Source organism: Rana temporaria, chromosome 6 (genome assembly GCF_905171775.1).
Source record: "Rana temporaria chromosome 6, aRanTem1.1, whole genome shotgun sequence".
Taxonomy (NCBI): Eukaryota; Metazoa; Chordata; class Amphibia; order Anura; family Ranidae; genus Rana; species Rana temporaria.
The window spans coordinates 207,081,224-207,203,119 of NC_053494.1; the positions used below are offsets into that span (position 1 = coordinate 207,081,224).

General features: G+C 46.1%; 3 protein-coding genes across 6 annotated transcripts; 1 reads left to right on the forward strand and 2 right to left on the reverse strand.

Annotated features, from left to right (window-relative positions):
• Window positions 1–10,971: 10,971 nt before the first annotated feature.
• Window positions 10,972–41,255, forward strand: LOC120944207 (sterol 26-hydroxylase, mitochondrial-like). The gene is made up of 9 exons (XM_040358163.1): window positions 10,972–11,376; window positions 15,520–15,710; window positions 19,895–20,094; window positions 23,705–23,902; window positions 27,681–27,844; window positions 33,367–33,533; window positions 35,130–35,211; window positions 37,594–37,794; window positions 40,525–41,255. The coding sequence occupies exons 1-9, from the start codon at window positions 11,080–11,082 to the stop codon at window positions 40,654–40,656; spliced, it is 1,632 nt and encodes a 543-aa protein (XP_040214097.1). The 5' UTR covers window positions 10,972–11,079; the 3' UTR covers window positions 40,657–41,255.
• A 9,533-nt stretch (window positions 41,256–50,788) lies between these two features.
• On the reverse strand, window positions 50,789–69,697 carry LOC120944208. The gene is made up of 4 exons (XM_040358164.1): window positions 68,263–69,697; window positions 59,226–59,285; window positions 56,078–56,149; window positions 50,789–51,106 (listed from the first exon to the last, which is right to left on the reverse strand). The coding sequence occupies exons 1-4, from the start codon at window positions 69,462–69,464 to the stop codon at window positions 50,995–50,997; spliced, it is 1,446 nt and encodes a 481-aa protein (XP_040214098.1). The 5' UTR covers window positions 69,465–69,697; the 3' UTR covers window positions 50,789–50,994.
• A 13,330-nt stretch (window positions 69,698–83,027) lies between these two features.
• On the reverse strand, window positions 83,028–117,052 carry ZFAND2B (zinc finger AN1-type containing 2B). Of its 4 annotated transcripts, XM_040358166.1 has the most exons (11): window positions 116,947–117,051; window positions 109,893–109,955; window positions 106,142–106,236; window positions 105,925–106,056; window positions 105,626–105,777; window positions 100,759–100,890; window positions 92,541–92,595; window positions 88,736–88,812; window positions 85,331–85,406; window positions 83,464–83,507; window positions 83,028–83,300 (listed from the first exon to the last, which is right to left on the reverse strand). In XM_040358166.1, the coding sequence occupies exons 2-10, from the start codon at window positions 109,945–109,947 to the stop codon at window positions 83,487–83,489; spliced, it is 795 nt and encodes a 264-aa protein (XP_040214100.1). In that variant the 5' UTR covers window positions 109,948–109,955; window positions 116,947–117,051; the 3' UTR covers window positions 83,028–83,300; window positions 83,464–83,486. The 4 variants fall into 4 exon arrangements, with proteins under 4 accessions (XP_040214100.1, XP_040214099.1, XP_040214101.1 ...); XM_040358165.1 differs by lacking the exon at window positions 83,464–83,507; XM_040358167.1 differs by lacking the exons at window positions 83,464–83,507; window positions 92,541–92,595.
• Window positions 117,053–121,896: the final 4,844 nt, after the last annotated feature.

Sequence of the window (121,896 nt, forward strand, 5' to 3'; positions counted from 1 at the left end):
GCCTACCTGGCCTGGGGTCGCGCGCAACGCGGAGTTCCTGACTCTGGGCCCTCCTGGCCTGGAGCAACTGATGCCACAAAGGGGCCCCAGTGACTGACTGGGTCCCCCTTCTACTGAGGAGATCCAAGGCTGTATGCCGTTCGGTGGGGGGATCAGCTTGAGGAGAACCCGGAGGCAGGTTGTCCAAAAGGGCTTGAACGAACCATCGGGGATCTGGTGACCGGGATATTGACAGGTACACTTCCACTGTCAACCGGTGACCCTAGCGCAAATTTACTGGGAGAATAAGCTCAACTATTTAGCTCATCCATGTTCTAGGCCTGTGGCAGAGGCCCCATCAGAGCCAGGTCTGTGGCAGAGACCTGCTCCTCCCAGCTCCTTAAAGTGACACTTCGGCTGCCAGGAGTCTCGTGGCAGGAGTCTGTCCGGAGGCACTTCACCCACTCCGGCTGGAGTGGCGACGAACTGTATTACTATTGCGGAAAGCAGGATTGCTTTCTTCTTCATCCAAGCCTGATACCGGAAAGTTCTTTACTTCATCAACCTTTCCTGTCCTACCTCATGTTGATGTTAGTCGTGTTGGGCCAAGAAATAAAGCATTCAGAAAACCTATTTCGCTGATTGGACATTCGTTTACTGCTCTACTCACTACTATCACCCTGAGGGGGTAGCGCTACTCGTGGCGCTACTCGTGCACATTGTGCAGGCAGACACCAGCTACTTAGAGCTCATGCCGCAAGTATGGGCTTCATGTGCGTCCTAATAGTAAAAAAAAATTAAAAGAAGTCCCTAAATCTATCCCATAGTTTGTAGACGGCGTCGCACAACTGCGCAATTGTCAGTTAAAGTAAAAAATGGCCCGGTCATTAAGGGGGTAGATCCTTCCAGGGCTAAAGTGGTTAACTGACTTGTTTATACATATCTCTTTTTCTGGGAGGGCAAAGTCAAACCTTTCAGCACAAAGTACAGTATATATAGATAAAGAACACACCTATGCCATTCTTCCAGTCACCCCCGACCATAAAGAATTCATGTGCAAAAATCAATGAATGAAACCCGCTAGTGATGTAGGTTGGATTCACAACCAGCGTTAATCAGCAGTTTTCTTCTTCTAGAAACAGAATGCTTTAACCACTTCTGCTCTGGAAGGTTTTACCCCCTTCCTGACCAGGGCATTTTTTTGCGATACGGCATTGCGTTATTTTAACTGACAATTGCGCAGTCGTGCAACGTTGCACCCAAATAAAATTGATGCCCCTTTTCCCTCACAAATAGAGCTTTCTTTCGGTGGTATTTGATCACCTCTGCGGTTTTTTATTTTGTGCGCTATAAACAAAAAAAGAGCGACAATTTTGAAAAAAAAAATATCCTTTTTACTTTCTGCTATAAAACATATCCAATATTATTTTTTTTTTATCAGTTTAGACCAATACGTATTCTGCTACATATTTGCGCAAAAGTTATATAGCTAGATTCAGGTACGATGGTGCAAACTTGCGGCGGCGTAGCTTAGCGTGTTTAGACTACGCCGCCGTAAGTCAGCTAGACAAGTACATGATTCACAATGTACTTGCCTGCTATCTTACGGCGGCGTAGCCTAAAGCGGGCGGGCGTAAGGGCGCCTAATTCAAATGTGTTTGAGGGGGGCGTGTTTTATTTATAATGAGGCTTGACCTCACGTTTTTTACGTTTTTTCTTACTGCGCATGTGCCGGGCGCCTACATTCCCCAGTGTGCATTGCGGCTAAGTACGCCGCACGGGCCTATTGACTTTGACGTGGACGTAAACGACGTAAATCCCGATTCACGGACGACTTACGCAAACGACGTAAAAAATTTGAATTTTGACGCGGGAACGGTGGCCATACTTGACATTACTATTCCAATAGGGCCTAGTTCTAACTTTACGCGGCCTATCTCTTACGCAAACGGCGTAAAAGTACTGCGTCGGCCAGGCGTACGTTCGTGGATCGGCGTATCTCCTCATTTACATATTCTACGCCGACCACAATGGAAGCGCCACCTAGTGGCCATCCAAAATATTGCAATCCTAGATAGGACGGCGCAAGCCGTCGTATCTTAGATATGTTTAAGCGTATCTCTGTTTGAGCATACGCTTAAACATAAGTCGGCGTAGATTCTGAGTTAGGTCGGCTTATCTACTGATAAGTCGGCCTAACTCTTACTGAATCTACCTAATAGTGCCTACAAACTATGGGATAGATTTAGGGACTTTCTATATTTTTTTATAGTTTTTACTAGTAGTGGCGGCGATCAGCGATTTTTAGTGGGACTGTGACATTGCGGCGGACAAATCTGTGGAGCAACGCCTCAGTGTGAAAGTACACACACTCGGTTTTACTAGGCAAGAACCAGCAAGAAAACTGCTGGCAGAGCTTTCTTGCCGAGTAAACCGTGCGTGTTTACGAGGCTTTCAGGTTTCTCGACAAGAATCTAGACGAGAAAAATAGAGAACATGGTCTCTATTTTTCTCGTCGTGAGATTCTTGGCAGTTTTCCTGCCGAGAAACCCGAGAGTGTGTATACTTACCTGTCGCCGTGGAAACCCACGCATGCTCGAAATGACTTTGACGCATGCGCGGTAGATTCCTAGGCATAGGTAGGGTGCAGCAAGATCGCGTACGACGGCATCGAATGTGACGAGCGCATGCTCGTCGTAGTCGCTGTGGAAACCCGCGCATGCTCGAAATGACTGACGCATGCGCAGTAGATTCCTAGGCATAGGTAGGGTGCAGCAAGATCGCGTACGACGGCATCGAATGTGACGAGCGCATGCTCGTCGTACGGGATGACGTCACCGCGTTCTTGCCTTTCAGAAGGTGGTGGGTGGTGGGATGCCTGCAGAAGGTGGTGGGATAATCACGAAAGTGGTGAACACAACTGCACTTTTAATCCACACACAAGGAATGTCAAGTTCTTTGGAAAAGTTTATCACTCACTGGGACTATTTAATATAATGTAGTAAAAGGAAGGGGATTGTTATATACATTTTCCCCTTTTTTCCTCTTTCCATCCACATTTTTTATTTGTATTCATATATTTTGCGTCCCGCTGATCTGTTGGCGCCGATGTCCTGCATTTCTTACATAACGACGGGGGCGTGGCAATCAAATTACGTCATCTGGAGGCCACGCCCCCTTGTCACGTCACAGACCCATCATGCCCCGGGCAATGACGTAGTTAGGGTAAAGGAAACGTGCAGCATAAACTGATAATGAAAGAGTGAAGGTCAAAATATCTAATAAACACTTAGGCCCGGAGTCACAAAGCACTTGCGCCAACGTATCTCGAGATACGCTGCGTAAGTGCAAATATGCGCTGTCGCATCTGTGCACCGTGCCCACAAAACTAAGATACGCCAGAAAATAGGCTTCATCCGACCGACGTAACTTGCCTACGCCGGCGTAGAGTGGGCGCATATTCACGCTGGACGTATTTGGTGCTCCCATTGATTTTCTATTCACATTTGCAAATGAGGGAGATACGCCGATTCACGAACGTACGTCCGTCCGACGCAGTGCGCGTAAAGTCATACGTCCGGCGTAAAGTTATGCCCCATAAAGGAGGTGTAACTCAGCAGCATCCATGCAAATGGCTGCACCAGGGAACTCAAGCCGATGTATTTTACGTAGTTTACGTAGGACGTGAATATGACTAGGCGTATGTTACGTTCACGCCGTAGGCAGTGATCCGACGTATCTTAGGCAGTTGTTCCGACGTGATTGTGAGCATGCGCACTGAGATGCGCCCATGGGACGGCGCATTTGCAGTGGGCGATACGTATCTGTCTGGCGCTCGGCTCATCATTTGCATGGGGTCACGCCTCATTAGCATGGCTCACGCCCACTTCCACTTACGCCGACTTACGCCTTGGAAACCCAGCGCAGATTTGGAAGCACTGGCTTTGTGAATTCAGTGCTCGCCTCTCTGCGCTGCGTCGGCGTAGCGTAAAGGAGATACGCTACGGCGGCATTAAATATGCGCCAGTGTCTGTGAATCCGGGCAAATTTTTCTAAGTGATCCAAAAAGAAGCCGGAACTACCATGTGACTCAAACCGCCCCAGAATGGCTTATAAGGGTTACTCCGCCACACCCACCAATGTCACGTGGGCATGCACTGTGGAGAGCAGGCAACTGCAGCTGGGCGGACCCCCCAAAAGACAGTGCCAAAATGTCACTCCACCTGACCGCTAGATGTAAAAAGTGATGGGAAGCAACGGCGCCATAGGCGTGGCACAGCAGTTCCGTCGAATAGAGCGTGACGTCGTTGCATAGTACAGAGCGGTCCACCCACCCTGTGTGGAGGGGAGGAGCAAGACCCGTAGTATGCCTCGCAGCTCCCAGAAGCAATGGAGCAACTGCTCCTATCTATAACATGTGACACAAGCAACTGCTAGGAATATTAGACTAACTAATATGGGGGTGGGGGGAAAAAACAGCCCCATCCCATGGGGATTAGCCCGATGGAAAGAAATTCCTCAATTGGTTATAATTAAATAATACATGATATAAATGGGTAATTAACCACTTCAGCCCCGGAGGATTTGGCTGCCCAATGGTCGGGCCATTTTTTGCGATTTGGCACTGGGTCGAATTGACGACCTTATTTTCCCACAAATATAACTTTATTTTGGTGGTATTTTGCACTATAAACAAAAAAGGAGCGACAATTTTGAGAAAATATTTTTACTATAATAAATATCCCCAAAAATTATATATATATATATAAAAATCCTCAGTTTAGGCCGATATGTATTCGTCTACATATTTCTGGTAAAAAGAAAAAAAAAATCTCAATAAGCGTATATTGATTGGTTTGCGCAAAAGTTATAGGGCCAGATTCACGTAGTCGTGCTGCGGCGTAACGTAACACCGCCGCAACTTTTCAGCGCAAGTGCTTGATTCACAAAGCACTTGCCTGTAAACTTGCGGCGGTGTAACGTAAATCCGTCCGGCGCAAGCCCGCCTAATTCAAATGGGGCGTGTACCATTTAAATTAGGCGCGTTCCCGCGCCGAACGCTCTGCGCATGCTCCGTTAGGAAATTTCCCGCCGTGCTTTGCGCGAAATTACGGCGCCCCGACGTGTTTTTTGAACGGTGACGTGCGTTACGTCCTTTCGTATTCCCGGACGTCTTACGCAAAAAAAAAAAAAAAAATGAAAATTCGACGCGCGAACGACGGCCATACTTTAACATGGATGGTCTCATGTTACACCACCTAAATAGCACTCGTAACTTTACGACGGGAAAAGCCGACTAGCGACGACGTAAGCGAATGCGACGGACGCGCGTACCTTCGTGGATCGCCGTAAACAGCTAATTTGCATACCCGACGCGGAAAACGACGAGGACTCCACCCAGCGGGCGCCGAAGAATTACACCTACTATCCGAAGGCGTACGCCTGTCGGATCGAAGCCTAAAGCCGTCGTAACTTGTTTTGAGGATTCAAAACAACGCTACGACGCGGCAAATTTGAAAATACGCCGGCGTATCAGTAGATACGCCGGCGTATTTCCTCTGTGAATCTGGCCCATAGCGTCTACAAAATAGGGGATAGATTTATGTCATTTTTATTAATATTTTATTTTTTACTAGTAATGATCAGCGATTTACATTGTGACTGCGACATTGCGGCAGACACATCGGACACTTTTGACGCTATTCTGGGACCATTGTCATTTATACAGCGATCAGTGCTATAAAAATGCACTGATTACTGTGTAAATGACACTGGCAGGGAAGGGGTTAACCACTAGGGTTGTGAAGTGTGTCCTAGGGAGTAATTCTAACTCTGTAGGGGCTGGGCTACAAGTGATCACTGCTCCCGAGTGACGGGGAGCAGTAGATCTTTGTCCTGTCACTAGGCAGAACAGGGAAATACCTTGTTTACATCTCCCCGTTCTGCTGCTCGGTGAGACGATCGGGGGCACCCGGAGGACATGGAGTCCACGGGCACGCTCACCGAGCACGCGGCGGAAAATTTAAAGGGACGTACAGGTACGTCTCTTTGCGCAGCCGTGCCACTCTGCCGACGTATATATACATGTGGCGGTCGGCAAGTGGTTAATCAGACCTGGAATGATATAAACAAGCGCGCTTCCATCCCTATATTTTTTAGAAGAAAAAGAGGTGTAGATATCAGTCACATATAGAGGGATGGGGCAGAGGGTTCGGGTTGTAAAACAGGAATTGGGACAGATTTGGGAGTTCACGTGGAAGTAAATTAGGGCTGTTACTGATTACAATTTTCGTGTTCGATTAATTTTTTTTTTTTTAATCGACTAATTTCGATTAATGATAACGCACATTCAGATCCAACTACTTTTAGCTGATCTCCTTGCATTTCAACTCTGCATTAGTCAGTGGTAAATGTGGTAAACACTATATACAATCACCCGACACTAGTTACCGTATTTATCGCGGTATAACGCGCTCCCGCGTATACCGCGCACCCCTAAAGTTGCCCCGAATCCTGTGAAAAAAAAAGTTTTTTTTTGTACTTACAGTTTTGGTGTCTTGCGCGGCGTCCATCGGCGTCCTCGTCGGGTCCGGCGTCCTTCTGCGGCTTCGGGTGTCCTCTTCGTCGTGTCCGGCGTCCTTCTGCGGCTAAGGGTTTTCTCTTCGTCGGGTCCGGCGTCCGTCTGCGGCTTCGGGTGTCCTCTTCGTCGTGTCCGGCGTCCGTCTGCGGCTTCGGGTGTCCTCTTCGTCGGGTCCGGCGTCCGTCTGCGGCTTCGGGTGTCCTCTTCGTCGGGTCCGGCGTCCTTCTGCGGCGTCCTCGCGTCCTCCCCGCTCGTTTCCCGTGCCGAGTTTGAATAATGCGCCGACATATACAGAGCGCAGTACACTCATGTATTGTCGGGCAGGCTCGGCAACTCTCGCGCTGACGTCCTATACGTCCAGGACGTGAGCGCGGAAGGAGCCGAGACTGCCCGACTATACCCGAGTGTACTGCGCTCGGTATATGTCGGCGCAGTACTCAAACTCGGCGCGGGAAAGCGGGTATCGGCGTATACCGCGCACCCACGATTTTGCCCTGATTTTCAGGGCAAAAAAGTGCGCGGTATACGCCGATAAATACGGTAGTTTCCACAATCCATGACTTAACTTCACAGTTCACACAAATACATTTTAAATTCAAAATGTAGCACTGATGTAGCACTAATTTTTTCCTATTAAACTTTAAGAAAAACGTAGAAAGTTAGTTTAACTTTAATTATAAAACGTATCTAGTATATTGACTGTCAGTCACGTTATAGTAGGCAAGTAGGTATCACTTTAGCCAGTCAGGCAGACATACATTTTCTGGAAGCAGACACGATCGCATTTTATTGACGATATACCCTGAAGAACCGAACAGTCTTTCGCACGGAACAGATGTTGCCGATCCACAAAGAATTGTCTGCACAAAACTGCTTAGGACAGGAAAACGATGGTTATTTTTGCCCCCTTCCCCTGATGGAGCCTGATGCATCCTCCTGCTCCACAGATGCAAAGGTACCTCAATCCAATGGGTGCAGTTTGCTCGCATCCAGCAAGGTAAGTCTCACTGTCCAGGCTGCCCGGTGACGTCAAGAATTTTGATCGATTAAAAAAATTTAAGATTAATCGAGGAATTAATCTTTAATTTCCCCAGCCCTAAAGTAAATACAGGCAGCTGAGGGTGGACATCACATGCCTCTCAAATACCAAACTTCTGGCTGCGTGCCCAGCCCCCGATCTGTGATCTCTGCTCCACTTTCCATCTGCAGAACAGCTCTCCCCGCTTCCTTTTAGCAGAGAAAATCCCCCAAAAAAAATAAACTGTCACTTTGGAAAGCTTTTGTCTTCTTCAATCTATTGTAATTCTTGAAGTACAGGTTCCGTTTATAAAGAAAAAAAAAAAAGCTACCCTTTAAACCCAAGGGTTTTCAAACTTCTTGAACAAAGGGCCAGTTTACTGTCCTTCAAACTGTAAGAGGGCCGGACTGTGGCCGGTGGGAGTAGAAAATGTCCTGGCGTCAGTAAACCGTTCCCCTTGAATAATATTAGGGGGAGGAATAGTGCCCCATCATTGCTATCAATGGGAGGAATACTGCTCTACCATTGCCATCAATGGGAGGAATTGTGCCCCATCATTGCTATCAATGGGAGGAATACTGCCCTATCATTGCCATCAATGGGAGGAATTGTGCCCCATCATTGCTAACAATAAGAGGAATACTGCCCTATCATTGCCATCAATGGGAGGAATTGTGCCCCATCATTGCCATCAATGGGAGGAATTGTGCCCCATCATTGCCATCAATGGGAGGAATTGTGCCCCATCATTGCCATTAATGGGAGGAATTGTGCCCCATCATTGCTATCAATGGGAGGAATACTGCCCTATCATTGCCATCAATGGGAGGAATTGTGCCCCATCATTGCTAACAATAAGAGGAATACTGCCCTATCATTGCCATCAATGGGAGGAATTGTGCCCCCTCATTGCCATCAATGGGATGAATACTGCCCCATCATTGCCATCAATGGGATGAATACTGCCCCATCATTGCCATCAATGGGAGGAATACTGCTCTACCATTGCCATCAATGGGAGGAAATGTGCCCCATCATTGCTATCAATGGGAGGAATACTGCCCTATCATTGCCATCAATGGGAGGAATTGTGCCCCATCATTGCCATCAATGGGAGGAATACTGCCCCATCATTGCCATCAATGGGAGGAATACTGCCCCATCATTGCTACCAATGGGAGGAATACTGCCCTATCATTGCCATCAATGGGAGGAATTGTGCCCCATCATTGCCATTAATGGGAGGAATACTGCCCCATCATTGTCATCAATGGGAGGAATACTGCCCCATCATTTCCATCAATGGGATGATTACTGCCCCATCATTGCCATCAATGGGAGGAATACTGCCCCATCATTGCCATCAATAGGAGGAATTGTGCCCCATCAGTGGTAGTATTTGTACTCCATTGTGTTAATGACATGTCACATTAAAGTTGAGAAGCGGAGGGGGATGCGGGGGGCGCTGCAGACATGTCACATTAAAGATTAAAGTTGGGAAGCGGGGGGAGGGGGTGTTCTGCTGTCGGAAATTACATCTTACATTAAAGTGAGAAGTGGGGGGGGGGGGGTGCTGACTTACACCTCTTCTCCCATGCAGCCAGCAAATTGAGAAGCGGGGTGAGGGGCCGACCTCTAGTAATTTGGGGGGCCCTCCACAGCTTTTTCGGGGCCCTAAGCGGCTTGCTAAGTGAGCCTATAGGGCGGATCGGCCCTGCTTATACAACACTGGAATGTTCCCCTTTCTGTAGGGTGACCAGACATCCCCAGTTTCAGGGGACAGTCCCCTGATTGAGGACACTGTCCCCGAACCAAGTCTGTCCCTGGTTTTGTCCCCAGATTGGATTTAATAGGGGGCAGGGGCAATTTCAAAGCCAATCAGTGCAGAATTAAAATAAAAAAAATAGAATTACACACCCCCGCTCCGCCGTGCCTACTAGCATAGGGGGGTTGTGTTTTTCCCATTATCTGTGCCCCTTTCTGATGATCATGTGCTGGTCGGAACGGAGGGAATATTTCTTCAGTTTCGGGCGCATGCCCATTCAGCTTCGCTCGCATGTTCTTCTGCCTTGGCTCAAATCCTGGCCAGCCACCTGCTTTTCTCCTTGCCTTCCCTGGCAGAGTGATCTTCCTCCGCTCCCCATCCAGTAGTAGCCGGGGCCCGAAGAGTGATGCCGCGTACACACGATCATTTTTCGGGTTGTAAGAAACGACGTTTTTTAAAAATGTCATTTAAAATGACCGTGTGTGCGCTTCAGAGCATTTTTCGGGTTCTGAAAAACGGGCACATTTTTTTTCGAACATGCTCTATTTTTTCACGACATTTTAAACTATGTAGTTTTTCGGGTTGTAAAAAATGATCGTGTGTGGGCTTTAACGACGTGAAAAACCTGCGCATGCTCAGAAGCAAATTACGAGCCGGGAGCGCTCGTTCTGGTAAAACTAGCGTTTGTAATGGAGATCGCACATTCATCACGCTGTAACAGACTGAAAAACGCGAATCGTCTTTTACTAACACAAAATCAGCTAAAGCAGCCCAAAGGGTGGCGCCATCCGCATGGAACTTCCTCTTTATAGTGTCGTCGTACGTGTTGTACGTCACCGCGCTTTGCTAGAGCATTTTTTTTTAACGACCGCGGCCGTTTTAATGAAGAAGTTGAAAAAAACGTTGTTTTTTTTTTTAGCCTGAAAAACGTCGTTTTTTACAACCTGAAAAACGGTTGTGTGTACGGGGCATACGACTTGAGAGGCTGTGAGGCGGCGGCGGCGACGGGTAGAGAGTCGCTGATTGTTGCCATTACTAGTAAAGAAAAAATATGTCCCCGGATTTCATTTTAAAAATCTGATCACCTTAGCCTACTAACATAGGGGGGTTTGTATTTTTCCCATTATCTGTGCCCCTTTCTGATGATCATGTGCTGGTCGGAGCGGAGGGAATATTTCTTCAGTTTCGGGCGAATGCCCATTCAGCTTCGCTTGCATGTTCTTCTGCCTTGGCTCAAGTCCTGACCAGCCTCCTGCCTATCTCCTTGCCTTCCCTGGCGGAGTGATCTTCCTCCGCTCCCCACCCAGTAGTAGCCGGGGCCTGAAGAGTAAGACTTGAGAGGCTGTGAGGCGGCGGCGACGGGCAGAGAGTCGCTGATTGCCGCTATTACTAGTAAAGAAAAAATATGTCCCCGGATTTCATTTTAAAAATCTGGTCACCTTATCTTTCTGGTTTCCTATGCTTGTATAATGGAAACTTGTACTCCTACTTTTTGAAATCTCAATAAAAAACAACTACAGCTAGCGTCTTTATAACGTCCGGTGTGCATGAGACCTGACAGAGCTGCTTAGAGCTGCAGTTACAATGCAGTTATGTAATTCCCAGCTGGGCTCAGCCCTCTGTGTACTTCCCTCCGGCAGTGAACGTGTTACAGGGAGTTCCTGGCTGCTTTCTGTTGTTTGCATTGTGTAAGGAAGGAGCTGTGCAGTCAGTCGGCCTTCACACCGCTCAGAAGCCATGATATCCCATTTCTTCAGGCCCTGTCTGCTGCTACTGAGCCGGTCCAGGGGCCAGGCCTGTGGGGTAGAATGGATACAGCACAGGCCGGTGACCGGGGTAGGGGGGATACGGTGCAGGGTATGGGGGGCACAGCAGCACAGAGCGGTGAGCGGAGCAGCGGCGGCGGCGGCGGCTGGAATAACAGAAGGGAACAAAAAGGTAAAGACGTTCCATGACTTACCTGGCCCGTCCCTGCTCACCAACATCTACTGGCTCTTCCCCCGGGGGTACATTCTGTATTCACATGAGCTACAGGTAAGTCCAAAAACTGATCTCCAAATATATGGTGCGTCTTATTACCGTTTGAATATCTTGAAGCATACCTCCCAACTGTCCCTGATTTCGAGGGACTGTCCCTGATTTGAAGCAATGTCCCCTCTGTCCCTCATTCCTCCTCATTTGTCCCTCATTTTGATCTGATCTATAGAGTTGTATATAAAATGCACTTCATGGGCCAGATCCACAAAGAAATTACGCCGGCGTATCTATTGATACGCCGCGTAATTTCAAAATTTCCGCGTCGTATCTTTGTTTTGAATCCTCAAAACAAGATACGATGGCTTCTGGGTTAGATCCGACAGGTGTACGTCTTCGTACGCCTTCGGATCTAAGATGCAATACTTCGGCGTCCGCTGGGTGGCGTTTTCCGCGTCGGGTATGGAAATTAGCGATTTACGACGATCCACGAACGTACGCGCGGCCGTCGCATTTTCTAACGTCGGCTTTTTCCGGCGTATAGTTAAAGCTGGTATTTTGCGGCGTATACATAGAATTGCCATGTTAAGTCTGGCCGTTGTTCCCGCGTCTAAATTTTAATTTTTTTTTGCGTAAGTCGTCCGTGAATATGGATGGACGTAACTCACGTCTAAGTTAAAAAAATGACGTTGTTGCGACGTCATTTCGCGCAAAGCACGGCGGGGAAATTTCTGGACGACGCATGCGCATTTCATTCGGCGCGGGGACGCGCTTCATTTAAATGAAACCCGCCCCCAACCCGTCCAAATTGAAATCCGCCGCCAGAAATACACTACGCCGCCGTAACTTGCGGCGCGAAATCGCTGAGGATTCGAAAATGCGCCAGGTAAGGTAAGGCGGCGTAGTGTATCTCTGATACGCTGCGCCGATCTACATGTATGTGGATCTGGCCCTTTATCTTTAAAAAAATGTTTCCCAGCGCTAAACCTTTCATCCAAATTCTAAATCGCTGCGTTTGTACATTTTATAAGCCAATATAAAGGAATAGTAGGCCCCCATTCACATCTAGGCGTTTTAACGCCTGTAGTGCTACGCCGCGGCCGCCAGAGGGATGAAAACGCATGTCCCTCTATGGAGATGGTTCACATCTCCACGCCGGACGCCTGCCGCCTGAAAAAAGGTCCCGGACCTTTTTTTCAGGCGGCTTTCGGCGTTCGGCTAGGAGATGGGAACCATCTCCATAGAGGGGGTCAATCTGGGGCACATCTAGGCGGACAATACCGGCGTTTTGTCGCCGCAAATAGCGGTACAAAACGCCGCTATTTGTACCGCGATTTGCGGCGACAAAACGCCGCAAATTTGTCTGCCTAGGTGTGAATGGAGCCTTACCTAGTGGTAAAAAAAGGCTTGTGGATTTTTATTAATCTTTTTCTTGGTTAATTTTCCTTTAAGGGGGTGTGGCATGGCCTATGTCTACATACATGTGCTAGTAGGTGTCCCTTATTCCCACCTTAAAATGTTGGGAGGTGTGCTTGAAGCATACTTCCCAACTTTTTGAGATGGGAATGAGGGACACCGATCACCAAAAGTATGCAGGCATACTTGCCACGCCCCCTTAACCACTTCCATACCGGGCACTTACGCACCTTCCTGCCCAAGCCAATTTTCAGCTTTCAGCACTGTCGCACTTTGAATGACAATTGCGCGGTCGTGCTACACTGTACCCAAACAATTTTTTTATCATTTTGTTCCCACAAATAGAGCTTTCTTTTGGTGGTATTTGATCATCTCTGCGGTTTTAATTTTTTGCGCTATAAACAAAAGAAGAGAGACAATTAAAAAAAAAAAAACACAATATTTTTTACTTTTTTATTTAATAAATATCAAAATTTAAAAAAAAAAAAACATATTTTTTTTCCCTCAGTTTAGGCCGATGCATATTCTTCTACATATTTTTGGTAAAAAAAATCACAATAATAATTTATTGATTGGTTTGCGCAAAAGTTATAGCATCTACAAAATAGGTGATAGATTTATGGCATTTTTATTTTATTATTTTTTTTACTAGTATTGGCGGCGATTTGCGTTTTTTTTTTTTTTTTTTTTTTACTGTCACCGTGACATTGCGGCGAACACATCGGACACTTTTGACACGTTTTTGGGACCATTCACATTTATACAGCGATTAATGCTATAAATATGCATTGATTACTGTGTAAATGTGACTGGCAGGGAAGGGGTTAACCACTAGGGGGCGTTGAAGGGGTTAAAATGTTCCCTAAGATGTGTTATAACTGTAGGGGGGAGGGGACTCTCAAGGGGAGGAGACTGATGTGTGTTCCTCTGTACTGGGAACACACATTGGTCTCCTCACCGCTGACAGGAGGTGGATCTGTTTGTTTACACACACAGATCCACACTCTTGCCGTGATTACCGACAATCGCGGGCACCCGGCGGCAATTGCGGCCGCCGGGCACCCGCGCCGGGTCACAAGCGTCATATGACGTCCACCCGGATTGGCGAGGGGTTCCTGCCGCCGTCATTTTACAATGACGCGGTATGGATGTGGTTAAAGGAGAATTGTACAAAAAATAAGATTGGTTAAACCTACAAGTCCTGTTTTTACCACAACTATTCCTTTATATTGGCTTTTGGAATTTACAAATTCAGCAATTTAGAAATCAGATGAAAGGTTTAGCGCTGGGAAACACTTTTTGATAGATAAAAAGTGCATTTTATATACAACTATATAGATCAGACCAAAATGAGGGACAAATAAGGAGAATGAGGGACAGAGGGACATTGCTCCAAATCAGGGACAGTCCCTCAAAATCAGGGACAGTCGGGAGGTTAGCTTGAAGCACTTTGTTCCTTGATCTCATTGCTCCTGGTTCAGACTCTGGAGGATGCATTGAATTTCATTCCCAAAATGGGCTTTAGCTCACGTTCACATTGGGGCGATTTGACATTTCAAATCGCATGTCAAATCAGAACCGTCTGAATCGGTGCGAAGCCGACTTTGCAGCGCCGCACCGATTCCCAAAAGGAGTTCCTGTACTGCTTTTGGCGACTTCAGGGGCGATTTCAATAGACCTCTGTGCATGAACCCGTACAGATGTCTGTCAAATTGCTCCCGAAGTCGGATTGCATTGCCGGTTTGAATTTGTGCAAAACACCTAAGGTTGCCCCCCTAGACTGGGGAGCTCCATCCAAGGCCACCGACAGCCTAGCACTCCATCTCCAGCTTCCTTACAAACAACTCCTCCCCAACTGGGCTGACCCTAGGTATTTAAGGAGGCCTGCCCCCTGCCAATCCAAGTTGGGGATTGGTCAAGGCTCCTCAGAACACCTCAAACTGCTCCTCCTCCCCTCTCCACCTCTCTTTCCAGAAAGTACCAGAACATTCTGTTTTCAATATCTTTATTCGTTTTTTAAACATTATTACACAATACAAAAATACAATTTCTCAATATCTATATACATTCACCTATTTAACTGACCTTGGATTGTGTTTTAAAATTTAGGGACTTCTATCCCCACTTTCTTCTTCTTTATTTTTTGCCTTCTCAATTTTTAGGATTCCTATATAAATTCATTTGCTTCTCCTTCAGTCATATAAACATTCAATGATGCATACACAGGGGGGGAAAAAAACAAAAAACTGAACATTCTGGAAAGAAGTGGGAGGTCTTAATGATGCTGCTTGTGAGTCACCAGCTCTACACTAGGCCACTCCCAACCCAGATCAAAACAAACAGGCCTAGCTACCAGCTAGGCCTGCCTAAATTGTCATACTCTGCCAAAAACCCTATTGACATTTGTCTAGCAACCTAGAGGGTGCTACATAAGGATGACAGTTACAAGCATGACTCCCAAAGGCGGAGGCATGATGGGATTTGTTCCGCAAAACAGCTGGAGGGCCACAGGTTAAGCACCCATGTGCTAACTGAAGGTGAGAGCAGAGTGACAGAGAAATCAGCTAATTGCTGTGCTTCAATCACAGGCAGGTCAATGCCTGGATGAACTCTGATGAATTGGGGGGAAAAGAAGCAGTGGTGCCACTAGGGTTGGCATCATCTGGTGTGGTAAAGCATGCTTTGTGTTTTGGGAACTCCTTCGCGAATAAAGCCTGCAAACAGCAGCTGAACACTTAATTTATTTTATTATTTTAACATCTCTGCCCTGTGATTCCTGTGTTGCAGGACATATTCAAGAAAAAATATGGGCCCATATGGAAATCCACTATTGGAATGTTTAATACAGTCTACATAACAGATGTGGATCTCCTGGAGACGTTGCTGAGACAGGAGGGAAAATATCCAAAGAGGGTAGACATGGAGCTCTGGAAAATTCACCGGGACTCCAGGAACCTGGCCTACGGTCCTTTTACTGAGTGAGTTCACTGACACCAAGCTATAAATGGTTATGCTGACTCTTTGCCATCTGTAGGGGTCTAATAATAACTACCGTATTTATCGCGGTATAACGCGCTCCCGCGTATACCGCGCACCCCCAAAGTTGACCCGAATCCTGTGGAAAAAAAGTTTTTTTTGTACTTGCAGTTTTGGTGTCTTGCGCGGCGGCCTCGTCGGGTCCGGCGTTCGTCTGCGGCTTCGGGTGTCCTCTTCGGCGGGTCCGGCGTCCTTCTGCAGCTTCGGGTGTCCTTCTGCGGCTTCGGTTGTCCTTCTGCGGCGGGTCCGGCGTCCTCTTCGGCAGGGTCCGGTGTCCTCTTCGGTGGGTCCGGTGTCCTCTTCGGCGGGTCCGGTGTCCTCTTCGGCGGGTCCGGTGTCCTCTTCGGCGGGTCCGGTGTCCTCTTCGGCGGGTCCGGTGTCCTCTTTGGCGGGTCCGGCGTCCTCTTCGGCGGGTCCGGCGTCCTTCTGCTGCGTCCTCCCCGCTCGTTTCCCGCGCCAAGTTTGAATACTGCGCCGACATATACAGAGCGCAGTACACTCGTGTATTGTCGGCAATGCTCGGCTACCCGCGCTGACGTCCTGTACGTCCAGGACGTGAGCGCGGAAGGTGCCGAGACTGCCCGACTATACCCGAGTGGACTGCGCTCGGTATATGTCGGCGCAGTATTCAAAACTCGGCGTGGGAAAGCGGGTATCGGCGTATACCGCGCACCCACGATTTTGCCCTGATTTTCAGGGCAAAAAAGTGCGCGGTATACGCCGATAAATACGGTACATTGTTGAAAATGGCACATTATTTACGGAGCTAAATTGATTAAGCTCACATTTTAGTGGCTTTTCCCTTGGTCTTTCAAGTACCTACAGCTCTGCATGGTATTTCAATTAGAGAAATGCAGTCTAAAAGGCTTGCGCCGTCCTATCTTAGGGTGCAATATTTAGGCTGGCCGCTAGGTGGCGCTTCCATTGCGGTCGGCGTAGAATATGTAAATCACTAGATACGCCTATTCACGAACGTCCGCCCGGCCGACGCAGTACAGGTACGCCGTTTACGTAACGCATTATCAGGCCTAAAGATATTCCATCAAATAGTTGGAATAGTAATGTTAAAGTATGCCCGCCGTTCCCGCGTCGAAATTCGAAAATTTTACGTCGTTTGCGTAAGTCGTCCGTGAATAGGGATTTACGTCATTTACGTCCACGTCGAAACCAATAGGCCCGTGCGGCGTACGTTGCCGCAATTCGCACTGGGATATGTAAAACGTAAAATACGTCAATCACGTCAGGTCAAGCCCCATTAACATAAAACACGCCCCCTCAGCTAAATTTGAATTGGGCGCCATTACGCCCGCCCGATTTACTCTACGCCGCCGTAACTTAGCAGGCAAGTACTTTGTGAATCATGTACTTGCCTCGCTAACTTACGGCGGCGTAGTGTAAACACAATACGCTACGCCGCCGCAAAGTTAGGACGCCCTCTCTGAATCTAGCTATATATTGCCAAAGGTTTTGGGACACCTGCCTTTACATGCAAATGAACTGCAGTGGCATCCCAGTCTTAGTCTATAGGGTTCAATATTGAGTTGGCTCCGCTCTTTGCAGCTATAACAGCTTCATCTCTTCTGGGAAGGCCGTCCACAAGGTTTAGGAGTGTGTCAATGGGAATGTTTGACCATTCCTCCAGAAGTGCATTTGTGAGATCAGGCACTGATGTTGTACAAGAAGGCCTGGCTCACAGTCTAACTATTTCATCCCAAAGGTCTTCTATCAGGTTAAGGTCGGGACTCTGTGCAGGAAAGTCAAGTTGCTCCACCCCAAGCTCACTCATCCTCCCATGCATGCGCTGCCTACGTGCCCCCTCCAATCCCGGCCCCTTACCACGTGATCAGCTGTCAGCCAATGACAACTGATCACATGATGTAAACAAAAGATCGGTAACCTGCTTTTTTTTTTTTTATGCTCACTCTGACACCGTGAGCAGAAAAAAATGCCAATCACCAGCTTCTGTCAAAGGAACATCGGTCCTGAATAGTGAGAGCCACCGCTGCCTCATCAGTGCCCACCAGTGCCACCTCATCTGCCCACCAGTGCCACCTAGCAGTGCCCATCAGGGCAACCTTATCGGTGCAGCCTCATCAGAGCACATCAATGAAGGAGAAAAATTACCAGTTTGCTAAATTTTATAACAAACTATAAAACTGTTTTTTTTTGTTTTTTTTAATTCTTGGTCTTTATTGTTTTTTTTTTAGCAATAACAAGGTGAAATACCACCAAAAGAAAGCTCTATTTGTGTGGGGAAAAAAAGATAACTCTTTAAATTTGGCTAGAATGTTGCATGACCGCGTAATTGTCATTCAAAGGTTGACAGCGCTGAAAATTGGCCTGGGCAGGAAGGGGGTTTAAAGTGGAGGTTCACCCTAAAAAAAAATTCTAACAATACATTGAGAAGAATGATTACCGTATTTATCGGCGTATACCGCGCACTTTTTTGCCCTGAAAATCAGGGCAAAATCGTGGGTGCGCGGTATACGCCGATACCCGCTTTCCCGCGCCGAGTTCTGAATACTGCGCCAACATATACCGAGCGCAGTACACTCGGGTATAGTCGGGCAGTCTCGGCTCCTTCCGCGCTCACGTTAGCGCGAGAGTTGCCGAGCATTGCCGACAATACACGAGTGTACTGCGCTCTGTATATGTCGGCGCAGTATTCAAACTCGGCGCGGGAAACGAGCGGGGAGGACGCGAGGAAGCCGCAGAAGGACGCCGGACCCGATGAAGAGGACACCCGAAGCCGCAGAAGGACGCCGGACTCGACGAAGAGGACACCCGAAGAAAGACGCCGGACCCGACGAAGAGGACACCTGAAGCCGCAGAAGGACGCGGGGCCCGACGAGGCCGCCGATGGACGCCGTGCAAGACACCAAAACTGTAAGTACAAAAAAAACTTTTTTTCCACAGGATTAGGGGCAACTTTAGGGGTGCGCGGTATACGCGGGAGCGCGTTATACCGCGATAAATACGGTATACTGCGGGTATGCTGTTTTTTTTTTTTGTTTTTTTTTTTTGTACATACCTCGTTATCGCCGTTTCATCCCTCGGCTCTATACGGCGCCTGCGCAGCGACGTTCGGCTTCTTTCCGGAAAGTCGTGACGCGCAGTGTGCGTCGGTCGGAGGAAACGTCAATCAACTAGGAACGCCCAGACCCGCAAGAATCATACCCGGAAGCCGAGGGATGAAACGGCGATAACGAGGTATGTACGAAAAAAAAAAAAAAAACCCCAGCATACCCGCAGTGTAATCAGTCTTCCTACTTTAAGGGCCAGATTCACAGAGGAGATACGACGGTGTTTCTCCTGATACGCTGTCGTATCTGTTGTTCTATCTATGCGCCTGATTCATAGAACCAGTTACGCATAGATATCCCTAAGATCCGACAGGTGTAATTGTTTTACACTGTCGGATCTTAGGATGCAGTACCGCGGCCGCCGCTGGGGGGAGTTTGCGTCGTAAACCAGCGTCGGGTATGCAAATTAGGAGTTACGGCGATCCACGACGGTTTTTCGCGTTCGCTACGTCGCCGCTAGTCTAGTTTCCCGTCGCAAAGTTATTCGTCGTTTTGGGTGCCTTAACTTTACACAGCACACGTATGTGCTGTATAAAGTATGGCCGTCGTTCCCGCGTCGAAATGTAAAAATTCACGTCGTTTGCGTAAGCCGTCCGGGAATACAGAATTGCACTACGCGCGTCGCCGTTTCGAAAAAATGACGTCACTTCGCGCAAAGCACGACGGGTAATTCAAAAGGGAGCATGCGCAGTAGGTCCGGCGCGGGAGCGCGCCTAATTTAAATGGCACATGCCCCTTTGAATTACGCGGGCTTACGCCGGAGGCCGCCGCCATAGGTTTTCATTGTAAGTGCTCTGTGAATCAGGCACTTGCGATGAAAACTTGCGGCGGTGTAACGTATCTACGATACGATACGCCGTTACGCCGATACGATACGTTACGCCGCCGCACTTCTACCTGAATCTGGCCCTAAGTGCCCAGAAAGCAAGTGGTTAATAATAGTTGTTAAAGTTGTGATTTTTTTTATAAAAATATAGAAAAACGTATATAAATTGCACTACTAGACTGGGCAAATACTTAATATGCTGTATCCGTCTCCATAGGGAGGGCCACGACTGGCACACGCTGCGCACTGTGCTCAATAAGAGGATGCTGAAGCCCGCCGAGGCCCTTCTATACACCGGGGCCATCAACGAGGTGGTGACCGACCTCCTAAGCTCGCTGAATGACTTGAGAAAAGAGACGCCCTCTGGAGTTATGGTGAATGACCTCGCCAACGTCTTATATCGATTCGCATTTGAAGGTGAGGCAGCCGTAGGTAAAATATGGGAATCACACAAAAAGTAAGGGAAAGTCCTCCCAGTAGACACATATACAGCGGGGAAAATAATTATTTGATCCCCTGCTGATTTTTTTAAGTTTGCCCACTTACAAAGAAATGGTGGGTCTATAATTTTTATCTTGGGTGTATTTTAACCGCTTGCCGACCAGGGCATGACCATATACGTCGACACAATGGCACAGGCAGGCAAATGGGCGTACCTGTACGTCCCTTTAAACTTGCTAAAATGATTGCAGCCAGACTCAGTGGAGGGAGATTTCTGCAGCATATTTGGCAAGTACCGAATCACAGTATAGGATTGGGAGAAAGTGCTGTGGTCAGATGAGACCAAAATTGACCTCTGTGGAATCAACTCAACTCTCTGTGTCTGGAGAAAAAAAAATGCTAACTATGGGCCTGATCCACAAAAGGGATACGCCGGCGTATCCCTGGGCCAGATCCTCAAAAGAGATACGGCGGCGTAACTGCTGTTACGCCGTCGTATCCCTGGTCCTAACTATGGAACTGATCCACAGACTCAGTTTCCCATAGTTAGGACGAAGATCCGACATGTGTAATTGAATTACACTGTCGGATCTTAAGGATGCAATTCTAGGCCGGCCGCTAGGTGGCGAGGCCATTGAGGCCGGCGTAGAATATGCAAATGACCAGTTACGGCGATCCACGAACGCTCCGACGGGCCCGACGCTCTAAATCTACGTCGTTTACGTCGAGTTCCGCCGCGTAAAACTAGGGCTAAGCCCTAGTTGTCCTAAGCCATGTTAAGTATGGCCGTCGTTCCCGCGTCGAATTTTAAATTCTACGTCGTTTGCGTAAGACGTCCGTGAATGGCGCTGGACGCCATTTACGTTAACGTCTAAGCAAATGACGTCGGAGCGACGTCAGTTAGCGCAATGCACGTCGGGTAATTTACCCGACGGAGCATGCGCAGTACGTCCGGCGCGGGAGCGCGCCTAATTTAAATGGGACTCGCCCATTTGAATAGGAACGCCTTGCGCCGGACGGATTTAAGTTACAGCGCCGCAAAATTCCAGGTAAGTGCTTTGTGGATCGGCACCTAACTTGGGAATTTTGCGGCGGAGTAACTTAAATCAGAAAAGTTACGTTGCGCCAAGGCTTTGTGGATAACCCCCCCTGTTTCTATCTATGGAACTGATCCACAGAATCAGTTCCTCATAGTTAGGCAGAAGATCCGACATGTGTAAGGGACTTACACTGCCGGATCTTAGGTTGCAGTACCGCATCCGCCGTTGGGGGCATTTCTCGTCGAAATCCAGCGTCGGGTATGCAAATTAGCACTTACGGAGATCCACAAAGCTTTTTCCCTTTGTTTTTTCTCCGTAAGTATTAGTTTGCCGTCGCAAAATTAGGGCTGCTTTTACAAAGTGTAAAGTTAGTACACCATGTAAAAGTAGACCCTTCTTTCCCGCGACGCTGTCAAATTGTTTTTTAAAAAAAAAAAATTTCCCGCCGCATCTCTTTTTTTTTCCCGAGGCAACTTTCTTGACCCGGCGCGATTCACAAAACTCGGCGTAACGTAATTTTGCGCAATGCACGTCGGGAAAATAACGTCGGGAGCATGCGCAGTACGTCCGGCGCGGGAGCGCGCCTAATTTAAATGGGACTCGCCCCATTCGATTAGGAACGCCTTGCACCGGACGGATTTAAGTTACACCACTCAAAATTTCTAGGTAAGTGCTTTGTGGATCGGGCACTTAGGTAGAGATTTTGCGGCGGTGTAACTTAAACGGGAAAAATTAAGTTACGCCGGCTTTTTGTGGATCAGGCCCTATGACCCTAAGAACACCGGGCCAGATTCACAGAATAGATACGACGGCGTATCTCCTGATACTCCGTCGTATCTCTTGTCCTATCTATGCGGCTGATTCATAGAATCAGTTACGCATAGATAGCCCTAAGATCCGACAGGTGTAATTGAATTACACTGTCGGATCTTAGGATGCAATACTTCGGCCGCCACTGCGTTTAGGCCTCGTACACACAATAGGATAGCCAGAGAACAACGGTCTGAAGGACCGTTTTCATCGGTCAAAACTGATCGTGTGTGGGCCCCATAGGTTATTTAATCTTCGGTTAAAAAAAATAGGAACTTGCTTTAAAATTTAACCGATGGACGCAAAACCGATCGTTAGTACGCACGACCATCGGTTAAAAATCCACGCATGCTCAGACTAAATGAGGGGACGGGAGCGCTCGTTCTTGTAAAACTAGCGTTAGTTTTGGAGATAGCACATTCATCACACTGTAACAGACAGAAAAGCGCAAATCGTCTTTTACTAACACAAAATCAGCTAAAGCAGCCCCAAGGGTGGCGCCATTGGATTTGAACTTCCCCCTTATAGTGCCGTCGTTAGTGGTTTACGTGTCCGCGTTCTGACACGATCGGTTCATTAACCGATGGTTTGTAGGCGCGACAGACCATCAGTCAGCTTCATCGGTTAACCGATGAGAACGGTCCTTTGGACCGTTCTCATCGGATGGACTGATCGTGTGTACGAGGCTTTAGTGCTTTGGATAGAGACAGGTACACACTATAGAGCAGTGGTTCTCAACCTGGGGGTCGGGACCCCCATGGGGGTCAAATGATGATTTGCCAGGGGTCACCAAATCCTGGGCTGTTCCTGAAGCCCGCACCGCTCTCCCAACCTTTTTGTGGCTGCCCATCAGGGCTGTCCCTGGAGCCCGCAGCCACCCACTCAGCCACTTCACAGCATGGGTGGGGGGGGGGGGGGGTCACAGACTAGAGGTCAGCTGACTGGTGAGGAATGTGAAGTGGGAGGGGCTGGAGGAGACCCCATATCCTGATTTTGGCATAGGTGTCATTGCTGCGAGACACCACAGAGCTGGAAACACAGTGAGTAACAGCACTGCCACTCATCCCATTCCCCCCCCCCCAACCAAGGAGTAAGAAAAGGAATAAAAATAGAGAATACACAGAAGGGAGATGAAAAGAGGGGGAGGAACAAAGAAAAAGGGAGAGAAAGTATAAGAGAAAGAGCTAGAAAGACGGCTAGAGAGAGGGATGGGGGAAAACGAAAAATAAATTAGGATAGAGAGAGATAAAAGAGAAAAAAAGGAGAAGAAATAGAAAGATTGGTACATCCTAAAATGTACGATAAGGGTTTTTAATATTGTACAAGAGGAAAGGACTAAATATCCGTGGGTTAGGGGCGCAAATTACTCATCTTGCCTTGGGTACTGACAACCCACGCTACGAAAATAATTTTACTGTTAGGGGTCCCCACACATTGGGAAATTTTATTAAGGGGTCCCGACCCTAGAATGGTTGAGAACCACTGCTATAGAGGGATATGCTTTGTTCATATTTAATGACTGAGGTTTACAATTACTTATGCTGTGAAGGAAAAGAGATGTGAAGGAGTGACTTTCTGTAGTCATGCTTGGGGCCTGGTCACTTTATGGGCCTTGGGGCATTGTTAAACTTTGCACCTCCTCTCATAACAGGCACCCAAAATGTCAACCCTCATGCTGCATAAAGCACCCCTGTATTTAAATCTGTATATCTCTCTCTCTTCTGCTTTTCCTCCAGGGATTTCGTACATTTTATTTGAGACCCGTATTGGCTGTCTGCAGAAGAAAATCCCCCCGGAGTCTAAAAAGTTTATTGACTCTATTGGAGCCATGTTGAAATATTCAGTATTTGTGGGCATTCTTCCAGCCTGGACCCACAATGTATTACCCTATCACAAACTCTACCTAGAGAACTGGGACAACATTTTTAATTTTGGTGAGTAGTTGAGGACTGAAAAAAATGTGCAGGGACCCAATCAGAAAGCAGCATTGTCTGTTGCTATGAATGACTGTTTCCATAGGTTACTGCTGTTTACGTGTTTTTAGTTTAAAGGGGTTGTATGCAGGCCCGTCGCTACAGGACAGGCAAAACAAACAATTGCTTGGGGCCCCGAGCTGGCCTGGGGCCCCCAGCTTCCCCTTCCCAGGCTGTAGCTTGGCCAAGCTCCTCTTCCTTCCACCTGGAGTCCTGTCAGTCTGACTGGGTACCGCGCGTGGTACAGGAGATTCAGTTTCCTGTTCCCGGCCGGACTGACAGGAAGTGCACACTGAGTGCTCACGTCCTTTCAGTCCGGCCGGTAAGACAGGAAACTGAATCTCCTGTCCCACACGCGGTACCCGGCACTATCTGATAGGGGACTGGGGAAGAGGCAGGGGGAAGAGGAGCTTGGCCACGCTACAGTGGCAGCCTACAGGGAAGAACGGGAGGTAAGAATAGAAAAACAAATTAGTGTAGCATTAACGTAGGCTTTGCATGCGGGGGAGGGGGGGTGCTTGGGGGCCCCCATTTTGCTTGGGGCCCCCAAATTCCTTCAAACGCCCCTGGTTGTATGGGTTCAGTTTTTTTGTGCAGTTCGAGGGGGGGTTACCTTGCGTGTCATACACTCGTCGGCCATAACCACAAAGTGACTCGGCCCCGCCCCCCAGAACGCTGTGTCATTGATTTGATTGACAGCAGCGGGAGCCAATGACGAGCCACCTCAAGCTGGGGGAAACCATTGCGGGAACGAGCCCACAGAGTTTCGGGGCTTAGGTAAGATAAAAAGGGGGACGGAGGGATGGAGAGTGTAAGGTGTTTTTTTCACCTTAATGCATAGGATACACACCATGACTCTTACTAAATACAAATATATATATATATATATATATATATATACCATAGGTTGTTGACTCTATAACTTTCCTACAGACTAAGTAATATAAACTGATTTAGGTTATTTTCGCCAAAGAAATGGAGCAGAATAGATTTTAGGCTAAATTTAATAGAGAACAATTATTTGCAAAGTTCTATTACCGAAACAAAGAAAAAACATTTTTTTTGCGTTTTTATTTACCAAAAAAAAAAATCAAAACCCAGTGGTGATTAACCACTTGCCGCCCGCCCACCGTCAAATGACAGAGGAGCGGTGCAGCTCTCGCTCTGGGTGGACGTCAATATGACCGCACCAGAACGCCCGCTCTCGCTGTTCTCTGTAAAGAGCCGATGACATGGCTCTTTAACCATGTGATCAGCTGTGTCCAATCGCAGCTGGTCACATGTAAATGCAAAAGTGCTGGTAATCTGCTCTCATCGCCTGTGTGTGGTGAGGAGAGGCGATCAGCAGCATCTCCTCGCAGGGGAGAACAGGGCAGATAATTGGGGCACTGATCATCGGTGCCCTGATTACAGTAAAGCCCCATGAGTGCCACCAATCCGTGCCCATGAGTGACACAAATCAGTGTCCATTACTGGTCAGTGCTGCCTTTCAGTGACAATCGGTGCACGCTCACCCGTGCTGCCTATCCTTGCTGCCTATCAGAACCCACCAATGCTGCTTGTCTGTGCCACCTATAAGTGCTCATCACTGCCACATATCAGTGCCACCTATTTGTGCGGCATAATATAGCCTCCTCATCGGTGCCACTTCATTAGTGCCCATAAGTGCCACCTCATCAGTGCAGCCTATCAGTGCTGCCTCACCAGCGCACATCATTAAAGGAGAAAAATTGCTTGTTTACAAAATTTAGTGACAGAGACAAAAAAAAAATCAGCAGTGATAATATACCACCAAAATTAAGCTTTATTTGTGTGAACAAAATTACAAAAATGGCTCTATCGTTTAAAATACACCTATCAGTGGTGGCCGCCCAATTAGGGGAGCAGGGCGCCCCCCCTACCAAGTTGAACAACTGTGGTGGAATTTTTCTAATCACTTCTTGTCGATTGAACAAATATTTGCAAGTTTTGGGGAGAATGCACTGTAATTCAGATTGATTGCTTGATTGAAATTTTATAGAAAGGCAACCCCTATCCTTATATTGATTAGTGGTTCCAAATAAATAACTACTGCAGTAGGGAACAGACACAAAAAGATACACTCAGCATCTTTCCAAATAACTCTTCTGTTTATTCGGTGCAATTGAAGTTTTTTATATACATGATTACATAGGTATCACATTAATATTACAATTGTACTTTTATGGTAACAAGGGGCGTAACATAGGCAGGCTAAATTCTAATCAGGACTCCAAAGAATGCAAGATGTAATCAAAACGTTATTAGTGCCGTTTACACAATGAGTGTGTAGCGCCTGTGTACTTTTCGTACAGGTGCTATATTAAATTTAGTGGGGGAATGAGAGAGTTATGTTACTCTCATTCATTTGATTTTGTTAAATTTGGCTGTCGCCAAATCTGGATTGTCCTGTGGGTCAGTCTGTGCTCCAGATATGCAGCCTCGTCTCTGGGCGGCAGGTGGCGCCAGAGGGGTCCAGGCGGAGCCGCTTCTTCTCAGCAGCCAATTGGAGGAGTTTTCCCTCGCGGGGCATGCTGGGTGGGGTATTTCTGTGGCGGAGGCCGTTGTTCGGCGTTGTTCGCGGGTTCCTGGTTCCGGGTGTGGCACCCACCTTTAGGGTGTGCGCACATCACGGGCCCCACCACTATGGCCTACCTGGCCGGGGTCGCGTGCTACGCGAAGTTCCTGACTCTGGGCTCTCATAGCCCGGAGCAACTGATGCTGCCAGGGGACCCCAGTGACTTACTGGGTCCTCACCCTTATTGAGAAGATCCCAAGCTGGGTGCTGTTCGGTGGGGGATCGGTCTAAGGAGAGCCCGGAGGCAGGTGATCCAATAGGACTTGAACGAACCATCGGGGATCTGGGCACCGGACACTGACAGGTTGCATTCAGGCTGTCAGTCGGTGACCAAATGACATACTGGGACGATTCGCTCTACCGTTCAAACTTCCAAGTACTAGGCCTGTGGCAGAGGTCTCATCTTTAAACCCAAAGGTCAATTAGAGCCAAGTCTGTGGCAGAGACTTGTTCCTTCCCAGAAGTTCTAAGTGGCGCTCTGGCTGCCAGGTTCGTGAGAGGGACCTGTCCAGGGGCACTTTACCCACTTTGGCTGAAGTGGCGACGAGGAAAGAGTTGCTATAAAAGCAGGACTGCTTTTACTTATCCATAGCCTGATTCTGCGAAGTTCATTCTTCTTTCACCAATCTGTCCTGTCTACCTCAAGTTGACATGTTGGTCGTGTCGACCAGAGAAATAAAGCATTTGAAAACGTCAACCAACGGTCTAGACATTCTATTACTGCTCTCATCACTACCATCACCCCTAGACACAAAATAGAGATAACCTGAATACGCCGATCCCAAATCTAACCAGCGGCTCCTTCGGGGGTAAGCGCTACAAGTGCAATACATAGGCAAAGCATATGAAATAGAATACAGTTATATACAGAATGTACAATTTCTTTTACGGTATATAGAGTTAATTGTTTACATTTTCAACTGCTAGACCATGTTTTCGATCAATATTTTCAGTCAACTGCAAGATGTAGAACAATACCAGAACAAGTTTTTAATGTTTGTTCTTTCGACAACAGTTGATCAAATGTTTGACTTCTGTGAAGTGGGGATGTCCACACATTGATCTACAGGCAATGTTCTGCATTCATGTACTCTGATGGACCCTTTGTGGCTCAGTGATGGCATCTTTTGACTAAATCCATAGGAACAAAGATGATCGAGCAGAAGATGGAGAAGATACAAGCTCGCTTGGACCGTGGGGAGGAGGTGCAGGGGGAATACCTAACCTATCTGCTGTCCAGTGGAAAACTGACGGATAAGGAGGTGAACGGCAGTGTGTCAGAGCTGCTGTTGGCTGGAGTGGACACGGTATTTTGCACCCTATAATTTTCTATGATATTCCAAAAAAATCGTTTTATAGTGTTGCATGGCAGTGTTAATTTCGTAGACAAAAAATATTTTCATCGTAACTTTCATCGCCTGCATGTTTTCAGTGACGAAAACGAAACACAAATAAAATTTTGAGTTAAAGGGGTTGTAAACTTTCATGTTTTTTCACCTTAATGCATCCTAAAACATCCGCGACTTGCCGCCCCCCTGCCCCCCGTTTACTTACCTGAGCCCTCGAAAGTCCCGCGTCGAGAACCCTCTTGCTTCTCGGCTCTTCATTGGATAGATTGATAGCAGCGCAGCCATTGGCTCACGCTGCTGTCAATCAACTCCAATGATGCGAGGGCCAGGGGCGGGGCCGAGTCCTGTAGTCAGCGGCTATGGACGCCGGATACAGGACTTGGGAGCGCACCTGCAAGGTAACCTCCTTGGAGGTAAGTATAACATGTTTGTTATTTAAATAAAAAATTTAAGCTTTACAACCCCTTTAGGTCAATTGATGAAAACCATGATAAAAATCCATTCCAATTTTCACCAACAAACGAAAACGGAACAAAAATGTGAAGGAGAGAAGTTTAACCCTTCGAACTTCCGCTTTCCTCTGAGCTTCGCTCTGTTAAAACCCCAGCCCCCTGACTCTATTGGTAAGCTGTATTGGCTGAGAGACGCAGGCTCCCATCAATGCTTTCCCTTTCCTATGTAGTTCCACACATTACACTTATTCACACTATATCTCGCACTCCTGGCCCCTCATGAGGGCACTCATACGGGTGCGCTTCCAAATCCTGCTGCTGCGTTCATTGACACAGACAGCAGTGCCACAGGCTCCCGATGCTCGTGCAACTCTGCAAGGGGCGGTAGTGTGTAGGAAGAATAGTAGAGATATATTTGTTTAGGAGACGTGTTTGAGTTTCGTAAAAAATTCTGCCCCCATCTTAGCAGCACTGCCCATCGTTACAAAATACGCCCCCTTCTGTAGGCATCCGCCCCTCACATGCAACCATCATGATTAAAGTCGCCCCTTGCAGAGTTGCACGAGCGTCGGGTGCGTGTGGCACAATGACGGCTATTGTGCGCAGGTAAGTACAAGTGATACCCGAAAAAAAAGATACAAAAAGTGCAATATATTCAATAATGTGCAAAATGGTGCACTTTTTGTATCTTTGCACTTTTTGCACAACATTGACCTCTTTTTACTGTTTCATATTTTTTGCTGGTTTTTGGCACGTATATGGATGTGTCAGATTTTTCATATACCACTATTGCACTTTATTGAGTCATTTGAAAGGAACTATTTCTTTTGCGCCTTATTTATATTGCGGTTTGCGCATTGTTTGTATTTTTCTTTAGAGCGAGATCATTTTATTTATATATATATATATATATATATATATATATATATATATATATATATATATATATATATATATATATATATATATATATATATATATATATATATATATATATATATATTATCCACGTGTAAGTTGAACACCAAGCCATTGAACACTTTGCCTTCAGTTATATTCACATTTTACTCTTGAGTAGCGTGAAAGACAAATTTTTATTAATATATGAGATAGACTCATAACCAGGGCTGTCTTAATGAGAGGGCACACCTGGGCACTGCCCAGGGGCCCCAGCTGCATGGGGGGGGGGGCCTGCCCGTTCCCCAAAGAAGCTGATCCTTGAGCCCGGGCTGTCCCTAAATTGGGGCAGCCCTTCTACATCCCAGATATCCCCCCAGCACTCTGACCCCTCTACACCCTAGATATCCCCTACCTCCTACCTACCTACTTGATGTCTGTTTACCTGCACTGTTTCCATTGTAGGGGGCCCCAGAGAATCACTTTGCCCAGGGGCCCATGATGCTATGAAGATGGCCCTGCTCATAACATGCAAAGCAAGGTAGTCCAAGCCATGATTTGTCATAATTGTGATGATTATGGCTTACAGCTCATGAAAACCCCAAATCCACAAATCTCAGAAAATAAGAATATTACATGCAATCAATAAAACAAGGATTGTACATAGAACAATATCGGACCTCTGAAAAGTAGCATGCATATGTACTCAGTACTTGGTATGGGCCCCTCAGTACTTGGTTTGGTCCCCTCAATGCGGCGTGGCATGGAAGCGATCAGCCTGTGGCACTGCTGAGGTGTTATGGAAGACCAGGATGCTTCAATAGCGCCCTTCAGCTCTTCTGCATTGTTCGGTCTCATGTCTCTCATCTTTCTCTTGACAATGCCCCATAGATTCTCTCTATGGGGTTCAGGTCAGGCGAGTTTGCTGGCCAATCAAGCACAGTAATCCCACGGTCATTGAACCAGGTTTTGGTGCTTTTGGCAGTGTGGGGGAGGTGCCAAGTCCTGCTGGAAAATGAAGTCAGCATCCCCATAGAGCTCATCTGCGGAAGGAAGCATGAAGTGCTCCAAAATCTCCTGGTAGACGGCTGCGGTGACCTAGGACTTAATGAAGCACAAGAGGAATACGACATTTGAAGCCCATGTCCAGGATCCCTCTGTGTGTGGTGACTCTTGATCCACTGACTCAGTCCACTCCTTGTGAAAGCCCCCAACACTTTTCAATGGCCTTTTTCTGACAATCCTCTCCAGGCTGCAGTCATCCCGGCTGCTTGTGCACCTTTTTTCTTCCACACTTTTCCCTTCCACATAACTTTCTATTAATGTGCTTTAATACAGCACTTTGGGAACATCCAACTTCTTTTGCAATTACCATTTTTGTGGCTTTCCCTCCTTATGGAGGGTGTCAATGATGGTTTTCTCCACAACTGTCAGGTCAGCAGTCTTTCCCATGATTGTGATTTCTACTGAACCAGACTGAGAGACCATTTAAAGGCACAGGAACTCTTTGCAGGTGTTATGGCTTAATTAGCTGATTAGAGTGGGACACTTTGAGCCTAGAATATTGCACCTTTTCACAATATTCAAATTTTCTGAGATTGTGGATTTGGGGGTTTCATGAGCTGTAAACAATAATCACCACAATTATGACATATCACAGCTTGAACTATCTCGTGTATAAGTTGCATTCGTGAAATAAATTAACTTTTGCACCATATTCTAATTTTTCGAGTTTCAGCTGTATAAGGAGGTAAAAAAAAAAAAAAAACCTTCTACCTTGACAACCACTTTAATGCCAGGATAATTTGGGTTTTAATTTATTGGAAGATAAATTGTGCCACCCACTCCTGACGCTCGAGCAACTCTGCAAGGGGCAGATTTAATCATGATGGCTGCATGTGACGGGCAGATGCCTACAGAAGGGGGGGTATTTTGTAATGATGGGCAGTGCTGCTAAGATGGGGTCGGAATTTTGAGCGAAACTTACACATCTCCTAAACAAATATATATCTGCTATTCTTCCTACACACGCATCCACCCCTTGCAGAGTTGAACGAGCATCGGGAGCCTGTGGCACTGCTGTTTGTGTCAATGAACGCAGCAGCAGGATTCGGAACCGCGCCCGCACGAGTGCCCTCATGGAAAGCGGCTCTCCGTAGGGGGCACCCAATGAAGAGGAGGGGCCAGGAGTGCGAGAGGTAATGTGTGGAACTGCATAGGAAAGGGAAAGCGGAGCTCCGAGGAAAGCGGAAGTTCGAATGGTCAAACTTCTCTCCTTCATATTTTTGTTCCGTTTTCGTGTGTTGGTGAAAATTGGAATTGATTTTTGTCATCGTTTTCATCAATTAAATAAAAGGGGTTGTAAAGCTTATTTATTTTTATTTTTTTAAATAACAAACAGGTTATACTTACCTCCACTGTGCAGTTCGTTTTGCACAGAGTGGCCCCGATCCACGTCTTCTGGGGGTCCCTCGGCGGCTGTCTCGGCTCCTCACCGCTTCCGGTAACCCCCCTGGGAAGCGCTCTCCCAAGGGGTTACCTTGCAGGCGCGCTCCCAAGTCCTGTATCCGGCGTCCGACTACAGGATTCGCCCCCCCCCCCCTCCCGGCCCTTGCATCATTGGAGTTGATTGACAGCACGAGCTGTAAGCCATATTCATCACAAATATGACAAATCACGGGTTGAACTATCTTGCTTTGCATGTAATGACTCTCTCTCATATATTAGTTTCACCTTTTTAAATTGCATTTGTGAAATAAATGAACTTTTGCACGATATTCTAATTTTTCGAGTTTCACCTGTATAAGGAGGTAAAAAAAAAAAACTTCTACCTTGAATGCCAGGATCATTGGGTTTTAATTTATTGGAAGATACTGATTTTAACCACTTGAGACCCGCGCTATTGACAAAAGACGTCAACAGCGCGGCTCTCAGGTGCCAACTGGACGTCTTTGGACGTCATTTAAAGTGCATTACCCGCACACGCCTCTAGGGGGGCGCGCGGCGGGTAAACACTGTCAGCCTGGTACACGCGATCGGAGGTGACAGCAGGGACGTGGAGCTCTGTGTGTAAACACAGGGCTCCACGTGCTGTCAGAGGAGAGGAGACCGATCTGTGTCCCTTGTACATAGGGACACAGCATCGGTCACCTCCCCCAGTCACCCCCCTCCCCCCACACAGTTAGAACACACCCAGGGAATACATTTAACCCCTTCCTCACCCCCTAGTGTTAACCCCTTCACTGCCAGTCACATTTATACAGTAATTAGTGCATTTTTATAGCACTGATCGCTGTATAAATGTAAATGGTCCCAAATTTGTGTCAAAAGTGTCCGATACGTCAGCCGCAATATCGCAGTCCCAATAAAAATCGCAGATCGCCGCCATTACTAGTAAAAAAAATAATAATAAAAAAAAAACATAATTCTGTCCCCTATTTTGTAGGCGCTATAACTTTTGCGCAAACCAGTCGCTTATTGCGATTTTTTTTTTTTTTTTTTTTTTTTACAAAAATACGTAGAAAAATACGTATGGGCCTTAACTGAGAAAAAAATAGCTTTTTTAAAAAAAAAAATTGGGATATTTATTATAGCAACAAGTAAAAAATATATATATTTTTTTTAAATTGTCGCTCTTTTTTTGTTTATAGCGCAAAAAATAAAAACCACAGAGGTGATCAAATACCACCAAAATAAAGCTCTATTTGTGGGGAAAAAAGGACGTCAATTTTGTTTGGGACCCACGTCGCACGACCGCGCAAATGTCAGTTAAAGCGACGCAGTGCCGGAAGCTGAAATTTCGCCTGGGCACGAAGGGGGTTTATGTGCCCAGTAAGCAAGTGGTTAAAGAATTACATTGACATATTAAAGCGTAAATGAGATTGTAGTAATTGTGTTTAAATCTACAGTAATATATAATCACTGGAATGTGGTAAGGAGATAAGGAGCAGTAAACTACACTTTGTTCTATACTGGACTGTGTTGATTACATTTTCAGTCTGTTCTGTGGTAGGCCAGTTCTATGGCTTTGTGAGCTGTTATGCAATCACCGCCTGACATGGCAGATTGGTGAGTGAACTTTGGTTGTCCTCGCTGTGTAATATTATTATCTTTTGTCTTTTATGCCCTCAGACATCCAACACTCTCTCCTGGGCACTGTACCACCTCGCCAGGGACCCAGAGATCCAGGAATCCCTTTATCAGGAGGTGAACAATAACGTCCCAGACGATGGTATACCCACCGCTGAGGATATCGCCAAGATGCCGTTGCTGAAATCTGTGATTAAAGAAACACTCCGGTACTTTTCACCCGTATCTATTTCCTATTTGTTCTGGTAACAGCTACTAGATCGCTTTACAACGGGCCCCTACATACTTAGGCCCAGATTCTGAAAGGGCTTACGACGGCGCAACGCCATGTGCGCCGTCGTAAGTCCTAATCTGGGCCGTCGTATCTATGCGACTGATTCTTATAATGAGTTACGCATAGATATCCATTAGATCCGACAGGCGTAAGGCTCTTACGCTGTCGGATCTTGAATGCAATTTTTTTTTTCGCCGCTAGGTGTCGCCTCCGTCGTTTTCCCGATTGAGTATGCAAATGAGCAAAATACGCGAATTCCCGAACGTACGCGCGGTCGACGCAGTGAAGATACCACGTTTACGTTAGATTTGCGACGCGTAAAGTTGCCCCTGCTATATGAGGGGCAACCAATGTTAAGTATGGCCGTCGTTCCCGCGTCGAAATTTAAAAATTTACGTCATTTGCGTAAGTTGTCCGTGAATGGCGCTGGACGCCATTTACGTTCACGTCGAAACCAATGACGTCCTTGCGACGTCATTTAGCGCAATGCACGTCTGGAAATTTTAGGGACGGCGCATGCGCAGTACGATCGGCGCGGGAACGCGCCTAATTTAAATGATCCACGTCCCCCTACCCGGATCATTTGAATAGGCGGGCTTGCGCCGGAGGATTTACGCTACGCCGCCGCAACTTTACAGGCAAGTTCTTTGTGAATAAAGCACTTGCCCGTAAAACTTGCTGCAGCGTAACGTAAACGAGATACGTTACGCCCGCGTAGATTTACGCCGAGATATGAGAAACTGGGCCTTAGATGTGTCTTCTTTTTTTTTTTTTCATCACCCATGCAAGTTGCTAAATGTTGCACCTTCATTAAATGTAACCATATTACTACACTTAGAGGCGCCTCTCTTCTCTTTTATACTCTGGAACTCCTGCTGGATTTTGCTTCTAATCCCCTTGTGGAGGCTTCCATTTGTGGATAGACATTTTATGGTTACACAACCAATCACATTACTATAAATCTTTTTATATGGACTATAAACTGAAGGATCTATAAATAAATGGTTGTGGAACGAATCATCCGAGTTTCCATTAATTCTTATGGGAAAATTCGCTTTGATATACAAGTGTTTAGGATTACAAGCGTGTTCCCGGAACGAATTATGCTCACAATCCAAGGTTTTACTGTACTTTCTATTTTAGAACACCCATAATAAAGAACAATCTTTCAGAAGTGAAAATAGCCTAAAAAAAATATATATATATTTTTTTGAGTAGTTTGCGAAGAGCAAATGTAAATGCAAGCTTTTGGGATAAAATGGCAATGCGCTTTTTTTTTTTTTTTTTTTTAATAGACCATTATGTATTTTGGGGTGCAAATTACTTTCTTTAGAAGTAAAAACAATCGTTAAATGCACAGATCCTTCCCACATCAAATTACAGATAGTCTTGCACCTGATCATTACCCATGACATTACATTTACCATAGACCGGGGTCAAGCATGTTCAATATATGGAGAGGGGGAAAGGGGGTTATTCAGACAGATGCATATTATGTTCACTAAATTCACCTTATCTGTCTTTTCTTCAGGCTGTACCCAGTCGTACCGACCAATTCCAGAACGACTGTTGATAAGGACATAACCATCGGGGGCTACTGGTTTCCCAAAGGTGTAAGTGGATTGTGGATGAGTGAAGCAGCACATAGATACTAGACATGCAGGCAGTGGCGGCCATTCCCCCAAACCCCCCCCCCCCCCCCATCCATTGAGCACTGGGGGGGCAGAGCAGAGAGCCATGACTGACAGCTACCAGCTTTCAATAATCAATAATTAATGGCATTTGATTAACCGTGCAGAGGAAGTGTGGCAAATCCTTATATATGAAAAAATGTAATCCGGCTACTAATCATAATAACAATAATAGGAAATGATACTAGTATACCATAGCAAATAGACAACATGCCCCTCGGGGGAACAGTTAACGTCTCATGTCGCGGTGGTGAGGTCCGGTCAGTCTGGCTTCCAAAACCGTTTTCCATTTACATAATAAGGAGAAATAGATTAAGAGTTAGAGAGCAGTATAGAAAAGAACAGGGAGAGGTTTAGTGGAAAGTAGTGGGGGGGGCTGCACGAGCAGGGTCGTTATAAAGCGCCCTATGCGGGCGTAGGGTATTTCTCTTCTAGTCCCAGATAGATAGTATGCCATGAGGAGCGGGTATTAGACCTGTGGCTGGGTAAGCGTCTGGCAGTCAGTCTCTCTGAGCTTCTGACCTTCTTCTGAGTACTTGAAGACATTGTACAGCTGCCACGTCTCCGAGTACGTCTCCTGCCGCTGTTGGCTGGAGAGGATCAGGTCCTCCATTCGACTGATCTCATCTACCTTATTCAGCCAGAGGGCAATGGTCGGAGGATGAGGAGACTTCCAGCGGAGAGTCAATTTCCATTGACTTCTATGGGGAAACGCGCTTTGATATGCGAGTGCTTTGGATTACGAGCATTCTCCTGGAACGGATTGTACTCCTAATCCGACGTTTCACTGTATACGTTATGGAAAGAACTGGAAAAAAGTATCCTTTTCATGTAATGATGATAATTTTGCATCCCTCCCATGCTAGATCACATGACATAAGCTGAGATATTTGCTCTGCTGTTCTGTTATCACTAGGGTTGTCCCGATACCGATACTAGTATCAGTACCGATACCGAGCATTTGCCCGAGTACTTGTACTCTGGCAAATGCTCCCGATGCTTCACCCGATACTTGTACTGTCAGGGGTGATCAGTGCATGGGGAAGTTACAGGCACCAATCACCGCTATATAGTGTATTCCTCCGTGTATTCCTCCGTGTATTCCTGCCGTTGTATTCCTCCGTGTATTCCCGCCATGTATTCCTCTGTGTATTCCTCCGTGTATTCCCGCCGTGTATTCCTCTCTGTATTCCCACCTTGTATTCCCGCCGTGTATTCCTCTGTGTATTCCTCCGTGTATTCCTGCCGTTGTATTCCTCCGTGTATTCCCGCCATGTATTCCTCTGTGTATTCCTCTGTGTATTCCCGCCGTGTATTCCTCTCTGTATTCCCACCTTGTATTCCCGCCATGTATTCCTCCGTGTATTCCTCCGTGTATTCCTCCGTGTATTCCTCTGTGTATTCCCGCCGTGTATTTCCTCTGTGTATTCCCGCTGTGTATTTCCCCTGTGTATTCCCACCGTGTATTCCTCTGTGTATCCCGTCATGTTTCTCTCCCCTTCCGTGCTCCCCCTCCACCCCCTGGAACTGTCAGGATGGAGAGCGGGGTAGGAGCCGGTAAATCTGTCTCCTTTCTGCTCCGAATGGACAGAGTCAGTGATCACTGACTCGGTCCATTCACATAACTGAAACATCGTAAACTGTGATTACAATGTTTCAGTTTATGAATGAAGAGAAGACGCTGTCTTCTCTCCTTTCATTTTCAGCGCAGCTGATGCTGCTGAGAAAGGGACTGGGGAACATGTGTCCCTAGTCCCTTTCTCTGTCTCAAAGGGGAGATTTCAGAGGTCTGTTAAGACCCCTGATATCTCACCAAAGCCCCCCAACAGGGCTGAAAAAAATAAATAAAATAAAGAATAATAAAAAAAAATGATTGTAGAAAAAAATAAAAGAAAAAACACACTGACACGGTCCACCCATCCCCCCCCCCCTCCCTTAAAAAAAAGAAAGCATTATAAATACAAAAAAACATTTTTAAAAAATTAAAAACAAATTGTTAAAGATAAAAAAAAAAACTACTGACACATGTGCTGCTGTCACATGAGATTAAAAAAAAGTATCGGTATTCGGTATCGGCGAGTACTTGAAAAAAAGTATCGATACTTGTACTCGGTCTTAAAAAAGTGGTATCGGGGCAACCCTAGTTCTCACCCCTGCATTGCTCTGCAGAGGGTCCAAGTTGGATATAGAATGATCCTATACCATTTATGAAGCAATCTGCTGAGGGATGTTCTCAAGACCTTTTACAGACCTGTAAATTGCCCAAAACTGGTGATGAGGTTTTTCTCTTCCTTTTTTTCGCAGACGCTGTTTGCGTTAAATCACTACCAGATCGCTCGAGATGAGGACAACTTTCCAGACGGCAACAAATTCCTCCCAAAGCGATGGCTGCGGGATAACAAGGTGAAGAATAATCCCTTCAGCTTCATCCCATTTGGATACGGAGTCCGAGCTTGTGTTGGTCGCAGGATTGCGGAGCTGGAAATGCATCTCGCCTTATCACGGGTAAACTTCTCTCCACTGAGTATTTCATAGGAGCAGAGATAGACGGAGCAGAGTCCTCCAGTAATGCAGAGCATTTCATTAGAGGAGTGTTTGAGAATTGAGCAGAGTTCTCCATCAGTGCAAAATATTTTGGAAGAGACAGAGCGAGGAGCAGAGTCCTCATACAGTACATACTAATTCACCAAAGGAGAATTAGATACAGGAACGTGCAGTTTCTTTAGCAGCGCCGAGTATTTCCAGAAAGAGTTGGATAGAAGGAGCAGAGTTCTCCAATAGTGCAGAGTATTTCGGGAGAGGAGAGTTAGAGGAAGGAGCAGAGTCCTTCAGCAGTGTAGAATACATTGGGAAAGGAGGGTGAGAAAAAGGAAGAGGCAGCAGTGGCGTCACTAGGGTTGGTGTCACCCGGTGCGAAAAAAAAAATGGTGTCACCCCCCCCCCCCCCCACCCACCAACTATAGTCCCCTCTCAGTACAGACCCCCTCCATCAATATAGACCCCCTCCCTCAGTATAACCCCCCCTCAGTGCAGAGCCCTCCATCAGTACAGACACACCCCCTCAGTGCAGAGCCCTCCATCAGTACAGACACCCCCACCTCAGTGCAGACCCCCCCAGCAGTACAGACACCCCCCTACAATGCAGACCCCCCCCAGCAGTACAGACACACCCACCCTCGGTGCAGATATCCCCCAGTACAGACACCCCCCATCAGTATAGACTCCCCCCTTACAGACCTCAGAACAGCAGATGCACACAGTGGTGTGTGTCCCTTGAGCGTGTGCTCCTCCTCCTCTTTGGATGTAAACAGAGAGATGGGGAGGCGGCTTCGTTCCACTCCGCTGAGGGACACGGCCACAGCACGAGGCACAGGGCAGTGGTGGGCGGTGTTAGTGGTGCCGCTACCCACTCCTCTGGCAGGTGTCACCCGGGTGCAGCCCGCACCCGCCTAGCAACACCACTGAGAAGCAGAATCCACCAGCATTGCAGGGAATTTCAGAAGAGGAGAGTTAAAGGAAGGAGCAGAGTTCTCCAGCAGTGCCGAATATTTTGGGAGAGTAGGATACAGAAAGGAGCAGAGTACTCTCAGAATACAGAGCATTTCTGGAGAGGAAAGTTAGATTGAGGAAGGAACAGAGTCCTCCAGCAGCGTATTTCAGAAGAAGTGAGTTAGAGGAGGGAGCAGAGTGAGGGGAGCAGAGTCTTCCAGCAGTGCAGAGTAGTTGGGGAGAGGAGAGTTAAGGTGACCATAGATGGACTGAACCAGCTGAATTTCGATCCATGTGTGGCCACTGCAGTTGAACAGAAGCTGATCTACCCATAAACTTCTGTTCAACTGCCTTGTCGAATAAAAGCTGCTCAATCAGCGCTGCAGCACTGATCTGTGGATTCTGAAATATACAAATCACAATAGCACAGCGCCGGGGTTTCCCCCATTCACCTTGAATGTGTAAATGGGGGAATCGGTTCAGTTTTTCTTTGTTTTTTTTCAACCCACTGGTCAGGTTTAGGCCTGGCTCACACTGGGTGCAGTTTTTTTTTTTTTTTTTGCCGTACCAGAATTGAACTGCATTTTGGGGTATCTTTAACATACACACCCACATTGGCGTTCGCATGAATGGAGTGCGATTGTGATGCAGTGCGTGAACCGGGCCCAAAAGTGAGGAAGGAACAGAGTCCTTCAAGAATACAGACTATTCCTGAAGAGGAGATTTATATAGAGCATTGGTCTCCAAACTGGGACCCGGGGGGGGCCGGTTGTGGACCTTTGCTTGCCTTTATCCACTATTTTTTCCACTGATACAATGATACAAGGCACTATTCCTCCCACTAACACCAATAATGGTTCATAATTCCTGTCACTGATACCAATAACAGGGAACAATTCTTTTCGCTGACACCAATGATTGGAACACTCTTCCCCCCCCCACTGACACCAATGATGGTACACTCTTCCCCCCCACTGACACCAATGATGGTACACTCTTTCCCCCCCACTGACACCAATGATGGCACACTCTTTCCCCCCCCCCCCCACTGACACCAATGATGGTACACTCTCCCCCCCCCCCCCCACTGACACCAATGATGGTACACTCTTCCCCCCCCACTGACACCAAGGATGGTACACTCTTCCCCCCCACTGACACCAAGGATGGTACACTCTCCCCCCCCCCCCACTGACACCAAGGATTGGGCACTCTCCCCCCTGACACCAATGATGGGGCACTCTTCCTCCCACTGACACCAATGATGGGGCACTCTTCCTTCCAATGACACCAATAATGGGGCACCATTCCTCCCAATGATTGGGCTGTATTCCTTTTACTAATACTGATGATGGGGCACTCTTCCTCCCACTAATACCAATGATGGGACACTATTTCTTACCATTAAATGAACAATGAGGCAATATCCTCCCAAATGATACCAATGATGGGGCATTTTCTACTCCCACTGGCCACAGTCCAGCCCCCTTAAAGTCTGAAGGACAGTAAACTTGCCCTTTGTTTAGAAAGTTTGGAGGCCCCTGATTTAGAGGAAGGAGCAGGGCCCTCCAGCAGTGCATACTATGGCAGGATAGGCGAGTTACTTGGAGGAAGAAGAAGAGTCCTGCAGCACACAGAAACCATGCAAGGCACACGGTGCAGGAAGAATTTATCACCATCGATTGGGGTGGAACGAATAAAAGAAAGACTGTAACATACATTTGTTTTCCTTCCTTTTTTCCATAGATAATTAAGAAGTATGAGATCAGACCTGACCCCGAAGGTGTAGAGGTTGCTGCTATGGCCAGGATTGTCCTGACCCCGTCCCGCCCGATTAACCTCCAGTTTCTGAACAGAGCTTCCTCCAAGTCACCCTGAACGTCCAATCACAGAGATGTGTCTAGCTAACTGTCTGTATTTTGGGAAAGTGGCGACACTTGGTCCAGCAACTGGCATCCTGCTTCAAAATCTGAAGATGAAGGTACCAGGAATCCTAGAATGAACGCTGCGAACCTCCAACTGAAAACTTGATTATTTTTGTAACTCTTTACTTGGATCTAAGATCCTTAAAAATGGTTCTTCTAGTGTATCTGAAGATCTCAAAACTACCTGTGATCCTGCCATGTATTTACAGGGGGAGCCTCCAAGTCTGTGACCCAGAACTGTAGTTGTAGCTTTCTTCTGCGCTGCCACCTGCTGGTGAGAATGGGTATTGCAGCACAGACAAAAATTCTTACTTTTACCAGCTGGGGCCAAAACCTCTCTAGTACCCATTTTAAAAAAAAAAGCAATGGTTTTAATGACAAAAAAAATGCTAATTTATTTCTTAGAAAATGTATAAAATATGCCTAAACTATGTATATAATCATCCAAATATATTTTTAAAGTTTTATGTTCCTACCTGCATGTTAAAGCTGAACTCTTGGCACAAAAATGCTCAATAGCCACATAGGAAATAAATGTCTTTCTGTGTGCAACAAGTGTCTTTAGGAACCCAGATTCTACCTTAATCCACTCCTTGCCCCCTTACATGCCACATTTGGCATGTCATTTTTTTTTTGGGGGGGGGAGTGGGGGCTTCAGGAGGAGTGGGACTTCCTGTGCCACTTCCTCCTTCCGCCGAGGATATGCTAAGGCGAATAGTCTAATCGCCTTTTGGCAGCCCCTCCCTGTAGGCGATCGCCTGGGAGGGGCTGCCAAAAGGCGATTAGACTGTCCAATCGGCTGGCGCAGCGTCGCATTCGCAGTGGGTGCCCGGCCGTGAAGCCGAAAGCTGTCATGGCCGGGTGCCCACACTTAGAATGAAGACGCCGGCCGGCGAGGGGGGGAGAAGAGCGGAGCCCCGGCAGGCGTGTCGCTGGAACGTGGAGCAGGTAAGTGTCTGTTTATTAAAAGCCAGCAGCTACACTTTTTGTAGCTGCTGACTTTTAATAAACATTAAAAATGACTAGAACTCCCCTTTTAATAGCATCATGGGCTCCTGGGCAAAGTAATGCACTGGACATTATCAGCCTGTCCCAATTTACATACCTACGCTCAAGAATTAAAGTATAAATAGTTGATAGAATTAAACATATCTTTATTACGGTAGTACTTTCAATAAAAATGTATTTTAAACAATATTAACTTCTTCAGACCCGCGCTATAGCCGAATGATGGCTACAGCGCGGACCTGAAAATCCAACTGGATGTCAATTGGCGTCCGCCCCTTAGGGCGTTCCCCGCCAGAGCGTGCAGCGGGGAAACTCTGTGTTGGCCGTGTCCCTTGGACACAGCCAATCACAGATCGCCGCGAACGGCCAATCAAAGTGGCCGTTTGCGATGCGATCTGTGCGGCCAATGAGAGATGATCTCATATGTAAACATATGAGATCATCTCTCATTTCCGTTTTACACAGAGACAGCGGCGCTGTCTCTGGAGAGGAGACCGATCTGTGTCCCTTGTACATAGAGACACAGATCGGTCACCTCCCCCAGTCACCCCCCTCCACCTACAGTTAGAACACAATGCAGGGAATACATTTAACCCCTTCCTCACCCCCTAGTGTTAACCCCTTCAATGCCAGTCACATTTATACTGTAATTAGTGCATATTTATAGCACTGATCGCAGTATAAATGTGAATGGCGCCAAAAATGTGTCAAAAGTGTCCGATGTGTCCGCCATAACGTCGCAGTCCCAATAAAAATCGCAGATCGCCGCCATTTCTAGTAAAAAAAATAAAATAATAAAAAATCTGTCCCCTATTTTGTAGGCGCTATAACTTTTGCGCAAACCAAAAAAAATTTTTTTTTTTTTAAATTGGGATATTTATTATAGCAACAAGTAAAAAATATTGTATTTTTTTTCAAAATTGTCGCACTTTTTTGTTTATAGAGCAAAAAATAAAAACCGCACATGCGATCAAATACCACCAAAAGAAAGCTCTAGTTGTGGGGAAAAAAGGACGTCAATTTTGTTTGGGAGCCACGTCGCACGACCGCGCAATTGTTAGTTAAAGCGACGCAGTGCCGAAAGCTGAAATTTCACCTGGGCAGGAGGGGGGTATATGTGCCCAGTAAGCAAGTGGTTAAATGCATTCCATAAATCAAAGACTAATCAACACAAAGGGCACAGTACAGGGTGGTCTGGAGGGCACAATACAGGGATCAGGAGGGAACAGCCATCCTGGGACAGCTTAGTAAAAAGCGTGACTGCCCCCGGCAAATCTGGGACAGTTGGCAAGTATGATGTAATGCAAGACAATCATGGGGCCCCCCATGCACCTGGGGCCCCTGGGGAATGCTCGGAGGTGCCCATGCATTAAGACAGCCCTGACGACATTGCTTTGCTGTACATAGCTTGTGCCGAGAGCTTAGCTGTGGGCGTGGCCCAGCAGCCACACCTACTACAGGCTGCCTGCAGAAAACTACAGGAGGGGGCGGAGACGAGACCAGTCCCCCTGTACAAGGAGAGAAAGAAGCAGTGAGCGGTCTTTATTACAGGAAGTTCCTGCACAGAGGAAAAGTCTCACACTGGGCTACTGCACAGATGTGGTAGAAATACACAAAGCGCATCAAGATTCATAGAGGAATGTACATGATGTATTTAGACAATATTTGCTTTATCCCGGAGTTCCACATTATAGCCCAACCCCAGCAGAATTTTTTGTTTTGGGGAGTGTTCTCTTTTTATCTTGTTCTGTTGACCACAAGGAAATGATCGCAAATCTCCCCAGTGAGGAAACGTACAGCAGCAAAAACCTAAAATAAGAACTTCTAACTTTTTCCTTGAAATATAATTGAATCCTAATTGTTAAATCGCGTACACACGATCATTTTTCGGCATTTAAAAAAACGACGTTTTTCAGCCTCTAGAAAAAACTAAGGCCCGGATTCACGTAGAATCGCTTATCTTTGTGCGGGCGTAACGTATCCTATTTACGTTACGCCTCCCCAACTTTTACAGGCAAGTGCCGTATTCTCAAACGAAAGTTGCGGCGGCGTAGCGTAAATAGGCCGGCGTAAGCCTGCCTAATTCAAATGTGATAGATGTGGGCGTGTGTTATGTAAATTTTATGTGACCCCACGTAAATTACGCTTTTTACGAACGGCGCATGCATCGTCCGTGAAAGTATCCCAGTGCGCATGCTCCAAATTAACCCGCAAGAAGCCAATGCTTTCGACGTGAACGTAAATGACGCCCAGCCCTATTCGCGAACGACTTACGCGAACAAAGTCAAATTTAAAAAATTTGACGCGGGAACGACGTCCATACTTAACATTGGTACGCCTCATGTACGCCTCATATAGCAGGGGTAACTTTATGCCGGGAAAAGCCTAACGTAAACGGCGTATCTGTACTGCGTCGGCCGGGCGTACGTTCGTGAATTTGCGTATCTAGCTGATTTACATATTTCTAGGCGTAAATCAGCATACACGCCCCTAGCGGCCAGCGTAAATATGCAGTTAAGATCTGACGGTCGGATCTAATACAAATCTATGCGCAACTGATTCTAAGAATCAGGCGCATAGATACGACGGCTCGGACTCAGAGTTACGACGGCGTATCTGGAGATACGCCGGCGTAACTCGTACGAGAATCCGGGCCTAAGTTTTTTTTCCAACTTCATCTATTGTTTATAGCAGGAGTCTCCAAACTTTTCATACAAAAAGGCCACTTTATCGTCCTTCAGACTTTAGGAGGGCCGGATTGTGGCCAAAAGGGGCAGAAAATGTCACAAGCCCAGCATCGGTGGAGAATAAATATGGCCTCAGGGTTGTTGGTCAAATGGAGGAGTATTCCCCCTAATAGTAGGAGGAATAGTATCCCATCATTGGTATGCGTGGAAGATATAGTGCCCCATTGTTGGTGTCAGTGAGAGGAATAGTGCCTCATATCAGTTGAAGGAATTGTGCCCCAAGGGCCGGATTAAGGCTGGCAAAGGGCCACATCTGGCCCTCGGGCCGCAGTTTGGAGACCCCTGGTTTATAGTATAAGGTCTATTTGCCTTCATTATCCCGTTCTTTCTTTCCCCTGACCTATATCGGGACACATTTACACACAAACAAAAAAAAAAATGGATAATGCAAATTGAAAGACAATTTTAATTTTATTAAAAATGTATTTTAAAGAAATGTAACTGACACTACCTCAGCCTGGGACTAATTATTTTAGTAGCCATTAATTATAACAAATGATTTTTTTACTTCATTTCCTCAAACCTACAATAAAATATTTTCTATACAAACATGTCTTGTCTTAGGATCTTATTGCATATAGAAACGATCACAATGCATTGCTGACTTGGTCAGTGAGGGTGTAGACTTCCTAGTGAGCCAATGACTTGGGTAAGACCGATGGTTGAGAATTCCAAATATTTTTATTTCATCATGAAAACCAGTCGATACTTTTTGAAGATACTCTTCCCAAAAAAACGATTTTCTATGTCTCATAGCAATTTTCTTCTTGTGTGTGCCGCCTATGGCGCATGCGCAGTGAAGTGTACACTCCTGGCTTATTCCTGTCATAGGTCAGATGCCAAGAATGGGGCCGGAAGCCAGGACAATGTAAATCTAGCACTCATGTGCAAAAGTTACGTCATCCGTGGCCAAACACAGAAGATGTCAGGCCCTGAAGAAGCATCAGAGCTCCACGTCCCTGCTCTGTGATGAGCAATCGCGGATGCCCTGTGGCCATCGCGGCCGCCGGGTACGCGCATTGGCTACACAGTGATCTGCTTTTGCTAGAATGCCGGGAAAACAAAGGGCTAGATTCAGGTAGGGGCGCGCATAGTTACAGCGGCGCAGCGTATTATATTTACGCTACGCCGCCGCAACTTACAGGAGCAAGTGCAGTATTCACAAAGCACTTGCTCCGTAAGTTGCGGCGGCGTAGCGTAAATGGGGCCAGCGTAAGTGCGCGTAATTCAAATGTGGAAGGGGGGGCGTGTTTTATGTAAATCTATGATGACCTGACGTGATTGACGTCTTGCGCCGTCCGTGTACATATCCCAGTGTGCATTGCTCCCAAGTATGCCGCAACAACGTATTTGGTTTCGACGTGAACGTAAATTACGTCCAGCCCTATTCGCGAACGACTTACGCAAACGACGTAAGAAATTATAATTTCGAAGCGGGAACGACGTCCATACTTAACATTGGCTGCGCCTCCTAATAGCAGGAGTAACCTTACGCCGAAAAAGCCTAACGTAAACGACGTAAAAAAATTGCGCCGGGCGTACGTACGTTTGTGAATCGGCGTATCTAGGTCATTTGCATATTCTACGCCGAAAACAACAGAAGCGCCCCTAGCGGCCAGCGTAAAAATGCACACACTTATTCGCCGCCGCATTCAAGTTACGTCGGCGGAGGAAGCCTATTTTTTCGACGTATCTGCCTTAGAGAATCGGCAGTAAAGATACGCCGGCGCAGATTTGAAATTACGGCGGCGTATCTGGAGATACGCCGCCGTAACTGCTACCTGAATCTAGCCCAAAGACGTCATATGACGTCCGCCCGGAGGGAGGAAGGGTGTCTGCCACCGTTATTTTACTATATGGCGGTAGGCAAGTGGTTAAAAAAGGAATGTTGCTCAGAACACAGGGCTTGACAGGAGAGTGAGGCGGCACTATGTGAAAAAAAAAAAAAGTGGCAACCCTAGATGCACCCTCCAATACAACAATCAAGGGCCCAAAGTATTATAGGCAAAACCCCAATAAACAAGTCTAACAGGCAGGCCACCAAATGGAGCGACTGCTTACCAAGGGTATAATCACGGTAAATGCAATCACCCTATTACAAAAACGGAATAATGCTGCGTACACACGGTCGGAATTGCCGACAACAAATGTACGATGGGAGCTTGTTGTCGGAAAATCCGACCGTGTGTAGGCTCCATCGGACATTTGCTGTCGGAATTTCCGACAACAAATGTTTGAGAGCTGGTTCTCAAATTTTTCCGACAACAAAATTTCTTGTCGGAAATTCCGATAGTCTGTATGCAATTCCGACGCACTAAAATCCTACGCATGCTCGGAATCAATTCAACGCATGCGCAGAATCATTGAACTTCATTGATCTCGGCTCGTCATAGTGTTGTACGACACCGCTGTGCCACCACTGTAAGGCCCCGTACACACCAGCGGATCTGTCCGATGAAAACGGTCCGCGGACCGTTTTCATCGGACATGTCCGTTGCCGGATTTTGGTCTGATGGCTGTACACACCATCAGACCAAAATCCCAGCGGAAAACAAACGCGGTGACGTGTCGCGACATGGCCACGCCGTCGCCGCGGCGACGTGTGCGGCCCTGGAAGTTCAATGCTTCCACGCATGCGTCGAAGTGATTCGACGCATGCGACGGATGGCGGCCGCTCGGACATGTACGGTGAGTCTGTACAGACGACCGAACATGTCCGACGGACAGGATTCCAGCGGACATGTTTCTTAGCATGCTAAGAAACATTTGTCCGCCGCAAAACGGTCGGCTGGACAAATGTACGCTGGAAACCTGTCCGCTCGGCCGTACAGACGACCGAACATGTCTGCTGAAACTGGTTCACGGACCAGTTTCAGCAGATATGTTCGGTCGTCTGTACGAGGCCTTACGGTCGCAACGATACTCCCATTCCATCGCCCACGTCGGCTCATCTAACACTGCACAATCCGACAGGCACGATCCCATTCCATTTCCCAGAATAACGAGACTGACAAGCTCTGTTACTGGTTTCAAAATGTATGAACCCTTTTAATGGTATCTTAGCTTTCTTATATACAGTACAAGCATGTTAAAGTTAATCACAGGGACAAAGAAACTCCACCCACACATCACACACTGGGGGGGCTTCAATACACCTTCTCTTAGACAATGACATTCCGTTGAGTTAATTATTAGTCATCTCCCAGACGTCCCGTCTCCGCATTTAGAGGGGATAATTACTACAGCTTGACAAGTTCCCCTCACCTGTTACACAAAACACATTTAACACCTCCAAAAGCATGTTTCCTCACATTGAATGAAAACACTCCATTTGGAGTCAAACTTTAACAACTTCCAAGATATCCTGCAAAACATGAATTATCAGTAATGTCCCAACTCATGTAATCCATAATTAATATTTCTCAGTCACCCTATGCCCAAAAGGGGCACAGGATGACCCTAGACCCAAGAGTCATTAGTGACGCTGGCACAGGAGTACCCCTCATCCTTAAAGTCTCTGGGTGTCACGGGTCATTCCGTTACAACCGCGTTCTTGGCGTTCGGAATTTCCGACAGCATTTGTGTGACCGTGTGTATGCAAGTTTGAGCCAACAATCTGTCGGAAAAAAATCCACGGTTTTGTTGTCGGAATGTCCGATCGTCTGTACGTGGCATAAGGCTTCATGCACACTATAAGTTAAAAAAAATGCCAGAAAAACGCTGGATGAAATTTTATTTTTTATCTTTTTATGGTGTTAAAAACACGTACAGACAAATAACACACAACCGAAAGAAAATCACAAGGCGGCCCACACACCGGTCATCTGTGCATATATTGTGAAAGAAACTAGATTAACCACTTAACGACCGCCGCACGCCTATATACGTCCGCACAATGGCACGGACAGGCACAAGGGCGTATATATACGCCCTTGCCTTCTAGCGGGTGGGGGGTCCGATCGGGACCCCCTCCGCTGCGTGCGGCGGTCGGGTTCCCTCGGGGAGCGATCCGGGACGACGGCGCGGCTATTCGTTTATAGCCGCTCCGTCGCGATCGCTCCCCGGAGCTGAAGAACGGGGAGAGCCGTATGTAAACACGGCTTCCCCGTGCTTCACTGTGGCGGCGCATCGATCGCGTCATTCCCTTTATAGGGAAGACACGATCGATGACGTCATTCCTACAGCCACACCCCCCTACAGTTGTAAACACACACACAGTGATCCTTAACTCCTACAGCGCCCCCTGTGTTTAACTCCCAAACTGCAACTGTCATTTTCACAACAAACAATGCAATTTAAATGCATTTTTTGCTGTGAAAATGACAATGGTCCCAAAAATGTGTCAAAATTGTCCGAAGTGTCCGCCATAATGTCGCAGTCACGAAAAAAATCACTGATCGCCGCCAATAGTAGTAAAAAAAAAATAATTAATAAAAATGCAATAAAACTATCCCCTATTTTGTAAACGCTATAAATCTTGCGCAAACCAATCGATAAATGCTTATTGCGATTTTTTTTACCAAAAATAGGTAGAAGAATACGTATCGGCCTAAACTGAGGGAAAAAAAAATTTTTATATATGTTTTTGGGGGATTTTTATTATAGCAAAAAGTAAAAAATATTGAATTTTTTTCAAAATTGTCGCTCTATTTTTGTTTATAGCGCAAAAAATAAAAACCGCAGAAGTGATCAAATACCACCAAAAGAAAGCTCTATTTGTGGGAAAAAAAGGACGCCAATTTTGTTTGGGAGCCACGTCGCACGACCGCGCAATTGTCTGTTAAAGCGACGCAGTCCCGAATCGCAAAACCTGGCCTGGGCATTTAGCTGCAAAATGGTCCGGGGCTTAAGCGGTTAACAAGTATGTGTCACCTTGATTGGTGGAAATAGGTTCAGAAAAATTATCATCTTTCTTTTTTTCCCCTTTTTTTGTATTTTTTCTCTTTTCTCTCTTTCCTGCTCCCACATTTGTCTAATAATCCAGTAGAAAATCAAAAACTCACAGAAAATCATATCGTGGAAAATAAACGTCTGCTTGACTACACGGTCAAGCAGAAACACCCCCCCCCCCCCCCCAAATGATGCTGTGGACTGCTCTGCTAGCCATTTAGACCATGCTTGATATAAGTGTCCTTGTAGAAAGTACTCGTTGGTGGGGCCGATTTCTTCCATTGAAGTGGTGATGGCTTTTCTAGCATAGAACAATAGTAAACTCGCCATACTTGCAGTGGCGGTGCGTCCATAAGGGGCACATGGGCGCCGCCCCCTCTCTCCTGCCACCTGTCTCTCACCATAGATAGATTCATGCAATGCATGAATCTATCTATGGTTGCCGCTGCCACCCCCTATTCATGTGCCCGACCCCTTTTCAGGCGCTGGGCACCTGAATTACAGCAGCGGGGGGTATTTTTTGGAAGCACCTGATTAGAGCCATAGGCAGCGGGCGCAATGCTGTGCATTCGCTGTTCAGTCAGTGTTGTGTTAGGAAAGCGAATATTCATTCACTTTCCTAACACTGAAGGCCTCTCAGTCAACCAGGTGCTCGGGTCTGTTACCTGTCACCTCATTGGCTGAAATCACAGGCACTGTGATTGGACGCTGCCTTTCAGGCATCCAATCATAGCAGAGGATGGGAGAAGACATCGAGGAGCATGGAGGACATTGCCGTTAGCCGCTGCCCCACCGAGACAAGGTAAGTGCTGGGCAGGCGGGGGATGCACAGTGGCAGCATTTGATGGGCACAGTAGCGGCATATTGGGCACACTGGCAGCAGTTATGGGCAAAGTAGTGGCAGTTGATGGGCACACTGGCAGCGATTGATGGGAACAGTAGCTGCAGACGATGGGCACACTGGCAGCAGTTGATGGGCACACTGGCAGAAGTTGATGGGCACAGTAGCGGCAGTTGATGGGCACACTGGCAGAAGTGGATGGGCACAGTAGCGGCAGTTGATGGGCACACTGGCAGCAATTGGGCACAGTAGTGGCAGTTGATGGGCACAGTGTCAGCAATTGATGGGCACACTGGCAGCAGTTGATGGGCACAGTAGCGGAAGTTGATGGGCACAGTAGCGGCAATTGATGGGCACACTGACAGCAGTTGATGGGCACACTGGCAGCAATTGATGGGCAGTGTCAGCGTTTGATGGCACAGTGGCGGCGTTTTATGGGCACAGTGGCTGCGTTGGATTGGGCACAGTGGCTGCGTTGGATTGGGCACAGTGGCTGTGTTTGATGGGCACAGTGGCTGTGTTTGATGGGCACAGTGGCTGTGTTTGATGGGCACAGTGACTGTGTTCGATGGGCATAGTGGCTGCAATTGATGTTTTTTTTTTTTTTCAGTTTGTTGGCGGCTGGCCACTGCAAGTGATCACATACCCTCTGTTCTCAGCTTCATAAGGAGCTCGGAGAGTTTTTTAGTTGCTCTTTTAGTTGAGCAGTGTGTGTAGCAGAGGTTCACAAACAAAACCGTTCTTTCTTGTAGGTGTTTTTGAGTTTCAGGCATCCACGTCCTATTTTGCCCAGTCTCTGACATGTTCACTCTGCACTTGGAAGTGCGATCAAAGAAGCGTCCGGAACAGCGCCCACCTGTGGCCGGGTTGTGATGCTGTTGAGTTTCTCCAAGAAATCTTCCATAATGGATAACAGGCTGTGAAAAGGCATCGGTGTAGGGAAACAAAAAAGTGAAAATATGAGATTTAAAGCATACTTTTACATAATGTAATGAGAAACATTTACTTGTTTGGAGGGAGCTGAACGTCATGTATAATAGTGATATTACTACCGCTATTGTGCATGACCGCTTCCAACTGTCCATGTTTGTTAACAAAGTGATGTCACCAGCCCATTTCACTTAGGAAGGCCATAGACCGTGCAAATTTCTTTCCTGCAACAACGGGCGATTATCGCTAGTGGCTATAGCAGCCGCTTGTGATCATTGCAAGCGAATCCAGCAGGCTAGTTGTACCCAAATTAATCGATCGATCAACTTTCACTTTCAGCCTGCTTGTTAATGGTTCGAATCTCGGCTGATTTCTGCTGAACCGGCTGAGATTCGAACCGTCTATGGCCGGCATTACATGACAAGGAAATACCCTCTACCATGTTGAGAGCATGTAGCCTGCCAGGCTGTGTGCCCAGATTAAGGGTCTGGTATGGATTTGAGGGAGACCCCCTTAAAATCTGTAGCAGATCCGATGGATCTGGTAAAAATTTTAGGCCGGGCGGGGCTTATGTTTATTTTTTTTGTTTTTTATGCACGGGGTTTCCCCCTTTAAAATCAATACCAGAATCCGGAGGCTCTGGTATTGATTGTGCAAGGAAACAGTGGCCCAGATTCAGGTAGAATTTGCCCCTTTCTTACGGAGGCACAGGGCAGCGTTTTTGCCCTGCGCCCCCGCAAATTTACTGCGCTACCCGCGATTCACGGAGCAGTAGCTCCGTAAATTGCGGGGGCGCTGTGTAAACTTGCCCTGCGTAAGGGCGCCTAATGTAAATGATCCCGTAGGGGGCGGGAATCATTTAAATTAGGCGCGCTCCCGCGCCGAGCGTAGAGCGCATGCTCCGTCGGGAAACTTTCCCGACGTGCATTGCGGCAAATGACGTCGCAAGGATGTCATTTGCTTCAAAGTGAATGTGAATGGCGTCCAGCGACATTCACGAATCACTTACGCAAATCACGTAAATTTCGAACGTCGCGACGCGGGAACGACGGGTATCCTATAGCATTGGCTGCGCCTGCTATTAGGATGTGCAACCTTACGCGAAACCCGACGTACGCAAACTACGTAATTTGCGTACGCAGGGCTCGCGCAACGTTGTGAATCGGTGTTAGTATGCAATTTGCATACTATACACTGATCACAATGGGAGCGCCCCCTAGCGGTCATCGCTAGAATGCAGCCTAAGATATGCGTGGCATAAGAGCCTTATGCCACGCAGATTTTAGGCTGCAGTCCGGCGTAACGAGCTCTCTGAATCAAGGGGAACTCGTTACGCCCGGGCAACTAAGCAATTGCGCTGCGTAACTATGGTTACGCAGGCGCAATTGCTCTCTGAATCTGGGCCAATGTAATTTTTTATTTTTTTTTACTTGTACAACAAAAATGTTGTTAATGCAATTTTACCCCAGCAAGCTTACTTTAATAAAGTTTTCTTTGGATAAAAATGAAGACAGTTCAGTACGCCATAGCCAAGCAGTGCACTTCAATTATTGTACAAAATCGGTCAAAGCCAGCAAAGCTCTGGTTTAACCTGAACAAAGGCATTTAAACAGCGTTATCAATATACCAAAATGAAGTATTATCCAACAAACATAAAAGTATCATCCAACCATAGGAGTGCTCAAGGGGTGTGCCTGGGCACAGCCTAATCCTGGGGTTGGCAAACTGTCAATGGTGGGCAGGTGACAGGTAAACTGTAATCCTTCCTTGCCGACACTCAGAACCTGGACAGGAGAGGTGGCGGGGGTGGAATTTAGTGGAACCGATCTGTATTTTCCTCCTGCAGCAGCTGAAAGTAGGCTTCTCCTCCTCTCCCTTTTGTCAACATTCAGCTGCCACAGGAGGAAAATATAGGGGATCGGTACTAATAAATGCCACCCCTCCTTTCCCTGTTTCTGGTGCCCAGGTCCCACATGTGCTCCCTTGCTCCCCCTTCCTCCCATTGTTTCAGGATGGAAAGCAGGGAAGAGGCCGGTAAATATGTCAAATGCATATGTGTTGGAGCTTTGGGGGTGCACACCCTAATGCAATAGGCTGCGCACACCCATGCATTCAACGAAGATAAAAACAACAAATTCTGGGAGATCAGGCGCAAAAAGGTGACTTGAGTGTAAGCCGAGGACCTTGGCATGTGGGGATGGGCTCATTAGTGCCCATCAGTGCCGCCTCATCAGCGCACATCACTAAAGGTGAAAAGGTACCCGTTTGCAAAATTTTATAACAAACTATGAAAAACGCTTTGTTTGTTTTCTAAATGTTTAGGGCCAGATCCACAGAAGAATTACGCTGGCGTATCTATTGATACGCCGCGTAATTTCAAAGTTTCCGCGTCGTATCTTTGTTTTGTATCTACAAAACAAGATACGACTGCATCTGGGCTCGATCCGACAGGCGTACGTCTTAGTACGTCGTCGGATCGTAGGTGCATTTTTCCGCCGGCCGCTAGGTGGCGTTTCCGTCAAATTCCGCGTCGAGTATGCAAATTAGCTAGATACGGCGATCCACGAACGCATGTCCGGCCGGCGCTTTTTTTTACGTCGTTTGCGTTCGTCTTTTTCCGGCGTATAATTACCCCTGCTATACATATATAGTTACCCCTGCTATATATTTAGGAGAAATTTTTCACTCACTCATATGAGGCGTACTCAATGTTAAGTATGGCCGTCGTTCCCGCGTCGAATTTTGAATTTTTTACGTCGTTTGCGCAAGTCGTTCGCGAATAGGGATTTGCGTAGAATGACGTCACCGTCGTAAGCATTGGCTTGTTCCGGGTTCATTTCAAACATGCGCACTGGGATACCCCCACGGACGGCGCATTCGCCGTTAAAAAACAACTTCATTTACATCGGGTCACAATGTATTTACATAAAACACACCCCCATCACATTGATTTGAATTGCGCGCTCCCTTACGCCGCCAAAGATACACTACGCCGCCGTAACTTACTGCGCAAATTCTTTGAGGATAAGGAAATTACGCTGTAAGTTACGGCGGCCTAGTGTATCAGAGATACGCTACGCCGGCCGCAACAATGCGCCGATGTACGTGGATCTGCCCCTTAGTCTTTTTTCGCTTATACGCTCCAGTGTGAAAGGGGTCTAAGTATTTCCCAATCGCAGCGGAGGAAGATCAGGTCTTATCCTGGCAGACAGGGCTGTGCTGTATGATAGAGCGGTGTAAATATTAGGACTGCATGAGCAAAAATAAAAAAAAGCATAAATACAGGGTACAAGCAGCCATGCCGACACACATTGCAAGGCATGTTTTACTGTTGTCACCATTAGGTAACGGGCCCTGAGAAATGCGATGCAGCTATCGCTGGGGCACATGTAGGCAGGAAGTGGTTGCAAAGGTTGAAAAAAATGTGAAAACAAGTATTTTATTTACAAAGAAACTCTAAGCAGTGCCGGCCCAAGACATTGTGCTGCCTGGGACCAAGAATAAAACGCTGCCCCCCCCGAAAAAAAATCACGCCAACCAAAAGGCCCCCACATTCATTATTTTATATCATGATAACTAAAGGGGACCCGTCATGGCTCTATACATGTATAGGAGTATAAAGAGGGCCTGTCATGGCTCTATAGATGTATAAAGAGAACCTGTCATGGCTCTTTACATGTATAAAGGAGTATAAAGAGGACCTGTCATGGCTCTATACATGTATAGGAGTATAAAGAGGACCTGTCATGGCTCTATACATGTATATAGAGGACCTGTCATTACTCTTTACATGTAAAGCAATATCACAAGGACCTGTCATGGCTCTATAAATGTATATAGGACTATAAAGAGTACTTGACATGGCTCTATACATGTATAAAGGAGTATAACGAGGGCCTGTCATGGCTCTATACATGTATAAAGAGGACCTGTCATGGCTCTATACATGTATAAAGAAGTATAAAGAGGACTTGTCATGGCTCTATACATGTATATAGAGGACCTGTCGAGACTCTTTACATGTAAAGGAATATAAAGAGGACCTGCCATGGCTCTATAAATGTATATAGGAGTATAAAGAGGACCTGTCATGGCTCTATACATGTATATAGGAGTATAAAGAGGACCTGTCATGGCTCTATACATGTATATAGGAGTATAAAGAGGACCTGTCATGGCTCTATACATGTATATAGGAGTATAAAGAGGACCTGCCATGGCTCTATACATGTATATAGGAGTATAAAGAGGACCTGTCATGGCTCTATACATGTATATAGGAGTATAAAGAGGACCTGTCATGGCTCTATACATGTATATAGGAGTATAAAGAGGACCTGCCATGGCTCTATACATGTATATAGGAGTATAAAGAGGACCTGTCATGGCTCTATACATGTATAAAGGAGTATAACGAGGGCCTGTCATGGCTCTATACATGTATAAAGAGGGCCTGTCATGGCTCTATACATGCATATAGGCGTATAAAAGGACCTGCCATGGCTCTACACATGTATCCAGGAGTATAAAGAAACCTGTGAATTGCCGGCGGCCACAATGTCTTTTTTTGGTACTAAAAATATGTAGAAGAATACATATTGGCCTAAACTGAAGAAAATAGTATATTTTTCTAAATTTTGGGGATATTTATTATAGCAAAAAGTTAAAAAATATATATATTTATAGCACAAAAAATAAAAACCGCAGAGGTGATCAAATATCACCAAAAGAAAGCTCTATTTGTGGGGAAAAAAGGACATAAATTGTATTTGGGTAGCGGAGCTGGCGGGCATCAGTATGCTGCCCCCCTAAAAGTGCTGCCTGGTACCCATGGTACCACCCGGTCCCATCATAGGGCTGGCCCTGACTCTAAGCACTCTTCATTTTCAGTGAGAGATCTGATGATCTATGGCCAGCTTAGAACATACAAAAAAGTGACCATCTACATATGGACTCACCTTATCTCTTCCAGCAACAACATCATCCCTAAGCAACCCAGTCTGTTGAAGTCACTTATTTCATTTAGGTTTCTGAAAGAGAATACATCATAAATATAACACACCATAATGTCCACAAATCAATGAATGTGGGCGCCTCCATTGTTGACTTTTGGGCAGCCTCATCTGTTAGGCCCCGTACACACGGTCGGTTTGGTCCGATGAGAATGAACCGAAGTTCATTTTCATCGGACCAAACCGACCGTGTGTATAGGCTATCGGTCTGGTTTCCTTCGGTCCAAAATTTCTAAACATGCTTCAAAACCGAACCGATGGACCGCTGCCCAATCGGACCAAACCGATGGTTAGTACAGAAAAGCATCGGTTCAAAACCCGCGCATGCTCAGAATCAATTCGACGCATGCTTGGAAGCATTGAACTTTGTTTTATTCAGCATGTCGTGTGTTTTACGTCACCGCTTTCTGACCCGCTCGGAATTTGGACTGATGGTGTGTACGCATATAAGGCCTTTAGGCCACTTCAGAGGTGAACCGCTGAAAACGGACCGACGGGCCAGTCTCATCGGTTTGGTCCAACCGTGTGTACAAGGCCTTAGACAGGTTGAAAAGCAAGTGTCCCATATGAGTATAGCAGCATAGGCTGTTACAGCAGAGTTCCACTCAAAAGGGGAACTTCCGCTTATCCTCCCCCCTTTTTTTTATTATTAATTTTAATTTTAATTTTGACACTTTAAAAATAAAATATTTTTTTTTTCACTTTTATTCCTATTACAATGAATGTAAACATCCCTTGTTATAGGAATATGGCATGACGGGACCTCTTTACAGTGAGATATGGGGGGGGGGGTTTAAAAAGACCCAACATCTCACCACTAGGCTGGGAAGCCTAAAAAAAAGAAAAAAAAACTCACAGCTTCACAGCCGAACGGCACCGTTTTTTTGAATGCAGAGGCCAGGCGCGACGTCATAACATCGTGCCCAGCCTCTGACGGTCATAGAGACTCCAGTGACCATCTGTTCCACCGGAAATCTCTATGATCACAACCCGGAGTCGGGAGAAGCACCGGAGGGTGGCGGGGGGAGGGGGGATTGGGCATCAGCTATGATCGTTCTTATGCTGAAGAGAATCGCCGGCTGAAAATGGCAATATCTGAATGATGCCTGTAGCTGCACCCATCATTCAGATATACCACCACAAAGCCCAGGATGTCATATGACGTACTCTGGGTGCCAAGTGGTTAAAAGTCACCATCTGCAGTATTTGCTGACTTTAAATTTTTCGTGGTAGGCTGGACCACCTCTTTAACCTCTTCACGCATGCACCTCCCGGTCCTTTAGGAGGTTTAGGATGCCAGGGGATGGGGCGGGGTTTTAGTTCACGTGACCGCTGTGATTGGCTGCCATGTCAGTCATGTGATCTTTCACCGGTAACTGTGCCGGGAGCATGCAGGGCGCACACACTCAGCACTGCTGTATTGACCTCAATTCACACAAATATGCGGCCTTTCTGCGCCCAGGCACTTAAAGGGTGCACTTTTGCATGCGGCCAGTGCCAAGGGGTTAAACCTTCCTACCAGCCAGCTACACAATGAAGTCCACAATCCCATTTAGAAGCAGCATTGGCAGATTTAAGGAGGATGGGGGGACTAGGCCTGCCTGATACTTCTGTGTATTATAAGGCAATGGCGTTAGTCCACATTCTTAACTAGCATTATAACCCAAGGGAAAAGATCTGGGTCACCCTAGAGAAATCCACTGCAGGCCACAACCTAGTGGTAGGGTTGCCACCTTTTCTTCAAACAACACCCGAACACTTTAGCGGCACGCGTTCAGGCGGCGTGATTGAAAATCACAGGACACTTTATTTTTCTTTTTTAATAAAGGAATTTCAAAAACTGTCTGTTGTGATTTTTACTTTTTGACTTATTTTTGGTGAATGGGTAGGGGTAGGATGTACCCCATACCCATTCATATAGGGGGCTGGGATCTGGGATTCCGATAAGCCCCCCCACAGACCCTGACAGCCACCGGCCAGGGTTGTGGGGAAGAGGCCTTTGTCCCCATCAACATGGGGACAAGGTGCTTTGGGGGGCACCCCAAAGCACCCTCCCTGTGTTGAGGGCAAGCAGCCTGGTGTAGTTCAGGAGGGGTGGGTGCTCGCTCGTCCCCTCCCTTTTCTGGCCTGCCAGGCTGCATGCTCGGATAAGGGTCTGGTATGGATTTTGGGGGGGGGACCCCACGCCAATTTTTTTTTTAAATTTAGGCATGGAGTTCCCCTTAAAATGTCAGACTCAAAGGGACTAGTGTGGATTTTGGGGGGGCACGCAGTGCATTATGTGGCGTTCAAATTTGCCACGAACGCCCCATATGTTCATTTGTTCTATGAACAACTATGTTCAACTCGAACATCCAGCCCATCCCTAGATAAATATGGCGTTTAAAAAAAGAAATAAAACTTATACTCACCTAGGTGGGTGTAGCATCGATCCATTGCTGCTTCTGTCCCCCTGCTGCCTCTTCAGTGAGAACTGAGCGATCAAACACCCCCGATCACCCTTATATGTATTTCATCTATGTGTTTGGCTAAATACCTGAAGTGGTTATAAAGGCATGAGATTTTTTTACTTTAATAATTATTATTTTCTGTGTTTATATTTTTTACTTTAATGCATTCTCTGCATGAAGGTAAAAAAAAAAACGAAATACTTACATGAGCCCAATCTCAATCCAGCACTGCTCTCTCCACACAGGACTCTATTGGCTCCTGCTGCTGTCAATCAAATCCTGGGATGAGGGAGTGGGGAGGCAGAGCTAAACTTTGCTGGGTGTTTCTATAGACGCACACAGCCCAGCTCAGGATTCAGCCCGGAGAAGTGCCCCTAAAGCAAGCAGCTTGCTTGGGGGGGCATTCAGTTAGGAGGAACAGCGGAGAATCAGAGGAGGACCTCAGAAGAGGACAAAAGGGACCACTCTGTGAAATACCATTGCCTAAAGAAGGTGAGTATAACATGTATATAAAAAAAAAAAGCTTTACAATCACTTTAATATTGAAATTTATGAAAAAACAAACAAAACAAATGTAAACTATCTGCACTCATTCTGACTTTTCATGAAAGAAAATTGGAGCCTCAATTCACAAATAAACTCACTGCGGTACTTCAGGAAGATCCAGTGGCTCTCCAGTACGGTGCAATATCTCTCTCATCTTCCTAATAGGATTTAAAACAAAAAAAAAACAGATACATAACATCTTGAATAGGATTGGTGAACTTATTTCAGGTAACGTCATTGTCATTTAGTGATGGGAGTCAAGAGCATACAGGTCTGCGGGTGACGGTTCATTGACGTGGATCACCTTGCCTGACCCTGTGATTGATGCTGGATCATAAACTTTATTTTCCTAATCATACATTGGAGGACACAGGAGCAGAGTCTTAGACCATGGGTTATGCAGCTGCCTTCAGAGAACTGGAAAGTGGCCAAAGGCATAGCTCCCAACTGTCCCTGATTTCGAGGGACTGTCCCTGATTTGGAGCAATGTCCCTCTGTCCCTCATTCCTCCTCATTTGTCCCTCATTTTGGTCTGATCTATATAGATGTATATAAAATGCACTTTTTATCCATCAAAAAGTGTTTTCCAGCACTAAACCTTTCATCTGATTTCTAAATTGCTGCATTTGTAAATTCCAAAAGCCAATATAAAGGAATAGTAGTGGTTAAAAAAAAAAGCACTTGTGGGTTTAACCAATCTCGTTTTTTTTTGTACAATTCTCCTTTAAGGGGGTGTGGCAAGGGGTGTGTCCTATGCCTTCATACTTTTGCTGATAGGTGTCCCTCATTTCCATATCAAAAAGTTGGGAGGTATGCCAAAGGGCAGTCCTAATGTAACCCCTCCCACTACCAGCAAGCCTCCGTTTTTAGCTATAGTCCTTACATAATCAACATCTTCTGTCCACACTCTGAGAGAAGCAGGACTACTTTTTTTCCTTTTCACAAAACGTCTAGCAAGTTTCCCAACTGCTACCACTGCAGCCCCCTTTTTGCGCCTTTCCAGAATGCCGGAGTTCCCAGTTGTGCCTTGAGGAACCATACCCAGACACCATCAGGTAAAGATGAGGGTCTGACCTGTAATGCTCCTTAGACATGAGCAATTTGTTTTGGTGTGAATGTAAATTCGGATGAATTTTTGTTATTCAGAGATTCAGCTGTATCCAAATCACCAAATCAAATAGTAATGCATTTTGATGAAATTTTCAGAACGATTCGAATTCAGATCGGTCGAAAAATGATTGACCGATTTGAATTCTGTGTGAAGAATAGCTGGTTGTTGAGGAGCAAGCCAGGAAGCCAGTGGCCGCGTCCTTAACAACCGATTCATCAGCTGTCAGCGGGCTTCCCCGATGAGAGCTGAAATGTAAACTAAAGAATCTCTGCAATAGAAAATTCAGAAAAAAAAGTGTGGGGTCCCAAATTTTAAAAAGAAACTGCGTTATTACCGCTAGCAATAATCGCATGTAAAATCCGACAGGCTGGATGTAACCAAGTTGATTGAGTGATCAACTTGGGTACATTCAGCCTGCCCATACATGATTTGAACCTCGGCCAATCCCTGCTGAACTGGCTGAGATTTGAACCATCCATGGCCATCTTAACTGAATTTTATCACTTCTATCAACTCATCCCCCAGTTATAACCTGAAAAGGAGGGGAGAACTTGGATATATTTTGTACCACTTGCCCCCACCCTATTCGATTGTAAGATCTTGTAAGGTGGGGCCCAGTTAAAGTAGTTGTTAAGCCACTCTAACCTGTATACACCATCAGCACTGCCGCCTATTGTAGAAAGTTTGCAAAACTGTGGACACAGATATACAATTCCATCTCTATTCGTTGGATGTAGATAAGCAATTATCTCTTGGGATCTCCCTCTCCTGAATGTATCCCCCTGTGTGTGTGTGTGTTAGATGCTGGGAGAGGGGGAGGAGAGGTGACAGAGATAGAACATATAGAACAGAGAGGACATAATGGACATATGCCTCTAACACGTGTCATGCAATGTGTCAAAACCTCTTCCTCTCCAGGCGTTGCTTCCAAAATATTCAGACATAAATTCCTTCATTATACGATGTTTTATTCTTCCAACGATATGACAGCAAACAGACAGCTTATGCTTACATTGATTACAGCTGGTAAGAACATCAATGCAGGTTGATACTTCAGAAGTTACAGAAGGAGGAAATAGATGTTACGATGATTTGATCTTTCTCCCATCTCTCCTGCAGAGTCCGATGACCCTGAGGCTTCCGTCGGGCCTGGGTGACCCTGGATTTTCCTCCCTTACTATGCTCAGCACCTGTATACTTATACAAGTTAAACAGCTAACTAAGCACAATTGGCTCGTTTCCAAAGAAGGTTGCGATGAGCTTTAACGCCCAGTTATGTATATTTAACTAACATCTCCACCCACCTTCTTGACATATGACTTTCAAGAATAGATGTGGCCTATGCTATAACAGCTGTTCTGTCGTCATAACTAACCTTGTTTGCCCTCAAAGCTACCATGTCTAAACCAAATGATTCAGAGACATTTATAACATAATATCAATACATTTAAAATCTAACAGTGTGATTTAGAAAAATAAATGTTGCAAATACCTAATTTCGCTGCCAAGATTGCGATCACCTGAATTGATCTGTAGGGAAAAAAAGTTTATAGACAGATACACAGTTCTATCTCCATCAGTTGGGTGGACAGAGGCAATTCGTTTTATCTATCCTTCAGGATCTTTGTTACTCTTAAATGTCACTTTTTGGAGTTCACCAATCAAATCTTTCGCCAGATCTGTGCCGATTAATGGAAACAACCCCAACTTCTTTTCTTTACCAAATTCCTCTGGATCATCTACCAGAAGGCTGTCCTTCAGCGTCATTGATGATATTCAGGGCTCGTTGTTTAGCCTCATTTGCCAATTTACATTCTTCTTCACTTAACATAGAGGCTTTCTTACTATATAAAAGCCTTAATACTGAACTCATTCTGGATTTATTGCACACAGTATTCATGGATGTCTCCCCACAACAGGAATAAAAACCATTGGTGTAAGAACCTTCATGAACCATAAAAACTGAAAATGCTAAGTGAATGCTGGGTGCTGAAATAGGGCACAGCTTGTGTTGTTGGGACCCTTTTAACTTTTCTGACTTCTCCTCAATAGTATCTCTATACCCAAGTAACATTGAGGTTCCATTGATAAGGACATCTGGGCGAGAGCTTGGTTGCCGGAATTCAGTACGTTTCCAAAACTGTGGACACAGATTACAATTCCATCTCTTTTCTTTGGATGTAGATAATCAATTATCTCTTGGGATCTCCTTCTCCTGAATGTCACTTTGGCTGATCAGGTCTTTCACCAGCTCTGTGATGATTAATGGGAAGTCACTGAGCTTCTCCTGATCACTGAACTCAGCTGGATTTTTCATCCCTCTTTTTCAAAGCATCAACGCGGATATTCAGGGTTCGCGGTTTACATTTATTAGCAGTGGCGGTGCAGCCCCCTTTCGCTCCTGCACCGCCAATGAAAGACAATTCATAGATTCATGCATTGCATGAATCTATTGTCGCCGCTGTCCACTATTCAGATGGCCATCCATCTGAATAACGGCAGCTGGTTGGCTTTGGAAGTGTCTATCAGAGCCAGCAGACAATCTGGCGGCATTTTAGGGGCAAACTGGCGGCAACTGATGGGCACAGTGGGGACAATGGCATGGCACAGTGTCTGCCTTTGGCATGGCACAGTGGCGACACTTGATAGGCACAGTGGCTACAATAGCATGGCACAGTGGTCACAATTGATGAGCACAGTGGCGACAATGGCATGGCACAGTGGCTGCATTTGGCATGGCACAGTGGCGACAATGATGGGCACAGTGGCGACAATGGCATGGCACAGTGGCGACAATTGATGGCATGGCACAGTGGCAACAATTGATGGCACAGTGGCTGCGTTTGATGGCATGGCACAGTGGCGACAATTTTATGGCACAGTGGCTGCGTTTGATGGGCACAGTGGCGGCAATTGATGGGCACAGTGAGGCTGCAACTCATTTTTTTTTTTCGTTTGTTTGCACCCCCCCCCAAAAATTTTGAGCTCCACCCGCCACTGTTCAATAGCCTTTTTACTTTCCTCTTCACTCAGTTTAAAAAGAACCAAAATCAACAGCCAGTCTGGCATTGTTCCAAGATGTCTTCTTCCAGCTCATATCAGTCCCATCTACAGTGCAGCTTATTTATATGTCTTATAGAATTTGTCTTGGAAATTCCCATCATAATATTTTTCATGGGTAATGTTTGTCAAATAAAGTAAAACACAACCTTCCACTTTCGCTTTCCGAGAAAAAACAGTGTTTGCTTCACACACCCTCCATTATAGGGCAGTAAAGTAATCCAGGCTGCCATTGTCCACCGCCTCTGGCTGCACTTGGCTTTAATATTTTTAAAGTGAATGTCAGGCCAAATTTTTTTTTCTAGTTTTGGATACAATAAGGAAAGAACTCCTGTTTTTTTCTGCTATCGTACTTGTGAACCCACAATAGTGATAACATTTTTTTTGCGACAGGGAGTTTAACAAGACACGTGGCCACTCATTAAAATTAGAAGGAAAGAGGTTTAACCTCTTCAGAGCAAATTACTTTTCAGAGGGCATTTGAAACGCGCTAAGGAAACATTATGAATTTATGAGAGGAGTCCGGGAGGTATATAAGCAGCCCACTCACCTGCATTCCTTGTCGGTTCTGGTGGGCAATACGTCATGTCATTCGTTTTGGAGGGGTGAGGTGGCAACCCTAACACTCTACCACAGCCTGAGTTGAAACTCGGTCGCGAAGGCGACATACTGATTCTAATCTTCGGCACGACATAACACGATTTTATCTTTCACACACACCACAGCTTCCTGCAGTTTGGTCTCCCCCCGAGGCACCTGCCACAAGCACCCAGGCCTTACTCATACCATTCATACGTACGTTCGCACTCATTTACAACTTATACTATACTCTAGGTTCTCAGCACAATTCTTTTCATTGCCACGAAAACACAATCACGACATATGATGAAACATGACTATGGTTCATCCCCACACACGCTCCAATTTCTCTACTGTCCTTGTTTTCACCTGCCTCATTGGGCTACTTTCTTGCAACATACTAGTGCAAGCACATATCCAGTGGCGTGTGATCCGGCCACTCATCGTCTCCAGTGGCACACAACCCGGCCGCTCACGTTTTCTTGTTGGTCTTCTCTCCCTTAGGTCAGTCAAATTCAGGTTGTTCCATCGTGCACAAGGTTGGACGTTTTTTCTTTAGGTTAAAAAAAAAAAATAATAATAAAAAAAAGGTGAACAAAAAATAAAATCGATAAAAAAAAAAAAAAGGTGAACACAACGGGCCCGCAAAAGTTTACCCAAAGGGGGGTTCAGTCACACAGGGGGCGGGGTGGGGTTAGGGGTCTATTCACGCCAGGTTAAAAAACCTGGACTCACATCACATTTTCCACAGGTTCCCGTTTGATTGAGTTCCACCCTTAGATCACCCTGCAGCAACCTTTTCACCCTGTTGACTTCAGGCCTCGTACACACGGCCGAGGAACTCGACGTGCCAAACACATCGAGTTCCTCGGCCAGTTCAGCCCTGAAGCCGCCGAGGAGCTTGGCGGGCCGAGAGCTCCCATAGAACAACGAGAAAATAGAGAACATGTTCTCTATTTTCTCGACGAGTTCCTCGGCGGCTCCATCGGGCCGAAAGTGTACACACGACAGAGTTTCTCGGCAGAATCCGTCTCTGACCGAGTTTCTCGCCGAATTCTGCCGAGAAACTCTGTCGTGTGTACGAGGCCTCACATGCACAATTTGGGCTTCTCATCGGGCACTGGCTACTGTCACATTTCCTTTTCTCGACTTACTATTTTCGAAGGACATTGCCTTCACCTAAGCAGACATGGTTGCAAAAGTAGGCTTGTAGACAGTAAATTAGCATTCCGAACATACTTTACGTACTACAGAACGCAACATTCCTACTTAGGCCATACCAGACTTCAGCTTCTCGCCCCAATACGCCCTGGCCCTCTGGTTTCACAGTTTTGTGTGTGACACAGACCGGGCACCTGAGCTATCGGCAAGCTGGCCAGTCACCTCCTGGCTGATCTCAGTTGCCCCATATTCTTTGGAGTTTTCAAAATTTCCACTCAGCAGCGTTCGTCGCCCAGAACGCAATTATCTTCCTTACTGCGTCTGTCGTTCCTTGTTCTGCCCTTCACGTTTCCTTTCTTACCTGATCTTGTGTATGCAACTCTTCTCTTCCTTTCTTATCTTTACGACTCTTAACACATACCCCCTCCCTACCCCCCCCCTTTGTCTTATCGTCACCATTTGACACCTGGAGAGTCAACCCTATTGGGCTTGTCAAGGACAAGTTCTCTAATAAACTGCTTGGTTTATAATTTATCTGTGCCTCATTCTTCCCACATTCCAAGTTTAAATGCCCTAATTTCGTCTCAAGAGTTCTCCCTCAAGTATGCATCCGTCGACCTAGCCATACAGGCCACCAGTAGCTTAGGGTCAGGTGCATAGCTGTCCAAGGCGGACATTTTGGATGCTTTCAAACTACTACCCGTGATTGAACCGTCAAATGGAAAGGCTCATACTACTTTGCCACTAAACTGACCCTTCGGCTCAAAGAGCAGTTCGTGACTGTCCAACACTTTTGCTCAATCCCTTGCCTGGATCCTAGCTCACCAAACGCAGTGCCAGAAAGTAATCTCCTACCTTGATGATCGAATGGCCCAGCAAGCCTCCCCTCAGACTTGGACAAGTTAGGAGTGGTATTTGGCAATCTCAACATGCCCATAGTTGAGCATAAAGTGGAAGGCCTGATGCAGTCCATCACATTCCTAGGCATCACTCTTCACACCTGCTCCATGCAGGCCAGCCTGCCTTCGACAAACTGTCACGGATCAGGTCAGTCATTTACACCTTCACCCTTTAACGAGGGTGTACCAGGAGACAGCTACAATCCCTGTTCGGGATGCTGAATTTTGTCATGAGGATTGTCGCTCAGAGGCAATCCTTCATTTCATGCCTCCTGGTCTTCCTCTCTCAGGCACAGGACCCCAATCAAGTCTTTAGAATGGACCAAGCAGCAATCGCTGATCTGGCAATGTGGGGTGAGTTCCTCGAAAACTGGAACGGCGTATCTATGCTCATTCCAGTAGCATTGGTTTTGTCACCTCACGTAGTGACAGACGCTGCAGCCTACACAGGCTTCATTGCAATATTTGGCCCTTATTGGTTCGCAGGTCCATGGCCACAAGAAATTCTCCTGATCCCTGGGTTTAGTTAATCATCCTCCCTATTTGAACTCTACCCTATTGTGGCCGCAGCTCAGGTCTGGGGGGTCACACCTGGACAGGGCAAACTGTGGTCTTCTCCACATACAACCCGGCCATGGCTGAAATTGTAAACAAAGGCAGGTCCAAGTCCTTAACCGTCATGTCCTTCCTACACAGGCTGGTGCAGATATCCCTTCAGCATAAATTCAATGTGCACTCTACATACATACCTGACAAATGTAATATCGCAGAGGACACGCTATCCTACCTTAATGTCACATTGTTTTTCCTGGCAGGAACCCGGAGCCGACACGACCACTTCTCCTGTCCCACCTATGTCGCAGCTGACGATGGGCTGAAGGAACACCTTAGCAACGTTATCCATCTTATAAACCAGTCGTCTCGCAACACACTGAAGGCCTGTCACACCGCCTGGAACACCTACTGCGGGTTTCTAGCCTCATACCCCGGGTTGGGGACAGGAAACATCAAGCACGTCCTGGCCTTCGTGTCGTTTTGTTACATGCAGCTGACATTGTCTCATAACACCATCAGGATGTACTTGGCTGGCATCCAACATTTTCTGTTTATACAGCCCCCCCGGAAAGCCTTCCTTGTTTGCAGCCTATGCAGTCAAAGCCATTCTACGTGGCATCCAGAAGCATCAGCCGATAGCAAGCGCTTACCCTTCTCAAGTGCCACGTTTTGGGACATGTTGGCCATCCTCTCACGGTCCCCTTTCGGATTGCTGCCCAGCCTGGTCATACAAGCGTCTATCTACTTAGCCTTCCACGGTTTCCTACGGCCAGGCGAGTTTACCTACAGAGGTCCTGAGCAGGTGCCACCTGGTCCGTCTCCCAGACAACTTTGTACTACACCTAGCAGTGTCCAACACCCAACAGTCCAGCCCTAGGGTCGACATCAAGCTATTCCAGACCCACAATGACTGGTGCCCAGTAGCGGTCCTCAACCAGTTGTTGACACACCTACCTAGCCAGTCTGGCTCCAACTCATTGTTGCCTTTTCCTACTAGCCCCCTGAGTGCCAAGCCGTTCACTAGACACATTCGTATCCTCCTGGCTAACCTAGGCCTCAACCCAGCCGGTTTTCTTGGCATTCTTTTTGGATCGGAGTGGGTTCTCAGCATGGGGGGGGCCAGACCATGTCATCAGGAGACTGAGCAGGTGGAAATCTGCTTGCTTTGCCCGGTACATTCCGAACCCTTGGGTGGAAATGTCGCAAACCTTCACCAAACTTGCTCAGTAAATGTCACAGGATCAATAAAATACTACTTCCCTATCCTGGTATTTTTGCCCCCTTTTTTGGCGTACCGACCAGCTGACCAGGGCACACCTTAGGTCTGTGTTATGTTGTGAATCTCGTGGCGTCTTTATGTGGTTCCATATCTTTCTCAGTTGAAGGAGTCCGACCATAGATATGAAGGCCAGTATGGTGGTTCAAGGGGTATATAAGCAGCTCACTCATCTGCCTTTCTTGTCGGTTCCAGTGCGCAATACCCTCCCACCCATTCCCCTTTTCAGGGCACCTTTTGGCGCATCCCTCATTTACAATCATTACTTATCTTGGGTATGCCCCCTTTTTTGGCATACAGACCAGCTGACCAGGTTCCATATCTGTCTTGGTTGAAGGACTCCGACCATAAATATATACTTCATTTTTTTAAGCATTGACAATTTAGTTGCCAAATCAAAGGCCCAGAAGTGTGAGAGTTGAACTGGTTAAATTACAGGAAGATACAACCATAGAAGATTGGTAAATAAACTAATTAGCTCAAAAGACACATACCTTAATCTTTGTGTCATGATTGATTTCTCACAGAGAGTGTCCCGGGATGTCTCCCCACAGCAGGAATACGAGCCATCGGTGTAAGTCGCACTATGATTCATAAGAAATGAAAGTGCTGTTTCAATTTTGTTAACTGAAATGGGGCATAGTTTATGCTGTGGAGATGTTTTCAATTTTTCTTCATTTTCCCTAATTGTGTGTCCGTAACCCAAGAAATGGGAGACCTCATGGATGAGGGTCTCTGGTCGGGAATTGATCTGTAGGAATTCAGACTGCTCAAAAAAGTTTATAGACAGATACACAGTTCTATCTCCAGCAATTTTATTCACATAGGCCACCATTTTTGTTTCATTTTCTGGATCTTTGTTCCTCTTAAATGTCACCTTTTGGAGTTCACCGATCAAATCTTTCACCAGATCTGTGCCGATTAGTGGAAACAACACCAACTTCTTTTCTTTACTAAACTCTTCTGGATCATCTACCAGCAGGCTGTCCTTCTTCTTCAAAGCATCATTGAGGATATTCAGGGCTCGTTGTTTAGCCTCATTAGCCATTTTACCTTCTTCTTTGCTTAAAAGAGAGGCTTTGCTGATATATAGAATCCTTAATATAGAACTCATTATGGATTTCTCACACACTGTATCCCTAGATGTCTCCCCACAGCAGGAATAGAAGCCAAAAATGTAAGACCCCTGATGATTCATAAAAAATGAAAATGCTATCTGAATGAGAAGTGCTGAAATAGGGCACAGCTTGTGTTGTTGAGACTTTTTAACTTTTTCTGTATTCTCCTCAATGGCATCCTTATACCCAAGTAACAGTGAGGTTTTATGGATGAGGGTGCCTGGACGAGAGTTGAGTTGCAGGAACTCATGCTGTTGCCAAAACTGCGGACACAGATATACAATTCTATCTCCATCAGTTGGACGCACATAAGCATTCATCCTTTGGTATCTCCCTCTCCTAAATGTAACGTTCTGGAGTTGGCCGATCAGGTCTTTCACAAGCTCTGTGCCGATTATAGGGAAGCCATCAGGCTTTTCCTGATCACTGAACTCAACATGATTATCCAACAGGAGTGCGTCCTTCTTCTTTAGAGCGTCATTGAAGATATTCAGGGTTCGCTGTTTGCATTCGTCTGCCTTTTTAATTTCCTCTTCACTCAGTGGAACAACAAAGAAATGCAACAGCCTGTTAAACATTGTTCCAAGTTATTTTCTTCTAGCTCATGAGAGTCTCGTCTACAGTGCAGCATATTTATATGTCTTATAGATCTTGTCGTGGAAATTCCCAATTTATCATAGGTAATGTTTGTCTAATAAAGTTCGATAAATACAATCTTTTAGTTTCGCTTTCCGAGAAAAAGAGAGAATTCTTCATACACGCCTTAGTATAGGGCAGGTTCAAAGTAATACAGGCTGCCAAGATTCGAACCGTGTGTTTGGGTAGGCTGAATGTACCAATTTGAATCGATCAATTAACTTGAGTACAACCAGCCGGCCTGAATCCCCCTATAAGCACTGTCTGTATTGTTGGGGGGGATCGTGCAAACATGTGTTGGAGGAAATTCACTGGCCTGCGTTAGATGCAATTTTTTGCCAATAAATATAAAATGTAAAAAAAAGTCTGCACCTTTTTTTGAGAGTTGATATTTATATTATGGAATTATGGGTAGCCCTGTTATGCCGCGTACACACGGTCGGAATTTCCAACAACAAACGTTCGATAGAAGCTTGTTGTCGGAAATTCTGTGTGTGGGCTCCATCGGACATTTGCTGTCGGAATTTACGACAACAAAAATTTGAGAGCTGGTTCTCAAAATTTTCCCGACAACAAAATCAGTTCTCGTAAATTCCGATCATGTGGGGGAAATTCCAACGCACAAAATTCCACGCATGTTCTGAATGAAGAACAAGACGGAAGCACTCGGTCTGGTAAAACTAGTGTTCGTAATGGAGATAGCACATTCGTCACGCTGTAATGGACTGAAAAGCATGAGGCTCTCACCAAACTTCTACTAACACGACTGGTATTGAACTTCCCTTTAATAGTGCCGTCATAAATCTTGTACGTCACCAAGTTCTTGGCGTTCGGAATTTCTGACATTTGTGCGACTGTGTGTATGCAAGACAAGTTTGAGCCAACATCCGTGGGAAAAAAATCCACGGGAAAAAAAGACCTCACTTTCTGCCAATATGGCTGCTTAAAGTGCATCTGTGCCCAGATTATGGATATTACGATTTTTACCTATTCTTAAAGTGGTTATAAATCTAGTTACACCACTTTTACGTGCAGGTAAGCCCTATAAGGCGTACCTGTAGGGTACTGTAAATATCTCTTAAACCTGCACGGTTTAGGAGATATTTACCATATACCCTTGCGCCGACATCATCGAAGCATGTGCATTGAAGAAACGGCACGAGCGCCCTGTTTCTTCCGGGGCTGTGCCATGACCGATGGCTCCCGCGTGCATGCTTTGGCCAATCACAGCGCTGGACCCCTCGAACCCGGAAATAACTAACTTTGAAGTGATTGTAAAGTGTGTTTTTTTTTTTTTTTTAAACATAACAAACATGTTATACTTCCCTGGATCCTCCTCTTTTTGGGTCCCTCCTCGTTACTCTTAGCCCCTCCCTCCTGTCGAGGGCCCCCACAGCAAGCAGCTTGCTGTGGGGGCACCCAAGCCGAGCTGCAGCTCCATGTCCCCATTCAGACACGCAGCTGCCATTCGGCCCCATCCCATCTCTCCTCTGATAATTGGCGAACTGACTTTGATTGACAGCAGCGGGAGCCAATGGCACCGCTGCTGTGTCTCAGCCAATCAGAAGGAGCATCCCAGACAGACTCGTGGACATCTCTGGACAGAGATGGGGCTCGGGTAAGTATTAGGGGGTGCTGGGGAGGCTGCTGCACACAGAAAGTCTTTTATCTTAATGCATAGAATGCATTAAGATAAAAAAACTTTTGCATTTACAACTCTTTAACAAGCAGTAAAGGGCTTTAAAACAATGCATCACTGACCTCTCTAGTTGCACGTTTTGTGGAGTAATTGATCTTCAAAAATCACAACAGAATTGGTTTCAGTGGATTTCCAACAGCTTACAGCACCTGCTAATTGTTTACATTAAAAGTCTGGCAGGCTGCCAAGTTTCTGCTGCCATAGAGATTAAGGTGAGAAAAGCTGTGATTTCAGTTCAATAACTTTGAAGATGAAGTTTTCCACAGTGCTTGTAGGTGAATAAGGGCTTTAATTGCTTGTTCATAATATTTAAATACTTTAATAAGCATAGTTATAAGGACAAATCAATGATACTAAGTTCACAGTCCAAACCATCATAATATTTATCCCTAATGACATCGTAACCATTGAAACACGTTGGACGGAGCCTCATTCACTACTTACGTTCTGACTTTGGATACATATACCAAAAAAAAACTACCTTTTATGGACTTTACTGGTAACAGAGAGGGACAACCACACCAAACTATAAAATGTTAAATTTCATAAAATTTTATTACATTACATTACATTTTACTGTATTACAAATCATTAAAAAACTGCCTTTACCCTCTTGGGCATGGAGATCACCAGAGCTTCACAGGTTGGCACTGGAGCTGGTGGATGTTAGAGACCTTGCGCTCCTCCACCTTCTGTTTGAGGATGTCCCACAGATGATCAATAGGGTTTAGGTCTGGAGACAGGCTTGGCCAGTCCATCACCTTTACCCTCAGCTTCTTTAGCAAGGCAGTGGTCGTCTTGGAGGTGTGTTTGGGGTCGTTATGTTGGAATACTGCCCTGCGGCCCAGTCTCTGAAGGGAGGGGATCATGCTCTGCTTCAGTATGCCACAGTACATGTTGGCATTCATGGCTCCCTCAATGATCTGTAGCTCCCCAGTGCCGGCAGAACTCATGCAGCCCCAGACCATGACACTCCCACCACCATGCTTGACTGTAGGCAAGACACACTTGTCTTTGTTCTCCTCACCTGGTTGCCGCCACACACACTTGACACCAAATAAGTGCATCTTGGTCTCATCAGACCACTGGACATGTTTCCAGTAATCTATGTCCTTAGTCTGCTTGTCTTCGGAAAACTGTTTGCGGGCTTTCTTGTGCATGATCTTTAGAAGAGTCTTCCTTCTGGGATGACAGTTATGCAGACGAATTTGATGCAGTGTGCAGTGTATGGTCTGAACACTGACAGGGTGACCCCCCACCCCTTCAACCTCTGCAGCAATGCTGGCAGCACTCATACGTCTATTTCCCAAAGACAACCTCTGGATATGACGCTGAGCACGTGACCTCAACTTCTTTGGCTGACCATGGCGAGGCCTGTTCTGAGTGGAACCTTTCCAGTTAAACCTTTGACAGGCAGTGAGAAAGCATTATGTTTCCTCCTCGCTGCCTGTTTTAACCCCTAAAAACCTGCACACCACATCACAACCAGCTGCAGGGATATTGTGGTGTGGCCCCATGCAGTTGAATGGGCCCCGTTACAGGGGCCGGATCATATTTGCCACGTCGCAAAGCACTGCCACGACAGCATGCGTATACACCTGACTGCTGCCTTTACAGCTTATAAGGAAGTGGTTGGAAGGTAGTAAAAACATGACTCAGCTGCAAGTTTAACCCCCCTCCCCGTTCACAGGTATAAACCTGGTGAAGGGTGATTTTCCTCCCTTGCTGAAAATGGTTTTACAAGAGGAAATATGAGCAAACACAACTCAAAATCTTGGTTCTTTCCTTGCAATACTCTGCTAAATAAGTAGAAAGCTTTTACAGCTCCCAATGTACACAGGACAATGTATTTTGGCACACTGAGTTATGAAGGTTGGTGCTCCCCATGACTGTGCATGCAGTCTTGTGCTGTCAACTGTTACAAAACTAGTCTCAAAACCTTTTTGATATCACCCCGTATACATAACTCAGGGCTCAAAATTTCAAGTCCTGAGCTACTAGCCAGGTCTAAAAAGAGTAAGGCTGCGTACACACGGTCGGACAAAACCGATGAGAATGGACCAAGGTTCAGTTTCATCGGTCCAAACCGACCGTGTGTATAGGCCATCGGCCTGTTGTCCTTCGGTCCAAAATTTTAAAACATGCTTTAAAATCGAACCGATGGCCCGCTGACCGATCGGGCCAAAACGATGGTTAGTACAGAAAAGCATCGGTTCAAAACCCGTGCATGCTCAGAATCAAGTCGACGCATGCTTGGAAGCATTGAACTTCGTTTTACTCAGCACGTCGTGTGTTTGACGTCACCGCGTTCTGACCCGATCGGTTTTTGGAACGATGGAGTGTACGCACATCAGACCACTTCAGCTGTGAACCGATGGAAATGGCCCGTCGGACCATTCTCATCGGTTTGGAGCGACCGTGTGTACGCGGCCTTACTCGCCAGCAGTTACCCCATTCAACTCCACCCCTAGTTCCGCCTATAAATACGCCCTTGTAAATGATCTCATGAAATTACACTGTTAAATACCCCCCCCCCCCCCCCGCCCCCCAAAAAAAGGCAGACAAAATGTTGGATAAAATGTACATTCATAATTTATTTGGTTGTTTATAAATTAAAATAACATGAGGTGGTGTTCTGTGTCAGTGAAGCTTCCCTCCGTTCATTGTCAATAGTCACAGTATGAAATTAGAGGGTCATCATTAAACACCCGCCACTTACACAGCCTGGTAAAAGAGCTTCATCAGGGTTCCATCATGAAACTTCAAGTGAAAATGTTTTTTTTTTGTAAATAGACCGGTCCTTCAAACTATTCTGAAAAAAGCAAATCCTAAAAAGTGACCTTATTTCTTATAGCAACTCCAACCTTACATTCATTTTCCAATCAAATCGTTTTTATTGAGGTTTCATAGGTTGTACAAACAACAAAATAAATAAAAAAATAAGAGACAAATTAAATGCACGTAAAGCCTTGGATTGCAAGCATAATTTGTTCCATGAAACATGCTTGTAATCCGAAGCACTTGTATATCGAAGCGAATTTCCTCATAAGAAATAATGGAAACTCAGATGATTCATCCACATTTATTCAAAAGTCCTTCAGTTTATAGTCCATATAAAAAGATTATAGCAATGTGATAGGTTGTGTAACCATAGAATGTCCTCCACAAATGGAAGCCTCCACAAGGGATTAGAAGCAAAATCCAGCAGGAGCTCCAGAGTATAAAAGAGAAGAGAGGCGTCCATCAAATCACTCTGCAGCCTTTTGTATCACCACCCCCTCCCTTTAAAATGTAAGCTCTACGAGCCGGGCCCTCCTGTACCTTCTGTATTGAATTGTACTGTCCTCCTCCTACATTGTAAAGCGCTGTGTAAACTGCTGGCGCTATATAAATCGTGAATAATAATAAGTGTAGCAATATGTTGCTAAATGTTGTACCTCTATTAAATGTAACCATATTGCTACACTTAGGCCCCGTACACACGACCGGATCTATCCGCTGAGATTTATCCGCGGATCAGTTCCAGCGGATAGATCCGGTCATGTGTAGGCCCGAGCGGACAATTTTCGGCAGACATTTGTCCAGCCGACGGATTCCCAGCGGATAAAAATGTTGTAGCATGCTAAGAAATCTATCCGCTGGAATCCTGTCCTTTGGACTGATCCGGTCGTCTGTACAGACTCACCGTATAAGTCCGTCCGCTCCCCATCCCTCGCATGCGTCAGAATGATTTGATGCATGCGTGGAAGTATTTACCTTCTAGCGTCGCCGCGTCATCGTCGCGGCGACGGCGCGACCGCGGATGTTTTCTGCACGGATTTTGATCTGATGGTGTGTACAAGCAATCAGATCAAAATCCAGGGGAGGAATGTCTGCTGGAAACGGTCCAGCGGACCGTTTCCAGCGGAAATCCTCTCGTCTGTACGAGGCCTTAAGAGGCACCTCTCTTCTCTTTTATACTCAGTTGTGACATGATGCAACTTGTATATCAAGACATTGCTTGTATATCAAGTCAAAAGGGACTGCCTGCATGGTGATGCATGGAACACCTGTGCGGGTAAACATGGCCTTCACAAGGGTGTACATTCCCCTTGTGAACGGGGCCTATAACTATATCACAAATATGAATAAAATACCTTTATAGAGATGGACCACTGGTAATGGATCACCCAGAAGAGCTCTGTATAGCCAGCTGCAGACAGAATTATGATTATTTTCAGTTAAAGCTGAGGTTCACCCTAAAAATCATCTATATACCGTTACATCCGGCATACTGCTGACATCTACAGTATGCTGGTATTTTTTTTTTCCCGCTGTACTTACCCTCTTATAGTTCTTTTCACCCGGCTCCGAGTTCTCACTCCCGCAGGGAATAGGTGTTCCTATGAAGAGGCGTAGATGATTGACGTGCGGGTAAGGCGCGTCACGCGTTCCGAAAATAGACGAACTAGGACTCGGCGCTATACGGCGCATGCCGTGTAGAGCTGACTGCGCAGGCGCCGTATAAAGCCGAGTCCCAGTTCGTCTATTTTCGGAACTCGTGTGACGCGCCTTACCCGCACGTCAATCATCTACTCATTTTCATAGGAACGCCTATTCCCCGGGGCAGTGAGAACCCGGAAGCCGGTTGAAAAGAACTATAAGAAGGTATGTACAGCGGAAAAAAAAAAAACACAGCATACTGTAGATGTCAGCAGTATGCTGGATGTAACGTTATACAATTGTTTTAGGGTGAACCTCTGCTTTAAAACTAAAATGTTTTATATACAACAATCATATCTTATTTTACTTGAAGTTTCAAGGTAGACTCCCTGAATAAAAACTCTTGTATGGGGGGGGGGGGGGGGGGCTCCCCTGTACACAGCTTTTATCAGATATTGGACCAGGACATCTCACTGGCATGGTGGGAAATAGGATAAACCTCTACACATACACCATCATTATCAGATATATATTTATTTGAACAAAATAAGTGTATATAGTTACATGGTCATTGAGTTTTGCAGCAGAAGAATCAAATTAGTGAGCAAACTGGTTTTCTACAAGTAGTGTTAATGGAGACATAGATCAGCCTATGTACTGTATATGGACAGAATAGAAATTGATGCGGTGTGGTCTAAAAGGAGACTGTGAAGAACAAGCGTACTGCTTAATAAAATATTTGGACCCAAAGAGAAACACACTACTGCCGCGTACACACGATCATTTTTCAGCATAAAAGAAAACATTGGTTTTCAGCATGTCCAAAAAACGAAGTTTTTCCAACTTCATCATTAACCACTTAAGGACCGGACCAATACGCAGCTAAATTACCCATGGGGTTTTTACAATTCGGCACTGCGTCGCTTTAACAGACAATTGCGCGGTCGTGCGACGTGGCTCCCAAACAAAATTGGCGTCCTTTTTTCCCCACAAACAGAGCTTTCTTTTGGTGGTATTTGATCACCTCTGCGGTTTTTATTTTTTGCGCTATAAACAAAAATAGAGCGACAATTTTGAAAAAAATTCAATACTTTTTGCTATAATAAATATCCCCCAAAAACATATCTAAAAAATTTTTTTCCTCAGTTTAGGCCGATACGTATTCGTTTACCTATTTTTGGTAAAAAAAAAAAAAAAAAAAAAAAAAAAAAAAAAATCGCAATAAGCGTTTATCGATTGGTTTGCGCAAAATTTATAGTGTTTACAAAATAGGGGATAGTTTTATTGCATTTTTATTAATTATTTTTTTTTTACTACTAATGGCGGCGATCAGCGATTTTTTTCGTGACTGCGACATTATGGCGGACACTTCTGACACATTTTTGGGACCATTGTCATTTTCACAGCAAAAAATGCATTTAAATTGCATTGTTTATTGTGAAAATGACAGCTGCAGTTTGGGAGTTAACCACAGGAGGCGCTGTAGGAGTTAGTGTTCACTTTGTGTGTTTACAATTTTAGGGGGGTGTGGCTGTAGGACTGACGTCATCGATCGAGTCTCCCTTATATAAGGGATCACTCGATCGATACGCCGCCACAGTGAAGCACGGGGAAGCCGTGTTTACATACGGCTCTCCCCGTTCTTCAGCTCCGGGGAGCGATTGCGACGGAGCGGCTATAAACGAATAGCCGCGGCGTCGTCCCCGAGGGAACCCGACCGCCGCAAGTACCGGGGGGGGTGGGGTCCCGATCGGACCCCCGACCCACGTCTAGGCAGGCACGTACAGGTACGTTGATGTGCCTGTCCGTGCCATTCTGCCGACGTATATGTACATGAGGCGGTCGGGAAGTGGTTAAAAACAACGTTGCCCACACACCGTTTTAAAAAAAATGATGAACAAAGCGCGGTGACGTACAATACGTACGACGGCACTATAAAGGGGAAGTTCTATTCGCCTTGGGGCTGCTTTAGCTGATTCCATGTTAGTAAAAGACGATTTGCGCTTTTCTGTCCGTTACAGCGTGATGAATGTGCTTACTCCATTATGAACGGTAGTTTTACCAGAACGAGCGCTCCCGTCTCATAACTTGCATGCGCGGGTTTAAAAACGTTGTTTTAGCCCGCACAGGATCATTTTTTACAACCCCGAAAAAACAAATTTTTTTAAAACGACGTTAAAAAATGCAGCATGTTCGGAAAAAAAATTGTCGTTTTTCAAAAACTGAAAAACGATGTGCAGCCCACACACCATCATTTTAAATGACGTTTTTTAAAAACAACGTTTTTTTCATGCTGAAAAAGATCGTGTGTACGCGGCATAAGGGTCATCAGCTCTTGCAGGGGGAACGTCTTGGGATATTAGAACTCCGTCTAAATGTTTTGATGTTGAATTTTAAAAGCAGCCAACTTCTGTCGGATTAGTAAACCTGTGAGATGATGAGGCTTGCTGCTGCTTTGAAAATTCAACATCTAAACAGTCCAAGTCCTATATTTCACGATATAAACTGCGTTTACTGTTAAAAATAAGCGTAAAATGCAAAACTCTGGTGGGTATAACAAGATGTCCGCTTGCCCCCTTCTCACTGTATCCTTACTATGGAGGAATGCGGAGTGTAGCAAGATAGTGGCGACGGAACGTCACTTCCGTTACAAAATCTGACGGGTTGCCAAATCTGACAAAACACCATAACTGGGCTGGTATGGTGAAGAAATATAAAGGGCAAATTGAAGAGCCAATAAAAGCCTTCAGTTTAGTAAGGTCAGATCAGTGGAAATGAATGCTGATTGGCCGCAATGGGTTACTGCACTTTGCAAATCACTATAGCCCGCCTCATCCAAAAATCACACTGGAATACGCAGGTATAGAATTTTTTTTTTTTTTTTTTTTAGACTAATAAAAAAAATATTTGGAGCATAAATAAATCCGGTTAAAAATCTTGTTTCAGATGACGCATATAAAGATCATTTTTTACATTTAAAAACTGAACTCCTGGCAGATATAAAAAGATACAAATGAATGCAGCTCTGTACAGCAGAACTCACAGAGGGGGAGGAAGAAGCAGCACAAGAGGCCAATCGGCTGTGCTGCAGTGCCCATGTGCCAACAAGGGACATGCTCATAGGAGGAGGGAGAAGACAGATGAGCCTGCCCCTTAACGAATTAATCACAGGCTGGGGGAGGGGGGGGGAGGACCTAAAAGATTGCATCAGAAAAAAGATCCGGCCTCTTTCTCTGCCAAGACAGAGATGTTACATGTGGCAGAGCTGTGTAAATCTCAGGTCTGGATGACTCCCCAACATGTGTACCATTTGTGTTTTTCCCAGTGAGAGATCTTACCTGGCGGGATGACATCACTGCCTCCCCCCATGTGACTCATACCTGGAATCCCAGCTCCATAGGAGAGACCGATCACAGAGTGTGAATTGGTGAGTATTGGCCAGATTCACGTACGGCGGCTCAAAGTTGTGCGGGCGTAACGTATGTAATTTACGTTACGCCGCCACAAGTTAGAGAGGCAAGTGCCGTATTCACAAAACACTTGTGTCCTAAGTTACGGCGGCGTAGCGTAAATGTGCCGGCGTAAGCGCGCCCAATTCAAATTGTGAAGAGGTGGGCGTGTTTTATGTAAATAAAGCACGACCCCACGTAAATTACGTTTTGAACGAACGGCGCATGCGCCGTCCGCGGTCGTATCCCAGTGCGCATGCTCCAAATCACGTCGCAAATAGTCAATGCTTTCGACCAGCCCTATTCTGAATCGACTTGCGCAAACGACGTGAAATTCCACGGCGGTTCCGACGTCCATACTTAACATTGGCTGCGCCATCTTTTTGGTGGTTTATCTTTACGCCTGAAAACGCCTTACGTAAACGGCGTATCTTTACTGCGACGGGCGAGCGTACGTTCGTGAACAGGCGTATCTCGCTGATTTACATATTCTAGGCGTAAATCAGCGTACGCGCCCCTAGCGGCCAGCGTAAATAGACAGCTAAGATACGACGCTCGTATCTTAGCAACATTTAAGCGCATCTCAGTTTGAGCATACGCTTAAATGTAGGACGGCGCGGATTCAGAGTTACGACAGCGTATCTACCGATACGCCGGCGTAACTATACCTGAATCTGGCTATATAACTTTAGAGTGTTTGTTACCCCAACACTTCATATTCCTAATATGTGGCTGCTGTACCACGTACTTGTATGAGAAAGTCTCCTGTTCTTTGTATTGCTTCCTTCATGTGAAATCCCTGGTTTTCCTGCCAGTCCCTCCGCTTTCCTATTAAAAACTGACCACACTAAAAAGGAGAACAAACCGTGGTCAGTTCTCTAGCTATGCTGGGAACTCAGTGAGCTCTCCTCCAATGATCAGACTTGTCCTGACACCCCCCCCCCCCTTGCACAGCCTTTCACAGGGAAGACCAGTGTACTGTTGCTTCTCCTCCCCCAGCTCCTATGCAGCTGAGAACTGAGGGATTGTGATCACTAAGGCCCCTTTCACATTGAGGAGTTTTTCAGGCGGTACAGCGCTAAAAATAGCGCTGCTATCCCGCCTGAAAAACTCCTTTACTGCAGGCTCAATATGAAAGCCCGAGTGCTTTCACACTGAGGCGATGCGCTGGCGGGAGACAAAAAAATCTCCTGTCAGCAGCATCTTTGGAGCGGTGAGAGGAGCGGCATGTATACCGCTCCTTCCCATTGAAAACAATGGGAAACCGCGGCAATTATGCCCGCAATGCGCCTCTATAGCGGCGCATTGCTGGTGGTATTAACCCTTTATCGGGCGTTAGCGGGGGTTAATACCGCACCGCTAGCGGCTGATTCCCGCGGCATTCCCGGCGGTATGGCGCCGCTATTTTTAGCGGCGTTTTACCGCCACCGCGGCTCCCGCCCCAGTCTGAAAGGGGCCTTATGAATAAGGGAAATAACATTTAATTATAGTGTTTTACAAAAAGGTTTTGCCTTTACATTTCGATTTTAAAACTAAATATGCCGTTTTACAAGGTGATCCCTTACACTCACTTTAAGATTGAAATATATTTCCTTGTAGTTATAAAGGATTCTCACTAAGCACAATTGGAAGTCATTTCTCCTTCACTTCCGTTTTTATAAACCAGTCATACGGCGTGTTACATACATTTCTAGCACCGAGTCCATTTCATATAGCAGAAGCAGATAACTTTTGGCGTGCAAGCTGCTGCTGAACTACAAGTCCCAGCATACTAGGAATCGCCCAGAGGCGATTCAGTTTGCATGTGCCGCGCTATATAAGTTTTTCATTCACTAGAGGCAGTGGTATACCAGCAGCAGACATACCAGAGTTTTATATATTTAGATACTTCTATAAAAAAGGCTCTTATTATTTTCAAGCAGCAGGAATGAAACATGAATGCTCATAGCATGTTTGCATGGCAGACAGGACTGAAAGGCTTTCCTATTGGTGATACCTGATACAATATATACAGTTTCTTTGGAAATGTTTATAATGATCATTCATAAAGAGAACCTGTTGCCTACACACTGTAAAGAAAGCCATTTTGTGGGCTCAATCACTGTTAAAGAGAATGCGGCTTTAGATCAAAGATGGATAAAGAAAGAACGGGGGTCTATAGACAAGGTGGTAGCAGCTTTGCTTTCCCTGCTCCATCCCTTTGATTGGCACTCTGAGGCTGGGTTCACACTCATGTGAATCGGATGTGGTTTTCTCTGCATCCAATTTGCATGACAGGAGACTGTGACTGACTCTCAATTGAGTCGGTTCACACATCTCTGGGGCTGCCGCGCTCCACATTGGAAAAGGGTCCGGTGCGTCTTTGGCTCCGTTTCAGGTGCAAATTCAGGCAAAAATTTGGACCCGATTTGCATCTGAATCGGTGTACAGCAGGGATATGCAATTAGCGGACCTCCAGCTGTTGCAAAACTACAAGTCCCATCATGCCTCAGCCTCTGTGTTCATGCTTGTGGCTGTCAGAGTCTTGCTATGCCTCATGGGAATTGTAGTTCTGCAACAGCTGGAGGTCCGCTAATTGCATATCCCTGGTGTACAGGGACACGCACCGGACCACATGCTGGGGCACGCGGCCGCATCAGGTTCACATTGATGCTACTTTGAAATCGCACTACTTCACTTGAAGTAGCGCAATTTTAAAGTAGCTAGGTCAGCGCGATTTCAGGTGCTACTTGATAGACCTCTGTGGCTTCATGCACAGATGTCTATCGAACTTGCACCTGAAATCTGCAAAAGTAGTGCAGGAACTACTTTTGCAGATTGTGCGGCACCGCAAAATCAGTGTCGCACCAATTAAAACAGTGCCGCCGCCTCCAGTAGGCTGTGACTTGTCATGCGATTTAATCACTCAAATCGCATGACAAATCGCTCCAATGTGAACCTAGGCTTAGAGACACTGGGGGGTTGACTTACTAAAACTGAAGTGTACAAAATCTGGTGCAGCTCTACATAGAAACCAATCAGCTTGCAGGTGCGATAAAGCTTAAAGCGGTACTAAAAGGTTCACAGATTATTAAAAAAAAAAAACAACAAACATAGTTCCTGCCACTGACAATGGGGCACTTTTCATCCCACAGACACCAATGGTGGGGCGCTATTCCTCCCACAGACACCAATGGTGGGGCGCTATTCCTCCCACAGACACCAATGGTGGGGCGCTATTCCTCCCACAGACACCAATGGTGGGGCGCTATTCCTCCCACAGACACCAATGGTGGGGCGCTATTCCTCCCACAGACACCAATGATGAGGTGCTATTCCTCCCACAGACACCAATGGTGGGGCGCTATTCCTCCCACAGACACCAATGGTGGGGCGCTATTCCTCCCACAGACACCAATGGTGGGGCGCTATTCCTCCCACAGACACCAATGGTGGGGCGCTATTCCTCCCACAGACACCAATGGTGGGGCGCTATTCCTCCCACAGACACCAATGGTGGGGCGCTATTCCTCCCACAGACACCAATGGTGGGGCGCTATTCCTCCCACAGACACCAATGGTGGGGCACTGTTTCTCCTACCGAGGTCAATGATGAGGCACTATTCCTCCCACTGACACCAATGATGGGGCACCGTTTACTGACACCAGGGCATCTTCTACTTCCACTGGCCACAGTTAAGCCCCCTCTAAAGTTTGAAGGACCATAAACTGGTCCTTTGTTTAAAAAGATTAGAGCCCTCTATCTTAGAGCAACTTCCCTATCCCCCTAGTTTACCGCTGGAGCATGAAGGTTGTAGCAGGGCCCATTAAACATCTATCAGGCCCTACCCCCGTCTAAGTAACCTTGTGCATGAATTGGCTCTGCCCTGGATATATCACCAGGACTTGTTGACACAAATGGCTGCATTTCTCAAGATCTGACAAAATGGCTTCTGTAGTGTCAAGCAACAGTATATACCTTCTTTACTTCCAGCTAATGAGACCAGACAAGTGGCCTATACAGCCTACAGGAAAAGAAGTGATAGAAACTCAGGCATGCAAAACATCATCCAAAATATTGTGTCCGTTCTGAAGAGTAAAAACCCAGAGTTGTGGCTGAAACCCAGAATGGTATTGCAGTTCCTGCTCCTGTGCTTGGGGTTGGGTGCTGCTCCGGTGCCGTGCTAGCACATATTACACATGCTCTGTTTGGCATCACGACTCGGCCCCTAAACATAGACAGTACAGCTGCATTTAGTGCATGTAAAAAAAGCCATTATATTAAAACAGGAGAAAAGGACAGTGTACATATAAGTGAATCGATGTTACATACAAGGTACGAGTAGGCCAAAAAATAAATAAAAAAAATCTGAAAATGTTTTAAACACTTACCTGTTGAATTAGGTGCAAAATTCCTATGTGTGTCGTTCAGAGCACTGGAGGGAAAAATATTTAAAGATTTCTTTTTAAACTGGGGTTTTATTTAGAGTGGTTGGAGCTGGTCTATTGGTACCTTGTATATAGTAAGAAGTCAAACCAGAGGTAGAGCAACAAGATTGGTATTACATTCGAAAAAAAATAAAAATAAAAATTGAACAAAATGTAAAAGCAAAAAAAAAAAAAAAATGTTTTTTTTTGAAAGACAACCAGAAGAGGGCGCCTCCATCTTAAAGGGTTGTAAAGGTACAATTTTTTCCCCCCAAATAGCTTCCTTTCCCTTAGTGCAGTCCTCCTTCACTTACCTCATCCTTCCATTTGGATTTTAAATGTCCTTATTTCTTCTGAGAAATCCTCACTTCCTGTTCTTCTGTCTGTAACTCCACACAGTAATGCAAGGCTTTCTCCCTGGTGTGGAGTGTCGTGCTCGCCCCCTCCCTTGGACTACTGGAGAGTCAGGACGCCCACTAACACACAGCTCCTTTCTCTATCTGCAACGTAGAGAGCGTCCTGACTCTCCTGTAGTCCAAGGGAGGGGGCGAGCACGACACTCCACACCAGGGAGAAAGCCTTGCATTACTGTGTGGAGTTACAGACAGAAGAACAGGAAGTGAGGATTTCTCAGAAGAAATAAGGACATTCAAAAGCAAAAATCGAAGGATGAGGTAAGTGAAGGAGGACTGCACTAAGGTAAAGGAAGATATTTAGGGGGGAAAAAAAAAAAATTGTACCTTTACAACCCCTTTAATGTAGACCATGGGTGCTCAACCTGTGGCCCCATCATGCCTCTGTGAGTCATGCTTGTAACGGTCAGCCTTGCAATGCTTCATGGGACTTGTAGTTTCATTACAGGTGGAGGGCGACAGGTTGAGCACCCATGATGTAGACCGGGGGTAGGCAACCTTGGCCATCCACCTGTGATGAAACTACAAATCCCATCATACCTCTGCCTCTAGGAATCATGCCTGTGATTGTCAGGGTCTTGTAATTTCTCATGGGACTTGTAGTTTCAAAACAGCTGGAGAGCCGAGGTTGCCTACCCCTGATGTAGACTGTATAAAAAGTGACATTAGAAAATAAAAATATTGCACTCACTATATATATAGGTGGTCAGTGTGAATGTCATCCTTGGGCGTGTAGTCATCAGGAGAACTGCAGAGATCATCAGGTAAGTGGCTGGTATAGGGAGCGTAGTACTAGGAAGCGACTGGACGCCGTGTAGTCTGAAGCCGAATTGCTGTGTGCTGGGAGCTGGAATGCAAGCTAGTGCGGGTTTGTGACACCTTCCGGATCCGTGGAGCCCACTTAGGCATGGATCGGCAGGACTCGGCTCTCCACAAGGATGAGGTCAATCTTACCACACCTTTGTAAAACCAATAGGGAAAGGTTTTATAGGAAAGCCTCCTATTGGTTTGACAAAGGGGTGGAGCCCCGAAACAAGTAAGCCATGCCATCTTTTGCGTAGTGATCCGGTAGCCGCCACACAGCCGGACCAGCGTGCGTCCCAGCTCCCAGAGGTCTTCACATTCTTCAATTCAGCTGCAGACTGTCCAACGTCCTTCCGCTTCCTAGTACTGCTCTGCCTATACCAGCCGTTCTAGGTGCACGTCTTTTGAATGCAGATTTGGAATGTCAGAGCGGAGGGGCAAGTAATGTTTTCAGGAATACGATCGCACTAGTTGATTTTCATTAGTAGTAGGTAGTAATTGCTGCAGAGGTTTTTAATTACATACAGTAAATTAACCCTTTAAAAATATGTGAGTAGATCTTCTATGCCTGAACTATTTAACATTGATTCAAGAGGAACATGAATTGTACTGACCGCTTGTTGTCGTCTGTATTCTTCTTCACTAGCTGACAAAGCTCGGGCTAGAGCCAAGTCTTCTTCTTCTTGAGTGCTGAGGGATAAAAGCACATGTGAAAAAGATCCGAGAAACACACAAGATCATTATTTGCTTTAAGTGCTCAATGAAAGCCCATTTATTCAGAGAAATATATTAGAGTCTCTCGGTAATGTCTCTTCGAAAACACTTCTAAGAATTTAACCCTTCCCGCCCACGCTATAGCCCAGTGGTCACCAACCCTGTCCTCAGGGCCCACTAACAGTCCAGGTTTGCAAGATAACTGAAATACATGACAGGTGATATCATTTGCTGCTCAGTGATTGCAGTATTCTAGTCTGCATCTCCCCAAGGTAATACATAAAAACCTGGCCTTTTAGTGGGCCCTGAGGACAGGGTTGATGACCACTGCTATAGCCTAAAGATGGCTACAGCACGGGCTTACTTTGTCCTCCTGGGCTTGGGCAGCGCACACTTTAATCACTGAGTCCTTTGGACTTGGCTGATCACAGATCGCGGTAGAGGGCCAATCAAAACAGCCCCTTACCACGTCATCAGCTGTCAGCCAATGACAGGCAATCATGCAAGTAAACAGAAGCCGGTTATGTGCTCCCCCCCCCCCCACACTGTGCGTGAGGAGAAAAGAAGAAAGCCGTTAACTGCCTTCTGTTACAGGGACATAAGTAAGCACTATTGTGTTCTGCTGGTAGGGATACTCCCATCTTCCACAATCAGAACACTAAGGGCCTGTGTTAATGGGCTTCTGTTTGCATCAATTGGGTTTTGCATTTTCAGACAAGTCCATGGAAATGCAAAGTCCTTTCGAAGCAGGTCAGAAGGCAGTCAGCCGCAGGTCAAATGCACCTGTAAATAAATTCCAGATGATCTCCAAAGCGTAGGTCAATAGAACCTTTCCTTCCTCAGATATTTGAAGTGGTTGTAAACCCAATGCATGATATTTGACCTAAGCACATATATATGAAGTTTTTACTTATCCGTCTCCAAAGTTCTAAGTGTCATTTCTCTCTGTTTCCCTCTGTTATCAGCAGAGTCACTTCTGTCAAGTTCTTCGACACATTAGAAAACAGTAGCTGAAAATTTGTGTCGAGGAGGGTGATTAAAGGGGAGTTCCAGACTTTTTTTTAGGTTTATTAAAAGTCAGCAGCTACAAAAAGTGTAGCTGCTGACTTTTAATACACACACACTTACCTGGTCCAGCGGCGTGGCCGGCCGCCCAGAGCTCCGCTCCTCTCCCCCCTTTCCGCCGGCGCCTCCATTCACTCTGTGGGCACCCGGCCGTGACAGCTTTCAGCTTCACGGCCGGGCACTCACTGCGCGAGCGGCGCTGCGCTCCCTGAGTGGATAGGCGATCACCTGGGACCCGTCACGTGTCCCAGGAGATCGCCTACAAGGAGGGGCCGCCTAAGGCGAGAGGAGTCGCCGAGGCGGTCCCTGGGCAGAAGGAGGAAGTGGGACAGGAAGTCCCACTCCTACCGAAGCCCCCACTCCCCCCCCCAAAAAAATTACATGCCAAATGTGGCATGTCAAAAAACAAAAGAACAAAAGCTGGACAGCCGCACTCCAAAATTTTCTTTAAAAGAGATGTCTTTATTTTCAACTGTGCATACAGTCACTGCAAGCCCACAAAAATCAGTATGGCCAACGTTTCGCACTGGCATCAGTGCTTAGTCATGGCTAGCAAGGTTCACACTACAAATGAAATATATACACAAAACATACAATCATGTGATGAAAAGCCCTGCCTACAGCAGGGAGGAATCAATTAAGTTAATCAAGCAGTAAATCAAACAGCACTTTAAACAGCTGAAATATGGGTCAAACCTCCCTCAAGTGTGTCCCTTTATAAAAAAGGGAGAAAGCGTGAAAAACACATATTGATTTGTGAAAAACCTGTGTATAAATGAAAATCAAAATAAAATGACAATGGAGATAAAAAAATAAAAATAGAAATACCCATAAAATTACTTATAAAGTTTCTCAAAATCAGACCACAACATGTATGTATAGGTATAGTCTCAATTAAAAAATAAGAAATAATTATAATAATAAAAAATTCTCTATTATGTGTATACATGTACATATATATATATATATATATATATATATATATATATATATATATATAGAAGCGCTCTCATCCGTGGTAATTTAGTGACTCAAAATACATGAGTTTTTAGAATAAGCTAATTAGTGAAGCCAAAATAGACCTATTTTAGGGAATAAACTGTGAAATAGCAAAATCAAATAATAAATTGATGGGAGAATCGCTACATGAATGGACATTAAGTTAAAGCGGGGGTTCACCCTATCGACGGGAAAAAAACATTTTTTTTTTCTTTTACCTTAAAATCAGGCATTGTAGCGCGAGCTACAGTATGCCTGTCCCGTTTTTTTTAGCCCCATACTCACCTTGTAGTCGTCCATCGAAGATACCGGGGAATGGGCGTGCCTATGGAGACGGAGGATGATTGACGGCCGGCTCTGGCGCGTCACGCTTCTCCGGAAATAGCCGAAATAGGCTTGGTCTTCACGACGCGTGCGCATAGCCTGTGCGCAGGCGCCGTGAAGAGCCGAGACCTACTCCGGCTGTCTTCGGAGAGAGTGACGTGCCAGGGCCGGCCGTCAATCATCCTTCCTCTCCATAGGCACGCCCATTCCCCGCGGGAGCCGAAATCTACGATGGACGACTACAAGGTGAGTACGGGGTTAAAAAAATCGGGACAGGCATACTGTAGCTCGCGCTACAATGCCTGTCTCGATGGTAAAATGTGTCGGGGGGGGGTGAACTACCGCTTTAAAGTTCAATAGTGAGTAAGACCTTATAATGAATGATTCTCCCATCAATTTATTATTTGATTTTGCTATTTCACAGTTTATTCCCTAAAATAGGTCTATTTTGGCTTCACTAATTAGCTTATTCTAATAACTCATGTATTTTGAGTCACTAAATGACCACGGATGAGAGCGCTTCTATATATATATATATATATATATATATATATATATATATATATATATATATATATATATATATATATATATATATATCTGAGGCCGTTCACTTCTGTGTATATGTGAGGGTCTATAACCACTTTAAGCCCCCATTCACACCTAGGCGTTTTGTCGCCTGTAGTGCGACGCCGCAGCAGCCCCGAGACGCTGGAGGGATGAAAACACATTGCCCTCTATGGAGATGGTTCACATCTCTACGCCGAACGCCAGATTTTTGCCGCAAATCGCGGTACAAAGCGCTGCAATTTGTCGCCGCAATTCGCGGGACAAAACGCCGCGATTTTGTGCGCCTAGGTGTGAATGCAGCCTAAAGACTGACCTCACTTTTTCACCAGCACAACCTTTTACTATACCTTTGCTGCTGAGGCGTGTTCTGTGCTGATTCTGCAAGCGACATTTCCAGGGCCCTCTGTAAGGCTTCCTCCTCCGACTGCAAAAAAAAGAAAAAAAAGAAGTGTGTTCAATGCATAAAATATATTGCTTGTTAAAACAAATACAGGAATTCTAAAATACATGCATTATACTTACCATTATTGCCTTAGTTGAATAGAACCTTTACTCTTTTCCGGGGTCACAGGCATCTTTGGGACATCACCATCCGATGCCCGCGTCTCCCCACTGCGGCTCCCATCACTTTATCACGTAAGTGAGTTAGCTGCCAAGATGGGGGGGGGGGAGCCATAGAAGGCAGACGCAGGCATTGAACACATCTGGAATGGTCAGATGCTGAACATACTAAAAGATACCTGTAGCAGTGGATGCGAAATAAGATTCTATTTAACAGAGGCAACTGTGACAGGTATATTCCGGTTTTTACTGCGTATACCGTGCACTTTTTTGCCCTGAAAATCAGAACAAAATCGTGGGTGCGCGATATACGCCGATACCCGCGCTGTCTTTGAACCACTGCGCCGGCATATACCGAGCACAGTACACTCGGGTATAGTTGGGCAGGCTCGGCTCCTCTCACGGTCACGTCCTGTACTTTCTTTACGCGAGAGGAGCCGAGCCTGCCCGACTATACTGCGCTCGGTATATGCCGGCGCAGTGGTTCAAACTCAGCGCGGGAAGCGGGGATCGAGCGCGGAGGACACCACGATGGTCGCAGAAGGACGCCGGACCGGACAAGGCCGCCGATGGACGACTGGCAGGACGTGATGGACGATGGGCAAGACACCGACGAGGGGCATCCAAACTAAGTTTTTTTTTTTTCCCAGGAATTTTTCTTCAAGTTCAGGGGTGCGCGCTATATGCCGGGGCGCGCAATAGGCCGATAAATACGGTAATATTGTATTTTAAAATTTTAATGTGTGCAACCCAACAACAACGTCTCTTTAAAGCAGATTCAAAACCTGTACTATGCTGCCTGAAAAAAACAAAAAAAACAAAGTTCAATATGTGAATAAACACATTTCCAAATACGCTTACGTTTATTTTTTCTCTCTATCAGTCGTTTTTCCTCACTCCGTCTTTGAAAAATACTTTTGTGCTTTTGCCCTTCAATGACATGAGCCACAATCTCACCAATGCACAGACTGGAATATCATTTTAATAACAGTCAGCACCCCTTGTGATGCCTCTAGTCACATGGGGTTTCAGGAAGATGTATGCAAGACACTATACAACTTTTGTTGTCTGATTTTTCCTTTAGTTTTACCAAAACCATGTAGTGCAAGGGCCTGCCTGATTGCATACAAATTGAAACTCTAATGCCGCGTACACGCGGTCGTTTTTTGTGATGAAATAAAACGACGTTTTAAAAACGTTTTGTCTTCTAAAAAAACTACCAAAAAAAAAAATTCGAACATGCTTCAATTTTTTATGTTGTTTTTCAAAATGTCGTTTTTTGTGTCATAAAAAATGATCGTGTGTGGGCTAAAACGACGTTTAAAACAACGTTTTTAAACCTACGCATGCTCAGAAGCAAGTTATGACGCGAGCTTCAATGGAACAGAGTGCCGTCGTACGTGTTGTACGTAACCGCGCTTTGCTAGAGCATTTTGAAAAAACGATGGTGTGTAGGCAATAAGGATGAGCTCTGGCGTGTTCGCATAGAACACGTGCAGAGCCCGCCAGGAAGTCGGCACCCGCGCTGCGCTAATCACAGCCAGGCAGACATTTCCCGATCTCTGCAGCCGAGCATCGGACAATGTCTGCCTGGCTGTGATTAGCGCAGCGCGGGTGCCGACTTCCTGGCGGGCTCTGCACGTGTTCTATGCGAACACGCCGGAGCTCATCCTTAGTAGGCAACATCGTTTTTTAAAATGAAGTTTGAAAAATGTTGTTTTATGTCACGAGAAAAAAAACAATGTTTTTTTACAAGACAAAAAACGACCGTCTGTACGCGGCATTAAGGTTTGACCTCATTATACGGTTTTGGCAAATCTGAAGGAAAAAAAAAAAAAATACAGAAAATTGGATAGTGTGTATACAGCTTAAAGGGGTTGTAAAGGTAAATTTTTATTTAGTAAATATCTTCCTTTACCTTAGTGCCGTCCTCCTTCACTTACCTCATCCTTCCATTTTGCTTTTAAATGTCCTTATTTCTTCTGAGAAATCCTCACTTCCTGTTCTTCTGTCTGTAACTCCACACAGTAATGTGAGGCTTTCTACCTGGTGTGGAGTGTCGTGCTTGCCCACTCCCTTGGACTACAGGAGAGTCAGGACACTCTCTACGTTGCAGATAGAGAAAGGAGCTGTGGGTTAGTGGGCGTCCTGACTCTCCTGTAGTCCAAGGGAGGGGGCGAGCACAACACTCCACACCAGGGAGAAAGCCTTGCATTACTGTGTGGAGTTACAGACAGAAGAACAGGAAGTGAGGATTTCTCAGAAGAAATAAGGACATTTAAAAGCAAAATGGAAGGATGAGGTAAGTGAAGGAGGACTGCACTAAGGGAAAGGAAGCTATTTAGGAAAAAATAAATAAAAAAAATGTACCTTTACAACCCCTTTAAAGTGGTTGTAAACCCACTTTTTTTACTTTTACCTACAGGTAAGCCTATAACAAGGCTTACCTGTAAGTAAGGAGAATATCTCCTAAACCTGCACGGTTTAGGAGATATTCCCCTCGCAATGCGCCGCTGATTGCAGCGGCGCATGCGCAGGGGGGGGGGGGATCTACGGCGAAAGGACCGGCAGCCGCCGGACCTTGCCAAATTTAAATCTCCCGCGTGGGAGTGACGTCATCGCCACTCCAGCCAATCACAGCGCTGGAATGGCGATACCCGGAAGACACGCCGAGTCAAGATGATATCTCGCTCGGCGTGGACCAGGTAAGTTCTACACACCTCGTTCCGAGGTAAGTATTTCATAATGAGCTAACATGCAGTGCATATTAGCTCATTATGACTTTTGCCTTGCAGGAGAAAAAAATTAAAAAAAATTTGATGCGGGTTTACAACTGCTTTAAGGTTTGACCTCATATTATATGGTTTTGGCAAATCTGAAGGAAAAAAAAAATTCTACAGAAAATTGGATAGTGTGTATCCAGCCCAAAGGTTCAGGAGGCTTGCAAGACTGAGCACCTATGCTGAAGACATCTCTTTGGCAAGGCACTCAGGAGATCTCAATACAGACAGCATGCTGTAGGATAAAATACCCACACACATAAGGAGTGCCACTGACCAAAGCAATAAACAATATCTGCGACTGGACAAGTTGGAGAGGCTGGGTGGTGACATCACAATCTCCACCTTGTCCAATCAGAGAGTGCTTTGCATTCATTCAGAAATTGCAAAAGCATTCGCTGAATGGCGTTTGTGCCGAGTGGCTGACCTTCTGTGTTCAGAATGAAGCAAAATGGAGATCACTGGAGTAGCAATGTATATGCAGTAATTTCCAGCTTCCAGGGGCATTGGCCAGGTATGGTATATATACTGTACATAGTTACACAGGTCCAAGCTGGACCAATGTAAATATGTATAAAACATCTATAACTAGAATTCCTATTTAAAATAAACTCCAGCCTCTATCGCTTCTAAGAAACATGGCTGCTGACAAAACACCTTATAGTAAAAGTTGGTTGTTTTTTATGGCTAGTCTGGTTTTGATAACCAATCACAAAACAGTCAGTAAGACAGGGCACAGAAAGTCGGAGAAGAAGAGTGCTGTAAGGGTAATGACAACACAAATCTTCAGAAGATGAGCAGAGACACTTACTAATCCGTTCTGTAGCACAACTGAGGCAGGCGGCTGTACACTAGGGACACTCGTCCTAAAAGAGACGGGTATTATGTCACAAAAGGGAGAGGCGAAATACTGCTTATTGTTTAGAAGAAAAATGTATCTGCACAATTTAAAATTTCTTCATTACTTACAACTCAACTATAGGTTAAAAAAATATATTATAGCAATAAATTGAGCTTGTGTTAAAATAGTAATTTTTTTTTTTTTTATCAGAAATAGTGTTTATTAAACCTAAGCAAGTATAACAGATACAACCAAAGAAAATATTACCGGCAATAGGATTCCAGGTCAAAAAATAGTAAATTTCAAATATAATTGTTTGGGGTTTTTAACCACTTAAGACCCGGACCTTTATGCAGGTAAAGGACCTGGCCAGTTTTTGTGATTCGGCACTGCGTCGCTTTAACTGACAATTGTGCGGTCGTGCGACGTGGCTCCCAAACAAAATTAGCGTCCTTTTTTTCCCACAAATAGAGCTTTCTTTTGGTGGTATTTGATCACCTCTGCGGTTTTTATTTTTTGAGCTATAAACAAAAATAGAGCGACAATTTTGAAGTAAATACCCCCAAAAAAGAGATTATATATATATATATATATATATATATATATATATATATATATATATATATATATATATATATATATATATATATATATATATATATATATATATATATATATATATATATATATATATATATATATATATATATATATATATATATTCCCTCAGTTTAGGCCGATACGTATTCTTCTACATATTTTTGGTAAAAAAAACAAAAAAAAAACGTTTGGTTTGCGCAAAATTTATAGCGTTTACAAAAATAGGATTTTTATACTCACCGTAAAATCCATTTCTCTGAGTTCATAGACGGACACAGCATTCTTTGACATTAGGGTTATATCCGCTTTCACTAGGAGAGTTTAGGCAGAAAAAAAGCACTTAAAGTGTTAACAAACACAAACCTCAGTGCAGCTCCTCCCAGGGGGCGTGGCCCCCCCGGTATAACCCACACCCTGCTCTAACAGCCTCAGTTCGTAACAAGCAGTACAAACAAAGGAGGGGTGGGTGCTGTGTCCGTCTATGAACTCAGAGAAATGGATTTTACGGTGAGTATAAAAATCCTATTTTCTCTTTCGTTCATAGACGGACACAGCATTCTTTGACATTAGGGACGTCCCAAAGCAGTGTCAAAAAATTCAAGGGGTGGGAAATAACACAGCAAAAACAGGTTACACCCCAAACAAAACCGGGAGTTGCTCAACGGAGAAACTCCTACCATAAAACGCCGCCTGTAACATCTGCGGCCGAAGGAGGCATCAGAAGATGCACTCACATCCACCTTATAAAACTTTGAAAAAGTGTGGACCGACGACCAGGTCGCTGCCATATACCCCTGTAACACAGAGGCCTGATGCCAGAAAAACCAAGAGGCTCCGATCGCCCTGGTCGAATGCGCCGTAACCCAAAAGGGAGGCGCCAGCCCCTTCAGGGCATAGGCCTGAAGCACAATTCGTCGGATCCATCCCGAAAAAGGGGTGGCTGACGAGACTACCAGGCCCCCTTGTAGGACCAGCCAGCGACGCGAACAGTGAGTCCGACTTTCGGAACGGAATCGTAGCAGATAAGTACACTCGTAGGGCCCGAATCACATCCAGAGGATGTAAAGTGGCCGCCTCCCTGCATTTCGGCCAAGGACATAAGGATGGAAGAACAATGTCATCATCAACGTGAAAAGCCGAAACGACCCCGGGGAGAAAAGACGGCTGCGGTCGCAGCACCACCTCATCCTTATGGATGACCAAGTAGGGAGCCTTGCAAGACAAGGCCGCCAGAACAGACAAACACTCGTCTGATCGAGGTAATTGCTACCAGAAAAAAATCACAGTGGAAATGCCCACGCTGAGCCATGGCCACGTGACGACGCAGACCTTCCTGGGCTAGCACCCAGAGTCAAATGCATGAAGGGCAGGTACTCTAGCGCTGAGCTAAACCTGCTCCCCTTTTGTGACAGTCAACAAAAAACCTCCCGAATATCCACAAAGGGAGCATCCAGAAGAACCGAAAAGACTAAATTCAAGTCCCATGGGGGCAGTGGAGGGGCCACATGCCAGACCCCCAGACCAGACGTACGCACCAAGGAGTGCGACGCCAAGGCTCATCGAAAGTAACAGCCAGAGCAGAAAACTGACTCCTAACCGTACTTAAGGCGAGAGCCTGATCCACTCCCTGCTGTAAAAAACAGCAGAATCCTGGACACCACGTATGTCCGAGGGTGCCACTTCATCTCCTTACACACAGAGATGCAGGCCCGCCACGTATGATGTAAAACCTACGTGAGGTAGACTTCCGTGCAGGCAGCACGGTAGAGACCACTAAGCCCAATAGGCCTCGGGCCCACAGCCCCAGGCTCTCAACAGCCACGCCGCTAAGCCAGTGGCTGTAAAAAACAGGGTGGATGATCGGACCCTGTAACAGAAGATCAACCCCCAGGGGAAGACGCTAGGGGGTGTCTGCCATCAGACGCACCAGGTCCGCGTACCATGAGCGACGCGGCCAATCTGGGGCAATCAGGATTGATAGAATTCCCTCGGCTTCCACTCTGCGCAGCCGTCGAGGAAGAAGCTACCGAGGAGGGAAGGTTTAAAGTAGGCGACAGTGACCCCAAGGAGCCACCAACGCGCCTGACGCGTCTGCCCATGGGTCCCTTGACCTGGCCAAAAAACATGGCACCTTCCGGTTGAGGCGGGACGCTAGAAGGTCCACGCATGGAGTGCCCCACTTTCGGCACAGACACTGAAAACCCCTACGGGTGGAGAGACCACTCTCCTTGGTCTAGCGCAGTCCGACTCAGGAGTCGGCCCGCCAATTCCATACTCCCGGAATGTACACGGCCGATAGAGCTGGAACGGACCTTTCGGCCCACCGAAGGATGTGCGCGACCCTCGTCGCTGCAACAGAACTCCGTGTGCTTCCCAGATGGTCGACGTACGCCACAGCGTTGTCGGACAGGGTCCTGAATGGTCAGCCCTGTAGATCCAGGGACCACCAGGTAAGGCAAAGCCTGATCCAGGACACCGATTGGTAGGTGGGACTCCACCTGAGTCCAGCGCCACAGGGCTGACTGGGTGCCCCAAAAAAAACCCTCCCCAACCGGAGAAGCTGGCATCCGTCGCGACCATTGTCCAGTGACATGGCAGAAATGCCTTTCCAGCCCGAAGCACCGGAAAAGTCAGCCACCACACCAGGGACCAGGTGACTCAACTGAACCTGGTAATCCAGGGATGACGGAAGCTTGTCCCCACGAGACAGCAGTTCCCTCTGTAGCACCCTGGCGTGGAATTTGGCATACGGAACCGCCTCGACAGAGGCCATCGTCAGACCCAGAACCCTCATGCAGAATCGCAGAGATGACCACTACTAGGTCGACAACTGCTGCCCAGCAGATTGCAGAGTCTGAATTCTTTCCGTTAGGAGAAAAAATTTCCGCCCCGGCGGAATCCAGGACTAGTCCCAGGAATTCCAGTCCCTGAGACGGGACCAACACTGACTTCTGGACAAAACAGAAGTCAGCCAAACTCTTGGAGAGTCTGACACGTGACAGACATGGCTCCACTAATTCAGAGCTCGAGGAAGCTCGTAGGAGAATGTCGTACAGACATCCCACAATAACAAACCCCCGCTGCCACAGCCGGGCCAGTGTCGGAACGAGCACCTCGGTGAAAACCTGTGGTGTCGACACCAAGCCGAGCGGGAGGGCCACAATGAAAAATGGTCCCCCCTGACCGCAAAGTCCATAAACTCTGGTGCTTTGAGCATATGGGAACATGCAGGTACGCGTTCACGGCATCCAAAGACGCCAGAAAAACCTCATCCTTAAAGTTTGCACTTTTACAAAAAAACAAACAAAGGCCTGAGGCCCAGGATTGGACGGACCCCGTCCTCCTTTGGGGACCCCAAAAACAGATTGGCGAAAAACCACGGAGCCTGTTCCACGAGGGAACTGGCACAATCACTGCCCTGACCAAAAGATCCTGGACAGCCCCTGACAGAGCCAACCGGCGAGCCAGAGGATGGAGGGAAAAAACCCGTTTGGTAGACAAGAGAGAAATCCTGTCTCACACTCAGAGGAAACTACCTCGCAACCCCAACAGTCAGAGAGGAGAGACCTCCACCGAGCCGCGAATTCGCGGAGCCAGCCCCCCACCCGAGATGCGAGCGGAGGCAAACCTCCAAGCGGAAGCAGGCTTGCTGGGCTTGCGGCACCCGGGGCGCCTGTGTCCTCATTGGACGTCCTAGCCCCCTGAAAATGTTTTCCTGCCGCACTTGGCGGGCGAAAACCAAAAAACGCATGGGGAACAGTAAATGAGGGCCCTCGCCTACAGTGAGGCACCTACCCTTTTTTAGATTGCGGGAGCAGAGTGCTCACACCGCCCGTGGCATCCTTTATGATGACAATCAGAGACACCCCTGCGTACACCCCCACAGGGCAATACCACCAGGGACTACTGAAAAGACCGTCCGCAGACCAACCCCCAGCCATACAAGGCAGGGCAGAAAACATGGCGCAGGCGGATGCCCTGGAGAGCAAGGGGAGCATATCCGGGGTCGACACACAGACAAATATCTGACCTAGTACCAACTGGTCGGTCAGGACCACGCAGGTCATAGAAGCATTCTGCACCTCCAGCTCCCCGTCCGGGAAACGTCTGCGACACCAGAGTCCCGGCCAAAACCGGACTCACCACCGCGCCCCCCCCCCCCCCCCGTGAATATGGAGCGACCACATTCACAGCACCCCTATCAGCGGGGTCCCCAAAAGCGGGAGCCCCTTCCCCAGGTAATGTGGCAGCCTTGTTTCAAAAACAAGCTACCCAGCTGAACACAGGGGGCGGGGGGGGAGAGAGAGAGAGAGACACCCTGATACAGGAATCCTCCCCAAAAAAGAGGGGACAGACAGCAAAGCATTTTGTACCCTGCGACTGATCCCAATCCTTGCACAACATATTCCAGACATGGAACACAAGGAAAAAACACATATTGCGGTGCGGGGCGGCACGGAACCCAAAAGGGACTGACACCACTGATGCCACCTCCGAAACCACCATAGCTAACCATGGTAACCCGCACCGCAGTGTTAAGAGCCCCAACAACAGCACCATCAAGTGCTGACCCTGAAACAGGGCCATCCTCACAGTCCGTGTGGACTTCAGCCAGCAGCTACTGACAAAAAAACAAAACCAGACGCCTCAGCGAGGCCTGATTCCCTGTCAGAAAAAATACCCAGAGAGAGGCAGAGGGGGGAACAAGTGCAATTCCCACATCCCTCCAACACTCCCATCCTGACCCAAAACGCCTCAGGGACTGCCAGCACAGCATCCCTGGAGGCCGCAGGAACAGGGACACTAAGGGTTAACATCCCCTACCTAGTACTGGCAGGCTCCACAGGACATCCCCCCAGCCGCCACAGAGAACAGGGAAACCCCCCCCCCGGAGGACTCACCGTCCGACCAGACCGCCGCGCCATCCAAAAGGAAAATGTGCAGAGCCGTACGCGCCGTCATCCTAGGCACAAGAGCTGTATCAAGATGGCCGCCGATATGTCTGCGGGCTCCGAGAAAATGGCCGCCGCAATTACAACTGCGCCATAAAACACCGCCGTCAGCGGCAAAATGGCGCCCGAAAACGGCGTTTTTTTCAAAAAAACACACAGCAAAGCCCCAGTGACACACGCAGTACACAGGCCCACAGGACCCCCTCCGCACATATGGCAGCCCAGAAAAACACAGCACCCACAGCAGTAGCAGCCCCCAGGTCAGACTGAGCCCCCCAAGCGGGGCCCCCACCTCACGGCCGTCACCCAGAAACTGGGAAGGAGGGAGAGGAAAAAAGGGAGAGAGGAAAGCAGGGCAAACCCTCAGTCGACCTCCCCAGGGGAAAATTCCAGCCAGACCACTTACCTGAGCAAGAGGCCACTACTTACCCGTCCTGCGACCACCGGCTGGAGGTATCCCAGACAGATCCAACGTCCGCTAAACGGCATGGCTGTCGGCCAGACACACTGTGACAAGGCCATAGAGACCGGTCATATGTGTGCCCTAGAACCGAAGTTCCCCGGCCGCCCCTGGAGCAATGGGGCCTGTCGTGGACGTCCCAAAGCTGAGCTAAGGGCCGGCACACGCTCGAAGGCCGAACCTGGGGGGACTACAAGGGCCGAGGACCCAGCCTGTCACCCAGTCGGCTGTTGATAGAAGAATCACAGGATTCCAAAAAATGCAGGAACAAAATAATAAAAAGCGAGAAAAATCGCAAAAAAAAAATCTCCAGAGTACAGGAACTCCAGAGTGCCTGACTCTCCTGACGTTAGGCAGGAAAAAACTGAGGCTGTTAGAGCAGGGTGTGGGTTATACCGGGGGGGGCCACGCCCCCTGGGAGGAGCTGCACTGAGGTTTGTGTTTGTTAACACTTTAAGTGCTTTTTTTCTGCCTAAACTCTCCTAGTGAAAGCGGATATAACCCTAATGTCAAAGAATGCTGTGTCCGTCTATGAACGAAAGAGAAATAGGGGATAGTTTTATGGAATTTTTATTAATATTTTTTTTTTTACTACTAATTGTGGTGATCAGCGATATTTTTCGTGACTGCGACATTATGGCGGACACATCGGACAATTTTGACACATTTTTGGGACCATAGTCCTTTTCACAGCAAAAAAATGCTATAAAAATGCATTGTTTACTGTGAAAATGACAATTGCAGTTTAGGAGTTAACCACTAGGGGGCGCTGTAGGGGTTATGTGTGACCTCATATGGTTTTTTAACTGTAGGGGGCGGGGCTGGATGTGTGACGTCATTGATTGTGTTTCCCTATATCAGGGAACACACGATCAATGAAGCTGCCACAGTGAATAACAGGGAAGGTGTGTTTACACACGGCTCTCCCCGTTCTTCAGCTCCGGGGACCAATCGCGGGACTCCAGCGGCGATCGGGTCCACGGAGCTTCGGACCGGGTCGCGGGCCCGCGACTGGGCACTTAAAGGGGACATACAGGTACGTGCCTGTGCCCAGCCGTGCCATTCTGCCGACGTATATGTGCAGGAGGCGGTCCTTAAGTGGTTAAAGCTTCCTTTTGACCAGCTGAAAAGTTCCTGCCCATCTAGGAGTTTGCTGCTAGATCGGTGCCCCCTGTCTAGCAGTCCAACACGCCCCCGCTAAATGCAAAGCTGTAGGGGTGACTCCGAAGAGGGCATCGGACAGCACTGCAATGACAGAGCGCGGCGGACTTTAGCTGCAGCTTTTAGAAAGGCAGGGACGTTTTAGCTAGAGATAGGGAAGCTATGAAAACAAAAAAAAAACACAGTAGCCTATTGAAAATAAAAAAGGTCACAAAAGAATACATTCAAGAAACCTAAAAAAACCGAGGCTGATCACACAGAGGTAAATCACAAAAAACGCAAAGAAGTTCCAGCAGTGCATAGCCTGCAATACTCACAGGTTTGTGTTCCTTATCCCAAAATGCAATGGTATATTCTTATGACAGTTAAAATTGGAACTAAAGTTCTGCTATTCACAGCGAGCAGGCATGCAATGGGGGTTATTTACGGAAGGTAAATCCACTTTGCACCACAAGTGCAAAGTACACTTGAAATTGCACTGAAAGTGCACTTGGAAGTGCAGTCGCTGTAGATCTGAGGGGGACATGCAAGGAAAATAATAAACAGCATTTTAGCTTGCACATGATTGGATGATAAAATCAGCAGAGCCTCCCCTCGTTTCAGATCTACCCCTCAGATTTACAGCGACTGCACGTCCAAGTGCACTTTCAGGGTGATTTTAAGTGCACTTAAAGTGCAAAGTGGATTTGCCTTTCGTAAATAACCCCCAATGTGTCTTCTGCAATAAAATATACTTATCTGCCTGTTTGCAGCGTCCCCCAGCAAGTAAACTGAACTGCGCATGCACAGCTTAGCTTACAGTGGCCAGCCTGATCTGCGTCAGAGTGACATCATCCCGTGCATGTGCAGGAGTGACATCATCCCATATCAGCCAATGAAGATGGCCCGAAAACCATCACACAGAAGATGCCAGCACTAGCAAGGGACAGGAACCCTTAGAGGAAAGGTGAGTATGGATCCCTTTAGTTCTGCTTTAATTAAGGAGTTCTATAGTCTAATGGAGACATTACAGTACCTGTTCCGCTGAGGCTGTGCCGTGGGTTTTGGTGCTGTCAGTTTTGGTGCTGAACGGCTGGAGGAAACGGAGGCTTTGGAGGAAGCTGAGGCTTTGGAGGAAGAAGCCTGAGCTCTAAGCAATGCTGCATGCCTGTAAAAATGAACAGCAACTTAAAGTGGAGTTCCACCCATAAATATAACATTACATCAGTAGTTTTAAAAAAATGTCATTAGTCCTTTACGAAAATATATATATTTTTTTAGATGCCTTCAAAGTGTTGTTGCTAGGCAGAATAGTTAATCTTCCCACTTCCTGCACCTTGGTGCTTAATGCTTCCTAACCTACACCGCACAGACTCCTGGGAATGTAGTGGGTGTAACTTTCCAGGAGTCTGTGCACTCCCCAGTCTCAAAGAATCATGTGACTTGGACAGCACAGGTGCTGAAACCTGATCTGACACTGCTTGTGCAGCACTGAGCATGTGCGAGATCTGCAAGGCTGAAATCCAGGAAGTCATACAGTCTGGCTTCATGATGCCCACACTTAAGATGGCCCCAGTCAATTTCTATTTTATAAAGTGTCTAAATGCTGTAACAACCTAACAAAACAGACCTTAGCTTACAGACTAACTTTACTAGAATACATTAAGCTTGTGTATTACAGGGGTATTTATATATAAAAAGTGAAATTGTGGCCGGAACTCCGCTTTAAGAAAATAAAGATGTTTCTCTTACACATCTATCTATTTCATAGGAAGAGCGATAAGACAAGCTAGAGAGACTTCAGCAATTTAGAACAGGCAGAAATAAAAATATAAGTGGAGATACTTTATAAGACCTGTGCTTGTAGAAGCTTAGAACAATGCTTAACCTGAAGTCCATCAGAGCTACCATGGATACCCTCCTAACCAGACCATAGAAAAGACAAGTAAACCTTAAAGGACAAGTAAACCTTAAAGGACAAGTAAACTTTAAAGGACAAGTAAACTTTTTGGAACATGCAACATGTTCCAGCAGCTGCAGGCTCTCCCCTTCTCTCTGTGACAGTGAGCGGGGGATCTTCTCCCTGCGCTCGCTAATCACTATTTGAAAATAATGATGCCATGCAGGGCTCTGTCCTCACAGCTGCGCCACACAGTTTCCTGTTAATACATGAACTACAACAGTGTATAAATAAAATAATAATGCGCAACCCACAAACATAAAAGTGCAGAAAAAAAGGTGCACATCTGTGAAACTAAACCAGCACAAAGTCTGCAATCAAATTTCCCGTGTAGAAAAACACATATATATAAAAAATATATAAAATAGTCCAAAAAAAAAAAAAAAAAAAAAAAAAAATTTTTAAATGTGAACTGTTGAAATCAAATACAAAAAATTATATATAGTCCAAGAAACTTCCTAATTTCTGACACCAAACGATCAGCTTGCTTCTGTATGCTTCAGTATAGACAAAATTCTACATCCATATAATATGGGTGAAAGCAGTGCAGATAAATAAGCCTCTTACCAGAGAGACGGTTTCATAGACATGTCATCCCCGACCTGGGAGCTGTGGTTCATGCAAGCCGACAGGATCTGGCGTTCTGAACTTCAGGTGCAGCAGTGCTTGTGAATCACTCCTCAGCGATGAGATGACCAGCTCCTCAGCAGTGGACTGATTAACATGTGCGGCTCTCCCCGGGTGTTTTAGGAAACAGTTAGCAACAAAATAAAAAAAGAGAAGAGGGAGACTTCATAGTGTATTACTTGGTAGCAAAACACTTCTTTAATTAAAAAAAGTTTCTGAGTACAAACATCACAGTTTGATACGTGTCAAGCAACAGTTAACACAGAAACAAAAAAGCAGTATCTTTAAAAATCAAAAAAATAGCTCCGGTGACAACCAGAGAGCTAAAATATGGCAATGTCTATTGAATAAATGTAGACTCCAACCTACGCGGCGTTTCGCTTTTGTAATAAGCATCAACTGGGAACGGAGCTGGTCATCTCATCGCTGAGGAGTGATTCACAAGCACTGCTGCACCTGAAGTTCAGAACGCCAGATCCTGTCGGCTTGCATGAACCACAGCTCCCAGGTCGGGGATGACATGTCTATGAAACCGTCTCTCTGGTAAGAGGCTTATTTATCTGCACTGCTTTCACCCATATTATATGGATGTAGAATTTTGTCTATACTGAAGCATACAGAAGCAAGCTGATCGTTTGGTGTCAGAAATTAGGAAGTTTCTTGGACTATATATAATTTTTTGTATTTGATTTCAACAGTTCACATTTAAAAATTTTTTTTTTTTTTTTTTTTTTTTTTTTTTTTGGACTATTTTATATATTTTTTATATATATGTGTTTTTCTACACGGGAAATTTGATTGCAGACTTTGTGCTGGTTTAGTTTCACAGATGTGCACCTTTTTTTCTGCACTTTTATGTTTGTGGGTTGCGCATTATTATTTTATTTATACATCTTTAGCTTGCTGAATATTCCAGCGAATTTCACTATTGCAGCACCTAATTGAAAACTTTTTTTCACCTCAAACTTTCACTTATTATTTTTTCTATTTGAACCTTAAGGTATTTCAACTAGAATCATAATAATTTTTTGTTTAACACTCATTTTTGCATTTGTCAACACGTTTTTTTATTTATTTTTTAATATCTGATACCACTAAGGTGAAGCGCAAATCTACCTTGCTTTACATGAACTACAACAGGCCTCTACAAAATCCGGGCGCCCGGTCGCAATTTCGACAAGAAATTGTGACCTGGCGCCTGGGGGAAGCTTAGGGCTGCAGAAGGTCGCAAAGCCGCGGCCTCAATTACCGGCCGGGGCGCGATCACAGTGGGCCGCGCCGGCCGGTAATTGAGGCCACGGCTTTGCAGCCTTCACAGAAGGAAGCGGAGACCTGCTGAAGGAATCTAGGAGTGGCCATCTTGTGGTGGCCGTTGGCATTACAGGTTACATTACATGACAAGTAGCAAAAAACAGCAGTTCTAATGTGTTTTTTCGCTGTTTTCACTGCAATCTCCTTCCCTCTAATTAGAACCCCCAAACATTATATATATTTTTCATTCTAGAACCCTAGAGAATAAAATGGCAGTCGTTGCAATACTTTCTGTCACACTGTATTTGCGCAGCGGTCTTACAAGCGCACTTTTTTGGGGAAAAAATATACTTTTTAATTAAAAATAAGACACCAGTAAAGTTAGCCCAATTTTTTTTTATATTGTGAAAGATAATGTTACGCCGAGTAAATTGATACCCAACATGTCACGCTTCAAAGTTGCGTCCGCTCGTGGAATGGCGACAAACTTTTACCCTTTAAAATCTCCAAAGGCGACGTTTAAAAAATTCTACAGGTTGCATGTTTTGAGTTACAGAGGAGGTCTAGGGCTAGAATTATTGCTCTCGCTCCAACGATCGCGGCGATACCTAACCTGTGTGGTTTGAATACCGTTTACATATGTGGGCGCTACTCACGTATACGTTCGCTTCTGCACGCAAGCTTGGTGGGACGGGTGCTTTTTTTGGCTTCTAACTTTTTTAGCTGGATCCTAGATTCAAAGCAAATTTGCCAAACCCTGAACTACAACTACCATCAACCATTGTGGCCGACGGCTTGTAGTTTTGTATGAACAGGGAGGTTGTTGATGAGTGGCCTCGTAGTTCATTCACAAGCCCAGCAGCTTGTAAACAGCCCATATGGAGGTACAGGCTGACAGCTGCAGGGCTTGTCTGCAGGAGTCTGGCATTTCACCCCGATCCACTGATCAATCACGGGTGCAATGCATTCCAGGCTCCTTAAGGAAAAAATAATAAATGCACATTTTTTTTCCTGTAATAAATTTTGCACCCCCTCTGCCCAATCCCGAGCAAGGGGGAGTGTCTATACGCGGCGCAGTGGGGAATACTACAGCTATTCAAATGGAAGCTGTGATGTTCCCCGCACGCTGTTTAACCCATGCCGCGGCGGCATCTAGGTATGGGGGGACATGGCTGCATATAGGGGGGACATGGCTGCATATAGGGGGGACATGGCTGGATTTATGGGGGACATGGCTGCATATGTGGGGGGGGGGGACATGGCTGCCTATGTGGGGGGGGGGGGACATGGATGCATATGTGGGAGGGGACATGGCTGCATATGTGGGAGGGGACATGGCTGCATATGTGGGGGAGACATGGCTGCATATGTGGGGGAGACATGGCTGCATTTGTGGGGAGGACATGGCTGCATTTGGGGACACAAAATTAAAAAAAAAAAAAAAGTATCGTTATTCGGTATCGGCGAGTACTTGAAAAAAAAAAAAGTATCGGTACTTGTACTCGGTCCTAAAAAAGTGGTATCGGGACAACCTTATATATAAAAAAACTAAAGGAATATGTGCAATGCATAATTAACATCACCATTAATTGTCAAATAGTGAAAAAGATAACAATTGATAAAAAAGCGAATAGAAATAAATAAAAATAGTCCTTATGCACAAAGAACAAAAAATAAATAAAAATCTTCCGCTCCTAGTGAAAATAATGTCCAAGCAAATGTCCAACCCCACTGTAATGTCCACATCCCCCCCCCCACTGTAATATCCACATCTCCCCTACGATTGTCTGCTTGCTTACCACTACACAAACAGGCAGATCCACGAGCAGTTGAGGCAAGTGATGACGACGTCAGCACGCCGTTCACCTAGGACGCCGCCGGGTGGATCAAGATGGCCGCAGCTCCAGAGCTAGGCCGAAGCCGCGGCCTTTCCTATGGGCTCAATCCGCGAATCGGCACACCACGCAATCTGCGGATTGAGAGGCGAGAGCCAGATGCAGCCATCAAAAGAGCCACATCTGACTCGCGAGCCATATCGTTCCCGATCCCTGCAGTAGACTCTTACCCTGATTGGGAGATAGAGGCGCTCTTGCATGTACAGTCATGGTCCAGCGGGTGTCGGTGTTTGAGGCAGAAGTTCCCATGGCAGTCTCCACATGTAACCTTCATCAATTCTTTCTGCTTACAGCCTGGCTTTTGACACTTATTTGTGAATATCTGAATATATAAAAAGTTATTAGTTACAATGAGCACACTGAAATTTATTACAGATATAAAAAATAAAATAAAAAAATAAACACAACACAAAATAAAAAAAGAAGAAGGATGGCGAAAATGATGACACTGTTGTGTTTAAGTCCTCACCTTGCGCTTCTGCTGGGCCGGATCAGACTTGCAGTCCCGATCAATGTGATCCCCGACTACGATATCTGGAGTTTGTCCTCGAGTCACTGGGATTGGGATGTTACAGAGCGGACAAACTGGGACCTGGACATCCTGACACACACAAAGCACAGTCATTAGAGAAAGGGACAACATGTTAGTGAACAGATCTACACACTACCAGGAGTGTCAGGATTACCTTCTTATAGGCTGAGCTGCACTTATGAAGGATGTATGTGATGTGGTCTTTGCAGAAGATCTGCTCACAAGCGTCACATTTTAGAGGTAGGAAATCTGCAGAAAAATCCAGATAAAAAAAAAAATGCTATGAGGCTATTGGCGCGCACAGACAGACAGACACACACACACACACACACACACACACACACACACGCACACACGCACACACGCACGCACGCACGCACGCACACACACACACACACACAAGCAACTCTCCTGCTTCCTGTTTGGCAGGAATAAAACAATAGGTATACTTTACTATTCCTGACCCATTGAAAGCAAGGCACAACCCAAGAAGCCGATATCTGACCTAAGTGTATGTCCATCCAAAACCTTAGGCCCAGATTCTGGTAGAATGGAGTAAAACTGCGGCGGCGTAACGTATGTCATTTACGTTACGCCGCCGCAAGTTTTACAGGCAAGTGCTTTATTCTCAAAGAACTTGCCTGTAAAGTTGCGGCGGCGTAGCGTAAATCCCCCGGCGCAAGCCCGCCTAATTCAAATGATCTGGGTAGGGGGCGTGGACCATTTAAATTAGGCGCGTTCCCGCACCGAACGTACTGCGCATGCGCAGTCCCTAAAATTTCCCGACGTGCATTGCGCTAAATGAGGTCGCAAGGACGTCATTGGTTTCGACGTGAACGTAAATGGCGTCCAGCCCTATTCACGGACGACTTACGCAAACGACGTAAATTTTTGAATTTCGACCTGGGAACGACGGCCATACTTAACATTGACTGCGCCTCATATACCCAGGGGCAACTTTACGCGTCGCAAATCTAACGTAAACTTCGTAACTTCGCTGCGTCGACCGCGCGTACGTTCGGAAATTCGCGTATTTTGCTAATTTGCATAATCGATCGGGAAAACGACGGAGGCGGCACCTAGCGGCGGAAAAAAATAATTGCATTTAAGATCCGACAGCGCAAGAGCCTTACGCCTGTCGGATCTAATGGTTATCTATGCGTAACTGATTATAAGAATCAGTCGCATAGATACGACGGCCCAGATTAGGACTTACGACGGCGCACATGGCGTTGCGCCGTCGTAAGCCCTGTCAGAATCTGGGCTTAAATTTCTAGTTTTGGACAGAGTGAGGAAGGATCAGAACTCCTGTCTTGGTTTTACAGACATTTGGGAAGATCTACCTTCCACTTCCTGTCCGGCTGACAACCGTTTCACCATCAAGGAAGTCTGAAACAGGGACACGGACAGAGTGCGAGAGAGAGTTTTCTAGCTTTCCCCTCATTTCCTGTCTGGTAAACACGGTCAGCAGGACAGGAAGTGTAGGCAAGTCTCTCTAGGAAAATCCTGTTTAGCAGGATTTATTTATTACATGTTCTTATATAGCTCTGTCAAGTTACGCAGCACTTTACACATATACAATGTACATTCACATCAGTACCTGCCCTCAAGGAACTTACAATCTAAGGTCCCATACACTCACATTCATTCATACACATACTAGGGCCAATTGAGACAGGAGCCAATTAACCTACCAACATGTCTGTGGAGTGTGGGAGGAAACCGAAGTACCCGGAGAAAACCCACGCAGGCTCCAGGCAGGTAGTGTCGTGATTGGGATTCAAACAACCCTAGTGCTGCTAGGCGGAAGTGCTAACAACTTAGCCACTGTGCTGCCCAGCAATAAAAAAATATCAGAAGTTCTAATGGGGTGATCAACATTGCCCCCCCCCGGCTGGCAGCCCCAGAGCGTTTAGCATGTGGCTCGGGCCCGTCTGGAAAACCGGGAATGCTATGCATAGCAGCCACGGCGGACGACACAGACAAGCCTGGCCCATGCACATATGTAGGGTCACCGGGAATACTGTGCAAGCACAGCGGCCAGGGCAGCCTACACTGACAAGCTTGGCAAATGCACGTCTGGAGGGATGCTGGGGCTACCATGTTTGTAATAGCACTGGCAGCAGGGAATGCAGGAGTGGCAGGTAAGTATATTGCTGCATGGCCGGATGTAGGGGGGTGCTTGGGGGAGGACTGACGGCCGCACCCACTGAGAGCTACAGGAGGATCTGCTCATCAGCTCTCCTTCTTATTAATGTTATTTTATGTGCAGCCCAAGACAATTCCTCTTCTTCCAATGTGGCCCTGGAATATCAAAAGGTTGGACACCCCTCCTCTAATGCTTCCCCACTCTATCCAAAATAAAGGAAATGTTTTGGCTGGACGTACACCTAAAACCAAACACCAGGCCTGAGACAAAATGACCCTTGCATCGGGCTCCTCTCCACACTGCAAGGGTTACCTACTCATTTTTTCCAGGGGATGATGAATACTTAGAATTACTTACCCTATTTTTTCACCCCCTCCCAGCAGCTAGTGTTCTCTTTGGGATGTGGTTTGACAACATGGCATACAATGCAGTACCACTGGTCAGGCAGCGGAGAGAAGAAGGCTTTGGTGGACTGAGCATATGAGGAGGAGGAAGCCTGCCGGAGCAAAGAATGAGGTGTGTGTACACCTTATTCTATCCCCCCCTATACAAAATGAGCAGTAAACTGTAGTCCAGAAGGGAGCCCACTATAAGGGTAACATTTCCTCCAGCCAAGCTTTAAGGCAACAAGATGGGGTTACCGTATTTATCGGGGTATTGCGCGCACCCCTAAAGTGGACCCGCATTCCTGAAAAAAAAAAAAAAACATTTTAGTACTTACAGTTTTGGTGTCTTGTGCGGCGCCCATCGGCAGCCTCGTTGGGTCCGGCGTCCGTCTGCGGCTTCGGTGGTGTCCTCCTCGTCGGGTCCGGCGTCCTCCCCGCTTCCTGCGCTGAGTTTGAACCACTGCGCCGGCATATACCGAGCGCAGTACACTCGGCTCCTCTCGCGGTCACGTCCTGTACGTCCAGGACGTGACCTCGAGAGGAGCCGAGCCTGCCCGACTATACCTGCGCTCGGTATATGCCGGCGCAGTGATTCAAACTCGGCGCGGGAAACGGCGTATATCGATTTTGCCCTGAATTTCAGGGCAAAAAAGTGCGCGGTATACGCCGATAAATACAGTATATACAGTACAAAGTTGTTTTTCTCCAAATCGCTATATTTAAAGCGAAAGTCAAAACTTCCGCTCGTATGTCCTGTCCCACCCCCTCCGGTGCGTTTGGCACCTTTTGGGGGGGGGGGCAGCTACCTGTCCCCACTTACGGGTGATTTCGCCACTGCAAAAACGGCAGCAGCTCGGCTTCCTCCTCCTTCCCCCGCCGCCAGGCCAGTAGAAGAGAGGAGCAGGGCCTCGCGAATGCACAGTAGGGTTCCCGGTATGAAGCCGTAAGGCTACACTTCCGGGTTCCCTTACCCGCAATGGCGGTGGCAGCAACCGACAGTTGATAGAAACATCAGCTGCGGTACCGACATCTCTGGACTCCAAGACAGGTAAGGGTCCATTTATTAAAAGCCAGCAGCTGCAGTATGTGTAGCTGCTAGCTTTAAATTTTTGCAAAAATTGGCGGACCTCCGCTTCAAAACAATAAAAAATATATATAAAAGAGCAAGCACTTAAATGAGAAAGTCACATCAAACATGTTATTATAAAGTAAACAAAGCAATATTAATTAATAATATGTGCTCACAAGAAATTCACTATGCTTCCTATTCTAGCAGCACACCCCTCCATTAGTTGGACACTAGGAACAGACTCTTGGGAATTAGCAATAGATGTCTAATGCAAAAAGGCTTCCAGCCACACAATTCTTACCTAGCTGTTTACATGTTGGTTCTGAACAATGCTTCCCCAGGTCCGGAAACTCCATCCTGATACCTTCCAAAAGAAAAAAATATAAATATTAAGTACCAAAATATCCTTCTATATTGTACTGACAACACACTCAATATTACATTTTGTAACTATTAACTATTTTGTATGGGTAGCTTTCATTTCCGTTGTAAATACAGCAGCGGAAAATATTTGATCCCCCACCAGTGATAGCTGGTGCTCCAAATTTTTGGGGGGCGCAAAAAAAAAAAAAAAAAAAAAAAAAAAAAAAAAAATTGCAGCCACTGTGCCCATCAATTGCTATGATTAAGCACTAATTTCTAGTGCGAAACGCGTCAGATGTTTTACTTCCGTGTTGTGTGCTGTGACTTGTAGTGCAGTTTTCCTTTTTTTTTAAATACATTTTCTTTTTCCATTTGTTGCCCATCAATTGCCGCCAGCGTGCCCATCAATTGCCGCCAGCGTGCATCCGCCGCCCACCGAGCACTTACTTGTCTCGGTGGGGCAGTGGGTCACGGCAGCGATGTCCTCCACGCTTCTCAATGTCTTCTCCCGTCCTCTGCTAGGATTGGACGCCTGATAGGCATCCAATCCCAGCACCTTTCAGCCAATCAGGTGACAGGTAACAAACCAGAGCACCTGATTGGCTGAGAGGCAGTTTAGTGTTAGAAAAGCGAATATTCATTCGCTTTCCTAACACAATGCTGAGTGAACTGCGAGTGCCCAGCATGGCGACTGCTGTTCACCTTTTTTGAATGCCTATTAGAGCCTATTGCTCTAATCAGATGCTTCCAAAAAATACCCCGCGGCTGTAATTCAGGTGCCCGAAAAGGGTGGCAGCGGCGACCAAAGATAGATTCATGCAATGTGAGGGAAGCCAATAATTACACAGGAGAAGCTTGTGAATGATCTCAAGGCAAATGGGACCACAGTCACCCATCAAACCATTGGAAACACAATACACCGCCATGGATTGAAATCCTGCAGTGCCCACAAGGTCCCCCTCCTCAAGAAATGCTACATCCAATACTAAACCTCTATGTAATGTCCCTTTTATGAGGGCTCACCCTCTATATAATGTCCCTTTTATGAGGGCTCACCCTCTATATAATGTCCCTTTTATGAGGGCTCACCCTCTATATAATGTCCCTTTTATGAGGGCTCACCCTCTATATAATGTCCCTTTTATGAGGGCTCACCCTCTATATAATGTCCCTTTTATGAGGGCTCACCCTCTATATAATGTCCCTTTTATGAGGGCTCACCCTCTATATAATGTCCCTTTTATGAGGGCTCACCCTCTATATAATGTCCCTTTTATGAGGGCTCACCCTCTATATAATGTCCCTTTTATGAGGGCTCACCCTCTATATAATGTTCCTTTTATGAGGGCTCACCCTCTATATAATGTTGCCTTTAAAAGGACTCACATCTATACAGCCCCGGCCTCCATATAATGCCCTCTCTATATAACCTCATATACAGACTCACCTTCTATATAATGTCCATCTCTATAAGGACTCGCCCTCCTCTAAATAATGTATCCTTCTATAAGGACTCGACCTCTATACACTGTACCTCTCTAGATAGCCTTCCCCCTATATGATGTCCCCTTTAAAAAAGACCGAACCCTCTATAACAGGGGTGCGCAACCTTTTGAAGAGCAAGGGCCGCGTAAGTGACTTGGAAACTGGTCACAGGCCACAATGAACTATGGGGGTTTACCTCCCCGAAACTTCAAATGTAAACAATCCTTTACAGTCCTGAGCCCCCTATAAGGCTGCGGTTTACCTGCACCTTCTATTATATCTTGCAGGTGTGGTGAACTTTCAGAAACCATTATTATTAGGTGCCATTATGCCCATTACAAGAGTGCAATGAATGCAATGTTTAACCCCACTTGCCCACTGGGTACTTTTACCGCCTTCCTACCCAGGCCATTTTCCAGCGCTCTCACACTTTAAATGACAATTGCACGGTCATGCTACACTGTACCTATATGAAATAAAGCTTTCAATCACCACTGAGGTTTTTATTTATTATATATATATATATATATATATAGTTATAAAATTTTGCAAACAGGTAATTTTTCTCCTTCACTGATGATGCTGCACTGATAGGCGGCATTGGTGGGCACTGATTAGCAGTACTGATGGGCACTAATAGATGGCACTGGTGGGCACGGATTTGCAGCACTGGTTGGCGTTTAGGGGACCAAGGTCCCTCGAACAGAAACCATTTACCTGCTTTATTCTTTTCTTCACGCTGACAGCTGATCATGTGGTAAAGGGCCCGCTGTGATTGGCCCTTTACCCTGCTCTGTAATCAGCTGAGTTCGCAGGACTCAGCAAACACAGAGCGCGCCGCACAAGACCGGGAGGACGTACATAGACGCTAGGGGTGCAACGGATCGTAACTGATCCGTGATCCGTACGGGTCGCCCTGTATGGATCGGCACAGATTGCGATCCTCGGAATGCACCGCCGCCGCGGCCTTAGGAAAGGCCGCGGCTTTGGCCTACCTCCGGAGCAGTTGGCCATCTTGGTACACCTGGCGGCAAAGCGGTACAGTGCAGTGAGTTGGATCATTTTTGGACTGGCTTTTATTATGCCTAAACTATTGGCTAACTAATGGTAATGGCTATTATTACTAATATGTCGGGGCAATGTTATACTAGTACTACTGGCTATTATTACTATTGTCATGTGGGGGCAATGTTAAACTACTGGCTATTATTACTAATGTGGGGGCAATGCTAAACTACTGGCTATTATTACTAATGTGGGGGCAATGTTAAACTACTGGCTATTATTACTATGTGGGGGCAATGTTAAACTACTGGCTATTATTACTATGTGGGGGCAATGTTGAACTACTGGCTATTATTACTATGTGGGGGCAATGTTAAACTACTGGCTATTATTACTATGTGGGGGCAATGTTGAACTACTGGCTATTATTACTATGTGGGGGCAATGTTAAACTACTGGCTATTATTACTATGTGGGGGCAATGTTGAACTACTGGCTATTATTACTATGTGGGGGCAATGTTAAACTACTGGCTATTATTACTATGTGGAGGCAATGTTAAACTACTGGCTATTATTACTATGTGGGGGCAATGTTGAACTACTGGCTATTATTACTATGTGGGGGCAATGTTAAACTACTGGCTATTATTACTATGTGGGGGCAATGTTAAACTACTGGCTATTATTACTATGTGGGGGCAATGTTAAACTACTGGCTATTATTACTATGTGGGGGGCAATGTTAAACTACTGGCTATTATTACAATGTGGAGGCAATGTTAAACTACTGGCTATTATTACTAATGTGGGGGGCAATGTTGCACTGGAACAGTGATGGTGATGACGAGTGGGGGGCAATGGTGGACAATACGTGATGAGTGGGGGGCTGGGGGCAATGGTGGATTGCGGGATGCAGCAATTTCAATACAAAATGGAGCTTATTTGCTTAAATACAGTATTTGTAAATCCGACAGACAGTTTAAATGGTAAAATAAAAGTGAAAATCAGAGGTGTTCTGTCACATTAGCAACCATGTGAGGTCAGCAGGTTTGCTGCGGCTTTTAAAAATTAACATTAAACCGTCCGTCAGATTTCCAAATACTGTATTTAAGCACATGAGCTCCGTTTTGTGTTGATCTGAAAATGATCCGATCCGTGACTCCTGATCCGAGGATCGATCCGATCCATGAGTTTTTTGATCCGTTGCACCCCCTAATAGACGCCCTCCCGGCATTTGAGGTTCGTGCTGTAGCTGTCTTTCGGCTACATCGCAAATGTCAAGTGGTTAACCAAATGACCCCCCGGGCCTTTTCAGGCACTTTTTATTTACTTGTAACAATCAATATTTTTTGCTAGAAAATATCTTAGAACCCCCAAACATTATATATATATATATATATATATTCAAAGCAGAGGCCCTAGAGAATAAATTGGTGGGTTTTGCAACATTTTATATCACACATTATTTGGGTAGAAAATTTTCAAACACAATTTTTTATTTTTATGCAAAAACAAAAAAACACACACAATACATAACTCAATTTTTTGTAAAATATAAAAGTAAATGTTATGCCAAAGCATGATACCAAAATACCATGTCATGCTTTAAAATTTCACATGCCCATGCAACGGTGACAAACGGCATACATTTTACTATCCATAGGGGACGCTTTAAAAGCCTTTACATGTTACCACTTTCGATTTACAGATGAGGTCTGGTGCTAGAATGACTGCCCACGTTCGTGGTGATACCTTATGTGTGGGATGATTACCGTCTGTGTGCATGCGGGATCGACGGGTGATTTTGTGCACGAGCACGGGGGACAGGGGCACTTAAAAATAAATATTTGTTTCATTTTTTTTTTTTTTTTACACGGTTGCTTTAAGTCTTTTTTGTTTTTTAATCACTTAAATTGCTGTTACAATGAATGTAAACATCCCTTGTGACAACAATAGACATGTGACAGGTACACTTTATGTATAGATCTGCGGTCTAAAAGACCTCAGATCCCTCTTCTGCACTTAAAAGCATTTGATCACACCAGGATCAGTGTGAGCAGATTTTTTTTTTTTTTTTTTTTTTAAACGTCCCCTCTTGCTACTTGTAAAAGCAATCTAGCGGCTAGTCAGCCTCTAGGACTGCTTTTACAAGGGAGCCAACTGTCAGCTTTAGTACCGGGGTGATGGCAGCTTCTGCTGGCATCGCTCTCCAGGCTGCTAGAAAGGTCCCAGGCAAAGTGGTGCACTTGGTATCACTCCGCCTGGGACAGGAGAGGGCACTACAGAGGAAACATCCTGCTCCCTCTGCAGCCAGTGCTGGCTCCATGCACTCTGATGGCGGGTCGGCAACCCGTTATATGTTATCTGGGCTTGCTGACCCACCATCCCAGAGCATGGGCATGCGCTTCCCTGGTTTCGGTCTTGGGTCACTCAAGCCCCTGCTCCATTTAATGCCCTCTTCTATAAGGAGTCACCCTCTATATAAATGTCCATCTCTATCTAACCTCACCTATCTAATGCCCATCTCTATCTAACCTCACCTATCTAATGCCCATCTCTATATAATGTCCCCTATATATGGCCTTGTTCTCTATATAATGTCCCCTAGATATGGCCTCACCCCCTATATAATGTCCCCTAGATATGGCCTCACCCCCACTATATGACCTTACCCCCTATATAATGTCCCCTAGATATGGCCTTACCCCCTATATAATGTCCCCTAGATATGGCCTCACCCCCACAACATGGCCTCACCCCCTATACAATGTCCCCTAGATATGGCCTCACCCCCTATACAATGTCCCCTAGATATGGCCTCACCCCCACTATATGGCCTTACCCCCTATATAATGTCCCCTAGATATGGCCTCACCCCCTATACAATGTCCCCTAGATATGGCCTCACCCCCTATACAATGTCCCCTAGATATGGCCTCACCCCCTATACAATGTCCCCTAGATATGGCCTCACCCCCTATACAATGTCCCCTAGATATGGCCTCACCCCCTATACAATGTCCCCTAGATATGGTCTCACCCCCTATACAATGTCCCCTAGATATGGCCTCACCCCCTATACAATGTCCCCTAGATATGGCCTCACCCCCTATACAATGTCCCCTAGATATGGTCTCACCCCCCTAGATATGACTTCACCCCCACTATATGGCCTCACCCCCTATACAATGTCCCCTAGATATGGTCTCACCCCCACTATATAATGTCCCCTAGATATAACTTCACCCCCACTATATGGCCTCACCCCCTATACAATGTCCCCTAGATATGGTCTCACCCCCCTATACAATGTCCCCTAAATATGGCCTCACCCCCACTATATGGCCTTACCCCCTATACAATGTCCCCTAGATATGGCCTCACCCCCTATACAATGTCCCCTAGATATGGCCTCACCCCCTATACAATGTCCCCTAGATATGGCCTCACCCCCACTATATGGCCTTACCCCCTATACAATGTCCCCTAGATATGGCCTCACCCCCACTATATGGCCTTACCCCCTATACAATGTCCCCTAGATATGGCCTCACCCCCTATACAATGTCCCCTAGATATGGCCTCACCCCCTAGATATGGTCTCACCCCCCTATATAATGTCCCCTAGATATGACTTCACCCCCACTATATGGCCTCACCCCCTATACAATGTCCCCTAGATATGGCCTCACCCCCACTATATGGCCTTACCCCCTATACAATGTCCCCTAGATATGGCCTCACCCCCACTATATGGCCTTACCCCCTACATAATGTCCCCTAGATATGGTCTCACCCCCCCCCTATACAATGTGCCCTAGATATGGCCTCATCCCCACTATATTGCCTCACCCCCTATACAATGTCCCCTAGATATGGTCTCACCCCCACTATATGGCCTTACCCCCTATACAATGTCCCCTAGATATGGCCTCACCCCCACTATATGGCCTTACCCCCTATACAATGTCCCCTAGATATGGTCTCACCCCCCCTATACAATGTCCCCTAGATATGGCCTCATCCTCACTATATTGCCTTACCCCCTATACAATGTCCCCTAGATATGGCCTCATCCCCACCCCCACTATATGGCCTCACCCCCTATACAATGTCCCCCATATATGGCCTCACCCTCTAGTCTATATAATGCCCCATAGATATGGCCTCACCCCCTATATATGGCCTCGTTCTCTATATAATATCCCCTAGATATGGACCCACCCCCTATATAATGTCCCCTAGATATGGTCTCACCCCCCTATATAATGTACCCTAGATATGGCCTCACTCCCCTATATAATGTCCCCTAGATATGGCCTCACCCTCTAGTGTATATAATGTCCCATAGATACGGCCTCACCCCCTATATACAGCACACACTATACATATATTATATATAGATCTCCCTCCTGGCACCTCCCCCTTCCGTACTGTATTTGCGATATCACCCCAATTCCCCCGTGGTGACCCCACTCCTCACACCCCGCTTACACTCACCAGACCACAGGCACAGGCAGCAGCCTTACACACCCGGAAATGGCGTCACTTCCGCCCTGTTACCCCTGGAGACCGTGCGCAAGCTCTTGCCGACCAGCCCGTCCATAGGCTGGCAGGAGTTGTCACTCCAGGGTGGGCGGGACTTGTCGGCCATGTTGGTACACCCGACGCTGCGGGGGTGTAGCGTTAAGCAATGTGTTGTGACAGCTGAGTCATGTGTTACGCACGTGACTTCCTCTGGGGATCGGTGTGTTCTGTTCGGAGGAATTATTTTTAGTGCTCTTGGAGTCAGACATTCCTGCAGAGTCTTTATAAATAATGGCAGCCTGTTTATGTCCTTATTTATTATAATTATTATTATTATTATTTTCTACCTATAGTAATATTTATTTTACTATAATAATTCTATGTAGAACACGACAAATCAATCTTTAGAAGTTTTCTTTGATTTATATCTATTTATCATTTTGATTTATATTATTTATACACACACTCTCTATATTTATATAATATATATCTACACTATAAAGATTTATATTTTTTCTAGCTTTATATCAGATATATTTATTATATATTTATATTGATTTATTTTTATCTATATTTGCAAATATCTGAAAATGTCCTGTGCATTTTAAAAATGCCGTAAACAACGCGTATAGAAAAGAATCACCCCCTTTAACCGCTAAAAGACCAAGGGCTAGATTCAGAGAAAATTTTCCTCGGCGTATCTATAGATACGCCGCGTAAATTCAAATCTGCGCCGGCGTATCTTCTTTCTGTATTCAGAAAGCAAGATACGCCGGAATTAGGCTAAGACCCGACTGGCGTAAGTCTTTTACACCGTCGTATCTTAGGGTGCATATTTACGCTGGCCAGCTAGGTGGCACTTCCCTCGTTTTCGGCGTACAATTTGCAAATGACCTAGATACGCCGATTCACAAACGTACGTGTGCCCGGCTGAATTTTTTACGTTGTTTGCGTAAGGCTTTTTCTGGCGTAACGTTGCTCCTGCTTCTATGAGGCGTACGCAATGTTAAGTATGGATGTCGTTCACGCGTCCAATTTTTTTTTTACGTCGTTTGCGTAAGTCGTTCGCGAATAGGGCTGGACGTAATTTACATTCACGTCGAAAGCAATGACAATTTGCGGCGGAATTTCGAGCATGCACACTGGGATTCTTTCACGAACGGCGCATGCGCCGTTCGTTAAAAACGTAAAATGCGCGGGGTCAACAATAATTTAAATAAAACACGCACACATCATCCCCATTTGAATTAGGCGGGCTTACGCCGGCCCAGATACGTTACGCCGCCGTAACTTAGGGCGCAAGTTCTTTCAGAATACGGAACTTGCGCCCTAATTTACAGCGGCGTAACGTATCAGAAATACGTTACGCCCGCACAAGAGTACGCTGGGCTACCTGAATCTAGCCCCAGGATTTTTTCTGCATACAATTTAAAATCAGGATTTTTTTTTTTTGCTAGAAAATTATAATCCCCAAACATTTATTTATTTATATATATATATATATATATATATACACACACACACACACACACACACATTTTAGCAGAGACCTTAGAGGAAAAAAATGGCGGTCATTGCAATATTTAATGTCACACAGTATTTGTGTGAGCGATTTTTCAAATGCAATTTTTTTTAAAAAAAAAAAACTTTGCTGAATTAAAAAAAAAAAACATTAAAGTTAGCCCAATTTTTTGAAAAATGTGAAAGATGATGTTATAGCAAGTAAATAGATACCTAACATGTCACGCTTTAAAATTGCGCACACTGGTGGAATGGCGCCAAACTCCGGTACTTATAAATCTCCATAGGCGATGCTTTAAAACATTTTTTTTACGGTTAACAGTTTAGAATTACAAAGGTCTTGCACTAGAATCATTGCTCTCGCTCTAACGATCGCAGCGATAAATTCTGATCACTTTTATTGCTGTCACAAGGAATGTAAACATCCCTTGTTACAGTAATAGGTGGTGACAGGTCCTCTTTATGGAGGGATTGGGGGTCTGTAAGACCCCAAACCCCTCCTCTGCACTTGAACTTATTCAAAACACCAAGATCGGCGTTTTTGAATACTTTGGATTTTTGAAAAATGGCGGCTTTGCCTTAGAGTAAACCGAAAGCGACATTGTGACTTTGCTTCCAGGTTACTGCACCACGTAACTGATCAAAGCGGATTCCGGAATTGTTCGGATCTCCGGCCAGTCAGCGGACGTGCTGGCTGGTGGCTCGGAACTCACGGTGGGATAGGAGAGCCCGGGTGAGCGGCGGGAGTGGGGACGCCCCCCCTCTCACTGCTTGTAATAACAGCCGAGCGGCTGCTTAGCCACATCAGTTGTAATAAATTGAAAGAAAGCCGACCGTCGGCCCTATAAAACAGTACCGAGTGTCATCTGCCATGAACCTGGAGGATTAGGTAAGTAAGGATGACATAAAGAAGACAAAACACGCTGGGCGGAGCTTCCTTGAATTTTTGGATTAAATTTCATACAATATATATATATATATATATATATATATATATATATATATATATAGTGAAGTATGGTGGTGGGGGCATAATGGTTTGTGGCTGCTTTGCTGCGTCAGGGGCTGGACGGATTGCTATCATCGAAGGAAAAATTAATTCCCAAGTTTATCAAGACATTTTGCAGGAGAACTTAAGGCCATCTGTCCACCAGCTGAAGCTCAACAGAAGATGGGTGTTGCAACAGGACAACGACCCAAAGCATAGAAGTAAATCAACAACAGAATGGCTTAAACAGAAGTAAATACGCCTTCTGGAGTGGCCCAGTCAGAGTCCCGACCTCAACCCGATTGAGATGCTGTGGCATGGCCTTTAAGAAAGCGATACACACCAGACATCCCAAGAATATTGCTGAACTGAAACAGTTCTGTAAAGAGGAATGGTCAAGAATTACTCCTGACCGTTGTGCACGTCTGATCTGCAACTACAGGAAACGTTTGGTTGAAGGAGATTCAACCAGTTATTAAATCCAAGGGTTCACATACTTTTTCCACCTCCACTGTGAATGTTTACATGGTGTGTTCAATAAAAACATGGTAACATTTAATTCTTTGTGTGTTATTAGTTTAAGCAGACTGTGATTGTCTATTATTGTGACTTTGATGAAGATCAGATCACATTTTATGACCAATTTGTGCAGAAATCCATATCATTCCAAAAGGGTTCACATACTTTTATTTAGGGTTGTCCCGATACCACTTTTTTAGGACTGAGTACAAGTACCGATACTTTTTTTCAAGTACTCGCCGATACCGAATACCGATACTTTTTTTTAAATGTGTCCCCAAATGCAGCCATGTCCCCCCACATGCATCCATGTCCCCCCATATATGCAGCCATGTCCCCCCATATGCAGCCATGTCCCCCCCATATGCAGCCATGTCCCCCCCATATGCAGCCATGTCCCCCCTATATGCAGCCATGTCCCCCCTATATGCAGCCATGTCCCCCCCATATCCAGCCATGTCCCCCATATATCCAGCCATGTCCCCCCTATATGCAGCCATGTCCCCCATAAATGCAGCCATGTCCCCCATAAATCCAGCCATGTCCCCCCTATATGCAGCCATGTCCCCCCTATATGCAGCCATGTCCCCCCATACCTAGATTCCGCCGCCGCATGGGTTAAACAGCGTGCGGGGAACATCACAGCTTTCATTTGAATAGCTGTACTATTCCCCGCTGCGCCGCGTATAGACACTGCCCCTTGCTCGGGATTGGACAGATCCCGAGCAAGGGGGAGTGTCTATACGCGGCGCGGCGGGAAATACTACAGCTATTCAAATGAAAGCTGTGATATTCCCCGCACGCTGTTTAACCCATGCGGCGGCGGCGGCGGCGTTGCGGTATGCGACGGGGTCAGCGGCGGGGTGGGTGCTGCAAGTATTCTATTTAGGTATCGGGGGTATTTGCGGGAGTACAAGTACTCCCGCAAATACTCGGTATCGGGACAACCCTACTTTTATTACCATTGTTATATATATATATATATATATATATATATATATATATAGATATATATTTGCACAGGGAAGCAAAGAATTTTGATGGATGAATTTTGATAAATCATGGTTTTGCACTGTGATTTTTAAGATAGATATAGCAACAGGAGTACTATTAGAATTAGGTGTATTTTATGTTTTTTTCATAGCACGAGTTCTTTTCTTGATTCTTATAGAGGAATCCTGTCTTCTGCTCCATTTAGCCCAGAGGCACTTACCAGTCCAAGCTGCATCCATCACAGTGGACACAGGGCCTTTTGGAACTCAACACCACCTTGGACCTGTACAGCACCCTTCCAGTGAGATCTCCTTGTACACTGTAGCCCAGGGGTCTCCAAACTGCGGCCCGAGGGCCAGATGTGGCCCTTTGCTAGCCTTTATCCAGCCCTTGGGGCACAATTCCTCCCACTGACATGAGGCATTATTTCTCCCATTGACACCAACAATGGGGCACTATATTATCCACTAATACCAATGATGGCATACTATTCCTCCTACTAATAGGGGGAATACTCCTCTTCCTATTGACCACCAACCCTGAGGCCATATTTGTTCTCACTGATGCCGGTCCCATGACATTTTCTTCCCTTGCTGGCCCCAATCCGGCCCTCCTAAAGTCTGAAGGGCAATAAAGTGGCCCTTTGTTTGAAAAGTTTGGAGACCCCTGCTGTAGCCTATAGATTGCTGCTCCCAAGATCCAGCAACATTACAGGCCGTCCTCGCACGTGCACATGGGGTCCAGGTACAGTTCCTTTTGGCCTCCTGGCTGTATTATCTAATCTGAATAAAGCCCTTTCAGGGGTGTTAGAAATAGGCTAGAAAGCCTGGGACTAATGCCCCCAAAAGGAGAGCTTTCGAGAAACCACATGGAAAATTGGGGAAAGAAACTGCGCTAAGGAT

What these genes read in the sequence shown, in the direction of transcription:
- LOC120944207 (XM_040358163.1), top strand. Translation starts at nt 11,080, where the DNA reads ATGATATCCCATTTCTTCAGGCCCTGTCTGCTGCTACTGAGCCGGTCC. An exon ending in TGTATTCACATGAGCTACAG is followed by an intron (nt 11,377 to 15,519) that starts GTAAGTCCAAAA and finishes CCTGTGTTGCAG; the next exon opens with GACATATTCAAGAAAAAATA. An exon ending in GCTACTGGTTTCCCAAAGGT is followed by an intron (nt 35,212 to 37,593) that starts GTAAGTGGATTG and finishes TTTTTTTCGCAG; the next exon opens with ACGCTGTTTGCGTTAAATCA.
- LOC120944208 (XM_040358164.1), bottom strand. Translation starts at nt 69,464, where the DNA reads ATGTTTAACAGGCTGTTGCATTTCTTTGTTGTTCCACTGAGTGAAGAG. An exon ending in GATCTTCCTGAAGTACCGCA is followed by an intron (nt 56,150 to 59,225) that starts GTGAGTTTATTT and finishes ATTCTCTTTCAG; the next exon opens with AAACCTAAATGAAATAAGTG. An exon ending in TTGTTGCTGGAAGAGATAAG is followed by an intron (nt 51,107 to 56,077) that starts GTGAGTCCATAT and finishes GCCTTTTCACAG; the next exon opens with CCTGTTATCCATTATGGAAG.
- ZFAND2B (XM_040358165.1), bottom strand. Translation starts at nt 109,947, where the DNA reads ATGGAGTTTCCGGACCTGGGGAAGCATTGTTCAGAACCAACATGTAAA. An exon ending in GCCTCTATCTCCCAATCAGG is followed by an intron (nt 100,891 to 105,625) that starts GTAAGAGTCTAC and finishes TCATTTTTACAG; the next exon opens with GCATGCAGCATTGCTTAGAG. An exon ending in AATACAGACGACAACAAGCG is followed by an intron (nt 83,301 to 85,330) that starts GTCAGTACAATT and finishes GTCTATGTTTAG; the next exon opens with GGGCCGAGTCGTGATGCCAA.